We start from the raw sequence: 144,179 nt of genomic DNA on the forward strand, positions 1-144,179 counted from the left end.
TTACATCTGTAGATCCATTTTGTCTCTCTTTGGACGATTAGTTTATCCCAGTCTCATCCTCTTGGGCTTGGTCTGACCAGGTCAATTCCCATAAAGCGGATTTCATCCGCGTTCCCTCTATGGCACATATTCATGTAACGGGCTATGGGAGAGTCTCTGTTATAGCGTATATCACCTAAATGGTCTCCAATACGTTTTTGCAGTTGCCGCTTGATTTTACCAATGTACTGGAGACCATTCAGCATTCAGCAGTGTGTATTTCAACAAACAGGCATCGAAGTCACAAACGGGATCGAGTTGTGGGCACGGTATATCAATGATATATTCATCATTTGGAGCCGGCCAAAGGAGGAATTTGTCAGGTTCGTTAGTTCCCTCAATAACAACAGTATCGGTTTACGGTTTATGTTTGAAATCCAGGAAGATGCACTCCCATTTCTGGACGTTCTGATTAAGAAAAAGACTGGGGGGACTCTTGAAACCACGGTATTCAGGAAGCCGACTGCAACAAATGTCCTTTTGAGGTGGCAGAGTTGCCATCCTTTCCCTCTACGTCCCTCTACGCTTGTGCATCAAAGTTCAATAAGATATAAGTGCTACATGCAGAAGGGTGACTGATGTTTTAGGTTATATGTTTTAGGTTATATGCTTTAGACCCCCTGACGAAGCAGTGACACGCTAAATGCGTGTCGGGGTATTTTACCCCCACTCATGAACCTTTGCTCTTTATTGGTAAGCTTACTGAATACATTTTCATAACATAAAACATCAGTTACCCTTCTGCAAAATCTTACGCATTTAATAAACATTCAACAACAACTGGTGCACCTCCCTCTTAAAGATATTTGGCTGTTAGGCTGTTAATCCAGAATTGGAAAATTTGAAGTTCACATTCCGGGAATGCAGAATTTATTTAGACACTGGCAAAACCAAGTTGCGTGGGATCCATGCCTTGTTAATGTTAATAAATGTGAGAATATCCACTTTGGTTGTAGAGAAGCGGATCCTCTTATCGATGATGACACGACCGGCGGTGCTAACAACGACCTCTGACAGCACACTAGCCAAAGGGCAGGACGACACCTTCAAGGCACAGAAGGCAAGCTCTGGCCAAGTGTCAAATTTTGTGTTCGACGCATTCTATTCTCACTGACCACATTTTTCTCATTCACATATTGGGGTGCACTATTTTCACTGACCACAATTAAACTAGGTATTTTTTTGAGCTATTCTGACTGACCAAACTTTTTAAACTAAATATTTGTGTATACTATTCTCACTGACCACACTTTTTTGATCACAGTGTGCACTTTTCTTATGGACCACACTTTTCTGACCCACATATTTGTTTGTTCAATGTTCTCACTGACCACACTTTTCTGAACTAGGTATTTGTTTACGCTATTACCACGGACCACACTTTTCATAGGTACATATTACAGTGTCATTCTCACAGACCAGACTTTTATGAACTACCATAGGTATTTGTTTGCTATTCTCAAGGACCACGCTTTTCCACATATTTTATCCTAATGACCACACTTTTCTGTGCAGGTTGTATAAGCACAATATACTGTGACAGCAAGAACTATGTATAAAAGCGCATTATTTGTAGAAAAGGTATGATAGATGATGAGAATTTATGATTTATCTGTGACTGAATACTAGACAGAGACAGAATTTTCAAGATCTTGCTGTATGATGCAGTACATGCTTATAATTGTTTCTGGCAAGTATTGCTGTATACTCCTGTATAATCATTAACTATATCCCTGCATTGATGCAATACTGCACAGTGCCCTTATAAGGGCAATTATTTTAGATTTCCACATGTCTGTAATAATAGGAGCCTCTTCTATATACCTTATAGCCAGTAGCCAGCGCAACTGCTGCTATTTCACAAGTCCGTACCTAGCTGAGTTTCAATGAGTTTCAAGCTCTCCCTGGCTGTCTCCTGTGTTTAATGGCATCTGGACATGTGATCCAGCTGATATACTGCAAAGTCACATGCTCAACCCAGCCAATCACAGGCATGTCTACAGAGGATATGCCAGTGGTTGCTAAGGCACTGGAAGCTGCTTGATTGGCTGCTTCTGCTTTCAATTAAGCAGCTTCATGCTTTTTTTCCTAAACACGGATTGGATACTGAAAAATGACATGTGTTCAGCCCCGAGTCCGAGTCTGCAAAGTTTGGGTTCGCTCATCACTATTTGTTGACTATTATTACTGGCACGGTAAAAAGGGCATGACCGAAAATGTACCAAAACTGCTCCAAAATCAGGATTTTCTTTGTGTGGGTTTGGAAAGCAAAGTAACTAGTAGGTTATTTTAACCAACACCAAATTTATCCTACATCATACAAAAAAGTCATCTTAGATAGAGGCCTGTTTGATGTGAAACATTTTCTTTAAGACTGTCATATGTTTAATTTTCTACCGTTAAGATACTTATAATCTGCCACAGTCTGTATTCCTGCAGGGGGCAATGAGATGAATTTTTACATCTTTTTATTGTAAACTACTTGGAATTAGGTTTATAGCTTCTAGAGTCTGGATGTCTCCAGTTAGAGCAAAGTTTGTGTGCTAATTCGTAACATTTCTGTATATTTTGCTGGTGATTATGTTGTATTCTTTGGTTTAAAAATAACAATGCTTTTCATGACATTATCTTGTAAGACCCAAGCAATGCCTCTGTTCTTTATCATATTCTCTCTATGATCCTATTATGAGCTGGTACCTAGTACTATGGATCTTATAGAAATTTTCCCTTGAAAAACAGAACATTTATTACATATCTCACATATGCTTTGGGAGATCCCTTTATCTCTCTAGTTGTATATCCATAATTGGAACTATACTCGAGTATAAGCCGAGTTTTTCAGCACATAAAATGTACTGAAAAACCTCATCTCGGCTAATACTTGAGTCAAGAAAAAAAACGGTGTACTCACCTTCTGATGCCCTACCCTCCCCCCGGCAGGTCCTCTTCTATACAGAGATGCTTCGGCATCAGCTCCGTTTCCCCGCACTTTCTGTCGCTGGGATCATGACGTCAGCTGCTCGCTACTATGTGCGCCGGCATTGGCACACACTATGCTGTCACCAAGCAGCTGACGTCATGGTGCCTGCGACGAACCGCGCATGGGCACGGAGCCGATGCCAGAGCATCCCTGTATAGAAGAAGACCTGCCGGGGGCATCGGAAGGTGAGTACACAGTTTTTTTTCTCCTACAGGCATTATATTGGGGGCAGGGGCTGCAGGCTATATACTATGGGGCTGGTGGCTCTCTATTATGGGGCTGGCAGACAATATAATAGAGGGGCTGGCAGGCTATACACTACAGGGGCTGGCAGGCTATACACTATACAGGCTGGCAGGCTATACACTACAATGGCTGACAGGCTATACAGTACAGGGGCTGGCAGGCTATATACTACAGGGCCTGGCAGGCTATATACTACAGGGGCTGCAGGCTATACAGTGCAGGGGCTGGCTGGCTATATACTACATGGGCTGGCAGGCAATACACTATAGGAGCTGCAGGCTATACAGTACCGGGCCTGGCAGGCTATACACTACAAGGGCTGGCAGGTTATATACTACAGGGGTTGGCAGGCTATACAGTACAGGGGCTGGCAGGCTATAAACTACAGGGGCTGGCAGGCTATACACTACAGGGGCTGGCAGGCTATACACTACAGGAGCAGGCAGGCTATAATCTACAAGGGCTGGCAGGCTCTACACTACAGGGGTTGACAGGCTATAAACTACAGGGGCTGACAGGTTATACACTACAAGCGCTAGCAGGTTATATACTACAGGCGCTGACAGGCTATACACTACTGGGGCTTTTAGGCTATATACTACAGGGCCTGGCAGGCTATATACTACAGGACCTGGCAGGCTATATACTACAGGACCTGGCAGGCTATATACTACAGGGGCTGCAGGCTATACACTACATGGGCTGGCAGGCTATACACTACATGGGCTGGCAGGCTATATACTACAGGGGCTGGCAGGCTATATACTACAGGGGCTGGCAGGCTATATACTACAGGGGCTGGCAGGCTATGTACTATATGGGATGGCAGGCTATACACTACAGGGGCTGGCAGGCTATATACTACATGGCCTGTCAGGCTATATACCCTGTCAGGCTATATACTACAGGGGCTGTAGGCTATACAGTACAGGGGCTGGCTATATACTACATGGGCTGGCAGGCAATACACTATAGGAGCTGCAGGCTATACAGTACAGGGGCTGGCTGGCTATATACTACATGGCCTGGCAGGCTATATAATGCAGGCGCTGACAGGCTATACACTACTGGGGCTTTTAGGCTATATACTACAGGGCCTGGCAGGCTATATACTACAGGACCTGGCAGGCTATATACTACAGGGGCTGCAGGCTATACACTACATGGGCTGACAGGCTATACACTACAGGGGCTGGCAGGCTATAAACTACAGGGGCTGGCAGGCTATATACTACAAGGGCTGGCAGGCTATATACTACAGGGGCTGGCAGGCTATGTACTATATGGGCTGGCAGGCTATACACTACAGGGGCTGGCAGGCTATATACCCTGGCAGGCTATATACTACAGGGGCTGTAGGCTATACAGTACAGGGGCTGGCTATATACTACATGGGCTGGCAGGCAATACACTATAGGAGCTGCAGGCTATACAGTACAGGGGCTGGCTGGCTATATACTACATGGCCTGGCAGGCTATATAATGCAGGCGCTGACAGGCTATACACTACTGGGGCTTTTAGGCTATATACTACAGGACCTGGCAGGCTATATACTACAGGGCCTGGCAGGCTATATACTACAGGGGCTGCAGGCTATACACTACATGGGCTGGCAGGCTATACACTACAAGGGCTTGCAGGCTATATACTACAGGGGCTGGCAGGCTATATACTACAGGGGCTGGCAGGCTATATACTACAGTGGCTGGCAGGCTATGTACTATAGGGGCTGGCAGGCTATACACTACATGGTCTGGCAGGCTATATACTACATGGCCTGTCAGGCTATATACCCTGGCAGGCTATATACTACAGGGGCTCTAGGCTATACAGTACAGGGGCCGGCTATATACTACATGGGCTGGCAGGCAATACACTATAGGAGTTGCAGGCTATACAGTACAGTGGCTGGCTGGCTATATACTACATGGCCTGGCAGGCTATATAATGCAGGGGCTGGCAGGTTATATACTAGAGGGGCTGGCAGACTATATACTAGAGGGGTTGGCAGGCTATTTACTACAGGGGACTGTCAGGTTATATACTACAGGGGGCAGTCAGGCTATATACTACAGGGGGCAGTCAGGCTACATACTACAGGGGGCTGGTAGGCTATATACGATATGGGGCTTGCTGGCTATATACTGGGGAGGCTGTGACCAAAGCATTTCTTACCCTCGGCTTATACTCGAGTCAATAGGTTTCTCCATTTTTTGTGTTAAAATTAGGGGTCTCTGCTTATACTCAGGTCAGCTTATACTCGAGTATATACGGTATATTGTACCTCAGTTAATAAAAATAGACCACAGAATTATTCCTATGGGGGCACCAAGAAATGACAGTACAACGTAATAAAATAACAAATGCAGATTGATGTGAAGAATCATTTATTGATTAGATGAATAAAAAGGATTATTTTTCTCCTTTTTGCATATTTTTTCTCCTTTTTAATTGCTTGCTCTCTATTCTTCTACTTTCCAAGTCCAAGGCCCCTAGAAAAAAAAAAGATATGTGCAATCAATAATAAATTAAAATGTAATATAATATAATATACACAGCATTAACCTTTTTTGGAGAATAATTTAGTTGTGCCTGAAATGATAAAATAAACACGGTTATAAAGGATTGTGTTCTGCTTTCTAAATCTCTTAAATCTCAGGTTTGGGGTCCCTGAACATGTGCTGATCTCTGGCTTCAAGCAACTGAGCTGTCATCTGTTTTTCTTGTCCACATGTCATCAGTATGTAGTCCCTTGCTGAGCTGTATGTCAGAAAAAAAGCCCCTATAGGTCCACATAAAAAAAAAAAAAAAAAATGATAGCCTGTACGTTTTGACAATACAAATCTGCTCTGGGTGGCGCTTCTTTCATTCTATGCCAGACCGTATGCCCATACAGCAGTGTACCACCACATATGGGGTATCAGTACACTGGGGAGAAATTGGGTATCAAACTTTTTGGAGCTGTTTTTCAGTTAATTCACCTCCATTTTGTTTTAACCCCTATAAAACACCCAAAGGGTTAACAAACTTCTTAAAAGTGCTTTTACTTATGGTAGGTGTGTAGTTTCCATAATTGGGTAATTTATGAGTCTTGCTAATATTTAGGCCTCTCATAATCAATTGTAAGTGGAGCAGGGTTTGGAGATTTTCCAAAAAGTTAGAAAAATGGCTCCCAAATTCTATGCCTCATAACATTCTAGTTAAATACATGGAATGTTAAAAAACAATGGCAACATAAAGAAGACATTTGGGAAATGTAAGTTATGGAATAATTTGCATGCTATGACTATCTGCTTCAAAAGTAGAAAATTTAGAACTTTGAAAATATTGAATTTTTAAAAATCTGGAAGGTATTGGAAGATATCAACCAAATTTTTGATCCAGTCTGAAATAGGCTGAGTCTTGAAGGGATTAAAAAGTAAAAACTGGTTTATTCACCCATTGATAGGACAATCATACATGTGACTTACCAATTTACTTGCCAAATCAATTACCGTGTATACTCGAGTATAAGCCGACCCAAGTATAAGCCGAGACCCCTAATTTTACCACCCAAAACTTGGAAAACCTATTGACTCGAGTATAAGCCGAGGGTGGGAAATGCATTGGTCACAGAACCCCCCCAGTATATAGCCAGCCAGCCCCCTATAATATACAGCCAGCCCCCAGTAGTATACAGCCAGCCCCCAGTAGTATACAGCCAGCCCTCAGTAATATACAGCCTGCCCCCAGTAGTATACAGCCTGCCCCAGCCTGTCCCCAGTAGTATACAGCCTGCCCCAGTAGTAGACAGTGTGCCCCTAGTAGTATACAGCCTGCCCCCAGTAGTATACAGCCTGCCCCCATTAGTATACAGCCTGCCCCAAGTAGTATACAGCCACTCCAGCCTGCCCCCAGTAGTATACAGCCTGCCCCCAGTAGTATACAGTGTGCCCCCAGTAATATACAGCCTGCCCCCAGTAGTATACAGCTTGACCCCAGTAGTATACAGCGTGCCCCCAGTAGTATACAGCCTGCCCAGCCTGCCCCCAGTGTTATACAGCCACCCCAGCCAGCCCCCAGTAGTATACAGCGTGCCCCCAGTAGTATACAGCGTGCCCCCAGTAGTATACAGCCACCCCAGCCTGCCCCCAGTAGCATACAGCGTGCCCCCAGTAGTAAACAGTCGGCCCAGAGTTTTTTTTTTTTAAACTTATATAATCACCCTCCGGTGGCCCCGATGTTAAAGAAGACAGAAGACGGGCGCCGAAGCAAGAAGAGGAGCCGGGAAGCCAGAAGAGAAGCCGCGATGACATCGGGGGAGCAGCGCTGCGCATGGGGGCCACCGGAGGGTGAGTATATACGTTTATTATTTTTTTAATCCATTTTTAATTATTTTTTACTCGTATTGACTCGTGTATAAGCCAAGGGGACGTTTTTCAGCACATTTTTTGTGCTGAAATACTCGGCTTATACACGAGTATATACGGTAATTCAAAAGCCCATGTATTCCGACAATTTCCTGTAATAACATAAAGCTTTTTAATAGTGATACTACAGAGAGATACTGTCAGCTTCTAGACAACATATAAACTTAAAGGGAACCTGTCATCAGAAACTGACCTAATAAACCAATATCAGTATGTTGTCAGAAGTTGAAATGTAAATTGGTTTTATGAAGTCAAGGAGGTGAAAAGTTTAACACTGAAGTCAATCTTTTTCTGCCTTAAAATGCCCCCTTCACTGTAATTAATGGTTCTGCGTTTAAGGGACATCATTGATCAGATCTCCTGAAGTCCGATGTATGATGTCAATCACATGGGAGGAGGTGCTCAGAAGTAGGGAAAGCTTGACTTCAGTGCTAAACTCTCCACCTCCCTGACTTTATACATTTAACTTACATCTAACTTCACAGTTGATTTTGTGGAAGATGCCCCCAAGCTGGGTCATGAAAAAAACATGATCTAGAAGCTGTTCAATGGCTTGACAACATACTGTGGTGGTTTATTAGATCAATTTCTGATGACAGGTTCCCTTTAATATATGGGGTCACATGTATTTTTTATTTGGCTTGGCTTTTTTCATTTTTATTTGTGCCTTCTTTGGCCCATTTGCACGTTTGCAACTTTTTTTGCATCTTTTTGCAACTTATTCTGCATCTTAGACAACCTCCCTTCAAAGTTCCCCATATTGGCTTTTGACAGAGGTAGGAAATGGTTTACAGCTGTTTGTGACTCTTATGAGATTGTTTAAAAATAAGTTGCAAATTTGTTAACGACCTTAACTCCAGATGTTTCAAAAAAGGGAAAACCACTAAGATTCATCAGACCAGCAGAAAAAAAAAGGCGCACAAAGCCAAACCTCAGATACATGTGCCCCATGGTCTTGTTGGATAAATGTCCGGTACCATAAGCAGACCTTTCTTGTGTTTGCAACCCGTTTTTCCGAAGTAAGACAGATCACTTATGGTGCAGGCACCTCACCTACAAGGTAATGGGGCACATTTACTTACCCGGTCCATTCGAGTTCCAGCGGCGGCTTCTCTGACGAGCGTTCGGGTCTTCCGCGGATTCATGAAGGTCCTGCGCCCGATGTCCACCAGGTGGCGCTGCTGCGCCGAGGTCCGCCGAGATGCCCCGGAGTTCATCGTCTTCATCGTGGTGCATGTGAGTATGGCCCGTGTGACCAATTTTTTTAAAAAAATGCAGCGGTTTTTCCGAATCCGTCGGGTTACCGTTCGGCCACGCCCCCCGATTTCCGTTGCGTGCATGCCAGCGCCGATGCGCCACAAACCGATCACGGGCGCCAAAATCCCGGGGCAATTCAGGGAAAATCGGCGCAAATCGGAAATATTCGGGTAACACGTCGGGAAAACGTGAATCGGGCCCTTAGTAAATGACCCCCAATATGTTCAATGTGTAAATGTGACCTTCTGCAAGTATATTATTGTGAGGTTATACCCAATGATGTTGTCAGGAAATAAAAGTGTTTCACTCTTTACATTGTAGTGAAAGTAATAAATAAAAAACAACTAAAAGATACAGAGGAGATTTCACTGAAGCTCGAGAATAAATGTGTAGTGATATGTTCACACTTTTATTATTATTGTGCTGCAGCAGTAGTAAATCTGTGTAAAAGTAATAAGCGCCACATTGTAAATTTGAAGTCTCAACAAAACCATAAAATATTGATAGTGGAAAAATATCACATGGTCCATCGATTCTTCCTTATATTAGCATATGCACTTGAGTATAAGCTGAGGTACCTAATTCTAACACAAAACATAAAAAAACTGGGAAAATCAATTGACAATAGTATAAGCCTAGGGTGGAAAATGCATTGGTCTCAGCCTCCACAGTATATATCCAGCCAGCCCATGCCCCCTAGTACGTAACTATCCTGCCCATGCCCCCTAGTACGTAGCCAGCTTGCCCGTTCCCCCTAGTACATAGCCAGCCTGCCCATGTCCCCCAGTATATAGCCAGCCAGCCTAGGCCCCTTTGTATATAGCCAGCCAGCCCACTGCCTTAAGTGTATAGTCAGACAGCCCACACCCCAGTACATAGCTAGCCAGTCCTCTTCCACCCAAATATATAGCTAGCCTGGCCCTTCCTCCCTAGCATATAGCCAGCCAGCCCATGCCCTCTAGTATATAGCTAGCCAGCCAGACCATGCCCCCCAGTGTATAGCCAGCCTGCATGTGCCCCTTAGTACAAAGCCAGCCTGCATGTGCCCCTTAGTACAAAGCCAGCCTGCCCATGCCCCTTAGTACATAGCCAGCCTGCATGTGCCCCTTAGTACAAAGCCAGCCTGCCCGTGCCCTTTAGTACATAGCCAGCCTGCCTATGACCAGCCGTATAAAGCTAGCCTGCCAATGCCCCCTATTATATAGCCAGCCCTAGCATTTAGCCAGCAAGCTCCCTGCCCCAGTATATAGTCAGTTAGCCCAACCCCCTAGTATGTAGCTTGCCAGTACCCTTCTACCGTCCTATATAGCCCGACCTTGCTTTCTAGTATGTAACTAACTCATGCCCTTCAGTATATAGCTAGGCATCCTGTGCTCTCTAGTACATAGCTAACCAGCCTATGCACCCCAGTATAGAGCCAACCAGCCCCCCCAGCCCATTGCCCATCCGATAAATATAGGTCAAAATATATATCCCCATGCACTGTCGTCACGCACATTGGGGCAGATTTACTTACCCGGTCCATTCGCAATCCAGCAGCGCGCTCTCTGCGGAGGATTCGGGTCTTTCTGCGATTCACTTCTGTGCTGAAGTCTGTCGGAGTTCACTGGAGTTCACCAAGCTATCGTGAGTGCAGGTAAGTGCGTGTCAAGCGACACTTTTTTTAAAAAAATACGGCGGTTTTTCCGAATCCGTCGCGTTTTCTTACGGCCACGCCCCCCCATTTCCAGCACATGTATGCCGGCGCCGACACCACAATCCGATCACGTGCGCCAAAAACCCGGGGCAATTCAGGGAAAATCGGCGCAAAACGGTAAAATTCGGATAACCCGACAGAAAAACACGTTTCGGGCCCTTAGTAAATGACCCCCATTATGTCGTCATGAGCTTGCCAATGTCATTGGGGCCCATTTACTAAGCTCTGTGTGCCAGTTTTCTGCCAGATTTTACACATTCTCTCTTGCACAAGCTGCTTGCACAGGTATTTAAGAAGTGACCACTCCACATTTGTGTTGCATGCAATCCTTTTGTGTCGCGGCTGCACTATTCTTCATGTGACACAAATTTCTGCACTGAAAGGGGAGTTTCGGGGTTCAGTTGAACTGTGCGCCAGATTTAACATGTATAGTCCAATATAATTGTGTCACTTGTCCCATGTTAAAGGTGCATCAAAAAAATTGTTGCACTTTGTCGGGGTTGTGCAGGGAGCACCAGATTCATGAAGAACGTGTGCCACAAATCATAAATCTGGCGCCTTCTGCACACAGCAAAGGCAAACTGCATATAGTGCAGTTTTCACTGTTCTTAGTAAATGTACCCCATTTTGTGTACGCCTCCGGTGGCTTGTGTCATTAAGCGGCTTACTTCATAATGTGTGTGCCGGCATTGCGCAATGACCCGAGCTGAATGAGTTCCAATCTGGACTTTTATAACCCGTTAGATAGACCGCAGTATCGATGTACCTGGTGAAGGAGGGGGCTCACTCCCTCTCCAATTGGCACCCAGTAATCCCATTGTGGGGTACCGTCTTCTCTGCTGGACAGCCGTGGACCGAATGAAGGTCCCCACGTCTGTCCTCAGCATGCGTCTCCTCGATCCAGCCCCAGGCTAAATCAAGCAGTTTGCAAGTGCATAGGCTGACATACATGGTTATTGCAGTGCATTAATATTAACAAGTGATCAGATGATGCAGATCATGCAGCATTACAGTAGAAATAAAAAAAAGTTTAAAAAGGCCTCCAACACACATAAAACAATACATCATTAAAAATGTGGGAAAAAGTAAACTAAAAATATAAGTTATCACCGCGTCCATAAATTCCCAATTTGTAAAAATATAAACACAGTTAAACCCCGTAACAAAAAATTGCAACCGTATGTCGGAATCACCACTTTTTTGCCATTTTGCAACACATAAAAGTTGAATAAAAAGGGATCAAAGGTCACACTGTCCCCAAAATGGTGACAATGAAAGTGTCAGCTCATCCCAGAAAAAAAATACACCTTACACAGCACTGTACACAGCACAAGTATGAAACAGTTATTGGTGTCAGAATATGGCCAAATTATTATTTCTTTTGTATAAACGTTCTCATTTTAAAGAACTCTATTAACACCTAATAATACTTATATCTGAGGGATATAGCAAAGAAACTGATGAATTTAGGTAACAAAGATAATGGGGGTCATTTACTAAGGGCCCGATTCACATTTTCCTGACGATTGTACCTGAATTGCCCCGGGATTTTGGCACACGCAATCAGATTGTGGCGCATCGGCGCCGGCATGCGCGCGACGGAAATCGGGGGGGCTTGGCCGAATGAAAACCCGACGTATTCGGGAAAACCGCCGCATTTAAAAACCGAAAAAGTGTCGCTTGGGAAGCGCTTACCTTCACCTGGTCCAGCTCGGTGCATTCAGATGATTTTCAGCGCAGCAGCACTACCTGGTGGACGGCGGAGGAACTACCTACATAAATCCCGTCCGGACCCGAATCCTGTGCAGAGAACGGGCCGCTGGATCGCAAATGGGCCGGGTAAGTAAATCTGCCCCAATAGGTAAAGTTGTTTTGCATCCCATGAGCTATTGATTTGTGGGGAAAAAAAACCTTTACAGTTATTCTTTAACATGGGGCGTGCAACTAAATTTTATTGGACTTTACATGTAAAATCTGGCGCCGACTGAGCACTACAACATCCCCTTCATTGCAGAAATTTTTTTTGCATGGAGACTAGTGCAGCTAGTGACACATCTGACACAAATGTGGCACTTTTCAAATACCTGTGCAAACAGTTTGCCCTAGAAAGAATGTGCAAAATCTGACAGAAACTGGCCGCACAGTCCTGTAGATTATGTAGCCCTTTGTGTAATGTAGTAAATGTAGCCCCTTTGTGTAGATGTGCTTTCTGAAAATACACTGTTACTGCAAAGGAACCCCCACCAAATGTGGGTGATTCGGGCAGTCACATGGCCGCCCCAATCGCCCACAGTACATTCGAGTCCGGCTCCCCGGCTTTTCTCTGAAAAAGTACCGTCCGATGCACTTTAATCTATGGCAGAGCGAGGGAAAAGTAAGTCCCCAGCGCATGCATGATTTCAACGTACTGCTGCTGGCAATGCAGTGATGTCACACCCTGTGCCACCAGTGACAGTATGCTGACATACTGTGTATATTATAGGGGGAGCCGTATATATATATTTATTGTAGGGGGAGCTGTATATATTTATAGTATTTTATTGTAGGGGGGCTGTATATACTTATTGTAGGGGGCCTGGATACAGTTGGGGGGCTCTATATATTGTAGGGGGGCTGAAAATTGTGGGGAGGGCCCCCTCCAGTTTGTGCCCAGGTGCGTCCACCACCCTTAATCCGGCCATGTTTGTTATAGTGTTTGAAAACCAACCCCACAGTATCACAAAGACTCAACCAGATATACTTGAGCTAAATTTCTTACCATTGCTACATCATTGTTAGCTGCATCATCCTTCATGCAACCAATGTTTTTCTAATGAGAAATAAAGAAAATAAGACTTTTGTTACCTTTGTGTGTTACTAGCAATAGAAGCAACTTAATAATTTGACAGTAATAAATATAGTCTGAAAAAACGATGTCAATGATCTAGATATCCATGGCCCCTCCCCTATCCCAAAACAGGTAACACCCACCTAGGGGACTGCTCAGAGGAATAAAAAGAAGTGACATATAATCCACTTATATGGAAAGATGCTTCAGAATTGGTATATTATGGGGAATAACAGAAATGGCAGGAGAAGTGTCTGGTCCTCTGTGAAAGTTCACAGCATGTATTTACACAGCATGTGGCATTTACAGTCACAATTTATACATACCATGGAATAGAGTATATTTATTAGATCTTGAGAAATTGTAAAGTTTTCTATTTCTAAATTTTTTTTCCAAAACTTTGCATTACATTTTTGATCTTGTGATTCAGGCTTTCAAGTGAAAAAACAACTAACACTTCCCATAGCTTTCTCTCTCCTATTGATTCCATTGGATAAATTGAAGATATGGAGATGGATTTTCATCTTAAAACAAAAGTATTATTATTAAAAGTATGAGTATAATTTAACTGATATTTTTCTATCTAAAATGAGACCACTAAAAAGAACAACGCTTCTTGCAAAAAATAAGCCCTTAACCAGATTTGTCAGCTAAAGAATAAAAAAGTTATGCATATGAAAAGACGGTGATGCTAAAATTAACAACATTTTTGCCAAATTACTTTTTATTCAGTAAAATTGGGAAAAAATTAAAAATTCTATATAAATAAAGTAATCATGGCGCCCCATAGAATAAAAATAATATACTATTTTTATGGTACTGTAAATGGCTCAAAAAAAAAAAAAAAACCTTTTCAAAAATAGATGATTTTCATTTCTTCCATCTCTAAAATCTCACCTATTAGCTATAGATGCCCTAAAATGATGTACCAGAAAAGTGCATCTCATGTGGCAAAAAAATAAGCCCCTATAGGTCCACATTAAAATAAGAAAAAAAAATTATAGCCTTTACCATTTGACAATGCAAATCTGCTCTGGATGGCGCCTCCTTCCATTTTATGCCCGGCCGCGCGCCCATACAGCAGGATACCACCTCATATGGGGGGATCGGTGTACTCGGGAGAAATTGGGTATCAAACTTTGTAGAGCCTTTTTCATTTAATCCATTGCAAATATTTAATTTTCCACCCAAAAATGTTTTGTCAAAAAAATATTACAATTTGTAGACCGCACCTCCATTTTGTTTTAACCCCTATAAAACATGTAAAGGGTTAACTAACTTCTTAAAAGGGCTTGTTCATACATTGAGGGGTCTATCTTCCATAATGGGGTAATTTACGAGTCTCGCTATTATTTAGGCCTCTCACAATCAATTAAAAGTTGAGCAGGTCCATCTAAATACGGGTTTTGGGGATTTAAAAAAAATGTGAAATATGGCCCCAAATTCTGAGCCTCATAACATTCTGGTAAAATATAAGGAATGTTAAAAAACCATGGCAGACATTTGGGAAATGTAAGTTATGAATTTATTTGGGTGCTATGCTCTACTTCAAAAGTAGAGAATTTCGACCTTTGAAAATAAAGAATTTTTCAAAATATTTGCCAAATTTCCATTTTTTCATAACTAAACACAAACGATATAATCAACATTTTGAAAAATAATTTAAAGTGCAATGTGTCACAAGAAAACAATCTCAAAATTGTCTTATATCTTATAGTTCCAAAGCTATAACCACTTATAGTGACAAAGGGCAGATTTGAAAAAATGGGTCCGCGTCCTAGATTCCGAAGTGGTTAATTTCTTCCCTATACATCTCAACATACATTCATATTATTTTACTGGAGCCACCAATAGGGGTAACCCAGGGCAAACAAATTTTTACATGTTTAATTGAGTTGAGCCTATGCTAGACATGAAGCACAGTGGTGGGTGTAGCAGCCTGGTTTATCCTTCAGAGCTATACAGGGGAAATTTATCATTGCATTTGTACCAAGTTTTTGGTGTACAGCACGATAAGAATGAGATTCACTTTTATTTAGCACATATTTATGTAAAGATATCTGGCCATTCTATTTTCAATTAATAAGTGTCTATAAATGGACACATCTGTTTTGTGTGACTATGTCTCTACTCATTTCTGTGATTTTGAATTTTTAAAACTTACCAAGAGCTGCACTACGTCGTTTATAGGTAACGCATTTTGATGTTCCTGGAAAGCAAACGTAGTAAGTTACATGGGAATTTCCCTTAGGCTCTAATAAGTTAAAGGGATTTTCCTATCTTGTGTATTCATGACCAATTCACAGGTGTGCCAAATGTAGAGTTTGATTGACAAAGTATATAAACTTGGTTATTTTCGGTGCACCTATAGACCTGAATGGACAGTCTGCTATACTTGTGTGGTCAGCAAAACAAAAGAGAGGAGGCACCTGAAGTGAATCAAGAACCTTCTGCACTAAACCTTCTAGACTTTCTCCAAGCTTTGCGGTAATTCTTCTTGTAATAAATTTGTCTGGTAAATATGTTACTTATACAAGTGATCTTACAATATTATCATTATCAAATTATAGATATCTTGCAGTTGATCTTATTGTACAGAGGTAAGTAACAGATATACTAACAGGATCAGGATTTTTCACCCATATTCGATTAGTGCCATCTCCAACTGCCACAATACAACCAGCGTCTTCCTAAGAAGAAATAAAGAAAATAAAACTTGTGTTACCTTCTTGTATTACTAACGATAGAAGCAACTTAATAATATGACAACAATAATCAGCCAGTGCTCACCTAGGAATATAGTCTATATAGCTAAAAATGATGTCACTGATCTAGTTTTCCATGGCCCCTCCCCTATCCCAAAACGGGTAACTCCCACCTAGGTGACTGCTCGGAAGAATAAATAGAAGTGACATATAATACACCTATAGGAAAAGATGCTTCAGAATTGGTATATTATGGGGAATAACAGAAATGGCAGGAGAAGTGTCTGGTCCTCTTTGAAAGTTTACAGCATGTATAAGATATTAATAAGTGACTGTAGATGTGGAGGTGCTGTACTTATATGGTATTTGCTATTCCATGAAGATGGATTTTCATCTTAAAACAAAAGTAGACTCTGGGGAAAAGGGAAATTTATCACATTGGGCTTATACGGTCATCTGAAGATTTCATATTATAAAGGCTCATTTGGGGTAAAGCTTCTATAACTGCTTCCAAATATTGTATTAATTATTTAACTGATATTTTTGTCAAAATGATCCATACAGCTGGTGGTGAGAAACATTCATTGGATGAGGAGTGTAATTGGTATCTAGTAATGACACAATAACTGTGCATTATATAGCAGTTCTATAGTATGATGTTAGTGTCATATCTGGAGAAATTAAGCATTGTTGGTTGGATGGTAAGATCATGGGGATACCAAATGTGTATAGGCTATAATAAATATATATATATATATATATATATATATATATATATATATATATATATATATATATATATATATATGTTTTCATACATTTACAAAAAGTAAAACCTCCTGTACAATTTTTTGATTTTGCCATCTTCTTCCACTAATAACTTTTTCATACTTCGGTGTACGGAGCTGTGGGTGGTGTCAATTTTTTGCGACTTTCGATGATGTTTTCACTGCTACCATTTTCAGGATTGTTTATCCTTTTGATCACTTTTCATTGAATCTTTTATATTTTTCAAAATGGCAAAAAAGTGGCATTTTCGACTTTGGGTGCTATTTTCCGTTACAGGGTTAAATACAGTGAAAAGCCGTTGTTATATTATGATAGATATGGCATTTTCAGACGCGGAGATACCTAATGTGTTTATGATTTTTACTGTTTATTTATATTTATATCAGTTCTAGGGAATTTTTTTTATTATTATAATTTTTTTATTAACTTTTTTTTTATTTATAGTATTGCTATCTTTTCGCTTACCCTAGGGTACTTTAACCCTAGGTTGTCTGATCGATTCTACCATATACGGCCATACTACAGTATATCGGGATTTTCCTCCTCATTCATTGCAGTGTGCTGATTGCACATTGTAATGAAAGGGTTAAAACGAGAGCCTCGGTTCTTCAGAAGACCCGAGGCTGTCATGGCGACGGATTGCTGCTCCCTGATGACGTCACGGGGAGCGACGATCTTTGCCTTTGCCGGCGCCGATCGCGGGGATAACATATGCAGCAAAGACTTATCGGCTATGGAGAGGGCACCAGTGGATAGGGCCAGGGCCGGCGCCATGGGTATGCAAAGTGGGCATTCTTTCAAATGAATCTTGAATTTTGTTTCTAGGTGCTATGGTTGCAGAGATATTCAGGTTTAAAGTGAGAATATCAGGTGCCATTTTTAAATATAAAAATCATTCCCGATGGCAGTTTAACAGTTAATATCTCTGTTTTCCTGAAACTTAGAAACACAAATTTAGATTTATATAAAAGAGGAGACTTTCTTCTTTCACAAGAAAAAAGAAGTGAGGTTCTATGTGGCACAGAGCCAGAGATACAGCCCCCTGAAATGTAGCTCCCTCCAGATTCATAGCCATCAGGCTACAGGGAGAATTCGCTGCACACAGGAGCTGCTGCCCCTCACAGATAATGAAAATATTCACTTTATATGTTACTATATTCTAATAAGGAATAATATCAACTAATGTTCATGTTTTTAGCCCTTCTCTATGCAGAACTATCTAAGAACACACTTTCCCTCTTATTGCCTTTTATATCATGATTAGAGATGAGCGAGCACTAAAATGCTCCGGTATTCGTTATTCGAGACAAACTTTTCCCGATGCTCGAGTGCTCGTCTCGGATAACGAGCCCCATTGAAGTCAATGGGAGACTCGAGCATTTTTCAAGGGGACCAAGGATCTGCACAGGGAAGCTTGGCCAAGCACCTGGGAACCTCAGAAAAGGATGGAAACACCACGGAAATGGACAGGAAACAGCAGGGGCAGCATGCATGGATGCCTCTGAGGCTGCTTAATCGCACCATTATGCCAAAAGTATGGGCAACAGCATGGCCATGACAGAGTGACCGAATGAGGCTAGATAGCATCTAAAACATGCAATAATTGACCCTGACACTATAGGGGACTATGCAGAGGCAGCGGCAGCAGCGGCAGGCTAGAGAGTGTCTTGGCAACATACCCCAAATGGACTCAGGCTTAAAACCAATGGGTGGCAGAGAGGAACCAAAGGAGGTGAGCAAGAGGCGCTCAAATAATATCGGTAAGTGATAAAAGTTTGCCAGTATATTTTGTGGATTACACAGCAGGGTGGCGACAAAGTTAACAAGTTTGATGAGGAAGCCATGAAAACAACCCAAAATTCTGCCTGACACAGCTCGTTTGATAAGGGGACCATGTATGGAGGCAGCTATATGGACTACTTTTGGAGGCAGCTATGGCGATGACGTGTGGAGGTAGCAATGGAGACAACGTGTGAAGGCAGCTAAAAAGACGACGTGTGGAGGCTGCTATGGAGACAATTTAATTTGGATAGTGCCTGTATGTGGCAGTCCAAAAAAGTTTTCAAACCAGAGGAGCAGGTAGCTGGTCCTCCAGAAAAATTACATAGATTGAGTGCCTGTATGTGGCAGTCCAAAAAAGTTTTCAAACCAAAGGAGCAGGTAGCTGGTCCTCCAGAAAAATTACATAGATTGAGTGCCTGTATGTGGCAGTCCAAAAAAGTTTTCAAACCAGAGGAGCAGGTAGCTGGTCCTCCAAAAAGATTAAATAAATTGAGTGCCTGTATGTGGCAGTCCAAAAAAGTTTTCAAACCAGAGGAGCAGGTAGCTGGTCCTCCAGAAAAATTACATAGATTGAGTGCCTGTATGTGGCAGTCCAAAAAAGTTTTCAAAGCAGAGGAGCAGGTAGCTGGTCCTCCAAAAAGATTAAATAAATTGAGTGCCTGTATGTGGCAGTCCAAAAAAGTTTTCAAACCAGAGGAGCAGGTAGCTGGTCCTCCAGAAAAATTACATAGATTGAGTGCCTGTATGCGGCACTCCCAAAAATTGTTTAAAACAGAGGACAGGGTAGTTGGCCCTCCAGAAAAATTAAATACATAGAGTACTATAGCCAGAGCCAGTTGGCCCTGGCAAAAAAATAGCCAGTTTCCTCTGCTTTAGTGTCCAAAGAGGAGGAGAAGGAGGACAATGAGGAGGAGGAGTGCATACATTATTCAGGTTCAGCTTCTTTCACCTGGTGGAGAATGGAAATGCGGAGAAATCCAGGCTTTATTCATCTTGATAAGCGTCAGCCTGTTAGCGCTGTCAGTCGACAGGCGTGTATGCTTATCGGTGATGATGCCACCAGCTGCACTGAAAACCCACTCGGACAACACGCTAGCGGCAGGGCAGGCAAGAACCTCCAAGGCGTACACCGCCAGTTCGTGCCACATGTCCAGCTTTGAAAGCCAGTAGTTGTAGGGAGCTGTGTGATCATTTAGGACAATGGTATGGTCAGCTACGTACTCCCTCACCATCTTTGTGTAAAGATCAGCCCTACTCTGCCGAGACTGGGGACAGGTGACAGTGTCTTGCTGGGGTGACATAAAACTCGCAAAGGCCTTGTAAAGCGTAACCCTGCCAGTGCTGGACAAGCTGCCTGGTCGCCTACTCTCCCTCGCTACTTGTCCCGCAGAAGTACGCCCTCTGCCGCTAGCGCTGTCAGAAGGGAAATACTGTTTCAGCTTGTGCACCAGGGCCTGCTGGTATTCATGCATTCTCACACTCCTTTCCTCTCCAGGGATGAGAGTGGAAAGATTTTGCTTGTACCGTGGGTCCAGGAGAGTGAATACCCAGTAATCGGTGCTGGAATAAATTCTTTGAACGCGAGGGTCACGGGATAGGCAGCTTAGCATGACATCTGCCATATGCGCCAGAGTCCCAACGCGCAAGAATTCACTCCCCTCACTGGCCTGACTTTCCATTTCCTTCTCCTCAAACTCCTCCAACTCCTCTTCTTCTGCCCATACACGCTGAACAGTGAAGTACTGAACAATGGTCCCCTCTTCTGTCTCGCCAACATTCTCCTCCTCTTCCTCCTCATTCTCCTCCACCTCCTCCGATATGCGCTGAGAAACAGACCTAAGGGTGCTTTGGCTATCAACAAGGGAATCTTCTTCCCCCGTCTCTTGTGACGCGCGCAAAGCTTCCGACTTCATGCTGACCAGAGAGTTTTTCAACAGGCCAAGCAGCGGGATGGTGAGGCTGATGATGGCGGCAACTACTGACCATCTGTGTTGACTCCTCAAAGTTACTCAGCACCTGACAGATATCAGACATCCACGTCCACTCCTCATTGTAGACTTGAGGAAGCTGACTGACCTGACTACCAGTTCTGGTGGAAGTTGACATCTGGCAGTCTACAATCGCTCTGCGCTGCTGGTAAACTCTGGATAACATGGTTGGTGTTGAATTCCACCTCGTGGGCACGTCGCACAACAGTCGGTGAGCGGGCAGTTGGAGGCGGCGCTGCGCTGCCCTGAGAGTGGCAGCATCTGTGCTGGACTTCCTGAAATGCGCACAGATGCGGCGCACCTTCGTGAGCAAATCAGACAGATTGGGGTATGTCTTGAGGAAACGTGATGCCCTGCCCTCTTGGGCGGTGTGCCTTTTATCGCCTAGGCTCAGCAGTTTGAGCACCGCCTGCTGTCGCTTAGCGATGGCACTGCTGCTGTGCCTAGAGCTACCGGCTGATGGCGCCATGCCCACGGAAGGTAATTCAGAGGAGGAGGTGGAGGAGGGGTGGGAGGAGGAGGAGGCATAGTAGGCCTTTGAGACCTGGACCGAGGTAGGCCCCGCAATCCTCGGCGTCGGCAGTATATGACCAGCCCCAGGGTCAGACTCGGTCCCAGCCTCCACCAAGTTAACCCAATGTGCCGTCAGGGATATATAGTGGCCCTGCCCGGCAGCACTCATCCACGTGTCCGAGGTCAGGTGGACCTTGTCAGAAACGGCGTTGGTCAGGGCACGGAGGATGTTCTCTGACACGTGCTTGTGTAGGGCTGGGACGGCACATCGGGAAAAGTAGTGGCGGCTGGGGACCGAGTACCGAGGGGCGGCCGCCGCCATGAGGTTTCGAAGGGCCTCGGTCTCTACCAGCCTATAGGGCAGCATCTCCAGGCTAAGCAACTTGGAGATGTGGACGTTGAGGGCTTGGGAGTGTGGGTGGGTTGCGCTATACCTCCTTTTGCGCTCCAGCGTCTGGGGTATGGAGAGCTGAACGCTGGTGGATGCTGTGGGGGATCGTGGAGGCGAAGATGGGGTTTTCGCACGGGAGGTGTTTGGGCCGGGATCCTGGGCAGGGGGCTGACTAGCAGATGACACAGGGGAAGGAGCAGTGGTGTGCCCGGCCGGAGGTGAACGGGCTTGGTGCCATTGAGTGGGGTGTTTAGCATTCAGATGCCTGCGCATACTGGTGGTAGTTAAGCTAGTAGTGGTGGAACCCCTGCTGATCCTGGTTTGGCAAAGGTTGCACACCACAGTCCGTCGGTCATCCGGTGTTTCTTTAAAGAACCTCCAGACTTCTGAAAATCTAGCCCTCGCCACGGGAGCTTGACTACGGGCAACATTTGGCGCTGATGCACCAGCTCTGGCCCTGCCTCTCCGTCTGGCCCCACCACTGCCTCTTCCAACCTGTTCTGCTATAGGACTCACCTCCGTCTCAGAAGCACTGTGTTCACCCGGCCTATCAACCCAGCTTGGGTCTGTCACCTCATCATCCTCCGATCCCTCAGTCTGCTCCCCCCTCTGACTTCCTGCCCTGACAACAACTTCACCACTGTCTGACAACCGTGTCTCCTCATCGTCCGACACCTCTTTACACACTTCTTCCACTACGTGAATAATGTCATCATCACCCACAGACTGCGACTGGTGGAAAACCTGGGCATCGGAAAATAGCTCAGCAGCAGCAGGACAAGTGGTTTGTGACTGTGGGAAGGGTCCAGAAAACAGTTCCTCAGAGTATGCCGGTTCAAATGCCAAATTTTGGTGGGAGGGGGCAGACTGGGGGGAAGGAGGCTGAGGTGGAGGAACTGGAGGAGTGCCGATTTCGGTGACATGGGTGGACTGCGTGGAAGACTGACTGGTGGACAAATGGCTAGAAGCATTGTGCGCAATCCACGACATCACCTCTTCGCACTGTTCTGGCCTCAACAGTGCTCTACCACGAGTCCCAGTAACTTGAGACATGATGAACCTAGGGAGTGTACCTCTGCGGCGTTCCCCTGCTCCCCCTTCAGCAGCTGGTGTCTCACCCCGCCCAGGACCACGGCCTCTGACCCCTGCAGTAGTTGGACGCCCACGTCCATGCCCTCGTCCTCTACCCCTAGCCCTCGGGTTAAACATTTTCCAAATTAAAGTGTAAACTTGAAAAAAAAAAAAATTTGTGTTTATTTTTTTTTAGTTTTTTATTTTTTTTTAACAAAACGATGCTATCCTATTGTTATGGCTAGTTTCTAACCTACACTGACAGCACACAACTGGATTTTGTGCTTTGCAAGATGAGTTTGAGCTATAAAATGAAATAAAGGTAAAAAAAAAAAAAATCTGCAGACTCTGCCTAATTCTAATCAAACCCCTAATAAATTGTCCCACTTCGGTGTTTGAGGTGGATATGCGTGTCACTAAGAGCTAAACACAACGGACGCAGGTCTCCCAGTAAATTCCTCACAGTATGGTACTAGCTGCACTACTAGTGCCAGCAAGCCCAGCCACAAGCAAACAAAAAAAAGGAAAATATAACGCTATTGTAGGCCTAAGTAAGCCGTTGGGGTTCTCCTATGGCTATTTTGTAGCCTACAATGAGAGCACACTGCTTTGTAAGATGAGTTTGAGCTATAAAATGAAATACAGCTAAAAAAAAAAAAAAAATCAGCAGACTCTGCCTAATTCTACTCAAACCCCTAATAAATTGTCCCACTTCGGTGTTTGAGGTGGATATGTGTGTTACTAAGAGCTAAACACAACAGTAGCAAGTCCCCCTGCAAATTCCTCACAATATGGTACTAGCTGCACTACTAGTGCCAGCAAGCCCAGCCACAAGCAAATAAAAAAAAAAAGTATAACGTTATTGTAGCCCTAAGAAGGGCTGTTGGGTTCTTGTAGAATCACTCCTGCCTAACACTATTCTAATAGAACACCCTAACGCTTTCCCTGACCAGCAGCAGCTCTCTCCCTAGCGGCATCCAGACAGAGAATGATCCGAGCAGCGCAGGCAGGGGCTAGTCTATTCCAGGGTCACCTGATCTGGCCAGCCAACCACTGCTATCGACGTGTAAGGGTACCACGTCATGCTGGGTGGAGTACAGAGTCTCCTGGCTTGTGATTGGCTCTGTTTCTGGCCGCCAAAAAGCAAAATGGCGGGAGATGCCATTTTCTCGAGCGGGCGAAGTATTCGTCCGAGCAACGAGCAGTTTCGAGTACGCTAATGCTCGAACGAGCATCAAGCTCGGACGAGTATGTTCGCTCATCTCTAATCATGATAGTTTTTTTTTTTTTGCAATGTCGCTATTATATATTAACACCACAACCCAGAACATGTCCATAAAGCTATATGTAACACCAAAAACACACATGTTCTGGAATAAAGCAGATATCTAGTTATTACAGTTTTAGTGATATTATGTATGTGATTTATTTATGTGAACATATCAATATGGGACATTTGTGAACTCTACACATTTTCATCTATTACATTTAGGAGATGTGAATGTAAATATTTTTGGTTTGGAGCACATTTTTTGCCATCAAAGTCAAATTTTAAGTATTTTTTATAAAATGTTTCAGTTTGAATTAAAATTGCATGAAGGCGCCTATGTCTAGAAAATCTTTAATGCAATTTAGAAAATGGGGCAAGTGTCTGCTTTCAGAAAATATGTGGTTTGTTGGGTTTACTTTAATTCCTTTTGCTGTAATTTAAATTTCATTTTTAAAAGTCCGAGCTTGATGCTCGTTCGAGCATTAGCGTACTCGAAACTGCTTGTTGCTCGGACGAGTATTTTGCCAGCTCGAGAAAATGGCATCTCCTGCCGTTTTGATTTTTGGCTGCCAGAAACAGAGCCAATCACAAGCCAGGAGACTCTGCACACCACCCAGCATGACGTGGTACCCTTACACGTCGATAGCAGTGGTTGGCTGGCCTGATCAGGTGACCCTGGAATAGACTAGCCACTGCCCGCGCTGCTCGGATCATTCTCTGTCTGGATGCCGCTAGGGAGAGAGTTGCTGCTAATGTAGGGATAGCGTTAGGGTGTTATATTAGCTTACTGTTAGGCAGGAGTGATTCTACAAGAACCCAACAGTCCTTGTTAGGGCTAGAAGGCTAGAATAGCGTTATATATGTATATATTTTTTTTTGTTTGCTTGTGGCTGGGCTTGCTGGCATTAGTAGTGCAGCTAGTACCATATTGTGAGGAATTTGCAGGGAGACTTGCGAACGTTATATTTAGTTCTTAGTGACACACATATCCATCTCAAACACCTAAGTGGGACAATTTATTAGGGGTTTGATTGAATTAGGCACAATCTGCTGATTTATTTTTTTTACTTTTATTTTTTTTTATAACTCAAAGTCATCAGGCACAGGCACAGCAGTGTGCTGTCAGTGTAGGCTAGAAACTAGCCATATGAGAAGCCAAGAGGCCTTCTTAGGACTACAATAGCGTTATATATTTTATTTTTGGTTGATTTGCTTGTGGCTGGCCTTGCTGGTACTAGTAGTGCAGCTAGTACCATATTGTGAGGAATTTGCAGAGAGACTTGGGAACGTTCTATTTAGCTCTTAGTGACACACATATCCATCTCAAACACCTAAGTGGGACAATTTATTAGGGGTTTGATTGAATTAGGCACAGTCTGCTGATTTTTTTTTTACTTTTATTTTTTTTTATAACTCACAGTCATCAGGCACAGCACAAAATCCAGTTGTGTGATGTCACTGTAGGTTAGAAACTAGCCATAACAATAGGATAGTATCGTTTTGTTAAAAAAAAACACAAAAAAACACAAAAAAACACAAAAAAATCCAAAAAAATGTACAGTTTACACTTTAATTTTGAAAATGTTGAACCTGAGGGCTAGGGGTAGAGGACGAGGGCGTGGACGTGGGCGGCCAACTTCTGCAGGGGTCAGAGGCTGTGGTCCTGGACGGGGTGAGACACCACCTGCTGATGAGGGAGCAGGGGAACGCCGCAGAGCTACACTCCCTAGGTTCATGTCTCAGGTTACTGGGACTCGTGGTAGAGCACTGTTGAGGCCAGAACAGTGCGAACAGGTGATGTCGTGGATTGCGGACAATGTTTCTAGCCATTTGTCCACCAGTCAGTCTTCCACGCAGTCCACCCATGTCACCGAAATCATCACTCCTCCAGCTCCTCCACCTCAGCCTCCTTCCCCCCAGTCTGCCCCCTCCCAGGAAAATTTGGCATTTAAACCGGCTTACTCTGAGGAACTGTTTTCTGGACCCTTCCCACAGTCACAAACCACTTGTCCAGTTGCTGCTGAGCTCTTTTCCGATGCCCAGGTTTTCCACCGGTCGCAGTCTGTGGGTGATGATGACATTGTTGACGTAGTGGAAGAAGTGTGTAAAGAGGTGTCGGACGATGAGGAGACACGGTTGTCAGACAGTGGTGAAGTTGTTGTCAGGGCAGGAAGTCCGAGGGGGGAGCAGACTGAGGGATCGGAGGATGATGAGGTGACAGACCCAAGCTGGGTTGATAGGCCGGGTGAACACAGTGCTTCTGAGACGGAGGCGAGTCCTCGACAAGAACAGGTTGGAAGAGGCAGTGGTGGGGCCAGACGAAGAGGCAGGGCCAGAGCTGGTGCATCAGCGCCAAATGTTTCACATAGTCAAGCTCCCGTGGCGAGGGCTAGATTTTCGGAAGTCTGGAGGTTCTTTAACCCCAAAGGATGCAGCCATTTTGTAGCTTAAGGCTCAGTCCCATTTTTTGGATTCTGACCTGCGTCTATTTATATGGTTATAACTTTTGAACACTGTTACTTATCAAAGCGATTCTGAGTTTGTTTTTTCCCCACATGTTGTACTTCATTTTAGTGGTAAATTTTGGCTGATAAGTTTTGCGTTTATTTACAAAAAAAAAGAAAAAAATTATGAATTTTTAGAAAAATTAGCCATTTTCAAAATTCAAAATCACTGCGTTTTCAGGCAGATCGATTTACCACCTAAATAACTTGCCAAACAACATTTCCCATTTGTCTAATTTACATTTTCATAATTTTTGAAATGTTTGGATAATTTATTTTGACGTCACGCGGTTTACAAATCGAATAGCGATTTTCCATATTTGCTGAATTGACTATTTTGGGGATAAATACTGTTTGAAATTAAATTTTACATATTTAGCATCAAAAACCCCCTATATAACCAACCCATTTTCAAATCTGCACCCCTCAAGCTATCAGAAACAGCATTTACAAAGATTGTTAACCCCTTGAGATCTTCATAGTAATTGAATCAAAATGGCGGTGAAGTTTAGAATGGTCAAATTTTGTCGGTTATACGTTCATTTAGCCCTAAAATTTACATATTTTCAAAAGATAAAGAGAGAAAACCCACCATAAAATTTGTTTTACAATTTCTCCTGAGTGCAGCGACCCCCCACATGTGGACATTACTTGTGTTATGGGGCCACAGTGAGGCGCAGAAGGGAAGGAAGACCCTGCAGCTGCCAGGATTTTAGTTTTCTCGCTGCCAGGATTTTAGTTGTCATGAGTAGAAAAGTATCAATTCTGTACTGGATTTTTTACTTTTTTTTTTTTTCGTGTTCACCGTATAGCCTAAAAATCATGTTATCTTTATTCTATGGGTCGATACGATTACGGGGATACAAGACATGAATATTTTTTCTTATGTTTTACTAAATTTGCCAAATAAAACCCTAATGTGGGGAAAAATCTATCATTTTTGCATCGCCGTCTTCCAAGTGGCATAACATTGTTAAGTTTTTGGCTATAGAGCTGGTTGATGGCTTGTTTTTTGCGGGACATGTTGTTCTTTGCAACAGTATCCTGGAGTACATATGTTTTGTTAATCACTTTTTATTGCATTTTTAGTGGGATATAATAGGTAAAAATCTGTGGCTGTTCTGCAACTCGGCAGACTGACACATGTGCCATGCCTGGCCCATGTGTTAAATCTCATAGTTCAGCGTTTCCTCAAGACATACCCCAATCTGTCTGATTTGCTCACGAAGGTGCGCCGCATCTGTGCGCATTTCAGGAAGTCCAGCACAGATGCTGCCACTCTCAGGGCAGCGCAGCGCCGCCTCCAACTGCCCGCTCACTGACTGTTGTGCGATGTGCCCACGAGGTGGAATTCAACATTAACCATGTTATCCCGAGTTTACCAGCAGCGCAGAGCGATTGTAGACTGCCAGATGTCAACTTCCACCAGAACTGGTAGTCAGGTCAGTCAGCTTCCTCAAGTCTACAATGAGGAGTGGACGTGGATGTCTGATATCTGTCAGGTGCTGAGTAACTTTGAGGAGTCAACACAGATGGTCAGTGGCGATGCCGCCATCATCAGCCTCACCATCCCGCTGCTTGGCCTGTTGAAAAACTCTCTGGTCAGCATGAAGTCGGAAGCTTTGCGCTCGTCACAAGAGATGGGGGAAGAAGATTCCCTTGTTGATAGCCAAAGCACCCTCAGGTCTGTTTCTCAGCGCATATTAGAGGAGGTGGAGGAGGATGAGGAGGAAGAGGAGGAGAATGTTGGTAAAACAGAAGAGGGGAGCATTGTTCAGTCCTTCACTGTTCAGTGTGTATGGGCAGAAGAAGAGGAGTTGGAGGAGTTGGAGGAGGAGGAAATGGAGAGTCAGGTCAGTGAGGGGAGTGAATTCTTGCGCGTTGGTACTCTGGCGCATATGGCAGATTTCATGCTAAGCTGCCTATCCCGTGACCCTCGCGTTCAAAGAATTTATTCCAGGACCAATTACTGCGTATTCACTCTCCTGGACCCAAGGTACAAGCAAAATCTTTCCACTCTCATCCCTGGAGAGGAAAGGAGTGTGAAAATGCATGAATACCAGCAGGCCCTGGTGCACAAGCTGAAACAGCATTTCCCTTCTGACAGCACTAGCGGCAGAGGGCGTACTTCTGCGGGACAAGTAGCGAGGGAGAGTAGGCGAGCAGGCAGCTTGTCCAGCACTGGCAGGGGTACGCTTTACAAGGCCTTTGTCAGTTTTATGTCACCCCAGAAAGACCCTGTCATCTGTCCCCAGTCTCGACAGAGTAGGGCTGATCTTTACAGAAAGATGGTGAGGGAGTACGTAGCTGACCATACCATCGTCCTAAAAGATCACATAGCTCCCTACAACTACTGGGTTTCAAAGCTGGACATGTGGCACGAACTGGCGCTGTACGCCTTGGAAGTTCTTGCCTGCCCTGCCGCTAGCGTGTTGTCCGAGCGGGTTTTCAGTGCAGCTGGTGGCATCATCACCGATAAGCGTACACGCCTGTCGACTGACAGCGCTGACAGGCTGACGCTTATCAAGATGAATAAAGCCTGGATTTCTCAGGATTTCCATTCTCCACCAGGTGAAGGAAGCTCAACCTGAATAATTTATGCACTCCTCCTCCTCATTTTACTCCTTCTCCTCCTCTTTGTACACTAAAGCAGAGGAAACTGGATATTTTTTGCCAGGGCCAACTGGCTCTAGCTATAGTACTCTATGTATTTAATTTTTCTGGAGAGCCACCTACCTGCTCCTCTGGTTTGAAAACTATTTTGGACTACCACATACAGGCACTCAATCTATTTAATTTTTCTGGAGGACCACCTACCTGCTCCTCTGGTTTGCTATGCTATTCCATTATTCCTAGGTGAAATATTCAAACGACCCCGCCTGCTTTGAAAATTATAATTTTTTCAAAGTAAACTCTTCTGGCCCTCAGGGCCATTTTAGGTGGGGAGAGACAGGGGCTTGGACAGGCGAAAGCTCGCCTGGCAGCGGACCGCCAGCTCCATCCCAAGATTAGGCAGCCTCAGAGGCATCTATGCATACTGCCCTTGCTGTTCCCTGTCCATTTTGCCTCCACGATCCTCCACAGCGTCCACCAATGTCTCCATGCGCAACTTTCAACTCTCTATACCCCAGACGCTGGAGCGCGAGAGGATATACAGCACATCATCCCCTTATCAAACGAGCTGTGTCAGGCAGAATTTTCAGGTGTTTCACCAGATACATAGTGGAACTCGGCCCATCTGTCGCCGCCATGCTGGAGACCTGAAGTTTCAATCATAGCAGCGCAATATGGATGCCCCATACTGTCACCCTTAATCATGGAAGTCGTCTCCATGGCTGCATCCACATCTCGTCCCCTTATCAAACGAGCTGTGTCAGGCTCATTTTTCGGGTGTTTCACCAGATACGTTATGGAACTTGGTCCCTATGTCGCCACCATGCTGTGTTATCAACTAAATATACAGTCAACCTTTTGTTCACATAGGAAATCATTTCAGCGCTTCTTGCTCACCTCCTTTGGTTCCTCTCTGCCACCCATTGGTTTGAAGCCTGAGTCCATTTAGGGTTTGTCGCCATGACACACTCTAGCCTGCCGCTGCTGCCGCTGCCGCTGCCTCTGCATGCCGTCTTTTATAGTGTCAGGGTCAATTATTGGATGTTTTAGATGCTATCTAGCCTCATTCGGTCACTCTGTCATGGCCATGCTGTTGCCCATAACTTTGGCATAATAGTGCGATTAAGCAGCCTCGGAGGCATCCATGCATGCTGCCCCTGCTGTTTCCTGTCCATTTCCGTGGTGTTTCCATCATTTTCTGAGGTTTCCAAGTGTTTGGCCAAGCTTCCCTGTGCAGAGCCTTGGTCCCCTTGAAAAATGCTCAAGCATCGGGAAAAGTTTGTCTCGAATAACGAGCACCCGAGCATTTTAGTGCTCGCTCATCTCTAGTTAATACCCCTTGGTTGAAATCCTGGGTGAAGATGCTTATCATCTATCTCCTGTCTATATATCTATCTGTCTAGTTATCTATCTCCTATAATCTGACCAATTATAGATCTCACTATTTATTAATCAATCTTCTATTTCTCTTCTGTATTTATCTCCCATATCCATCTACTGTATATATCATCTACTTTAAAGTTCTGCATCTAGAAATCTCTATCATCTTTCATATTTATCTTCTATCATAATAATTATAATTAATAATTCTTTATTTATATAGTGCACAAGGATTACGCAGCACTGGCCAGAGTTTTGCCAAATCGGTCCCTGGCTCACAATGTAATCAACCTACCAGTAATTTTTTGGAGTGTGGGAGGAAACCCATAGGAAACCCACGCAAACACAGACAACATACAAACACTTTGCAGATGTTGACCAGCGCTGCAAGGCTGTAGTGCTAACCACTGAGCAACTGTGCTGCCCATCATCTCCCTATCATCTGTTTATTGCCTATAAAATTCTCCCATATTACAGTTTGTTTTACCATACTAAAGGGAACCTCTTACTGACTATGGCTTGTCATAAAATAGTTTTATTTTGGGGCCCCACTTTTAGTTTTGCCCAGGACCCCACTTTGTCTAGTACCTGCCCTGGATAGGGCCTAACTTGATTAGTGGGAAAACCCATTTAACCCCTTAGGGACGTGGCCCTTTTTCGTTTTTGCAATTTCATATTTCACTCCCTAACTTGAAAAATCTGTAACGTTTTATTTTTCCATGTAAAGAGCTCTGTTTGGGCTTGTTTTCTGCGTAACAAATTGAACTTCATAGTGATGGTATTTATTATTCCATGCCGTGTACTGGGAAGCGGGAAAAAAATCCAGAATGCAGTGGAAATGCTGAAAAAACGCATTTGCGCCATTTTCTTGTCAAAATCACATGTCTATTTTATTCTTTGGTTCGATTCGATCACGAGGATACTTAAGAACACTCGACTTACATACGACCCCTAGTTACAAACGGACCTCTGGATATTGGTAATTTATTGTACTTTAGTCCTAGGCTACAATAAAAATTGTAACAATTATCACAGGTGTCTGTAATGAAGCTTTATTGTTAATCCTGGTTCTTATGACAACCCAACATTTTTAAAATCCAATTGTCACAGAGACCAAAAAAGTTCTGGCTGGTATTACAATGATAACATATACAGTTCCGACTTCCATACAAATTCAACTTAAGAACAAACCTACAGACCCTATCTTGTATGTAACCCGGGGACTGCCTGTACTGCAATACTACTGTTTTGCAGTATATAGCTATTTTACTATGATTTTTAATAGCCTGCCCACTGCTGGCTATTAGAAATCATTGCACCTGGCAAGCCTACGAGTCTTAATGAGACTCTATGCTGCCATAGCAACCGATCGCCGCTCTCCGATGACGTTCCAGGGGGCGGTGATCGGCCATCCAAGATGGCGGCGGTGTTGGCTGTTTTATACAGCCGTTACCTGCTGTGTATGGAGAGAGCTCAGCTCGTGAGCTCTCTGCATACACCCCTTGCGGCACGAGGACGATATAGTTTGTCCTCGTTCGGCAAGGTGTTAATTGAGTTCAAACAACGCTAGTTATGGATCATAGTGGTGGGTGTAGCAGCCTGGTTTAACCTCCAGTGCAATACACAAAAGATTTATCATTGCATTTACACCAAGTTTTTGGTGTACAACATGATAAGAATGAGATTTACATTTATAAAGAAAATAGGCAGAGATGGTTCCTGTATGTGTAAAAATATCTGACCATTCTTTTTCAAATGAATTTGTATCTATAAATGGGCATATTTGTTTTGTGTGACTAGGTTTGTACTCATTACAGTGATTTTGAAGTTGTAAAACTTACCAATAACGCTAAAAGTTGTTTTACACTTATTGAAATTTGAGAACCCTAGAAAGCAAACATAAATAGTTACATGGCAATTCCCAATAGCTCTAGTCAGTTAAAGGGATTTTCCTATCTCATATATCCATGACCTATCCTCAGGTCCTTAACTACTATTGCCACAGCTGGGCCAAATATAGAGTTTGCTGTGCATGAGCGACAAAGTATATAGACTTGGTTATTTTCAGTGCACCTATAGACCTGAATGGACAGTTTGCCATATATTTGTGGCCATTCTCTATGGGAGTAACGAAAACAGTAGAACAATAGGTCTAAATGGTGAGAAGAGATAGCCTGGGGGTCTCAGCAGACAGAATGTGGTGGTGTCTGTGACACACAATTGGTTGTCCATGACAAATAATTTCTTATTGTCTTAAAATATATATATAACCTTTCAAAAAATCAGTCCTGCCCACGTCATAGATACTTTACAGTCATCTATAATAAGATTTGGTTCTCAAAACGGTAATTCACAAAGTAATAATTCTGCTAGAATGACGCTCCTAGCAGTACATTAAAATTCCATGTTTTTTACAACTAATAACTACAATACTATAAATATTTGATATCTTTAAGTTATTAAAAAGTAAACCAGTGCAGGGGGATCAGATCTGTCACTTCCACAGAAAAGGGGAAGAACAGACCTTTCCATGTATCACACTGATTCCATCCTCCCATTAGTGGCCTCATCCCCAAATGGCTGTGAATATCAGACTTCTATAAGAACTTCTTACTCCTGAGCGTTCTATACCCACAAGTAACATTTCTGTAGATATATAAAGGCTGTGACTATAAGACTTTTATATCTAAATAAACCAAGTCTGGCCAAAATGTGAAACATTTACATTATTTAAAAGTTTTTTCTAATAGTTAGCATTGTAGTTTATATTTTTACCGTGGAGACTGAGGCCTCTAAGTTGTCAGTCATTGGTGAGACATTACTCTAAAAAAAAGAATAAAAAATTAAGTTGTTATAAAAGTTGTGGGATCTAGGGATGAATTTTCATCTTAAAACAAAAGTATTATTATTAAAAGTATGAGTATAATTTAACTGATATTTTTCTATCTAAAATGAGACCACTAAAAAGAACAACGCTTCTTGCAAAAAATAAGCCCTTAACCAGATTTGTCAGCTAAAGAATAAAAAAGTTATGCATATGAAAAGACGGTGATGCTAAAATTAACAACATTTTTGCCAAATTACTTTTTATTCAGTAAAATTGGGAAAAAATTAAAAATTCTATATAAATAAAGTATTCATGGTGCCCCATAGAATAAAAATAATATACTATTTTTATGGTACTGTAAATGGCTCAAAAAAAAAAAAAAACCTTTTTAAAAATAGATGATTTTCATTTCTTCCACCAACAAAGAGTTAATAAAATCTTACCTATTAGCTATAGATGCCCTAAAATGATGTACCAGAAAAGTGCATCTCATGTAGCAAAAAAATAAGCCCCTATAGGTCCACATTAAAATAAGAAAAAAAAAATTATAGCCTTTACCATTTGACAATGCAAATCTGCTCTGGATGGCGCCTCCTTCCATTTTATGCCCGGCCGTGCGCCCATACAGCAGGATACCACCTCATATGGGGGATCGGTGTACTCGGGAGAAATTGGGTATCAAACTTTGTAGAGCCTTTTTCATTTAATCCATTACAAATATTTAATTCTCCACCCAAAAATGTTTTGTCAAAAAAATATTACAATTTGTAGACCGCACCTCCATTTTGTTTTAACCCCAATAAAACATGTAAAGGGTTAACTAACTTCTTAAAAGGGCTTGTTCATACATTGAGGGGTCTATCTTCCATAATGGGGTAATTTACGAGTCTCGCTATTATTTAGGCCTCTCACAATCAATTGAAAGTTGAGCAGGTCCATCTAAATACGGGTTTTGGGGATTTAAAAAAAATGTGAAATATGGCCCCAAATTCTGAGCCTCATAACATTCTGGTAAAATATAAGGAATGTTAAAAAACCATGGCAGACATTTGGGAAATGTAAGTTATGAATTTATTTGGGTGCTATGCTCTACTTCAAAAGTAGAGAATTTCGACCTTTGAAAATAAAGAATTTTTCAAAATATTTGCCAAATTTCCATTTTTTCATAACTAAACACAAACGATATAATCAACATTTTGAAAAATAATTTAAAGTGCAATGTGTCACAAGAAAACAATCTCAAAATTGTCTTATATCTTATAGTTCCAAAGCTATAACCACTTAGAGTGACAAAGGGCAGAATTGAAAAATGGATCCGCATCCTAGATTCCGAAGTGGTTAATTTCTTCCCTATACATCTCAACATACATTCATATTATTTTACTGGAGCCACCAATAGGGGTAACCCAGGGCAAACAAATTTTTACATGTTTAATTGAGTTGAGCCTATGCTAGACATGAAGCACAGTGGTGGGTGTAGCAGCCTGGTTTATCCTTCAGAGCTATACAAAGGAAATTTATCATTGCATTTGTACCAAGTTTTTGGTGTACAGCACGATAAGAATGAGATTCACTTTTATTTAGCACATATTTATGTAAAGATATCTGGCCATTCTATTTTCAATTAATAAGTGTCTATAAATGGACACATCTGTTTTGTGTGACTATGTCTCTACTCATTTCTGTGATTTTGAATTTTTAAAACTTACCAAGAGCTGCACTACGTCGTTTATAGGTAACGCATTTTGATGTTCCTGGAAAGCAAACGTAGTAAGTTACATGGGAATTTCCCTTAGGCTCTAATAAGTTAAAGGGATTTTCCTATCTTGTGTATTCATGACCAATTCACAGGTGTGCCAAATGTAGAGTTTGATTGACAAAGTATATAAACTTGGTTATTTTCGGTGCACCTATAGACCTGAATGGACAGTCTGCTATACTTGTGTGGTCAGCAAAACAAAAGAGAGGAGGCACCTGAAGTGAATCAAGAACCTTCTGCACTAAACCTTCTAGACTTTCTCCAAGCTTTGCGGTAATTCTTCTTGTAATAAATTTGTCTGGTAAATATGTTAGTTATACAAGTGATCTTACAATATTATCATTATCAAATTATAGATATCTTGCAGTTGATCTTATTGTACAGAGGTAAGTAACAGAAATACTAACAGGATCAGGATTTTTCACCCATATTCGATTAGTGCCATCTCCAACTTCCACAATACAACCAGCGTATTCCTAAGAAGAAATAAAGAAAATAAAAATTGTGTTACCTTCTTGTATTACTAGCGATAGAAACAACTAAATAATATGACAGCAATAATCAGCCAGTGCTCATCAAGATATATAGTCTATATAGCTAAAAAATTATGTCACTGATCTAGTTATCCATGGCCCCTCCCCTTTCCCAAAACGGGTAACACCCACCTAGGTGATGTTTTCACTGCTACCATTTTCAGGATTGTACAACCTTTTGATCACATTTTATTGACTTTGGGTACTATTTTCCGTTACAGGGTTAAACGCAGTGAAAAGACTTTGTTATATTATGATAGATCTGCCTTTTTTGGAAACGGAGTTACCTAATGTGTTTATGATTTTTACTGTTTATTTATATTTATATCAGTTCTAGGGAAAGGGGGGTGATTAGAATTTTTTATTTTTTTTATTTTAATTTAAATTAACTTTTTTTTATTTATAGTATTGCTATCTTTTAGCTTACCCTAGGGTACTTTAACCCTAGGTTGTCTGATCGATTCTACCATATACTGCCATACTACAGTATACCGGGATTTTTCTCCTCATTCATTACAGTGTGCTGATTGCACATTGTAATGAAAGGGTTAAAACGAGAGCCTCGGATCTTCGGAAGACCCGAGGCGGTCATGGCGACGGATTGCTACTCCCTTTGCATTTGCAGGCGGTGATCGCGGGGATAACATATGCAGCAAAGATTTTTTCGGCTATGGAGAGGGCACCAGTGGATAGGGCCTAACTTGATTAGTGGGAAAACCTGTTTAATTGAGTTCAAACAATGCTGGTTATGAATCATAGTGGTGGGTGTAGCAGCCTGGTTTAACCTCCAGTGCAATACACAGAAGATTTATCATTGCATTTACACCAAGTTTTTGGTGTACAGCATGATAAGAATGAAATTTACATTTATAAAGAAAATAGGCAGAGATGGTTCCTGTATGTGTAAAAATATCTGACCATTCTTTTTCAAATGAATTTGTGTCTATAAATGGGCATATTTGTTTTGTGGGGCTAGGTCTGTACTCATTACAGTGATTTTGAAGTTTTAAAACTTACCAAGAGCTCTAAAAGTGGTTTTAAATTTTTTGAAATTTGAGAACCCTAGAAAGCAAACATAAATAGTTACATGGCATTTCCCAATAGCTCTAGTCAGTTAAAAGGTTTTTCCTATCTCATGTATCCATGACCTATCCTCAGGTGCAGGTCCTTAATTACTATTGCCACAGCTGGGCCAAATATAGAGTTTGCTGTGCATGAGCGACTAAGTATATAGACTTGGTTATTTTCAGTGCACCTATAGACCTGAATGGACAGTTTGCCATATATATGTGGCCATTCTCTATGGGAATTATGAATCTTTATTTCCACCTATTTAAAACATCACCCTAACAATGGTGATCAAACACAAAAGACGGCACAGGTGTACGAATAAACGTGTGGACACCTATGGCAAACAGGTATCCTCACAAAATACAAGGTAAATAGAGAACCAGCAGGATAATAATCGGCAATCTAGTATGTTGGTGATAGAAAGATGTAATAGGCTTACCAGTTCAGATGCCGAGTATCATGCAGTGGTACATCAGATTTGTGCTCTATGTTACCTTATCTGAGAAGAGGACCGGGAGTCCCGGGATGCATCCAGAGGGGTATCTGCATGCGATGGTGCAGGCGGTTGGAGTAGAAAAGCCACCTATTCCTGTCCCTCATCCCAGTGCGTATGAACTCCCGCCCTGACAATGGCAGTACCAAATCTTGCCCTGTACTACTCACCCAGCATCCCCCCTCCCTGACGCATTTCCTCCTTCTTAGGATTCATCAGAGGGATTTCTGGCAGAAATGCTAAAAAATGTAGTGTAGGGACTCCTATAGTGATTGGATGTCCCTGGGGTGTAATGTATAATGGGTATCTCCAAGTGTAGGATAACCCTCCAGGTGTCCTGTGTGGAGGCCTGGTAACTGATCCCTGGCTGGTCTAGTGGGGATAAATTTCCCTATAGAGCAACAGAATATAAATGGGAGTAGATACACGCCCACCATGGTCACTTACCAATTCTGAGCCCGGTGCCGGTCGGACCATCGGCGTGTGCATCCGCATCTCATCGTGAAACGCGCGCCACTGCTGAACGCCGTGGGTACTTCTGGTCATGTGACATTGCGGGGGAGGGTGCACGTGACCCTTTGTCATGGATACATGACGCTACCGCTGTGGAGGACATCGGTCCTCCGCTGCAGGTAGAGCCCGGTTTGTGAGGTCAGCATAAATCGCTGACAGGATTGCGACAGACAGTGGGTATTGGGAAGTGAGATCCGCACAGGCTCAGAACGTGAACCTATATGGAATCAATGCAAAATAGCCTTAAACTACGTGTTAATAATAGTTAAGGCAAAAAACGCGTGCTTGGTATATTAAACGATACAAATTGCATGTGGCCTCCAAGTATGTTTAGAATATATAGCAATACAGGGTACAAATGCAAAATTCATACATGTGCAATCTGGAGAATACAGCCATATCGGTTTACCCAACAGGCAATGCCAAGAGTAAGATATAGCCTCTTGGGATGCAATGGTTAGTATAATGGACCAAAAGGAAACAGTAAGAAACAGTGGGTGAGCAATGGATCGACAGAGTATAATGACCCTATTGCGCGTCGGTGGGGAGGAGGAAAGGGGTGGAGGATAAATGTAGCCCCCTTGGTATCTCTTGGGGACTACAAAAAGCAGGTAAATTGCAGTTGTTCGTTTAGCCCTCCAGGGGACACCGTTCCCAATCTGTATATCCACTTAGTCTCGACCTGCAGAATTCTTTTATTCCAGTCCCCACCTCTTGGTGGGTATGGTATCATGTCGATACCCACAAAACGTAAGTGTTTGGAATCACCCCCATGGTACTGTTGCATGTGTCTCGCTAAAGGTGTATCTCTGGTGTGTCTGATGTCACCTAGATGGTCCCCAATGCGTCTACGGAGCTCCCTGTAGGTCTTACCTACATATTCTAATCCACATTCGCATGTGGCTTTGTAGATGGTGACATCCCCTTTCCAGGTATTGAAAGAGCGGAGATCTTTCTTCAGTACATTGACGATATTTTCGTCCTGTGGAGGGGGGACAAAGCGAGTTTTGTCAAATTTGCGGAGAGTCTGAACACAAACCAGATCGGGCTACGGTTCACACACAAGATCAGTACTGATAGCCTACCCTTTCTTGACGTCCTTCTGCTACAGACTACAGAAGGGACACTGGAGACTACGATTTTCCGCAAACTAGGTCCAGAGGCTAGGTCCATATTAGAACATCATTGGCCGGTACTCATGTTGGATACGGACATCAAAGAGATGGTGGGCCCTAGACCTCTGGTTACTTACTTACGGGACGATCCATTGGTGACAGGGTGGTTCATAGCCACTTTGTCCCGGAGAAACCAGAAGGTACCTGGTTGGATCGTAGGCCCAATGGCTGCTTTAAATGTGGAAAAAATTGTGTCGCTTGCCCATACGTTTTAAACACCAAAACCTTTCGTAGCAATGTTACAGGCAAAACTTTTGAGATCCGGGGTTTCATCAACTGTCGGTCAACAGGTGTCATCTACAAAGCCACATGCGAATGTGGATTAGAATATGTAGGTAAGACCTACAGGGAGCTCCGTAGACGCATTGGGGACCATCTAGGTGACATCAGACACACCAGAGATACACCTTTAGCGAGACACATGCAACAGTACCATGGGGGTGATTTCAAACACTTACGTTTTGTGGGTATCGACATGATACCATACCCACCAAGAGGTAGGGACTGGAATAAAAGAATTCTGCAAGCCGAGACTAAGTGGATATACAGATTGGGAACGGTGTCCCCTGGAGGGCTAAACGAACAACTGCAATTTACCTGCTTTTTGTAGTCCCCAAGAGATACCAAGGGGGCTACATTTATCCTCCCCCCCTTTCCTCCTCCCCACCGACGCGCAATAGGGTCATTACACTCTTGGGTCCATTGCTCACCCACTGTTTCTTACTGTTTTCTTTTGGTCCATTATACTAACCATTGCATCCCAAGAGGCTATATCTTACTCTTAGCATTACCTGTATGGTAAACCGATATGGCTGTATTCTCCAGATTGCACGTGTATGGATTATGCATTTGTACCATGTATTGCTATATATTCTAAACATACTTGGAGGCCACATGCAATTTGTATGGTTGAATATACCAAGCACGCGTTTTTTGCCTTAACTATTATTAACACGTAGTTTAAGGCTATTTTGCATTAATTCCATATAGGTTCACGTTCTGAGCCTGTGCGGATCTCACTTCCCAATACCCACTGTCTGTCGCAATCCTGTCAGCGATTTATGCTGACCTCACAAACCGGGCTCTACCTGCAGAGGAGGACCGATGTCCTCCACAGCGGTAGCGTCATGTATCCATGACAAAGGGTCATGTGCACCCTCCCCCGCAATGTCACATGACCCGGTCACGTGACCGGAAGTACCCACGGCGTTCAGCAGTGGCGCACGTTTCACGATGAGATGCGGCTGCACACGCCGACGGTCCGACCGGCACCGGGCTCAGGATTGGTAAGTGACCATGGGGGGCGTGCATCTACTCCCATTTATATTCTGTTGCTCTATAGGGAAACTTATCCTCACTAGACCAGCCAGGGATCAGTTACCAGGCCTCCACACAGGACACCTGGAGGGTTATCCTACACTTGGAGATACCCATTATACATTACACCCCAGGGACATCCAATCACTATAGGAGTCCCTACACTACATTTTTTAGCATTTCTGCCAGAAACCCCTCTGATGAATCCTAAGAAGGAGCAAATGCGTCAAGGAGGGGGGATGCTGGGTGAGTATACAGAAAAAAGAGGGAAATGTGGACGATTGACTGAGTCCATATATCGATGCTATTTAACATAACCAGGCAATTGTCCAAGCTAAAAATTTACTTTAACCCCTACGGGACGCAGCCTCTTTTGGCCTTAAGGACGCGGCCCCATTCTTCAAATCTGACCTGTGTCACTATAAGTGGTTATAGTTTTGGAACGCTATGAGATATCCAGGGGATTTTGAGATTGTTTTCTCGTGACACATTGTACTTCAAATTAGTTTAAAAATTTGGATGAAATCTTTTGTGTTTAGTTATGAAAAAAAACAAAATTTGGCAAAAATTTGGAAAAATTCTTTATTTTCAACGTTCTAAATTCTCTACTTTTGATGCAGATAGTCATAGCTCCCAAATAAATTCATAACTTACATTTCCCAAGTGTTTGCTTTATGCTGGCATGGTTTTTTAAGATTCCACATATTTTACTAGAATGTTATGAGGCTCAGAATTTAGGTATCATTTTTCACATTTTTTGTAAAATCACCAAAACCTGTATTTAGATGGACCTGCTCAACTTCTAATTGTCACTGAGAGGCCTAAATAATAGTGAGACTCGTAAATTACCCCATTGTGGAAACTACACACCTCAACGTATGAAAAACCACTTTTAAGAAGTTTGTTAACGCTTTACGTGTTTTATAGGGGTTAAAACAAAATGGAGGTGCAATCTCCAAATTGTAATATTTTTTCACAATACACCCATTTTGGGTGGAAAATTAAACATTTACAATGGATTAAATGAATAAAGGCTCCACAAAGTTTGTTACCCAATCTCTCCCGAGTACACGGATACCCCATATGTGGTGGTAACCTGCTGTATGGGCGCACGGCCGGGCATAGAAGGGAAGGAGGCGCCATCCACATCAGATTTGCTATGTCACATTGTACAGGCTATAATTTTTTTCTTTTTTTTATTGTGGACCTATAGGGGCTTATTTCTTTTGCCACATGAGATGCACTTTTCTGGTACGTAATTTGGGGGAATCTATAGGCTAATTGGTGAGATTTTATTAACTCTTTGTTGGTGGAGGAAATGAAAATCATCACTTTTCAGGAAGATTTTTATGGGGTTTTTTTTTGGCTGTTTACCATACCATAAAAATAGTATATTATTTTTATTCTATGGGTCGCCACGATTACAAAAAGACCTCATCTATATAGATTTTTTATTTTTTTCCCATTTTTATTGCATAAAAAGTAATTTGGCAAAATTGTTGTTAATTTTAGCATCACTGTCTTTCATATGTATAACTTTTTTATTTTTCACCTCACAAATCTGTTTAAGGGCTTATTTTATGCGAGAATGATTGCTCTTTTTAGTGGTCTTATTTTAGATTGCGTAACTTTTTTAAATCACTTTTTTTAGAGCATTTTTGAAGGACATTAATAAAAAATCATCTTTTTCAGAGAGTTTTTTTAGGTTGTTTTTTACGGGGTTCACTTTGCGGATCTAATAACGATTCTGTTTTATTATACAGATTGTTACGGACGCGGGGATACCAAATATGTGGGGGTTTTGTGTATTTTATTCAATTGTACTGAATAAAAACTAATTTGGAGAAAATCTTATTCATTTTAGCATCACCATCTTTTTATATGCATAACTTTTTTATTTTTTGGCTGACAAATCTTGTTAGGGGCTTATTTTTTGCGAGAACAGTTGTTCTTTTTAGTGGGCTTATTTTAGAGTGCATACAATTTTTTAAATCACTTTTTAGAGCATTTTTTATAGGGTATTAATTAAAAATTATCTTTTTTCGGAACGTTTTTTGCGTTTTTTTCCTCCGGCGTTTACCGTGCGGGTCCAGTAACAATTCTGTTTTATTATGCAGATTGTTACGGACGCGGCAATACCAAATATGCGGGGTTTTTTTGTGTTTTTATGTTTTTTATACTTTATTAAGTTTTTTATGGGAAAGTGACATTTTAGGGGCTTATATTTTATGTATTTATTTTTTATTTATTATAATGTGTAGTGTTAAGTGTTTTTGCATATTTTTACTTATACATACTTGAACTTAAACCAGTGATGCTCTGATCACTGGTTTAAGTTCAATACACTGCTCTACAATACCATTTTATTGTAGAGCAGTGTAAACTGTCTGAGCAAGCTTGCGCATGCTCAGACAGTTTGCAGTCAGACCCGGAAGGGATCTGGCTGCCATGGAGACCGGGCAGCTCCGGGGCACATGCCAGTCCTCGGAGCTGCCCGGAAGAGGATCGGATCCCCCGGTAAGCGGCACGGGGGATCCGATCCACAGCAGGAACACCCTTACACGCCGCGGTCATGCTTGACCGCGGCGTGTAAGGGGTTAACACCCGCGATCGGAGCCGGCTCCGATCGCGGGTGTTAGCGCAGGCTGTCAGCTGTACTAGACAGCTGACAGCCGCTGCTTCTGGTACCGGCTCCGTTCGTGAGCCGGTCCCAGAAGCTGGACGTTATACTACGTCCCGGTGCGCTAAGTATCTAGCCCCGGGGACGTAGTATAACGTCGTGGTGCGCCTAGGGGTTAAGTGGTTGTAATCGACAACACTTTTTAAGAATACAATAATAAAACTAAAGTTTTAATGATGTCCATAGTGTCCATGTCCATAGTGTTGATAGTCCATCATAGTGTTAGTGTCAGAGTCTAGTGTAATAAATGTGGTTGAGTTCTTGTTGGTTATTATTTAGTTTTGGTGTTGATAGTTCATCATCATGTTATTGGCGCATCTTGATGTCATAATAAATGTGGTTGAGTTCTTGTTGGTTATTATTTAAACAATTAATTTTCAAGAGATCTAAGAGCTCTTGTTGATGAAACAAGAGTTTACATTCATTAAGGGTCGATAGGGAAGGTATATCATATATAATTGCAGACATGATGTAGAAGCCAGGAAAAAATACTACCTGGCATTAGATATGGAGAAATATTATGAGAATGCAGAAAAGATGGAGAGATATTATAAGAATGCGGAAAAAGTAAAGCCTTCATTCAGGCCTTTTGGACTCAAGCATTCTAACCGCTCTATCCATTGAGCTTCCAATTGAAGCAACAATTTATCTACGTTACCCTTCCGAGGGCCTATCTTAATCTGGTCTATAGCCCAAAATTTTAGATGGTTCATATTGCCTCCATGCTTCAGTTTAACATGTTTCGCCAAAGATGTTTCTTTGTCCGTCCTGATTGTACTAAGATGCGCCGAGATTCTCCTTCTCAGCTCCTGAACTGTTTTGCCCACGTATATTTTAGGACAGGCACACTGTGCTATGTAGATAACACAGGTGCTCTTACAGTTCAGGAACTTCCGGATAGTGTAAGTCTTCTCATTGTCGGAAAATTCTTTCAGTTTTAACATGTATTTGCAGAAACTGCAAGGGTAACACCAGGGTCATATGTGTGCATGGGACGGTATGTGCGATGGCTCAATGAACTGATACTGTATCTAATCATAGAACAGTCACATTAAGAGTTGCAACATTGTAGCGTTATCACTAAGAAAATGATTTGACAAACACCGTCAGACAAATAGCACAACACTGACACCTATTGGTGTTGCAGCCTACACTTCAAAGATCCTATAATATCTTAAATACAGTCCTCCTCAGATCATGGTGTACCACACAAGAAAGTCTCCATGATGGTCTGCATAATTTTAACATAACCAGGCAATTGTCCAAGCTAAAAATTTACTTTAAGTGGTTGTAATCGACAACACTTTTTAAGAATACAATAATAAAAGTAAAGTTTTAATGACTAAAGAGTTTCAGTGAGGCCTAAGGCCTTTTCTGTAAATATGCTGGGTGAGTAGTACAGGGCAAGATATTTAGTCGATAACACAGCATGGTGGCGACATAGTGACCAAGTTCCATAACGTGTCTGGTGAAACACCCGAAAAATGAGCCTGACACAGCTCTTTTGATAAAGGGACGACATGGGGAGGCAGCCATGGAGACGACTTTCATGATTAAGAGTGACTACTGGGGCATCCATATTGCTTCTATGATTGAAACTTCAGGTCTCCAGCATGGTGACAGATGGGCCGAGTTCCACTATGTATCTGGTGAAACACCTGAAAATTCTGCCTGACACAGCTCGTTTGATAAGGGGATGATGTGCTGCATATCCTCTCATGCTCCAGCGTCTGTGGTATAGACAGTTGAAAGTTGCACATGGAGACATTGGTGGACGCTGTGGAGGATCGTGGAGGTGAAATGGACAGGAAACAGCAGGGGCAGCATGCATGGATGCCTCTGAGGCTGCCTAATCTTGGGATGGAGCTGTCGGTCCGCTGCCAGGCGAGCTTTCGCCTGTCCAAGCCCCTGTCTCTCGTCTCCTCCCCACCCAAAATGGGCCTGGGGGCCAGAAGCGTTTACTTTGAAAAAATTATAATTTTCAAAGCAGGCCGGGTCGTTTGAATATTTCACCTAGGAATAATGGAATAGCATAGTGGTTCTATTTTTAATTGTTTTTACGGAAATGGTTCCAAGATTAAGAGCGACAGTATGGGGCATCCATATTGCGCTGCTATGATTGCAACTTCAGGTCTCCAGCATGGCGGCGACAGATAGGCCGCGTTCCACTATGTATCTGGTGAAACACCTAAAAAAATTCTGCCTGACACAGCTCGTTTGATAAGGGGACCATGTATGGAGGCAGTGAACTAGTAGTAGATTAAAGGTGCTGCAGTTAAAACTATGTTAGTTGGATCTTGGGATGGAGCTGGCGCTCTGCTGCCAGGCGAGCTGGCTCTAGGCTCTAGGCTACTCCCCAAACAGCACTTCTAAGAACCTTTTGTATAAGATCAAGTGTAGTAGCGTTCTTATAAGTTTGGGATATGGCGGGTGAGGGGAATGTAAACAGATGCGCAAGAAGCGCTGAAATAATATCGGTAAATGATAAAAGTTTGCCAGTATATTTTGTGCATTACACAGCAGGGTGGCGACAAAGTTAACAAGTTTGATGTGGAATCCATGAAAACAACCCAAAATTCTGCCTGACACAGCTCGTTTGATGTCAGTCGACAGGCGTGTACGCTTATCGGTGATGATGCCACCAGCTGCACTGAAAACCCGCTCGGACAGCACGCTAGCGGCAGGGCAGGCAAGAACCTCCAAGGCGTATAGCGCCAGTTCGTGCCACATGTCCAGCTTTGAAACCCAGCAGTTGTAGGGAGCTGTATGATCATTTAGGACGATGGTATGGTCAGCTACGTACTCCCTCACCATCTTTCTGTAAAGATCAGCCCTACTCTGCCGAGACTGGGGACAGGTGACAGTGTCTTGCTGGGGTGACATAAAACTGGCAAAGGCCTTGTAAAGCGTACCCCTGCCAGTGCTGGAAAAGCTGCCTGCTCGCCTACTCTCCCTCGCTACTTGTCCCACAGAAGTACACCCTCTGCCGCTAGCGCTGTCAGAAGGGAAATACTGTTTCAGCTTGTGCACCAGGGCCTGCTGGTATTCATGCATTCTCACACTCCTTTCCTCTCCAGGGATGAGAGTGGAAAGATTTTGCTTGTACCGTGGGTCCAGGAGAGTGAATACCCAGTAATCGGTGCTGGAATAAATTCTTTGAACGCGAGGGTCACGGGATAGGCAGCCTAGCATTAAATCTGCCATATGCGCCAGAGTCTCAACGCGCAAGAATTCTTATGCCCATACACGCTGAACAGTAAAGGACTGAACAATGGTCCCTTCTTCTGTCTCGCCAACATTCTCCTCCTCTTCCTCCTCATCCTCCTCCACCTCCTCCGATATGCGCTGAGAAACAGACCTAAGGGTGCTTTGGCTATCAACAAGGGAATCTTCTTCCCCCGTCTCTTGTTACGAGCGCAAAGCTTCCGACTTCATGCTGACCAGAGAATTTTTCAACAGGCCAAGCAGCGGGATGGTGAGGCTGATGATGGCGGCATCGCCACTGACCATCTGTGTTGACTCCTCAAAGTTACTCAGCACCTGACAGATATCAGACATCCACGTCCACTCCTCATTGTAGACTTGAGGAAGCTGACTGACCTGACTACCAGTTCTGGTGGAAGTTGACATCTGGCAGTCTACAATCGCTCTGCGCTGCTGGTAAACTCTGGATAACATGGTCAATGTTGAATTCCACCTCGTGGGCACGTCGCACAACAGTCGGTGAGCGGGCAGTTGGAGGCGGCGCTGCGCTGCCCTGAGAGTGGCAGCATCTGTGCTGGACTTCCTGAAATGCGCACAGATGCGGCGCACCTTCGTGAGCAAATCAGACAGATTGGGGTATGTCTTGAGGAAACGCTGAACTATGAGATTTAACACATGGGCCAGGCATGGCACATGTGTCAGTCTGCCGAGTTGCAGAGCCGCCACCAGGTTACGGCCGTTGTCACACACAACCATGCCTGGCTTCAGGTTCAGCGGTGCCAGCCACAGATCGGTATGCGCCGTGATGCCCTGTAATAGCTCTTGGGCGGTGTGCCTTTTATCGCCTAGGCTCAGCAGTTTGAGCATTGCCGGCTGTCGCTTAGCGACGGCACTGCTGCTGTGCCTAGAGCTACCGACTGATGGTGCCATGCCCACGGATGGTAATTCGGAGGAGGAGGAGGTGGAGGAGGGGTGGGAGGAGGAGGAGGCATAGTAGGCCTGAGAGACCTGGACCGAGGTAGGCCCCGCAATACTCGGCGTCGGCAGTATGTGACCAGCCCCAGGGTCAGACTCGGTCCCAGCCTCCACCGAGTTAACCCAATGTGCCGTTAGCGATATATATAGCGTTTCCGTGGTCAGGTGGACCTTGTCAGAAACGGCGTTGGTCAGGGCACGGATGATGTTCTCTGACACGTGCTTGTACAGGGCTGGGACGGCACATCGGGAAAAGTAGTGGTGGCTGGGGACCAAATACCGAGGGGCGGCCGCCGCCATGAGGTTTCGAAAGGCCTCGGTCTCTACCAGCCTATAGGGCAGCATCTCCAGGCTAAGCAACTTGGAGATGTGGACGTTGAGGGCTTGGGCGTGTGGGTGGGTTGCGCTATACTTCCTTTTGCGCTCCAGCGTCTGGGGTATTGAGAGCTGAACGCTGGTGGATGCTGTGGAGGATCGTGGAGGCGAAGATGGGGTTTTCGCACGGGAGTTGTTTGGGCCGTGGTCCTGGGCAGGGGGCTGACTAGCAGATGACACAGGGGAAGGAGCAGTGGTGTGCCCAGCCGGAGGTGAACGGGCTTGGCCCCATTGAGTGGGGTGTTTAGCATTCATATGCCTGCGCATACTGGTGGTAGTTAAGCTAGTAGTGGTGGAACCCCTGCTGATCCTGGTTTGGCAAAGGTTGCACACCACAGTCCGTCGGTCATCCGGTGTTTCTTAAAGAACCTCCAGACTTCTGAAAATCTAGCCATCGCCACGGGAGCTTGACTAGGGGCAACATTTGGCGCTGATGCACCAGCTCTGGCCCTGCCTCTCCGTCTGGCCCCACCGCTGCCTCTTCCAACCTGTTCTGCTATAGGACTCGCCTCCATCTCAGAAGCACTGTGTTCACCCGGCCTATCAACCCAGCTTGGGTCTGTCACCTCATCATCCTCCGATCCCTCAGTCTGCTCCCCCCTCGGACTTCCTGCCCTGACAACAACTTCACCACTGTCTGACAACCGTGTCTCCTCATCGTCGGACACCTCTTTACACACTTCTTCCACTACGTCAACAATGTCATCATCACCCACAGACTGCGACCGGTGTAAAACCTGGGCATCGGAAAAGAGCTCAGCAGCAACCGGACAAGTGGTTTGTGACTGTGGGAAGGGTCCAGAAAACAGTTCCTCAGAGTATGGCGGTTCAAATGCCAAATTTTCCTGGGAGGGGGCAGACTGGGGGGAAGGAGGCTGAGGTGCAGGAGCTGGAGGAGTGCCGATTTCGGTGACATGGGTGGACTGTGTGGAAGACTGACTGGTGGACAAATTGCTAGAAGCATTGTCGGCAATCCACAACATCACCTGTTCGCACTGTTCTGGCCTCAACAGTGCTCTACCACGAGTCCCAGTAACTTCAGACATGAACCTAGGGAGTGTAGCTCTGCGGCGTTCCCCTGCTCCCTCATCAGCAGGTGGTGTCTCACCCCGCCCAGGACCACGGCCTATGACCCCTGCAGTAGTTGGACGCCCACGTCCCCGCCCTCGTCCTCTACCCCTAGCCCTCGGGTAAAACATTTTGAAAATGAAAGTTATATAGTTATAAGTTTTTTTTTGTGTGTTTTTTTTTTTTTAAACCAAACGATGCTATCCTATTGCTATGGCTATTTTCTAGCCAACTATGAAGGCACACTGCTATGCCAGATGAGATGATGCTGAGTTATCAAAAAATAAACGTAAAAAAAAAAGAAAATAGCAGACTGTGCCTAATTGAAATCCAGCCCCTAATAAATTGTCCCACTTTGGTGTTTGAGATGGATATGTGTGTCACTAAGAGCTAAACACAACGGTCCCAAGTCTCACTGCAAATTCCTCACAATATGGTAGTAGATGCACTAAAGCAAGGCCAGCCACCAGCAAATCAACCAAAAATCAACTATATAACACTATTGTAGGCCTAAGTAAGCCGTTTGGATTCTCCTATGGCTATTTTCTAGCCAAGTATGAAAGCACACTGCTATGCCAGATGAGATGACGCTGAGTTATCAAAAAATAAACGTAAAATAAAAAGAAACTGGCAGACTGTGCCTAATTGAAATCAAACCCCTAATAAATTGTCCCACTTTGGTGTTTGAGATGGATATGTGTGTCACTAAGAGCTAAACACAACGGTCCCAAGCCTCACTGCAAATTCCTCACAATATGGTAGTAGATGCACTACTAATGCCAGCAAGCCCAGCCACAAGAAAACAAAAAAAAGTAAAATAAAACGTTATTGTAGCCCTAAGAAGGGCTGTTGGGTTCTTGTAGAATCACTCCTGCCTAACACTATTCTAATAGAACACCCTAACGCTTTCCCTGACCAGCAGCAGCTCTCTCCCTAGCGGCATCCAGACAGAGAATGATCCGAGCAGCGCGGGCAGGGGCTAGTCTATTCCAGGGTCACCTGATCTGGCCAGCCAACCACTGCTATCGACGTGTAAGGGTACCACGTCATGCTGGGTGGAGTACAGAGTCTCCTGGCTTGTGATTGGCTCTGTTTCTGGCCGCCAAAAAGCAAAAAGGCGGGAGATGCCATTTTCTCGAGCGGGCGAAATACTCGTCCGAGCAACGAGCAGTTTCGAGTACGCTAATGCTCGAACGAGCATGTTCGCTCATCTCTACTGGTAAGCCTATTACATCTTTCTATTACCAACATACTAGATTGCCGATTATTATCCTGCTGGTTCTCTATTTACCTTGTATTTTGTAAGGATACCTGTTTGCCATAGGTGTCCACACGTTGGGAAAATTGGGAAAAAAACTAAAAATTCTATATAAATAAAGTAATCATGGCGCCCCATAGAATAAAAATAATTTACTGGTACTGTAAATGGCTCAAAAAAAAAAAAAAAAACCTTTTTAAAAATAGATGATTTTCATTTCTTCCACCAACAAAGAGTTAATGAAATCTTACCTATTAGCTATAGATGCCCTAAAATGATGTACCAGAAAAGTGCATCTCATGTGGCAAAAAAATAAGCCCCTGTAGGTCCACATTAAAATAAGAAAAAAAAAAAATTATAGCCTTTACCATTTGACAATGCAAATCTGCTCTGGATGGCGCCTCCTTCCATTTTATGCCCGGCCGTGCGCTCATACAGCAGGATACCACCACATATGAGGAATCAGTGTACTCGGGAGAAATTGTGGAGCCTTTTTCATTTAATCCATTGCAAATATTTAATTTCCCCCCCAAAAAATGTTTTGTCAAAAAAATATTACAATTTGTAGACCGCACCTCCATTTTGTTTTAACCCCTATAAAACATGTAAAGGGTTAACTAACTTCTTAAAAGGGCTTGTTCATACATTGAGGGGTCTATCTTCCATAATGGGGTAATTTACGAGTCTCGCTATTATTTAGGCCTCTCACAATCAATTGAAAGTTGAGCAGGTCCATCTAAATACGGGTTTTGGGGATTTAAAAAAAATGTGAAATATGGCCCCAAATTCTGAGCCTCATAACATTCTGGTAAAATATAAGGAATGTTAAAAAACCATGGCAGACATTTGGGAAATGTAAGTTATGAATTTATTTGGGTGCTATGCTCTACTTCAAAAGTAGAGAATTTCGACCTTTGAAAATAAAGAATTTTTCAAAAAATTTCCATTTTTTCATAACTAAACACAAACGATATAATCAACATTTTGAAAAATAATTTAAAGTTCAATGTGTCACAAGAAAACAATCTCAAAATTGTCTTATATCTTATAGTTCCAAAGCTTTAACCACTTATAGTGACAAAGGGCAGATTTGAAAAAATGGGTCCGCGTCCTAGATTCCGAAGTGGTTAATTTCTTCCCTATACATCTCAACATACATTCATATTATTTTACTGGAGCCACCAATAGGGGTAACCCAGGGCAAACACATTTTTACATGTTTAATTGAGTTGAGCCTATGCTAGACATGAAGCACAGTGGTGGGTGTAGCAGCCTGGTTTATCCTTCAGAGCTATACAGGGGAAATTTATCATTGCATTTGTACCAAGTTTTTGGTGTACAGCACGATAAGAATGAGATTCACTTTTATTTAGCACATATTTATGTAAAGATATCTGGCCATTCTATTTTCAATTAATAAGTGTCTATAAATGGGCACATCTGTTTTGTGTGACTATGTCTCTACTCATTTCTGTGATTTTGAATTTTTAAAACTTACCAAGAGCTGCACTACGTCGTTTATAGGTAACGCATTTTGATGTTCCTGGAAAGCAAACGTAGTAAGTTACATGGGAATTTCCCTTAGGCTCTAATAAGTTAAAGGGATTTTCCTATCTTGTGTATTCATGACCAATTCACAGGTGTGCCAAATGTAGAGTTTGATTGACAAAGTATATAAACTTGGTTATTTTCGGTGCACCTATAGACCTGAATGGACAGTCTGCTATACTTGTGTGGTCAGCAAAACAAAAGAGAGGAGGCACCTGAAGTGAATCAAGAACCTTCTGCACTAAACCTTCTAGACTTTCTCCAAGCTTTGCGGTAATTCTTCTTGTAATAAATTTGTCTGGTAAATATGTTAGTTATACAAGTGATCTTACAATGTTATCATTATCAAATTATAGATATCTTGCAGTTGATCTTATTGTACAGAGGTAAGTAACAGAAATACTAACAGGATCAGGATTTTTCACCCATATTCGATTAGTGCCATCTCCAACTTCCACAATACAACCAGCGTATTCCTAAGAAGAAATAAAGAAAATAAAACTTGTGTTACCTTCTTGTATTACTAGCGATAGAAGCAACTTAATAATATGACAGCAATAATCAGCCAGTGCTCACCTAGGAATATAGTCTATATAGCTAAAAATGATCTAGTTATCCATGGCCCCTCCCCTATCCCAAAACAGGTAACACCCACCTAGATGATGTTTTCACTGCTACCATTTTCAGGATTGTACAACCTTTTGATCACATTTTATTGAATCTTTTATATTTTTCAAAATGGCAAAAAAGTGCCATTTTTGACTTTGGGTACTATTTTCTGTTACAGGGTTAAACGCAGTGAAAAGACTTTGTTATATTATGATAGATCTTCCTTTTTTGGAGATACCTAATGTGTTTATGATTTTTACTGTTTATTTATATTTATATCAGTTCTAGGGAAAGGGGGGTGATTTGATTTTTTTTTTTTTATTATAATTTAAATTATTTTTTTTTTATTTATAGTATTGCTATCTTTTAGCTTACCCTAGGGTACTTTAACCCTAGGTTGTCTGATCGATTCTACCATATACTGCCATACTACAGTATACCGGGATTTTTCTCCTCATTCATTACAGTGTGCTGATTGCACATTGTAATGAAAGGGTTAAAACGAGAGCCTCGGATCTTCGGAAGACCCGAGGCTGTCATGGCGACGGATTGCTGCTCCCTTTGCCTTTGCCGGCGGCGATCACGGGGATAACATATGCCGCAAAGATTTACTGGCTATGGAGAGGGCATCAGTGGATAGGGCCTAACTTGATTAGTGGGAAAACCCGTTTAATTGAGTTCAAACAATGCTGGTTATGAATGATAGAGGTGGGTGTAGCAGCCTGGTTTAACCTCCAGTGCAATACACAGAAGATTTATCATTGCATTTACACCAAGTGTTTGGTGTACAGCATGATAAGAATGAAATTTACATTTATAAAGAAAATAGGCAGAGATGGTTCCTGTATGTGTAAAAATATCTGACCATTCTTTTTCAAATGAATTTGTGTCTATAAATGGGCATATTTGTTTTGTGTGGCTAGGCCTGTACTCATTACAGTGATTTTGAAGTTTTAAAACTTACCAAAAGCTCTAAAAGTGGTTTTAAATTTTTTGAAATTTGAGAACCCTAGAAAGCAAACATAAATAGTTAAATGGCATTTCCCAATAGCTCTAGTCAGTTAAAAGGTTTTTCCTATCTCATGGTAAGGAGGAAAGTTCAGCTCAGACCACGTGTTGGACGCTGAGTATTGGAGAGCACGGGTCCTCGCCCCAGACGAGTGGAAGAGAAGAGGACCGGGAGTCCCGGGATGCATCCAGAGGGGTATCTGCATGCGATGGGGCAGGCGGTTGGAGTAGAAAAGCCACCAGAGGGGTATCTGCATGCGATGGGGCAGGCGGTTGGAGTAGAAAAGCCACCTATTCCTGTCCCTCATCCCAGTGCGTATGAACTCCCGCCCTGACAATGGCAGTACCAAATCTTGCCCTGTACTACTCACCCAGCATCCCCCCTCCCTGACGCATTTCCTCCTTCTTAGGATTCATCAGAGGGATTTCTGGCAGAAATGCTAAAAAATGTAGTGTAGGGACTCCTATAGTGATTGGATGTCTCTGGGGTGTAATGTATAATGGGTATCTCCAAGTGTAGGATAACCCTCCAGGTGTCCTGTGTGGAGGCCTGGTAACTGATCCCTGGCTGGTCTAGTGGGGATAAATTTCTTTATAGAGCAACAGAATATAAATGGGAGTAGATACACGCCCACCATGGTCACTTACCAATTCTGAGCCCGGTGCCGGTCGGACCATCGGCGTGTGCATCCGCATCTCATCGTGAAACGCGCGCCACTGCTGAACGCCGTGGGTACTTCTGGTCACGTGACCGGGTCATGTGACATTGCGGGGGAGGGTGCACGTGACCCTTTGTCATGGATACATGACGCTACCGCTGTGGAGGACATCGGTCCTCTGCTGCAGGTAGAGCCCGGTTTGTGATGTCAGCATAAATCGCTGACAGGATTGCGACAGACAGTGGGTATTGGGAAGTGAGATCCGCACAGGCTCAGAACGTGAACCTATATGGAATTAATGCAAAATAGCCTTAAACTACGTGTTAATACCCTGTTTCCCCTAAAATAAGACATCCCCCGAAAGTAAGACCTAGTACAATTTTGTTCCGGCTTAGAAATATAAGGCCTCCCCTGAAAATAAGAACTAGCGGCCGCCATAGCAGCAGCTCACCCCGCGCCATACATTAGTATATGGAAATCTTTTAGATGCTGCAGAAGGATGTGACATGGAGAAGAATTCATGGAAGTAAATCACTGGTTGTTGTGCTGCAAACGTGATACCAGCAGCTAACAGGATAACAAGGGTCATTTATGGAAAGTTCTTTTACTAAACATTAGAAATTGGAGCCAATGATACCAATAAAAATGTAGTCACAAGAGTTAGGAGAGTCATAAAGAAGTTAGAGAAGTTGATTTTTTGTTCAACGATAAATGTAAATTCGTGTTCATAGAAAAATAAGAATCCCCTGAAAATAAGACCTAGTGCCTCTTTAGAAGCAAAAATTAATATAAGACACTGTCTTATTTTCGGGGAAACAGGGTAATAGTTAAGGCAAAAAACGCGTGCTTGGTATATTAAACGATACAAATTGCATGTGGCCTCCAAGTATGTATAGAATATATAGAAATACAGGGTACAAATGCATAATTCATACATGTGCAATCTGGAGAATACAGCCATATCGGTTTACCCAACAGGCAATGCCAAGAGTAAGATATAGCCTCTTGGGATGCAATGGTTAGTATAATGGACCAAAAGAAAACAGTAAGAAACAGTGGGTGAGCAATGGATCGACAGAGTATAATGACCCTATTGCGCGTCGGTGGGGAGGAGGAAAGGGGTGGAGGATAAATGTAGCCCCCTTGGTATCTCTTGGGGACTACAAAAAGCAGGTAAATTGCAGTTGTTCGTTTAGCCCTCCAGGGGACACCGTTCCCAATCTGTATATCCACTTAGTCTCGACCTGCAGAATTCTTTTATTCCAGTCCCCACCTCTTGGTGGGTATGGTATCATGTCGATACCCACAAAACGTAAGTGTTTGGAATCACCCCCATGGTACTGTTGCATGTGTCTCGCTAAAGGTGTATCTCTGGTGTGTCTGATGTCACCTATATGGTCCCCAATGCGTCTACGGAGCTCCCTGTAGGTCTTACCTACATATTCTAATCCACATTCGCATGTGGCTTTGTAGATGGTGACATCCCCTTTCCAGGTATTGAAAGAGCGGAGATCTTTCTTCGATACATTGACGATATTTTCGTCCTGTGGAGGGGGGACAAAGCGAGTTTTGTCAAATTTGCGGAGAGTCTGAACACAAACCAGATCGGGCTACGGTTCACACACAAGATCAGTACTGATAGCCTACCCTTTCTTGACGTCCTTCTGCTACAGACTACAGAAGGGACACTGGAGACTACGATTTTCCGCAAACTAATGGCAACCAACTCCCTCCTACGTTGGGAAAGCCATCACCCACTTCCACTCCGTAGGGGAATACCGAAGGGCCAGTACCTACGCATGAGGAGAAACTGCAGTACCAACATAGAATTCAAACATCAGGCAGATGAATTGAGGGAAAGATTCAAGGAGAGAGGGTACCCAGATAGGGTACTCTGCACGGCATTTAAACCAGCCGCGCACTTTGATCAGTCTGAGCTCTTTGAATGCACTGCAAGGAAGAAGGACGATGACAAACAATTATCTAGACTCATCGCCACTTACGATAATGGTGCAGAAGAGGCTAGGTCCATATTAGAACATCATTGGCCGGTACTCATGTTGGATACGGACATCAAAGAGATGGTGGGCCCTAGACCTCTGGTTACTTACTTACGGGACGATCCATTGGTGACAGGGTGGTTCATAGCCACTTTGTCCCGGAGAAACCAGAAGGTACCTGGTTGGATCGTAGGCCCAATGGCTGCTTCAAATGTGGAAAAAATTGTGTCGCTTGCCCATACGTTTTAAACACCAAAACCTTTCGTAGCAATGTTACAGGCAAAACTTTTGAGATCCGGGGTTTCATCAACTGTCGGTCAACAGGTGTCATCTACAAAGCCACATGCAAATGTGGATTAGAATATGTAGGTAAGACCTACAGGGAGCTCCGTAGACGCATTGGGGACCATCTAGGTGACATCAGACACACCAGAGATACACCTTTAGCGAGACACATGCAACAGTACCATGGGGGTGATTCCAAACACTTACGTTTTGTGGGTATCGACATGATACCATACCCACCAAGAGGTAGGGACTGGAATAAAAGAATTCTGCAGGTCGAGACTAAGTGGATATACAGATTGGGAACGGTGTCCCCTGGAGGGCTAAACAAACAACTGCAATTTACCTGCTTTTTGTAGTCCCCAAGAGATACCAAGGGGGCTACATTTATCCCCCCCCCCCTTTTCTCCTCCCCACCGACGCGCAATAGGGTCATTACACTCTGTCGATCCATTGCTCACCCACTGTTTCTTACTGTTTTCTTTTGGTCCATTATACTAACCATTGCATCCCAAGAGGCTATATCTTACTCTTAGCATTACCTGTATGGTAAACCGATATGGCTGTATTCTCCAGATTGCACGTGTATGGATTATGCATTTGTACCATGTATTGCTATATATTCTAAACATACTTGGAGGCCACATGCAATTTGTATCGTTGAATATACCAAGCACGCGTTTTTTGCCTTAACTATTATTAACACGTAGTTTAAGGCTATTTTGCATTAATTCCATATAGGTTCACGTTCTGAGCCTGTGCGGATCTCACTTCCCAATACCCACTGTCTGTCGCAATCCTGTCAGCGATTTATGCTGACCTCACAAACCGGGCTCTACCTGCAGAGGAGGACCGATGTCCTCCACAGCGGTAGCGTCATGTATCCATGACAAAGGGTCATGTGCACCCTCCCCCGCATTGTCACATGACCCGGTCACGTGACCGGAAGTACCCACGGCGTTCAGCGGTGGCGCGCGTTTCACGATGAGATGCGGCTGCACACGCCGACGGTCCGACCGGCACCGGGCTCAGGATTGGTAAGTGACCATGGGGGGCGTGTATCTACTCCCATTTATATTCTGTTGCTCTATAGGGAAACTTATCCTCACTAGACCAGCCAGGGATCAGTTACCAGGCCTCCACACAGGACACCTGGAGGGTTATCCTACACTTGGAGATACCCATTATACATTACACCCCAGGGACATCCAATCACTATAGGAGAAACTGCACTACAGTAGTCCCTACACTACATTTTTTAGCATTTCTGCCAGAAACCCCTCTGATGAATCCTAAGAAGGAGCAAATGCGTCAGGGAGGGGGGATGCTGGGTGAGTATACAGAAAAAAAGAGGGAAATGTGGACGATTGACTGAGTCCATATATCGATGCTATTTAACATAACCAGGCAATTGTCCAAGCTAAAAATTTACTTTAAGTGGTTGTAATCGACAACACTTTTTAAGAATACAATAATAAAACTAAAGTTTTAATGATGTCCATAGTGTCCATGTCCATAGTGTTGATAGTCCATCATAGTGTTAGTGTCAGAGTCTAGTGTAATAAATGTGGTTAAGTTCTTGTTGGTTATTATTTAGTTTTGGTGTTGATAGTCCATCATCATGTTATTGGCGCATCTTGATGTCATAATAAATGTGGTTGAGTTCTTGTTGGTTATTATTTAAACAATTAATTTTCAAGAGATCTAAGAGCTCTTGATGATAGAAACAAGAGTTTACATTCATTAAGGGTCGATAGGGAAGGTATATCATATATAATTGCAGACATGATGTAAAAGCCAGGAAAAAATACTACCTGGCATTAGATATGGAGAAAAATTATGAGAATGCAGAAAAGATGGAGAGATATTATAAGAATGCGGAAAAAGTAAAGCCTTCATTCAGGCCTTTTGGACTCAAGCATTCTAACCGCTCTATCCATTGAGCTTCCAATTGAAGCAACAATTTATCTACGTTACCCTTCCGAGGGCCTATCTTAATCTGGTCTATAGCCCAAAATTTTAGATGGTTCATATTGCCTCCATGCTTCAGTTTAACATGTTTCGCCAAAGATGTTTCTTTGTCCGTCCTGATTGTACTAAGATGCGCCGAGATTCTCCTACTCAGCTCCTGAACTGTTTTGCCCACGTATATTTTAGGACAGGCACACTGTGCTATGTAGATAACACAGGTGCTCTTACAGTTCAGGAACTTCCGGATAGTGTAAGTCTTCTCATTGTCGGAAAATTCTTTCAGTTTTAACATGTATTCGCAGAAACTGCAAGGGTAACACCAGGGTCATATGTGTGCATGGGACGGTATGTGCGATGGCTCAATGAACTGATACTGTATCTAATCATAGAACAGTCACATTAAGAGCTGCAACATTGTAGCGTTATCACTAAGAAAATAATTTGACAAACACCGTCAGACAAATAGCACAACACTGACACCTATTGGTGTTGCAGCCTACACTTCAAAGATCCTATAATATCTTAAATACAGTCCTCCTCAGATCATGGTGTACCACACAAGAAAGTCTCCATGATGGTCTGCATAATTTTAACATAACCAGGCAATTGTCCAAGCTAAAAATTTACTTTAAGTGGTTGTAATCGACAACACTTTTTAAGAATACAATAATAAAAGTAAAATTTTAATGACTAAAGAGTTTCAGTGAGGCCTAAGGCCTTTTCTGTAAATATGCTGGGTGAGTAGTACAGGGCAAGATTTGGTACTGCCCTTGTCAGGGCGGGAGTTCATACGCACTGGGATCAGGGACAGGAATAGGTGGCTTTTCTACTCCAACCGCCTGCCCCATCGCATGCAGGTACGCCTCTGGATGCATCCCGGGACTCCCGGTCCTCTTCTCAGATAAGGTAACATAGAGCACAAATCTGATGTACCACTGCATGATACACGGCATCTGAACTGGTAAGTAGCGATGAGCGAGCACTAAAATGCTCGGGTACTCGTTATTCGAGACGAACTTTTCCCGATGCTCGAGTGCTCGTCTCGAATAACAAACCCCATTGAAGTCAATGGGAGACTCGAGCATTTTTCAAGGGAACCAAGGGTCTGCACAGGAAAGCTTGGCCAAACACCTGGGAACCTCAGAAAAGGATGGAAACACCACGGAAATGGACAGGAAACAGCAAGGGCAGCATGCATGGATGCCTCTGAGGCTGCTTACTCGCACCATTATGCCAAAATTATGGGCAACAGCATGGCCATGACAGAGTGACCGAATGAGGCTAGATAGCATCAAAAAAATCCAATAATTGACCCTGACACTATAAGGGACGGCACGAAGAGGCAGCGGCAGCAGGCTAGAGAGTGTCATGGCGACATTCCCTAAATGGACTCAGGTTTCACCAAAGGAGGTGAGCAAGAAGCGCTGAAATGATTTCCTATGTGAACAAAAGGTTGACGGTATATTTAGTCGATAACACAGCATGGTGGCGACATAGTGACCAAGTTCCATAACGTATCTGGTGAAACACCCGAAAAATGAGCCTGACACAGCTCTTTTGATAAAGGGACGACATGGGGAGGCAGCCATGGAGACGACTTTCATGATTAAGAGTGACTACTGGGGCATCCATATTGCTTCTATGATTGAAACTTCAGGTCTCCAGCATGGTGACAGATGGGCCGAGTTCCACTATGTATCTGGTGAAACACCTGAAAATTCTGCCTGACACAGCTCGTTTGATAAGGGGATGATGTGCTGCATATCCTCTCATGCTCCAGCGTCTGTGGTATAGACAGTTGAAAGTCGCACATGGAGACATTGGTGGACGCTGTGGAGGATCGTGGAGGCAAAATGGACAGGAAACAGCAGGGGCAGCATGCATGGATGCCTCTGAGGCTGCCTAATCTTGGGATGGAGCTGTCGGTCCGCTGCCAGGCGAGCTTTCGCCTGTCCAAGCCCCTGTCTCTCGTCTCCTCCCCACCCAAAATGGGCCTGGGGGCCAGAAGCGTTTACTTTGAAAAAATTATAATTTTCAAAGCAGGCCGGGTCGTTTGAATATTTCACCTAGGAATAATGGAATAGCATAGTGGTTCTATTTTTAATTGTTTTTACGGAAATGGTTCCATGATTAAGAGCGACAGTATGGGGCATCCATATTGCGCTGCTATGATTGCAACTTCAGGTCTCCAGCATGGCGGCGACGGATAGGCCGCGTTCCACTATGTATCTGGTGAAACACCTGAAAATTCTGCCTGACACAGCTCGTTTGATAAGGGGACCATGTATGGAGGCAGTGAACTAGTAGTAGATTAAAGGTGCTGCAGTTAAAACTATGTTAGTTGGATCTTGGGATGGAGCTGGCGCTCCGCTGCCAGGCGAGCTGGCTCTAGGCTCTAAGCTACTCCCCAAACAGCACTTCTAAGAACCTTTTGTATAAGATCAAGTGTAGTAGCGTTCTTATAAGTTTGGGATATGGCGGGTGAGGGGAATGTAAACAGATGCGCAAGAAGCGCTGAAATAATATTGGTAAATGATAAAAGTTTGCCAGTATATTTTGTGGATTACACAGCAGGGTGGCGACAAAGTTAACAAGTTTGATGTGGAATCCATGAAAACAACCCAAAATTCTGCCTGACACAGCTCGTTTGATAAGGGGACCATGTATGGAGGCAGCTATATGGACGACTTTTGGAGGCAGCTATGGCGATGACGTGTGGAGGTAGCAATGGAGACAACGTGTGGAGCCAGCTAAAAAGACGACATGTGGAGGCTGCTATGGAGACAATTTAATTTGGATAGTGCCTGTATGTGGCAGTCCAAAAAAGTTTTCAAACCAGAGGAGCAGTTAGGTGGTCCTCCAGAAAAATTAAATAGATTGAGTGCCTGTATGTGGCACTCCCAAAAATTGCTTAAAACAGAGGACCGGGTAGGTGGCCCTCCAGAAAAATTAAATACATAGAGTACTATAGCTAGAGCCAGTTGGCCCTGGCAAAAAATAGCCAGTTTCCTCTGCTTTAGTGTACAAAGAGGAGGAGAAGGAGGACAATGAGGAGGAGGAGTGCATACATTATTCAGGTTGAGCTTCTTTCACCTGGTGGAGAATGAAAATCCGGAGAAATCCAGGCTTTATTCATCTTGATAAGCGTCAGCCTGTCAGCGCTGTCAGTCGACAGGCGTGTACGCTTATCGGTGATGATGCCACCAGCTGCACTGAAAACCCGCTCGGACAACACGCTAGCGGCAGGGCAGGCAAGAACCTCCAAGGCGTATAGCGCCAGTTCGTGCCACATGTCCAGCTTTGAAACCCAGTAGTTGTAGGGAGCTGTGTGATCATTTAGGACGATGGTATGGTCAGCTACATACTCCCTCACCATCTTTCTGTAAAGATCAGCCCTACTCTGCCGAGACTGGGGACAGGTGACAGTGTCTTGCTGGGGTGATATAAAACTGGCAAAGGCCTTGTAAAGCGTACCCCTGCCAGTGCTGGAAAAGCTGCCTGCTCGCCTACTCTCCCTCACTACTTGTCCCACAGAAGTACGCCCTCTGCCGCTAGCGCTGTCAGAAGGGAAATACTGTTTCAGCTTGTGCACCAGGGCCTGCTGGTATTCATGCATTCTCACACTCCTTTCCTCTCCTGGGATGAGAGTGTAAAGATTTTGCTTGTACCGTGGGTCCAGGAGAGTGAATACCCAGTAATCGGTGCTGGAATAAATTCTTTGAACGCGAGGGTCACGGGATAGGCAGCCTAGCATGAAATCTGCCATATGCGCCAGAGTCTCAACGCGCAAGAATTCTTATGCCCATACACGCTGAACAGTAAAGGACTGAACAATGGTCCCCTCTTCTGTCTCGCCAACATTCTCCTCCTCTTCCTCCTCATCCTCCTCCACCTCCTCCGATATGCGCTGAGAAACAGACCTAAGGGTGCTTTGGCTATCAACAAGGGAATCTTCTTCCTCCGTCTCTTGTTACGAGCGCAAAGCAGCGGGATGGTGAGGCCAAGCAGCGGGATGGTGAGGCTGATGATGGCGGCATCGCCACTGACCATCTGTGTTGACTCCTCAAAGTTACTCAGCACCTGACAGATATCAGACATCCACGTCCACTCCTCATTGTAGACTTGAGGAAGCTGACTGACCTGACTACCAGTTCTGGTGGAAGTTGACATCTGGCAGTCTACAATCGCTCTGCGCTGCTGGTAAACTCTGGATAACATGGTTAATGTTGAATTCCACCTCGTGGGCATGTCGCACAACAGTCGGTGAGCGGGCAGTTGGAGGCGGCGCTGCGCTGACCTGAGAGTGGCAGCATCTGTGCTGGACTTCCTGAAATGCGCACAGATGCAGCGCACCTTCGTGAGCAAATCAGACAGATTGGGGTATGTCTTGAGGAAACGCTGAACTATCAGATTTAACACATGGGCCAGGCATGGCACATGTGTCAGTCTGCCGAGTTGCAGAGCCGCCACCAAGTTACGGCCGTTGTCACACACAACCATGCCTGGCTTCAGGTTCAGCGGTGCCAGCCACAGATCGGTCTGCGCCGTGATGCCCTGTAATAGCTCTTGGGCGGTGTGCCTTTTATCGCCTAGGCTCAGCAGTTTGAGCACCGCCTGCTGTTGCTTAGCGACGGCACTGCTGCTGTGCCTAGAGCTACCGACTGATGGTGCCATGCCCACGGATGGTAATTCGGAGGAGGAGGAGGTGGAGGAGGAGGAGGCATAGTAGGCCTGAGAGACCTGGACCGAGGTAGGCCCCGCAATACTCGGCGTCGGCAGTATGTGACCAGCCCCAGGGTCAGACTCGGTCCCAGCCTCCACCAAGTTAACCCAATGTGCCCTCAGCGATATATAGTGGCCCTGCCCGGCAGCACTCGTCCACGTTTCCGTGGTCAGGTGGACCTTGTCAGAAACGGCGTTGGTCAGGGCACGGATGATGTTCTCTGACACGTGCTTGTACAGGGCTGGGACGGCACATCGGGAAAAGTAGTGGTGGCTGGGGACCAAATACCGAGGGGCGGCCGCCGCCATGAGGTTTTGAAAGGCCTCGGTCTCTACCTATAGGGCAGCATCTCCAGGCTAAGCAACTTGGAGATGTGGACGTTGAGGGCTTGGGCGTGTGGGTGGGTTGCGCTATACTTCCTTTTGCGCTCCAGCGTCTGGGGTATGGATAGCTGAACGCTGGTGGATGCTGTGGAGGATCGTGGAGGCGAAGATGGGGTTTTCGCACGGGAGGTGTTTGGGCCGTGGTCCTGGGCAGGGGGCTGACTAGCAGATGACACAGGGGAAGGAGCAGTGGTGTGCCCAGCCGGAGGTGAACGGGCTTGGCCCCATTGAGTGGGGTGTTTAGCATTCATATGCCTGCGCATACTGGTGGTAGTTAAGCTAGTAGTGGTGGAACCCCTGCTGATCCTGGTTTGGCAAAGGTTGCACACCACAGTCCGTCGGTCATCTGATGCACCAGCTCTGGCCCTGCCTCTCCGTCTGGCCCCACCACTGCCTTTTCCAACCTGTTCTGCTATAGGACTCGCCTCCGTCTCGGAAGCACTGTGTTCACCCGGCCTATCAACCCAGCTTGGGTCTGTCACCTCATCATCCTCCGATCCCTCAGTTTGCTCCCCCCTCGGACTTCCTGCCCTGACAATAACTTCACCACTGTCTGACAACCGTGTCTCCTCATCGTCGGACACCTCTTTACACACTTCTTCCACTACGTCAAGAAGGTCATCATGACCCACAGACTGCGACCGGTGTAAAACCTGGGCATCGGAAAAGAGCTCAGCAGCAACCGGACAAGTGGTTTGTGACTGTGGGAAGGGTCCAGAAAACAGTTCCTCAGAGTATGGCAGTTCAAATGCCAAATTTTCCTGGGAGGGGGCAGACTGGGGGGAAGGAGGCTGAGGTGCAGGAGCTGGAGGAATGCCGATTTCGGTGACATGGGTGGACTGCGTGGAAGACTGACTGGTGGACAAATTGCTAGAAGCATTGTCGGCAATCCACAACATCACCTGTTCGCACTGTTCTGGCCTCAACAGTGCTCTACCACGAGTCCCTGTAACTTCAGACATGAACCTAGGGAGTGTAGCTCTGCGGCGTTCTCCTGCTCCCTCATCAGCAGGTGGTGTCTCACCCCGCCCAGGACCACGGCCTATGACCCCTGCAGTAGTTGGACGCCCACGTCCCCGCCCTCGTCCTCTACCCCTAGCCCTCGGGTTAAACATTTTGAAAATGAAAGTTATAACTGTAAATTTTTTTTAATTTTTTTTTTGTGTTTTTTTTTTTTTTTTTTTTAAACCAAACGATGCTATCCTATTGCTATGGCTATTTTCTAGCCAACTATGAAAGCACACTGCTATGCCAGATGAGATGACGCTGAGTTATCAAAAAAACACTTTGGTGTTTGAGATGGATATGCAACACCCTCGCCGATGCAATGGCGAAGGAGTGCTTGCCAATGAGCCCCACAGCATGTCACCACATCACACAGGGGACATTGCAGTGGGTAATCCTGCCTGGCAAGGCAGAAGTTAATATGAGTATGATGTAAAAGTCTAGTATCCAATGATCTGTGTTACATCCTGTCTCTGTGAGCTGAGAGGTAATTGGAGGAGCAGCCACCACCTGACCAAGGGGAGATAATAAAACCCCTGACCCAGAATATTCTAGAAGAGCAGTTAGCTGAGCAGTAGCTCAGAAGCAGACTGGAGTCTCTCCAGTACAGACTCTTCGGAGTCTGTACAGCTAGCACACCAGACCAGAGCAGGAAGAGCCTAGCCCCTGCCTGAAGTGGAGCTAATAGCTAGTTAGTGAGGAAAGGGGTATCATCCTACCTTCAAGGGTGATACCTGAAGCAATCCAGGACAAGCTGAAGCTTCATATTAGGACACAGCTGCCTCCCCAGCCTGCCATCTGCATCCAGGCTGGTGATCTACATCCTGTGGCTTCCTCCAAGTACCTCTCCAGTACTCCACCATCTTGTTAAAGGCACGTTGCTGATGTTCCTGTCGGTTCCAATAAAGAACTGTAAGTGTTTCTGTTCAACCTCTGCCTCCGTCTGGTCCCTGCTACTCCGGCTGTCACCCTCACGGGCACCCTGTCCACCACACAGAGACTCATACTCTAGACACCAAAGGGTTGCCCCAGGGAGATCCGCTATAGCAGCCTCTCCCTCATCATTTCTTGCCAACACCACCCTGCTGGAGACCTGCCAGTCTGTAGGACAGCCCTCCAGTTCCCCATACCAAGCACCGTGACACAAGCGTGCTTAGGCCGCAACCGCCAGCCACTCAGGTACTGCGGGTCCCGGCTGACTCCAGGCCCCGAGAAAAGGCTAGGCCCCGGTGGGGGATGTTGCAAGTGGCGTCACGAACAGGATTGATACTTCTGTGCCTTATTACGGCATTAAAGACTTTCCTTTATTAAAGACTGTGCTGCCTAACCCTGCTGCCAGTCGGGTATAGGCCCAAGTGATTGTGTGTTTCTGGATTGAACTGTGTTAACGCTGCCACGTGCTGTCGAGCGCCGCTCCAGCACTCAAGAGGTTAATCCCTGCAAGAACTGTACCAGCTCTGCTACATCCGGCGCTGCCGCGCCTAAAGATTTTACCTCAGAAACTGTGGCGCAGCAAGTAATTCCAGCCCGCCAAAATCTTCACTGGCGGGAAACCCAGACGACACACCGAGCTCCACCCACGCGCGAAGGGCGCGAACCCCGCCTCCTGTGGCGCAGGAAAAATTAGAGCCCGCCACAGCTCTTGGCGGGAAGGACTTGGACTCCTCCCTCTGGCGCGACGCGGACTTCCTGCCCCGCCTCAACAAAACGCCAGAGCTCATGCGGATCTTGGACTGTGAGGTCAGCACCATGTGGGGTCCTCCGCCATTCCCTCCTGTGGAGTGTCCAGAGTTTTATGAAGTCTTAGAGACCATGGTAGTGGTCTCTGCGCAGCCGGTCCGGAGGCCCTTTGCTGGGCACCGGCTGCATCGAGGACTGACCCGAGCCTTCGTCACCAGGAGGTATGTCCAGACGGTGACGGAGTACCAACTACCACCCGGGCGGTTCCTCGTGCCTCTCCCGGTTACCATGCCGGTACCGCGGGCCCACGTGGAGGCGCCACGTGGGGAGGCCCTGACTCCTGTCGAGCCAGCGCCTGGGCCTACTGCTGCTGTGCCACCTGCTACAAGGCCTACTGTCCCTGCTGTTCGGCCTGCTAGCCCTGCTGAGACGGTTCCTGATCCTCCGGCTGCTCCTGCTCCTGTTCCGGCACCTGCCCGACCAACACGGAGATCCGAGCCTGCACCAGAGCCACGAGCCCCAGCACCGGCACCTCCGAAGCCTCGAGGCCGAGGTGAGGCCGTCCGCCGGAGACTCCGAGACGCTGTCTCAGAAAAGCGACGCCGCGAGAAGGAGGCCCAGCATTACATGGCCGGCCGGTCTGCAGCTGGAGCCTGGGTGGAAAAGAACCGCACCACCTGCATGGTCCGGTTCTTCGACAAACAAGGCGGCTATGGCTTCGCCACCAAAGACTACACCGGACGGGAGGTATTTATTCCCCGCCGGTCTGTTAAGAGGCCTGACTTGCCGGAGAGCCTGCACAACCTGAAGCCAGGAGAGTGTATTGAGTTCTCCCTGCAGGAGGGCCCCTGAGGACCATGGGCTGCTGGTGTGATCCGGATCCCCGACTCCGATGAGGACCGCTACCCACCGTATGACGAGCTGTATGAGGATGACGAGTGGCCGGAATCCCCGAACACCTCCTCTTCCTCGGCTGCGAGTCCCCGGGCGGTGACCCACGTGAATGCTCCGTCCACGGTAATCGTGAGTACGGGTCCCATTGCCATCCATGGGCCGGGCATGATCCAGGGTGCCACCCCCACTGTCTCCCCTGACGGGAGCCTTGCCAGGTCCCGTAGTTCTTCTGTGGGAGAAGACATCCAGGCTACTGAACATTGTCCGGAGGTTCCGACGAGGCCTACTTCTCCACTTGCCGGTTACCAATGGGGTGATGACCCGGCCCCAGAAGAACCGGAGCTAGAGGGAGCCACGGCGCTGCCGCAGGCCCCTATTTATTTACTGCTGGACCCCTCTGTGGTCCCTGGCTCAGTTGAGCCCCCGGCTGGAACAGCCGACATCCCGGGCGACAACGCTCCTCCCCCTGAAGGTCAGGAGGATGTTGCTGCACCTGCAGTACCCGCTACTGCCACCGGGTGTCCCCAGCCGGAACCTTCTACCGCTGAGGATACACAGGATTCCCTGCTGGAGCTGGAACCTGTCCCTGCTAAACCCAGCGATGCATCTGATTAACCCCTGAAGGGCTGTAGCCCACTTCAGGTACTGTACAATGTGTATATATGTGTATTTATTCCTCTTTTCCCTAAAGAGCCAGAAACTGTCCTGAGACTCTTACCCTTATTTATCTCAGTCAAGAGATTTTCTACTGTCTTGTGCTATGATAGCACCCCTTCCTCTGCCACAGCAGAGATTCCTACCAAAGGACTCTGTCCCTCTACACATAGAGGAGACCCTTTGCTTCTTTACTGCACTTTTCCCCACATCAAGGGCTGTACCCAGAAGATGGACTTTGTCATTAAAGACCTTCTGTGAGACTTTTGCCAACTCCAGGGAAAAGTTGCTATTGCCATTGACTTCTTATATTGCACTTAGTGCCTTCCTTTTAGGTATGGACATTATGCCTGCACTTTTATGCCTTTTCCTTTTCAGGTAAAGAGACATTTTACTCTGCTACCCTGAGTAGCCTACCTCCTGTAACGTTTGTAACGTTCAAGATGTGTACCCATTGGGCTCCTAAGCCAATGTGAATTTACCTACCGTTTGCACACTGTCAGAATATATGCCAGTAGTCTGCCTTAACCCTTTCATAGGCTTTACAGGTTGTAGTGTGGCTGTGTCGGACCGTCTTTCTGTGAAACACTGACCGCTACCTTAATCCCCAAACCGAGGTTTGCACATGGGGGTAGTCTGTAAACTGCGGGTCCTTCGGGGACCGGGGGTGTTACAGAGCTAGCACCTGGATGCCACTCATACTATGGGTAAGGATGCCAGTCAGGAGGTACTCGTGTCGCATATGCTAATGTACAGCTAGCACACCAGACCAGAGCAGGAAGAGCCTAGCCCCTGCCTGAAGTGGAGCTAATAGCTAGTTAGTGAGGAAAGGGGTATCATCCTACCTTCAAGGGTGATACCTGAAGCAATCCAGGACAAGCTGAAGCTTCCTATTAGGACACAGCTGCCTCCCCAGCCTGCCATCTGCATCCAGGCTAGTGATCTACATCCTGTGGCTTCCTCCAAGTACCTCTCCAGTACTCCACCATCTTGTTAAAGGCACGTTGCTGATGTTCCTGTCGGTTCCAATAAAGAACTGTAAGTGTTTCTGTTCAACCTCTGCCTCCGTCTGGTCCCTGCTACTCCGGCTGTCACCCTCACGGGCACCCTGTCCACCACACAGAGACTCATACTCTAGACACCAAAGGGTTGCCCCAGGGAGATACGCTATAGCAGCCTCTCCCTCATCATTTCTTGCCAACACCACCCTGCTGGAGACCTGCCAGTCTGTAGGACAGCCCTCCGGTTCCCCATACCAAGCACCGTGACACAAGCGTGCTTAGGCCGCAACCGCCAGCCACTCAGGTACTGCGGGTCCCGGCTGACTCCAGGCCCCGAGAAAAGGCTAGGCCCCGGTGGGGGATGTTGCAGATATGTGTGTCACTAAGAGCTAAACACAACGGTCCCAAGTCTCACTGCAAATTCCTCACAATATGGTAGTAGATGCACTAAAGCAAGGCCAGCCACTAGCAAATCAACCAAAAATCAACTATATAACGCTATTGTAGGCCTAAGTAAGCCGTTTGGATTCTCCTATGGCTATTTTCTAGCCAACTATGAAAGCACACTGCTATGCCAGATGAGATGACGCTGAGTTATCAAAAAATAAACGTAAAATAAAAAGAAAATGGCAGACTGTGCCTAATTGAAATCAAACCCCTAATAAATTGTCCCACTTCGGTGTTTGAGATGGATATGTGCGTCACTAAGCGCTAAACACAACGGTCCCAAGTCTCACTGCAAATTCCTCACAATATGGTAGTAGATGCACTACAGCAAGGCCAGCCACCAGCAAATCAACCAAAAATCAACTATATAACGCTATTGTAGGCCTAAGTAAGCCGTTTGGATTCTCCTATGGCTATTTTCTAGCCAACTATGAAAGCACACTGCTATGCCAGATGAGATGACGCTGAGTTATCAAAAAATAAACGTAAAATAAAAAGAAAATGGCAGACTGTGCCTAATTGAAATCAAACCCCTAATAAATTGTCCCACTTCGGTGTTTGAGATGGATATGTGCGTCACTAAGCGCTAAACACAACGGTCCCAAGTCTCACTGCAAATTCCTCACAATATGGTAGTAGATGCACTACAGCAAGGCCAGCCACCAGCAAATCAACCAAAAATCAACTATATAACGCTATTGTAGGCCTAAGTAAGCCGTTTGGATTCTCCTATGGCTATTTTCTAGCCAACTATGAAAGCACACTGCTATGCCAGATGAGATGACGCTGAGTTATCAAAAAATAAACGTAAAATAAAAAGAAACTGGCAGACTGTGCCTAATTGAAATCAAACCCCTAATAAATTGTCCCACTTCGGTGTTTGAGATGGATATGTGTGTCACTAAGAGCTAAACACAACGGTCCCAAGCCTCACTGCAAATTCCTCACAATATGGTAGTAGATGCACTACTAATGCCAGCAAGCCCAGCCACAAGAAAACAAAAAAAAAGTAAAATAAAACGTTATTGTAGCCCTAAGAAGGGCTGTTGGGTTCTTGTAGAATCACTCCTGCCTAACACTATTCTAATAGAACACCCTAACGCTTTCCCTGACCAGCAGCAGCTCTCTCCCTAGCGGCATCCAGACAGAGAATGATCCGAGCAGCGCAGGCAAGGGCTAGTCTATTCCAGGGTCACCTGATCTGGCCAGCCAACCACTGCTATCGACGTGTAAGGGTACCACGTCATGCTGGGTGGAGTGCAGAGTCTCCTGGCTTGTGATTGGCTCTGTTTCTGGCCGCCAAAAAGCAAAAAGGCGGGAGATGCCATTTTCTCGAGCGGGCGAAATACTCGTCCGAGCAACGAGCAGTTTCGAGTACGCTAATGCTCGAACGAGCATGTTCGCTCATCTCTACTGGTAAGCCTATTACATCTTTCTATCACCAACATACTAGATTGCCGATTATTATCCTGCTGGTTCTCTATTTACCTTGTATTTTGTAAGGATACCTGTTTGCCATAGGTGTTCACACGTTGGGAAAATTGGGAAAAAACTAAAAATTCTATATAAATAAAGTAATCATGGCGCCCCATAGAATAAAAATAATTTACTGGTACTGTAAATGGATCAAAAAAAAAAAAAAACCTTTTTAAAAATAGATGATTTTCATTTCTTCCACCAACAAAGAGTTAATAAAATCTTACCTATTAGCTATAGATGCCCTAAAATGATGTACCAGAAAAGTGCATCTCATGTGGCAAAAAAATAAGCCCCTGTAGGTCCACATTAAAATAAGAAAAAAAAAAAATTATAGCCTTTACCATTTGACAATGCAAATCTGCTCTGGATGGCGCCTCCTTCCATTTTATGCCCGGCCGTGCGCTCATACAGCAGGATACCACCACATATGAGGTATCAGTGTACTCGGGAGAAATTGTGGAGCCTTTTTCATTTAATCCATTGCAAATATTTAATTTCCCCCCAAAAAAATGTTTTGTCAAAAAAATATTACAATTTGTAGACCGCACTTCCATTTTGTTTTAACCCCTATAAAACATGTAAAGGGTTAACTAACTTCTTAAAAGGGCTTGTTCATACATTGAGGGGTCTATCTTCCATAATGGGGTAATTTACGAGTCTCGCTATTATTTAGGCCTCTCACAATCATTTGAAAGTTGAGCAGGTCCATCTAAATACGGGTTTTGGGGATTTAAAAAAAATGTGAAATATGGTCCCAAATTCTGAGCCTCATAACATTCTGGTAAAATATAAGGAATGTTAAAAAACCATGGCAGACATTTGGGAAATGTAAGTTATGAATTTATTTGGGTGCTATGCTCTACTTCAAAAGTAGAGAATTTCAACCTTTGAAAATAAAGAATTTTTCAAAAAATTTCCATTTTTTCATAACTAAACACAAACGATATAATCAACATTTTGAAAAATTATTTAAAGTGCAATGTGTCACAAGAAAACAATCTCAAAATTGTCTTATATCTTATAGTTCCAAAGCTATAACCACTTATAGTGACAAAGGGCAGATTTGAAAAAATGGGTCCGCGTCCTAGATTCCGAAGTGGTTAATTTCTTCCCTATACATCTCAACATACATTCATATTATTTTACTGGAGCCACCAATAGGGGTAACCCAGGGCAAACACATTTTTACATGTTTAATTGAGTTGAGCCTATGCTAGACATGAAGCACAGTGGTGGGTGTAGCAGCCTGGTTTATCCTTCAGAGCTATACAGGGGAAATTTATCATTGCATTTGTACCAAGTTTTTGGTGTACAGCACGATAAGAATGAAATTCACTTTTATTTAGCACATATTTATGTAAAGATATCTGGCCATTCTATTTTCAGTTAATAAGTGTCTATAAATGGACACATCTGTTTTGTGTGACTATGTATCTACTCATTTCTGTGATTTTGAATTTTTAAAACTTACCAAGAGCTGCACTACGTTGTTTATAGTTACCGCATTTTGATGTTCCTGGAAAGCAAACGTAGTAAGTTACATGGGAATTTCCCTTAGGCTCTAATAAGTTAAAGGGATTTTCCTATCTTGTGTATTCATGACCAATTCACAGGTGTGCCAAATGTAGAGTTTGATTGACAAAGTATATAAACTTGGTTATTTTCGGTGCACCTATAGACCTGAATGGACAGTCTACTAAACTTGTGTGGTCAGCAAAACAAAAGAGAGGAGGCACCTGAAGTGAATCAAGAACCTTCTGCACTAAACCTTCTAGACTTTCTCCAAGCTTTGCGGTAATTCTTCTTGTAATAAATTTGTCTGGTAAATATGTTACTTATACAAGTGATCTTACAATATTATCATTATCAAATTATAGATATCTTGCAGTTGATCTTATTGTACAGAGGTAAGTAACAGATATACTAACAGGATCAGGATTTTTCACCCATATTCGATTAGTGCCATCTCCAACTTCCACAATACAACCAGCGTATTCCTAAGAAGAAATAAAGAAAATAAAACTTGTGTTACCTTCTTGTATTACTAGCGATAGAAACAACTAAATAATATGACAGCAATAATCAGCCAGTGCTCATCAAGATATATAGTCTATATAGCTAAAAATGATGTCACTGATCTAGTTATCCATGGCCCCTCCCCTATCCCAAAACGGGTAACACCCACCTAGATGATGTTTTCACTGCTACCATTTTCAGGATTGTACAACCTTTTGATCACATTTTATTGAATCTTTTATATTTTTCAAAATGGCAAAAAAGTGCCATTTTTGACTTTGGGTACTATTTTCTGTTACAGGGTTAAACGCAGTGAAAAGACTTTGTTATATTATGATAGATCTTCCTTTTTTGGACGCGGAGATACCTAATGTGTTTATGATTTTTACTGTTTATTTATATTTATATCAGTTCTAGGGAAAGGGGGGTGATTTGATTTTTTTTTTTTTATTATAATTTAAATTATTTTTTTTTAATTTATAGTATTGCTATCTTTTAGCTTACCCTAGGGTACTTTAACCCTAGGTTGTCTGATCGATTCTACCATATACTGCCATACTACAGTATACCGGGATTTTTCTCCTCATTCATTACAGTGTGCTGATTGCACATTGTAATGAAAGGGTTAAAACGAGAGCCTCGGATCTTCGGAAGACCCGAGGCTGTCATGGCGACGGATTGCTGCTCCCTTTGCCTTTGCCGGCGGCGATCACGGGGATAACATATGCCGCAAAGATTTACTGGCTATGGAGAGGGCACCAGTGGATAGGGCCTAACTTGATTAGTGGGAAAACCCGTTTAATTGAGTTCAAACAATGCTGGTTATGAATGATAGAGGTGGGTGTAGCAGCCTGGTTTAACCTCCAGTGCAATACACTGAAGATTTATCATTGCATTTACACCAAGTGTTTGGTGTACAGCATGATAAGAATGAAATTTACATTTATAAAGAAAATAGGCAGAGATGGTTCCTGTATGTGTAAAAATATCTGACCATTCTTTTTCAAATGAATTTGTGTCTATAAATGGGCATATTTGTTTTGTGTGGCTAGGTCTGTACTCATTACAGTGATTTTGAAGTTTTAAAACTTACCAAAAGCTCTAAAAGTGGTTTTAAATTTTTTGAAATTTGAGAACCCTAGAAAGCAAACATAAATAGTTAAATGGCATTTCCCAATAGCTCTAGTCAGTTAAAAGGTTTTTCCTATCTCATGTATCCATGACCTATCCTCAGGTGCAGGTCCTTAATTACTATTGCCACAGCTGGGCCAACTATAGAGTTTGCTGTGCATGAGCGACTAAGTATATAGACTTGGTTATTTTCAGTGCACCTATAGACCTGAATGGACAGTTTGCCATATATATGTGGCCATTCTCTATGGGAATTATAAATCTTTATTTCCACCTATTTAAAACATCACCCTAACAATGGTGATCAAACACAAAAGACGGCACAGGTTTACGAATAAACGTGTGGACACCTATGGCAAACAGGTATCCTCAAAAAATACAAGGTAAATAGAGAACCAGCAGGATAATAATCGGCAATCTAGTATGTTGGTGATAGAAAGATGTAATAGGCTTACCAGTTCAGATGCCGAGTATCATGCAGTGGTACATCAGATTTGTGCTCTATGTTACCTTATCTGAGAAGAGGACCGGGAGTCCCGGGATGCATCCAGAGGGGTATCTGCATGCGATGGGGCAGGCGGTTGGAGTAGAAAAGCCACCTATTCCTGTCCCTCATCCCAGTGCGTGTGAACTCCCGCCCTGACAATGGCAGTACCAAATCTTGCCCTGTACTACTCACCCAGCATCCCCCCTCCCTGACGCATTTCCTCCTTCTTAGGATTCATCAGAGGGATTTCTGGCAGAAATGCTAAAAAATGTAGTGTAGGGACTCCTATAGTGATTGGATGTCCCTGGGGTGTAATGTATAATGGGTATCTCCAAGTGTAGGATAACCCTCCAGGTGTCCTGTGTGGAGGCCTGGTAACTGATCCCTGGCTGGTCTAGTGGGGATAAATTTCTTTATAGAGCAACAGAATATAAATGGGAGTAGATACACGCCCACCATGGTCACTTACCAATTCTGAGCCCGGTGCCGGTCGGACCATCGGCGTGTGCATCCGCATCTCATCGTGAAACGCGCGCCACTGCTGAACGCCGTGGGTACTTCTGGTCACGTGACCGGGTCATGTGACATTGCGGGGGAGGGTGCACGTGACCCTTTGTCATGGATACATGACGCTACCGCTGTGGAGGACATCGGTCCTCTGCTGCAGGTAGAGCCCGGTTTGTGAGGTCAGCATAAATCGCTGACAGGATTGCGACAGACAGTGGGTATTGGGAAGTGAGATCCGCACAGGCTCAGAACGTGAACCTATATGGAATTAATCAAAATAGCCTTAAACTACGTGTTAATACGGTAATAGTTAAGGCAAAAAACGCGTGCTTGGTATATTAAACAATACAAATTGCATGTGGCCTCCAAGTATGTTTAGAATATATAGCAATACAGCGTACAAATGCATAATTCATACATGTGCAATCTGAAGAATACAGTCATATCGGTTTACCCAACAGGCAATGCCAAGAGTAAGATATAGCCTCTTGGGATGCAATGGTTAGTATAATGGACCAAAAGGAAACAGTAAGAAACAGTGGGTGAGCAATGGATCGACAGAGTATATGTCGATACCCACAAAACGTAAGTGTTTGGAATCACCCCCATAGTACTGTTGCATGTGTCTCGCTAAAGGTGTATCTCTGGTGTGTCTGATGTCACCTAGATGGTCCCCAATGCGTCTACGGAGCTCCCTGTAGGTCTTACCTACATATTCTAATCCACATTCGCATGTGGCTTTGTAGATGGTGACATCCCCTTTCCAGGTATTGAAAGAGCGGAGATCTTTCTTCGATACATTGGCGATACTTTCGTCCTGTGGAGGGGGGACAAAGCGAGTTTTGTCAAATTTGCGGAGAGTCTGAACACAAACCAGATCGGGCTACGGTTCACACACAAGATCAGTACTGATAGCCTACCCTTTCTTGACGTCCTTCTGCTACAGACTACAGAAGGGACACTGGAGACTACGATTTTCCGCAAACTAACGGCAACCAACTCCCTCCTACGTTGGGAAAGCCATCACCCACTTCCACTCCGTAGGGGAATACCGAAGGGCCAGTACCTACGCATGAGGAGAAACTGCAGTACCAACATAGAATTCAAACATCAGGCAGATGAATTGAGGGAAAGATTCAAGGAGAGAGGGTACCCAGATAGGGTACTCTGCACGGCATTTAAACCAGCCGCGCACTTTGATCAGTCTGAGCTCTTTGAATGCACTGCAAGGAAGAAGGACGATGACAAACAATTATCTAGACTCATCGCCACTTACGATAATGGTGCAGAAGAGGCTAGGTCCATATTAGAACATCATTGGCCGGTACTCATGTTGGATACGGACATCAAAGAGATGGTGGGCCCTAGACCTCTGGTTACTTACTTACGGGACGATCCATTGGTGACAGGGTGGTTCATAGCCACTTTGTCCCGGAGAAACCAGAAGGTACCTGGTTGGATCGTAGGCCCAATGGCTGCTTCAAATGTGGAAAAAATTGTGTCGCTTGCCCATACGTTTTAAACACCAAAACCTTTCGTAGCAATGTTACAGGCAAAACTTTTGAGATCCGGGGTTTCATCAACTGTCGGTCAACAGGTGTCATCTACAAAGCCACATGCAAATGTAGATTAGAATATGTAGGTAAGACCTACAGGGAGCTCCGTAGACGCATTGGGGACCATCTAGGTGACATCAGACACACCAGAGATACACCTTTAGCGAGACACATGCAACAGTACCATGGGGGTGATTCCAAACACTTACGTTTTGTGGGTATCGACATGATACCATACCCACCAAGAGGTAGGGACTGGAATAAAAGAATTCTGCAGGTCGAGACTAAGTGGATATACAGATTGGGAACGGTGTCCCCTGGAGGGCTAAACGAACAACTGCAATTTACCTGCTTTTTGTAGTCCCCAAGAGATACCAAGGGGGCTACATTTATCCTCCCCGCCTTTTCTACTCCCCACCGACGCGCAATAGGGTCATTACACTCTGTCGATCCATTGCTCACCCACTGTTTCTTACTGTTTTCTTTTGGTCCATTATACTAACCATTGCATCCCAAGAGGCTATATCTTACTCTTAGCATTACCTGTATGGTAAACCAATATGGCTGTATTCTCCAGATTGCACGTGTATGGATTATGCATTTGTACCATGTATTGCTATATATTCTAAACATACTTGGAGGCCACATGCAATTTGTATCGTTGAATATACCAAGCACGCGTTTTTTGCCTTAACTATTATTAACACGTAGTTTAAGGCTATTTTGCATTAATTCCATATAGGTTCACACTCTGAGCCTGTGCGGATCTCACTTCCCAATACCCACTGTCTGTCGCAATCCTGTCAGCGATTTATGCTGACCTCACAAACCGGGCTCTACCTGCAGAGGAGGACCGATGTCCTCCACAGCGGTAGCGTCATGTATCCATGACAAAGGGTCATGTGCACCCTCCCCCGCAATGTCACATGACCCGGTCACGTGACCGGAAGTACCCACGGCGTTCAGCAGTGGCGCGCGTTTCACCATGAGATGCGGCTGCACAGGCCGACGGTCCGACCGGCACCGGGCTCAGGATTGGTAAGTGACCATGGGGGGCGTGTATCTACTCCCATTTATATTCTGTTGCTCTATAGGGAAACTTATCCTCACTAGACCAGCCAGGGATCAGTTACCAGGCCTCCACACAGGACACCTGGAGGGTTATCCTACACTTGGAGATACCCATTATACATTACACCCCAGGGACATCCAATCACTATAGGAGTCCCTACACTACATTTTTTAGCATTTCTGCCAGAAACCCCTCTGATGAATCCTAAGAAGGAGCAAATGCGTCAGGGAGGGGGGATGCTGGGTGAGTATACAGAAAAAAGAGGGAAATGTGGACGATTGACTGAGTCCATATATCGATGCTATTTAACATAACCAGGCAATTGTCCAAGCTAAAAATTTACTTCAAGTGGTTGTAATCGACAACACTTTTTAAGAATACAATAATAAAACTAAAGTTTTAATGATGTCCATAGTGTCCATGTCCATAGTGTTGATAGTCCATCATAGTGTTATTGGCGCATCTTCATGTCAGATTCATGTTTACATATATCTGGATTTTCCAGAGTCTAGTGTAATAAATGTGGTTGAGTTCTTGTTGGTTATTATTTAGTTTTGGTGTTGATAGTTCATCATCATGTTATTGGCGCATCTTGATGTCACATTCATGTTTACATATATCTGGATTTTCCAGAGTCTAATGTAATAAATGTGGTTGATTTCTTGTTGGTTATTATTTAAACAATTAATTTTCAAGAGATCTAAGAGCTCTTGATGATAGAAACAAGAGTTTACATTCATTAAGAGACGATAGGGAAGGTATATCATATATAATTGCAGACATGATGTAAAAGCCAGGAAAAAATACTACCTGGCATTAGATATGGAGAAAAATTATGAGAATGCAGAAAAGATGGAGAGATATTAAAAGAATGCGGAAAAAGTAAAGCCTTCATTCAGGCCTTTTGAACTCAAGCATTCTAACCGCTCTATCCATTGAGCTTCCAATTGAAGCAACAATTTATCTACGTTACCCTTCCGAAGGCCTATCTTAATCTGGTCTATAGCCCAAAATTTTAGATGGTTCATATTGCCTCCATGCTTCAGTTTAACATGTTTCGCCAAAGATGTTTCTTTGTCCGTCCTGATTGTACTAAGATGCGCCGAGATTCTCCTTCTCAGCTCCTGAACTGTTTTGCCCACGTATATTTTAGGACAGGCACACTGTGCTATGTAGATTACACAGGTGCTCTTACATTGTCGGAAAATTCTTTCAGTTTTAACATGTATTTGCAGAAACTGCAAGGGTAACACCAGGGTCATATGTGTGCATGGGACGGTATGTGCGATGGCTCAATGAACTGATACTGTATCTAATCATAAAACAGTCACATTAAGAGCTGCAACAATGTAGCGTTATCACTAAGAAAATAATTTGACAAACACCGTCAGACAAATAGCACAACACTGACACCTATTGGTGTTGCAGCCTACACTTCAAAGATCCTATAATATCTTAAATACAGTCCTCCTCAGATCATGGTGTACCACACAAGAAAGTCTCCATGATGGTCTGCATAATTTTAACATAACCAGGCAATTGCCCAAGCTAAAAATTTACTTTAAGTGGTTGTAATCGACAACACTTTTTAAGAATACAATAATAAAAGTAAAGTTTTAATGACTAAAGAGTTTCAGTGAGGCCTAAGGCCTTTTCTGTAAATATGCTGGGTGAGTAGTACAGGGCAAGATTTGGTACTGCCCTTGTCAGGGCGGGAGTTCATACGCACTGGGATCAGGGACAGGAATAGGTGGCTTTTCTACTTCAACCGCCTGCCCCATCGCATGCAGGTACGCCTCTGGATGCATCCCGGGACTCCCGGTCCTCTTCTCAGATAAGGTAACATAGAGCAAAATTCTGATGTACCACTGCATGATACACGGCATCTGAACTGGTAAGTAGCGATGAGCGAGCACTAAAATGCTCGGGTACTCGTTATTCGAGACGAACTTTTCCCGATGCTCGAGTGCTCGTCTCGAATAACGAACCCCATTGAAGTCAATGGGAGACTCGAGCATTTTTCAAGGGAACCAAGGGTCTGCACAGGGAAGCTTGGCCAAACACCTGGGAACCTCAGAAAAGGATGGAAACACCACGGAAATGGACAGGAAACAACAAGGGCAGCATGCATGGATGCCTCTGAGGCTGCTTACTCGCACCATAATGCCAAAATTATGGGCAACAGCATGGCCATGACAGAGTGACCGAATGAGGCTAGATAGCATCTAAAACATCCAATAATTGACCCTGACACTATAGGGGACGGCACGCAGAGGCAGCGGCAGCAGGCTAGAGAGTGTCATGGCGACATACCCTAAATGGACTCAGGTTTCACCAAAGGAGGTGAGCAAGAAGCGCTGAAATGATTTCCTATGTGAACAAAAGGTTGACGGTATATTTAGTCGATAACACAGCATGGTGGCGACATAGTGACCAAGTTCCATAACGTATCTGGTGAAACACCCGAAAAATGAGCCTGACACAGCTCTTTTGATAAAGGGACGACATGGGGAGGCAGCCATGGAGACGACTTTCATGATTAAGAGTGACTACTGGGGCATCCATACTGCTTCTATGATTGAAACTTCAGGTCTCCAGCATAGTGACAGATGGGCCGAGTTCCACTATGTATCTGGTGAAACACCTGAAAATTCTGCCTGACACAGCTCGTTTGATAAGGGGATGATGTGCTGCATATCCTCTCCTGCTCCAGCGTCTGTGGTATAGACAGTTGAAAGTTGCACATGGAGACATTGGTGTACGCTGTGGAGGATCGTGGAGGTGAAATGGACAGGAAACAGCAGGGGCAGCATGCATGGATGCCTCTGAGGCTGCCTAATCTTGGGATGGAGCTGTCGGTCCGCTGCCAGGCGAGCTTTCGCCTGTCCAAGCCCCTGTCTCTCGTCTCCTCCCCACCCAAAATGGGCCTGGGGGCCAGAAGCGTTTACTTTGAAAAAATTATAATTTTCAAAGCAGGCCGGGTCGTTTGAATATTTCACCTAGGAATAATGGAATAGCATAGTGGTTCTATTTTTAATTGTTTTTACGGAAATGGTTCCATGATTAAGAGCGACAGTATGGGGCATCCATATTGCGCTGCTATGATTGCAACTTCAGGTCTCCAGCATGGCGGCGACAGATAGGCCGCGTTCCACTATGTATCTGGTGAAACACCTAAAAAAATTCTGCCTGACACAGCTCGTTTGATAAGGGGACCATGTATGGAGGCAGTGAACTAGTAGTAGATTAAAGGTGCTGCAGTTAAAACTATGTTAGTTGGATCTTGGGATGGAGCTGGCGCTCCGCTGCCAGGCGAGCTGGCTCTAGGCTCTAGGCTACTCCCCAAACAGCACTTCTAAGAACCTTTTGTATAAGATCAAGTGTAGTAGCGTTCTTATAAGTTTGGGATATGGCGGGTGAGGGGAATGTAAACAGATGCGCAAGAAGCGCTGAAATAATATCGGTAAATGATAAAAGTTTGCCAGTATATTTTGTGGATTACACAGCAGGGTGGCGACAAAGTTAACAAGTTTGATGTGGAATCCATGAAAACAACCCAAAATTCTGCCTGACACAGCTCGTTTGATAAGGGGACCATGTATGGAGGCAGCTATATGGACGACTTTTGGAGGCAGCTATGGCGATGACGTGTGGAGGTAGCAATGGAGACAACGTGTGGAGCCAGCTAAAAAGACGACATGTGGAGGCTGCTATGGAGACAATTTAATTTGGATAGTGCCTGTATGTGGCAGTCCAAAAAAGTTTTCAAACCAGAGGAGCAGTTAGGTGGTCCTCCAGAAAAATTAAATAGATTGAGTGCCTGTATGTGGCACTCCCAAAAATTGCTTAAAACAGAGGACCGGGTAGGTGGCCCTCCAGAAAAATTAAATACATAGAGTACTATAGCTAGAGCCAGTTGGCCCTGGCAAAAAATAGCCAGTTTCCTCTGCTTTAGTGTACAAAGAGGAGGAGAAGGAGGACAATGAGGAGGAGGAGTGCATACATTATTCAGGTTGAGCTTCTTTCACCTGGTGGAGAATGAAAATCCGGAGAAATCCAGGCTTTATTCATCTTGATAAGCGTCAGCCTGTCAGCGCTGTCAGTCGACAGGCGTGAACGCTTATCGGTGATGATGCCACCAGCTGCACTGAAAACCCGCTCGGACAGCACGCTAGCGGCAGGGCAGGCAAGAACCTCCAAGGCGTATAGCGCCAGTTCGTGCCACATGTCCAGCTTTGAAACCCAGTAGTTGTAGGGAGCTGTGTGATCATTTAGGACGATGGTATGGTCAGCTACGTACTCCCTCACCATCTTTCTGTAAAGATCAGCCCTACTCTGCCGAGACTGGGGACAGGTGACAGTGTCTTGCTGGGGTGACATAAAACTGGCAAAGGCCTTGTAAAGCGTACCCCTGCCAGTGTTGGAAAAGCTGCCTGCTCGCCTACTCGCTACTTGTCCCACAGAAGTACGCCCTCTGCCGCTAGCACTGTCAGAAAGGAAATACCGTTTCAGCTTGTGCACCAGGGCCTGCTGGTATTCATGCATTCTCACACTCCTTTCCTCTCCAGGGATGAGAGTGTAAAGATTTTGCTTGTACCGTGGGTCCAGGAGAGTGAATACCCAGTAATCGGTGCTGGAATAAATTCTTTGAACGCGAGGGTCACGGGATAGGCAGCCTAGCATGAAATCTGCCATATGCGCCAGAGTCTCAACGCGCAAGAATTCTTATGCCCATACACGATGAACAGTAAAGGACTGAACAATGGTCCCCTCTTCTGTCTCGCCAACATTCTCCTCCTCTTCCTCCTCATCCTCCTCCACCTCCTCCGATATGCGCTGAGAAACAGACCTAAGGGTGCTTTGACTATCAACAAGGGAATCTTCTTCCCCCGTCTCTTGTTACGAGCGCAAAGCTTCCGACTTCATGCTGACCAGAGAGTTTTTCAACAGGCCAAGCAGCGGGATGGTGAGGCTGATGATGGCGGCATCGCCACTGACCATCTGTGTTGACTCCTCAAAGTTACTCAGCACCTGACAGATATCAGACATCCACGTCCACTCCTCATTGTAGACTTGAGGAAGCTGACTGACCTGACTACCAGTTCTGGTGGAAGTTGACATCTGGCAGTCTACAATCGCTCTGCGCTGCTGGTAAACTCTGGATAACATGGTTAATGTTGAATTCCACCTCGTGGGCACGTCGCACAACAGTCGGTGAGCGGGCAGTTGGAGGCGGCGCTGCGCTGACCTGAGAGTGGCAGCATCTGTGCTGGACTTCCTGAAATGCGCACAGATGCGGCGCACCTTCGTGAGCAAATCAGACAGATTGGGGTATGTCTTGAGGAAACGATGAACTATGAGATTTAACACATGGGCCAGGCATGGCACATGTGTCAGTCTGCCGAGTTGCAGAGCCGCCACCAGGTTACGGCCGTTGTCACACACAACCATGCCTGGCTTCAGGTTCAGCGGTGCCAGCCACAGATCGGTCTGCGCCGTGATGCCCTGTAATAGCTCTTGGGCGGTGTCCCTTTTATCGCCTAGGCTCAGCAGTTTGAGCACCGCCTGCTGTCGCTTAGCGACGGCACTGCTGCTGTGCCTAGAGCTACCGACTGATGGTGCCATGCCCACGGATGGTAATTCGGAGGAGGAGGAGGTGGAGGAGGGGTGGGAGAAGGAGGAGGCATATTAGGCCTGAGAGACCTGGACCGAGGTAGGCCCCGCAATACTCGGCGTCGGCAGTATATGACCAGCCCCAGGGTCAGACTCGGTCCCAGCCTCCACCAAGTTAACCCAATGTGCCGTCAGCGATATATAGTGGCCCTGCCCGGCAGCACTCGTCCGCGTTTCCGTGGTCAGGTGGACCTTGTCAGAAATGGCGTTGGTCAGGGCACGGATGATGTTCTCTGACACGTGCTTGTACAGGGCTGGGACGGCACATCGGGAAAAGTAGTGGTGGCTGGGGACCAAATACCGAGGGGCGGCCGCCGCCATGAGGTTTTGAAAGGCCTCGGTCTCTACCTATAGGGCAGCATCTCCAGGCTAAGCAACTTGGAGATGTGGACGTTGAGGGCTTGGGCGTGTGGGTGGGTTGCGCTATACTTCCTTTTGTGCTCCAGCGTTTGGGGTATGGATAGCTGAACGCTGGTGGATGCTGTGGAGGATCGTGGAGGCGAAGATGGGGTTTTCGCACGGGAGGTGTTTGGGCCGTGGTCCTGGGCAGGGGGCTGACTAGCAGATGACACAGGGGAAGGAGCAGTGGTGTGCCCAGCTGGAGGTGAACGGGCTTGGCCCCATTGAGTGGGGTGTTTAGCATTCATATGCCTGCGCATACTGGTGGTAGTTAAGCTAGTAGTGGTGGAACCCCTGCTGATCCTGGTTTGGCAAAGGTTGCACACCACAGTCCGTCGGTCATCCGGTGTTTCTTAAAGAACCTCCAGACTTCTGAAAATCTAGCCCTCGCCACGGGAGCTTGACTACGGGCAACATTTGGCGCTGATGCACCAGCTCTGGCCCTGCCTCTCTGTCTGGCCCCACCACTGCCTCTTCCAACCTGTTCTGCTATAGGACTCGCCTCCGTCTCAGAAGCACTGTGTTCACCCGGCCTATCAACCCAGCTTGGGTCTGTCACCTCATCATCCTCCGATCCCTCAGTCTGCTCCCCCCTCGGACTTCCTGCCCTGACAACAACTTCACCACTGTCTGACAACCGTGTCTCCTCATCGTCGGACACCTCTTTACACACTTCTTCCACTACGTCAAGAAGGTCATCATGACCCACAGACTGCGACCGGTGTAAAACCTGGGCATCGGAAAAGAGCTCAGCAGCAACCGGACAAGTGGTTTGTGACTCTGGGAAGGGTCCAGAAAACAGTTCCTCAGAGTATGGCGGTTCAAATGCCAAATTTTCCTGGGAGGGGGCAGACTGGGGGGAAGGAGGTTGAGGTGCAGGAGCTGGAGGAATGCCGATTTCGGTGACATGGGTGGACTGCGTGGAAGACTGACTGGTGGACAAATTGCTAGAAGCATTGTCGGCAATCCACAACATCACCTGTTCGCACTGTTCTGGCCTCAACAGTGCTCTACCACGAGTCCCTGTAACTTCAGACATGAACCTAGGGAGTGTAGCTCTGTGGCGTTCCCCTGCTCCCTCATCAGCAGGTGGTGTCTCACCCCGCCCAGGACCACGGCCTATGACCCCTGCAGTAGTTGGATGCCCACGTCCCCGCCCTCATCCTCTACCCCTAGCCCTCGGGTTAAACATTTTGAAAATGAAAGTTATAACTGTAAATTTTTTTTAATTTTTTTTTTTTTTTTTTTAAACCAAACGATGCTATCCAATTGCTATGGCTATTTTCTAGCCAACTATGAAAGCACACTGCTATGCCAGATGAGATGACGCTGAGTTATCAAAAAATAAACGTAAAAAAAAAAGAAAATGGCAGACTGTGCCTAATTGAAATCCAACCCCTAATAAATTGTCCCACTTTGGTGTTTGAGATGGATATGCAACACCCTCGCCGATGCAGTGGCGAAGGAGTGCTTGCCAATGAGCCCCACAGCATGTCACCACATCACACAGGGGACATTGCAGTGGGTAATCCTGCCTGGCAAGGCAGAAGTTAATATGAGTATGATGTAAAAGTCTAGTATCCAATGATCTGTGTTACATCCTGTCTCTGTGACCTGAGAGGTAATTGGAGGAGCAGCCACCACCTGACCAAGGGGAGATAATAAAACCCCTGACCCAGAATATTCTAGAAGAGCAGTTAGCTGAGCAGTAGCTCAGAAGCAGACTGGAGTCTCTCCAGTACAGACTCTTCGGAGTCTGTACAGCTAGCACACCAGACCAGAGCAGGAAGAGCCTAGCCCCTGCCTGAAGTGGAGCTAATAGCTAGTTAGTGAGGAAAGGGGTATCATCCTACCTTCAAGGGTGATACCTGAAGCAATCCAGGACAAGCTGAAGCTTCCTATTAGGACACAGCTGCCTCCCCAGCCTGCCATCTGCATCCAGGCTGGTGATCTACATCCTGTGGCTTCCTCCAAGTACCTCTCCAGTACTCCACCATCTTGTTAAAGGCACGTTGCTGATGTTCCTGTCGGTTCCAATAAAGAACTGTAAGTGTTTCTGTTCAACCTCTGCCTCCGTCTGGTCCCTGCTACTCCGGCTGTCACCCTCACGGGCACCCTGTCCACCACACAGAGACTCATACTCTAGACACCAAAGGGTTGCCCCAGGGAGATCCGCTATAGCAGCCTCTCCCTCATCATTTCTTGCCAACACCACCCTGCTGGAGACCTGCCAGTCTGTAGGACAGCCCTCCGGTTCCCCATACCAAGCACCGTGACACAAGCGTGCTTAGGCCGCAACCGCCAGCCACTCAGGTACTGCGGGTCCCGGCTGACTCCAGGCCCCGAGAAAAGGCTAGGCCCCGGTGGGGGATGTTGCAAGTGGCGTAACGAACAGGATTGATACTTCTGTGCCTTATTACGGCATTAAAGACTTTCCTTTATTAAAGACTGTGCTGCCTAACCCTGCTGCCATTCGGGTATAGGCCCAAGTGATTGTGTGTTTCTGGATTGAACTGTGTTAACGCTGCCACGTGCTGTCGAGCGCCGCTCCAGCACTCAAGAGGTTAATCCCTGCAAGAACTGTACCAGCTCTGCTACATCCGGCGCTGCCGCGCCTAAAGATTTTACCTCAGAAACTGTGGCGCAGCAAGTAATTCCAGCCCGCCAAAATCTTCACTGGCGGGAAACCCAGACGACACACCAAGCTCCACCCACGCGCGAAGGGCGCGAACCCCGCCTCCTGTGGCGCAGGAAAAATTAGAGCCCGCCACAGCTCTTGGCGGGAAGGACTTGGACTCCTCCCTCTGGCGCGACTCGGACTTCCTGCCCCGCCTCAACAAAACGCCAGAACTCATGCGGATCTTGGACTGTGAGGTCAGCACCATGTGGGGTCCTCCGCCATTCCCTCCTGTGGAGCGTCCAGAGTTTTATGAAGTCTTAGAGACCATGGTAGTGGTCTCTGCGCAGCCGGTCCGGAGGCCCTTTGCTGGGCACCGGCTGCATCGAGGACTGACCCGAGCCTTCGTCACCAGGAGGTATGTCCAGACGGTGATGGAGTACCAACTACCACCCGGGCGGTTCCTCGTGCCTCTCCCGGTTACCATGCCGGTACCGCGGGCCCACGTGGAGGCGCCACTAGCCTGGGCCTACTGCTGCTGTGCCACCTGCTACAAGGCCTACTGTCCCTGCTGATCGGCCTGCTAGCCCTGCTGAGACGGTTCCTGATCCTCCGGCTGCTCCTGCTCCTGTTCCGGCACCTGCCCGACCAACACGGAGATCCGAGCCTGCACCGTAGCCACGAGCCCCAGCACCGGCACCTCCGAAGCCTCGAGGCCGAGGTGAGGCCGTCCGCCGGAGACTCCGAGACGCTGTCTCAGAACAGCGACGCCACGAGAAGGAGGCCCAGCGTTACATGGCCGGCCGGTCTGCAGCTGGAGCCTGGGTGGAAAAGAACCGCACCACCGGCATGGTCCGGTTCTTCGACAAACAACGCGGCTATGGCTTCGCCACCCAAGACTACACCAGACGGGAGGTATTTATTCCCCGCCGGTCTGTTAAGAGGCCTGACTTGCCGGAGAGCCTGCACAACCTGAAGCCAGGAGAGTGTATTGAGTTCTCCCTGCAGGAGGGCCCCGAGGACCATGGGCGGCTGGTGTGATCCGGATCCCTTACTCCGATGAGGACCGCTACCCACCGTATGACGAGCTGTATGAGGATGACGAGTGGCCGGAATCCCCGAACACCTCCTCTTCCTCGGCTGCGAGTCCCCGGGCGGTGACCCACGTGAATGCTCCGTCCAAGGTAATCGTGAGTACGGGTCCCATTGCCATCCATGGGCCGGGCATGATCCAGGGTGCCACCCCCACTGTCTCCCCTGTCGGGAGCCTTGCCAGGTCCCGTAGTTCTTCTGTGGGAGAAGACATCCAGGCTACTGAACCTCGTCCGGAGGTTCCGACGAGGCCTACTTCTCCACTTGCCGGTTACCAATGGGGTGATGACCCGGCCCCAGAAGAACCGGAGCTAGAGGGAGCCACGGCGCTGCCGCAGGCCCCTATTTATTTACTGCTGGACCCCTCTGTGGTCCCTGGCTCAGTTGAGCCCCCGGCTGGAACAGCCGACATCCCGGGCGACAGCGCTCCTCCCCCTGAAGGTCAGGAGGATGTTGCTGCACCTGCAGTACCCACTACTGCCACCGGGTGTCCCCAGCCGGAACCTTCTACCGCTGAGGATACACAGGATTCCCTGCTGGAGCTGGAACCTGTCCCTGCTAAACCCAGCGATGCATCTGATTAACCCCTGAAGGGCTGTAGCCCACTTCAGGTACTGTACAATGTGTATATATGTGTATCTATTCCTCTTTTCCCTAAAGAGCCAGAAACTGTCCTGAGACTCTTACCCTTATTTATCTCAGTCAAGAGATTTTCTACTGTCTTGTGCTATGATAGCACCCCTTCCTCTGCCACAGCAGAGATTCCTACCAAAGGACTCTGTCCCTCTACACATAGAGGAGACCCTTTGCTTCTTTACTGCACTTTTCCCCACATCAAGGGCTGTACCCAGAAGATGGACTTTGTCATTAAAGACCTTCTGTGAGACTTTTGCCAACTCCAGGGAAAAGTTGCTATTGCCAATGACTTCTTATATTGCACTTAATGCCTTCCTTTTAGGTATGGACATTATGCCTGCACTTTTATGCCTTTTCCTTTTCAGGTAAAGAGACATTTTACTCTGCTACCCTGAGTAGCCTACCTCCTGTAACGTTTGTAACGTTCAAGATGTGTACCCATTGGGCTCCTAAGCCAATGTGAATTTACCTACTGTTTGCACACTGTCAGAATATATGCCAGTAGTCTGCATTAACCCTTTCATAGGCTTTACAGGTTGTAGTGTGGCTGTGTCGGACCGTCTTTCTGTGAAACACTGACCGCTACCTTAATCCCCAAACCGAGGTTTGCACATGGGGGTAGTCCGTAAACTGCGGGTCCTTCGGGGACCGGGGGTGTTACAGAGCTAGCACCTGGATGCCACTCATACTATGGGTATGGATGTCAGTCAGGAGGTACTCGTGTCGCATATGCTAATGCAATGCAGATATACACATTATATATTTGTCGCTAGGGAAGAAGTGTTTATATAACAAATATACAGGCCCTGGTGCCAGGAGTGGATAACAGGACATGACACCACACCTTTCCTACTGTACAGTTCGGTTTAATGGCGTTAGCGACCAACTGTCTTACTTCGCATTTACATATATGTGTCTTAGTCCGACACCAACCCAGGTGCCTGTCTCCAGGACCATGGGCGGTTTGTCCCTACACCTCACATAGCCTGCACTTCCCAGAAGTGCCCCTATCCACCTCTGCGCCCCCAAACCATCTGTAGTCGAGCCGAGGGCGGCTCTTTCAATTGCCCCGGGGGTATGCAACACCCTCGCCGATGCAATGGCGAAGGAGTGCTTGCGAATGAGCCCCACAGCATGTCACCACATCACACAGGGGACATTGCAGTGGGTAATCCTGCCTGGCAAGGCAGAAGTTAATATGAGTATGATGTAAAAGTCTAGTATCCAATGATCTGTGTTACATCCTGTCTCTGTGAGCTGAGAGGTAATTGGAGGAGCAGCCACCACCTGACCAAGGGGAGATAATAAAACCCCTGACCCAGAATATTCTAGAAGAACAGTTAGCTGAGCAGTAGCTCAGAAGCAGACTGGAGTCTCTCCAGTACAGACTCTTCGGAGTCTGTACAGCTAGCACACCAGACCAGAGCAGGAAGAGCCTAGCCCCTGCCTGAAGTGGAGCTAATAGCTAGTTAGTGAGGAAAGGGGTATCATCCTACCTTCAAGGGTGATACCTGAAGCAATCCAGGACAAGCTGAAGCTTCCTATTAGGACACAGCTGCCTCCCCAGCCTGCCATCTGCATCCAGGCTGGTGATCTACATCCTGTGGCTTCCTCCAAGTACCTCTCCAGTACTCCACCATCTTGTTAAAGGCACGTTGCTGATGTTCCTGTCGGTTCCAATAAAGAACTGTAAGTGTTTCTGTTCAACCTCTGCCTCCGTCTGGTCCCTGCTACTCCGGCTGTCACCCTCCCTCATCATTTCTTGCCAACACCACCCTGCTGGAGACCTGCCAGTCTGTAGGACAGCCCTCCGGTTCCCCATACCAAGCACCGTGACACAAGCGTGCTTAGGCCGCAACCGCCAGCCACTCAGGTACTGCGGGTCCCGGCTGACTCCAGGCCCCGAGAAAAGGCTAGGCCCCGGTGGGGGATGTTGCAGATATGTGTGTCACTAAGAGCTAAACACAATCAAAAAATAAACGTAAAATAAAAAGAAACTGGCAGGCTGTGCCTAATTGAAATCAAACCCCTAATAAATTGTCCCACTTCGGTGTTTGAGATGGATATGTGCGTCACTAAGCGCTAAACACAACGGTCCCAAGTCTCACTGCAAATTCCTCACAATATGGTAGTAGATGCACTACAGCAAGGCCAGCCACCAGCAAATCAACCAAAAATCAACTATATAATGCTATTGTAGGCCCAAGTAAGCCGTTTGGATTCTCCTATGGCTATTTTCTAGCCAACTATGAAAGCACACTGCTATGCCAGATGAGATGACGCTGAGTTATCAAAAAATAAATGTAAAATAAAAAGAAAATGGCAGACTGTGCCTAATTGAAATCAAACCCCTAATAAATTGTCCCACTTCGGTGTTTGAGATGGATATGTGCGTCACTAAGCGCTAAACACAACGGTCCCAAGTCTCACTGCAAATTCCTCACAATATGGTAGTAGATGCACTACAGCAAGGCCAGCCACCAGCAAATCAACCAAAAATCAACTATATAACGCTATTGTAGGCCTAAGTAAGCCGTTTGGATTCTCCTATGGCTATTTTCTAGCCAACTATGAAAGCACACTGCTATGCCAGATGAGATGACGCTGAGTTATCAAAAAATAAACATAAAATAAAAAGAAACTGGCAGACTGTGCCTAATTGAAATCAAACCCCTAATAAATTGTCCCACTTTGGTGTTTGAGATGGATATGTGTGTCACTAAGAGCTAAACACAACGGTCCCGAGCCTCACTGCAAATTCCTCACAATATGGTAGTAGATGCACTACTAATGCCAGCAAGCCCAGCCACAAGAAAACAAAAAAAAAGTAAAATAAAACGTTATTGTAGCCCTAAGAAGGGCTGTTGGGTTCTTGTAGAATCACTCCTGCCTAACACTATTCTAATAGAACAGCCTAACGCTTTCCCTGACCAGCAGCAGCTCTCTCCCTAGCGGCATCCAGACAGAGAATGATCCGAGCAGCGCGGGCAGGGGCTAGTCTATTCCAGGGTCACCTGATCTGGCCAGCCAACCACTGCTATCGACGTGTAAGGGTACCACGTCATGCTGGGTGGAGTACAGAGTCTCCTGGCTTGTGATTGGCTCTGTTTCTGGCCGCCAAAAAGCAAAAAGGCGGGAGATGCCATTTTCTCGAGTGGGCGAAATACTCGTCCGAGCAACAAGCAGTTTTGAGTACGCTAATGCTCGAACGAGCATGTTCGCTCATCTCTACTGGTAAGCCTATTACATCTTTCTATTACCAACATACTAGATTGCCGATTATTATCCTGCTGGTTCTCTATTTACCTTGTATTTTGTAAGGATACCTGTTTGCCATAGGTGTCCACACGTTGGGAAAATTGGGAAAAAACTAAAAATTCTATATAAATAAAGTAATCATGGTGCCCCATAGAATAAAAATAATTTACTGGTACTGTAAATGGCTCAAAAAAAAAAAAAAAACCTTTTTAAAAATAGATGATTTTCATTTCTTCCACCAACAAAGAGTTAATAAAATCTTACCTATTAGCTATAGATGCCCTAAAATGATGTACCAGAAAAGTGCATCTCATGTGGCAAAAAAATAAGCCCCTGTAGGTCCACATTAAAATAAGAAAAAAAAAAATTATAGCCTTTACCATTTGACAATGCAAATCTGCTCTGGATGGCGCCTCCTTCCATTTTATGCCCGGCCGTGCGCTCATACAGCAGGATACCACCACATATGAGGTATCAGTGTACTCGGGAGAAATTGTGGAGCCTTTTTCATTTAATCCATTGCAAATATTTAATTTCCCCCCCAAAAAATGTTTTGTCAAAAAAATATTACAATTTGTAGACCGCACCTCCATTTTGTTTTAACCCCTATAAATCTTTATTTCCACTTACCGTATATACTCGAGTATAAGCCGACCCGAGTATAAGCCGAAACCCCTAATTTCAACACAAAAACTGGGAAAACCTATTGAGTCGAGTATAAGCCGAAGAGGGAAATGCATTGGTTACAGCCTCCCAGTATATAGTCTGCCAGCCCCTGTAGCATACAGCCTGCCCAACCCCTGTAGCATACAGCCTGCCCAGCCCCTGTAGTAGGAAAAAAAATAACACTGTACTCATCTTTCCGACGTCCTCCATAGGTCCTCTTCTGTCTGAGACTGCCCCAGACAGAAGAGGACCTACAGATGATGTCAGAAAGGTGAGTTTTGACTTTATTTTTTTAGTTGACTCGAGTATAAGCCGAGTTAGGGTTTTTGAGCACAAATTTTGTGTTGAAAAACTAGGCTTATACTCGAGTATATAAGGTATTTAAAACATCACCCTAACAATGGTGATCAAACACAAAAGACGGCACAGGTTTACGAATAAACGTGTGGACACCTATGGCAAACAGGTATCCTCGCAAAATACAAGGTAAATAGAGAACCAGCAGGATAATAATCGGCAATCTAGTATGTTGGTGATAGAAAGATGTAATAGGCTTACCAGTTCAGATGCCGTGAATCATGCAGTGGTACATCAGATTTGTGCTCTATGTTACCTTATCTGAGAAGAGGACCGGGAGTCCCGGGATGCATCCAGAGGCGTACCTGCATGCGATGGGGCAGGCGGTTGGAGTAGAAAAGCCACCTATTCCTGTCCCTGATCCCAGTGCATATGAACTCCCGCCCTGACAAGGGCAGTACCAAATCTTGCCCTGTACTACTCGCCCAGCATCCCCCCTCCCTGACGCATTTCCTCCTTCTTAGGATTCATCAGAGGGGTATAATGGGTATCTCCAAGTGTAGGATAACCCTCCAGGTGTCCTGTGTGGAGGCCTGGTAACTGATCCCTGGCTGGTCTAGTGAGGATAAGTTTCCCTATAGATTAACAGAATATAAATGGGAGTAGATACACGCCCCCCATGGTCACTTACCAATCCTGAGCCCGGTGCCGGTCGGACCATCGGCGTGTGCAGCCGCATCTCATTGTGAAACACGCGCCACTGCTGAACGCCGTGGGTACTTCCGGTCACGTGACCGGGTCATGTGACATTGCGGGGGAGGGTGCACGTGACCCTTTGTCATGGACACATGACGCTACTGCTGTGGAGGATATCGGTCCTCCTCTGCAGGTAGTGCGCGGTTTGTGAGGTCAGCATAAATCGCTGACAGGATTGCGATAGACAGTGGGTATTGGGAAGTGAGATCCGCACAGGCTCAGAACGTGAACCTATATGGAATTAATGCAAAATAGCCTTAAACTACTTGTTAATAATAGTTAAGGCAAAAAACGCGTGCTTGGTATATTAAACGATACAAATTGCATGTGGCATCCAAGTATGTTTAGAATATATAGCAATACATGGTACAAATGCATAATCCATACATGTGCAATCTGGAGAATACAGCCATATCGGTTTACCCAACAGGCAATGCCAAGAGTAAGATATAGCCTATTGGGATGCAATGGTTAGTATAATGGACCAAAAGGAAACAGTAAGAAACAGTTGGTGAGCAATGGATCGACAGAGTATAATGACCCTATTGCGCGTCGGTGGGGAGGAGGAAAGGGGTGGAGGATAAATGTAGCCCCCTTGGTATCTCTTGGGGACTACAAAAAGCAGGTAAATTGCAGTTGTTCGTTTAGCCCTCCAGGGGACACTGTTCCCAATCTGTATATCCACTTAGTCTCGACCTGCAGTATTCTTTTATTCCAGTCCCCACCTCTTGGTGGGTATGGTATCATGTCGATACCCACAAAACGTAAGTGTTTGGAATCACCCCCATGGTACTGTTGCATGTGTCTCGCTAAAGGTGTATCTCTGGTGTGTCTGATGTCACCTAGATGGTCCCCAATGCGTCTACGGAGCTCCCTGTAGGTCTTACCTACATATTCTAATCCACATTCACATGTGGTAGTCCCCAAGAGATACCAAGGGGGCTACATTTATCCTCCCCCCTTTCCTCCTCCCCACCGACGCGCAATAGGGTCATTACACTCTGTCGATCCATTGCTCACCCACTGTTTCTTACTGTTTTCTTTTGGTCCATTATACTAACCATTGCATCCCAAGAGGCTATATCTTACTCTTGGCATTACCTGTATGGTAAACCGATATGGCTGTATTCTCCAGATTGCACATGTATGGATTATGCATTTGTACCCTGTATTGCTATATATTCTAAACATACTTGGAGGACACATGCAATTTGTATCGTTGAATATACCGAACACACGTTTTTTGCCTTAACTATTATTAACACGTAGTTTAAGGCTATTTTGCATTAATTCCATATAGGTTCACGTTCTGAGCCTGTGCGGATCTCACTTCCCAATACCCACTGTCTATCGCAATCCTGTCAGTGTTTTATGCTGACCTCACAAACCGCGCACTACCTGCAGAGGAGGACCGATATCCTCCACAGCGGTAGCGTCATGTGTCCATGACAAAGGGTGATGTGCACCCTCCCCCACAATGTCACATGACCCGGTCACGTGACCGGAAGTACCCACGGCGTTCAGCAGTGGCGCGTGTTTCACGATGAGATGCGGCTGCACACGCCGATGGTCCGACCGGCACCGGGCTCAGGATTGCTAAGTGACCATAGGGGGCGTGTATCTACTCCCATTTATATTCTGTTGCTCTATAGGGAAACTTATCCTCACTAGACCAGCCAGGGATCAGTTACCAGGCCTCCACACAGGACACCTGGAGGGTTATCCTACACTTGGAGATACCCATTATACATTACACCCCAGGGACATCCAATTACTTTAGGAGTCCCTACACTACATTTTTTAGCATTTCTGCCAGAAACCCCTCTGATGAATCCTAAGAAGGAGGAAATGCGTCAGGGAGGGCGGATGCTGGGCGAGTAGTACAGGGCAAGATTTGGTACTGCCCTTGTCAGGGCGGGAGTTCATATGCACTGGGATCAGGGACAGGAATAGGTGGCTTTTCTACTCCAACCGCCTGCCCCATCGCATGCAGGTACGCCTCTGGATGCATCCCGGGACTCCCGGTCCTCTTCTCAGATAAGGTAACATAGAGCACAAATCTGATGTACCACTGCATGATTCACGGCATCTGAACTGGTAAGCCTATTACATCTTTCTATCACCAACATACTAGATTGCCAATTATTATCCTGCTGGTTCTCTATTTACTTTCTATTTTGTAAGGATACCTGTTTGCCATAGGTGTCCACACGTTTATTCGTAAACCTGTGCCGTCTTTTGTGTTTGATCACCGTTGTTAGGGTGATGTTTTAAATAAGTGGAAATAAAGATTTATAATTTTAATTGTTCACTGCCATGCTAATAGATATTCCTTGAATCACAGTGGACTATAGGATACACTTCCTCGTTTTGGTTAATTGATTTAAGCTTGTACCATTCTCTATGGGAGTAACGAAAACAGTAGAACGATAGGTCTAAATGGTGAGAAGAGATAGCCTGGGGGTCTCAGCAGCCAGAATGTGGTGGTGTCTGTGACACACAATTGGTTGTCCATGACAAATTATTTCTTATTGAATAATAGCAGAGGTACCGCACTCTACTGGGATGTGTGGTGCTCAAGAAAATTGGGATTCTCGGTCCTCTTCATACAAGGTAGATACATTTTCGGCACACACTATGGGGGTCATTTACTAAGGGCCCGATTCGCGTTTTCCCGACGTGTTACCCGAATATTTCCGATTTGCGCCGATTGTACCTGAATTGCCCCGGGATTGTGTCGCACGCGATCGGATTGTGGCGCATCGGCGCCGGCATGCGCGCGACGGAAATCGGGGGGCGTGGCCGAACGAAAACCCGACGTATTCGGAAAAACCGCCGCATTTAAAACCCGAAAAAGTGTCGCTTGGTGACCGCTTACCTTCACCTGGTCCGAGGTGGTGCATTCCGGCGCGTGGAGATGATTTTCAGCGCAGCAGCGCCACCTGGTGGACGGCGGAGGAACTGCCTTCATGAATCCCGGCCGGACCCGAATCCAGAGCAGAGAACGCGCCGCTGGATCGCGAATGGGCCGGGTAAGTAAATTTGCCCCAATGAGTTTTCTTTGCTTAATTAATTTTTATTTGTAAGGAAAAAATTCATAGTGGTCAGCCTTCACCATGAAGTAGTTTTGTATCATAACACCTTTTTTCAAAGATGTTATGATACAAAACTACTTCATGGTGAAGGCTGACCACTATGAATTTTTTCATTACAAATAAAAATTAATTAAGCAAAGAAAACTCATTGTGTGTGCCAAAAATTATTTCTTATTGTCTTAAAATATATATATATATATATAACCTTTCAAAAAATCAGTCCTGCCCACGTCATAGATACTTTAGAGTCATCTATAATAAGATTTGGTTCTCAAAACGGTAATTCACAAAAGAGTAATTCTGATAGACTTACGCTCCTAGCAGTACATTACAATTACATGTTTTTTACAACTAATAACTACAATAGTTATTAAAAAGTAAACCAGTGCAGGGGGATCCGATCAGAAAAGAGGAAGAAGAGACCTTTCCATGAGTAACACTGATTCCATCCTCCAATTAGTGGCCTCATCCCCAAATAACTGTGAATATCAGACTTCTATAAGAACTTCTTACCCCTGAGCGTTCTATACCCACAAGTAACATTTCTATATACACTCACCGTTCACTTTATTAGGTACACCATGCTAGTAACGGGTTGGACCCCCTTTTGCCTTCAGAACTGCCTCATTGATGTACTAGGCATGATAAATCTGCCATAATGGGGCAGATTTACTTACCCGGTCCTGTCGCGATCCCCGAGGTGTGTTCTGCGTTCTCTGACGAAAGATAAAGTCCGTCGCGATTCTTCAAGATTGTGCATCCCTTTTCCTGCATCTGTCGCTTCCCCGCTGAAGTCCGCGGTGTATGTGAGTGCATGTCTTGCGACACAATTTGAATTGTAAATCGCCCGCTTAGTCCGAGTCAGTCAGGTTGTCATGGCCATGCCCCATGCCATGACGTATGCGCCAAAATCCGATCACGCGCCAAAAACCCCTCTTAAATGTGGCGCATTTCGGAAATAGTAGGGAAACCCGATGAAAATGCGCCGCGTGGACCCTTGGTAAATATGCCCCAATATGTCTTACATTCTGTAACTCCCAATAAAATCCAAGTTGGAAAAAAATATTGGAAAAACAAAGCAGAAGAAAACTAAACTCTTTCATTTGTATCTCTGCTTCATGTGCTTTACTTTCAGATTACAAAACAGTCTCCTATCAGAAAGCTGCTTTCAGTTTTTACCACTGACTTTAAGAATATGAAAGATGCATCTGTCAAAAACGAATCCATCAAAAAAATGGGAAAAAGGAGTAAAAAAATCTGGAAATATGTACAGAGTCTTGTATGTATGGGCAGCATTACACCTAGGTTATAAATAAGTAACTGTAACCTTGATTGTGGCATTTTCCTTTAAAAGTCTATCAATCTATGAGTTTCTATGGATATTACAAGTATTTCTTCACTGTAAAATGTGCAACTATGAAAATCTTTTTCCTTTAGTATTTGGAAGTTGTCGCAAATATCTGAATCCCACAGTATCGTCCGTGCTGTGCAATCACATTTAGAGGTAAAAACTTACAAACACTTTTAACAATTTAGGAGCCACATCCTCCAGAGTCTTTCCAGCTGCTGTTAATGCGCTCTCCTGTAGGGGGAGAAAATTTTGGAATCTTTTACACAGTAAAAACATGGCTTCGATGAACTATTTTTAAATCAAACAGAAGTATATCCTTAAAAAAAGTATTAAATGTACATTTTGTATCATTTATATGATTGTAAATAATATTCCTTGGTTGAATATAAATACAGGCGGTCCCCTACTTAAGGACACCCGACTTACAGACAACCCATAGTTACAGACGGACCCCTCTGCCCACTGTGACCTCTGATGAAGCTCTCTGGATGATTTACTATAGTCCCAGATTGTAATGATCAGCTGTACGGGGTCTGTAATGAAGCTTTATTGATAATCCTTGGTCCAATTACAGCAAAAATGTTGAAACTCCAATTGTCAGTGGGACAATTGTCTAGAACTTCAATTATAAAATATACAGTTTCGACTTACATACAAATTCAACTTAAGAACAAACCTCTGGACCCTATCTTGTATGTAATCCGGGGACTGCCTGTATATAACATATATAAATCTCCTGTGAAGATAAGTGGATAGGTAATCTACAAAGAAGTGATCATTTATCCCAACTGTCACATCCAAGAAGAATAACAGGATCCATTTGCAGTGATCGTGCATGAAGGACTTTGTTTTCTCCTGTGTTTTCAGCCTCTGCTCTGACTACAATGGGGCACATTTAGATTTACAGCCCTGTGGAGTTCACAAAGTGCGGAGTGTCCGACAATTATGCACTGTGCCGCGATTCACTAAGATTGTGCACCCAATATCCTGCATGTGTCACTTCCCCGTTCAGGTCTTATTTTTTGGTGTATGTAAGTGCATTGTCTTGCGGCGAACAGCCTGACGAAAGTGTGATCTGCGATCTTGGGGCTCATTTACTAAGGGTCCAAATAGCGCATTTCCGTCGTGTTTCCGGCGATTTCTGATTTGCGCCGAATTGCCCGGGATTTTGGCTCACGAGATCGGATTTTGGCGCATCGGCGCCGGCTTTAACGTGACAGAAATTGGGGGGCGTGGCCGTCGGACAACCCGACAGATTCGGGAAAACAGTGGAATTTAAAAAAGAATTTGTGTCGCAAAATCAGAACTCACATACACTGGGAAGAAGAAGGTGAACTCCAGCGGACCTCGGCGCAACAACTACACCTGGTGGATATCGGATGCACGGACCTTAGTGAATTCCAGCAGAGCCGAATTAGCGTCGGACAACGCGCCGCAGGATCGCGACTGGACCAGGTAAGTAAATGAGCCCCAATGTGTCTACAGTTGGGAATCTGTTCCTTATGTAGAGATATACTATTTTGGCTTAATCCCACATCATGTTATTAGACCTCTTGTAGGTCATACTTGGGGTTAAAGGGAACCTGTCACCAGGGACCTCATTTTCACTAAAGACAGGTTGCAGAAGCCCATCACATCTGCATTGCACACCTGCCTCTCTGCCTTTTCTAAGCATTTTCATTACAATGTAATTGTGTGTTATAACTTACCTTGCACCCTGACAAAATCCTTTGTTAGTCCCAGGGGTTGGGCTTTGGTTTGGATGCATTTAAAAAAACAATATGTAACTTGTCTGTGCTGCCTACTCCTTAGCTCTCTTTGTGCTCCTGTACAGCTCCTCACTCCCCATTGATGTCAGTTCACCAGGCTGTGAGTTCTGTGAAGGAGCAGGAGGAATGAGCTGTACAGGAGCATAAAGGTGGGGGCCAAAAGCTGAGCAGTCTTCAGCACAGACAATTCACAGCCCAACCCCTGGGACTATGCAGAGGATAGTGTCAGGGTGCAAAGTAAGTTATAACACACAATTATATACTTAGAGAAGTCAGAAAGTATTTAACACCTTCATAAAATGTATTTGCATACTTCCCATAATTCCCTAGTGGAGCATCTATGGTTTTAAGTCTCCACACGCCTATAAGGCGCCTTAATTAGCAAACTCTCCATAAGGAGAACCAGAGCCGGCTCCAGGTTTAAGTAGGCCCATAGGCAACAGAGCCTCAGTGGGCCCCTTTGCTATAGCTCCCAAATTTTGTGGCAGATAACGTGCCCTAAGGCCCCACTTTTGCCCCCTCTCCTAACCCTACTATGTGTTTTACATGTTATCATGTGTATGGCTGCTTTGAAAGCCTTTTTTTTCATTGCTGGACACGTAAGCAGCTGTGTTAACACTTTCATATTTGTTCTTTCATATTTCTAACAATGAAAGAATACGATTTCAAAGCATCCAAACACATGGTAACATGAAAAACACATGCGTTCTTCTTACCCATACGTCCAAACACTGTGGGCCACATTTATCAAAAGTAGTGCAGGCTGTACTATGTGCTGTTTCCTCACCAGTGCAGCAGATTCATCAAAACTGGGGCACGTTCCTCATGAATCTGTCGCCCCCTGCACTGCTCGGGAAGTGTCAACAACTTTTTTTATGCACCTTTGACATAATTTGGTCAAGTAATAAATATGGAGCAGGGTCCGACTCTGCACCAGAACACCCCAGGATTTTTTGTGCGGTACAGCTGCCGTGACACAATACTGGTGCAGACACTACATAAATACAGGTACAAGCAATTTGCACCTTCTTTTCAGTGCAAAGTCAGACAGAAAACTGGCGCAAACACTTTAATAAATGTGGGCCTTGTGTGAACGCACGGTCAGGGTAATGTAAGGAAGCATTGATAGAATGGCAGCAGGGACATAATTTGGAAGCAAGGTGACCTGGCAAATATAGTTAGGTGGTTGTATATGGGAAAGAGATGGGAGATCAAGAGGAAGGGAGTGGTGGTACAGGTGGCACACAGGTAATATTGCAGGGGGAAGAAAGTGGGCATAAAAAAACACAACTGACTCTGTCAGAGTCAAGACTGAAAGGGTTAATTGCACACACAGGGCTTGATTCCTACCATGCTGTCCTCCTCAGCGAGGTGACAGGGTCACCATACATCAAACAGGAGTGGACTTTGCTTCCTGTCTGTTTCTGTCTGAATAGCTGCTCCTCCGAACGCTGATAATGCTGAGGCCGACCCGAACAGCGCTGGTGGCTGGAGGCACGGGAGTGCTCAGTAAATCACACATTGGAAGGCACGGCTGCAACACAGACACTGTAACCGCTCTCTGCATCATTATTATTATATCCTTGTCACACACCTCCCCCACCTTAAGAGGGCCCCGCCAGCACCAGTGGGCCCCGGCACTTGCCCACTTGGCGCCGGTCCTGAGGAGAACTATTTCCTTCTGACTACAATGTGAGCGAGCCTGTACTAGTGAAGAAAGACAAGTGCTTGTCTTATGCAGCCACACCTGCACCACACCTTCTCTTACAGAGCAGGGGAGTTGTGATTCACAAATCCTTTCTTTCTCTCAACACTTCAACCTTCAACCATACAGGGGCTGCAGGTGCAGGTGAATTGATTCCCTAAAATTCCCTAATAGCGATCCGGCAATGACTATTATATCCCCTGAACTATACTCTGTGGGGAACATTTGCGCCGGTTTTCTCTTGAACTTTGCATATTCTTTTATGTACAAACTGTGTTGTATGTGTCACACGCAACCCTTTTGTGACGCGGCTGAACTATTCTGCACATGACCAGTGTACAGTCAGAGAGTGTGCCACATTTGTCATGCAAAATCCGGCAGAAGTGTGACGCAAGTCCCATGTTAAAGTATATCTACCTCCAGGATCACAGATTGTACACCAAGCACACTGACACACTAGTGTGTGCACCATCTGGCAGGATTTGCTCTTCTTTAAGATTCCTATGCGCCAGTTTGTAAGAAAATAAAGCCTTATGGAACCCAGAGCCCCACTGACTCCTTTGCCTAATTTTAAAAGCCTTTTTTTTTGTAAAAACCAGGGCATAAGATGATGAGAGAAGAGCAGATCCTGCCAGTGTGCTTGGTTTACAATTCTTGATCATGGTGGTGGATCTCCTTTAAAGGTGCACCAAAAAAAACGCTGATCCACTCTGTCTATTTTGTTGGCTTTGCAAAATGTTTATTTTTTCTGAGAAATAAGTAGATTCTGTACTTTTCTTCTGTATTTATCATTTTATAAATGGATGCTGCACTATTCATATCCTTACTTTCCATTCAACCTAAATTGAGATGTTAATGTAGTTGTGCACAAAGTATTACACAGCTATTAACTTACTAATGTCTGATCCTTCTGAATATCAAGAATTCCAGACATATCACAACCGCCACTTTTCTATTGAGAGATGAAAGAGAAGAGAACCTTTTATTAGGGTTATCAGCTACAAACAATATATTCTGTGTCAAATAACATAATTTTTAATTTATAGTAAACTATTTGGAACAAGATTCAGGATTGTTTTTTCCGGATACTGTTGTCAGTGTCAAGTTTTGTGTAATGTCATCACCATCCATAGGGTTAGGGAGTGTTGCGTGTCTATTGCAGAGCTGTTGCATTTTGTCTCCATTTTAATTTTATGTTTGATCCACATCGGCTAAAAAAAACTGTACATAGACAACGAATCAGTGGAAAACAACTGAAATGTGAAAACATCCATTGAAAACTCAGTAAGGCATCCATGAAATTCACTTAACCACGGATGTAAAAAAAAACGTAACTGTACAGTTGCTTACAAAAATAATTTAGCCCAGCTGGTAAGAGCTTTTGACAACCACTCCAATGAAACCTGTATCATGCTGCTGGCTTCTTCCTATCCTGAGATATAATGGTTAATAGATATATGAGGCTATCTATAAATCCACTCTGCTTTTTCTAATATGGGCGGGACTTTCTGGTTGTGACATCATCTCAGGGTAATTCAGCTACAGCATTGAAGGAATTTATATGAATCAGGATAGCCTGTTTGTAATTGGACAATCTGAAGCTTGGGATGAGTCAAATGCTTAGTGATAACACTAAACGTCCTACACCACTCCTAACATGCCTTCTGTCATCTCTAGTTGTTCTTTACGGTTTCCCCTTGTCACCAGGAAGCATGGCAATTGCAGATTAGCCTGGGGAGATAAGGTAAAACCTCTGCTAGCTGTTAAACAAATGAACATAGTTACAGTATTTAGTAAGTAAAATAGAGAATTGCTTAGTGCAGAGTTAGACAAAAGTTTTTACAGTTGAATCACTGTAAAACTGCTCTGTAATATCATACAACAAAAGCAATTAAAATCAATGAAATATGGTTTAGTCAGGTATCACTGGAACAGCTACACTTGGCTATATAGTAAGTTTCTAACTAATATTCATAAATTATTTATAATAAGCAAATTACACCCTAATAAATTACAATTGGGAGATATTTTATTGACTATATACTATGACAAGAGAAAGTGCACACAAGTAGACCAATATATGTTGCTACATAAGACATCTAAAAACATTTTTTAGAGAACCCTACCAGCCCTAAATAACAGATAACTACAACATTCACAGGCAAAATAGGCTCATTGTGACAATCAAAAAATATACTTAATGAATGCAAGGCATGAATAGATAACAACAAAAGATGAATATGTCCTTCTGAATAACAAGATAAGACAACAAGTGCTAACCAGTAATAAATAACAAATAGCCGTATGCTCTATTTTTAGATTGTCACAATGAGCCTGTGTATGTTGTAGTTATTGAGGGCTGGTAGGGGTGGAGGCATAGTTTGATCTATGTAATTTGTGCTGGCTGAGGGTGGTGATCTGGGTGGAGTGACTGTACCCACTCCTATATGTGTACTATGGTACTGTTGGTAAATGTTTTTAGATGCAGGGGCCTAACTACAATGGCAGCAGCCATAGCAGCCGCTATGGGGCCCATACTGTCAGGTGGCCCCGTCATCCTACCTGACATACTAAAGAGGGGAGGATGTGCACCATTGTATACTTATTATGCTGCACATTGTAAAGCATAACATGTATATAACATATATGTGGTGTATATATGCTCTATATGTGTGTATAAATGTGTGATTGTAACTTGCATGTGTGAGTATACAAATATGTATATTTCTTTAGTTAGAAGGGGGGCCCCATGCAGTAGCCTGCTATGGGGCCTTGCTTCCCCTAGTTATGCCACTGTTTAGATGTCTCATGTATATGTTTTCTATGACTATTGGAGTTTTTTTTATAGACATTTTGGTCCTAATGTGCGCACTTCTTCTTGTCATAGTATATAATATTATACATAGTGTATTATTGGTGTGTGGACTTTGCTTGTTGTTGCACATTTTCCCCGTCTTTAGTGTACATATATATTTCCTTCACTAAACAACATATATAGTGCCAAATAGATAAACGTCCTAATCACGCTGCATCCTATGGTCTGTTCTGGCCTGCCCCTAGCTGACAAAGAAAATTTAGATAGGACTTCCAGTCATTTTCAAGAGAATTTAGCTCCCTTCCTTACTTATACCCTGCAAGGACTGTAAAATACTTTTCAGATTCCAAATGATAAGAAATACTGCAATAAAAATTAAGCCACCAAAAACATAAGAGCATAGAAGCATAAAGTTCTACTGCAGAAATGTCTAGCAGTGTCCATTGGAACTTGACAAATGTTTCACCTCTCTCGCTATGTAAGTAATCTAGTGTAATTGTATGACTATATATATACATATTTGGAGCACATGTTCTTAAACAATGGCAATGTCATATCTTACCAGCATGAGTAAAAGTTCTTTGGTAGCTGCCCTAAATTTCTCTTCATTTTGAGGGATCTGTGGGATAACAATGAAGAAAATATGAATAAATGTAAATCTAAAACAATGGGGCCCATTTACTAAGCACAATGGAAGCTGTACGATATGTAGTTTGTCTAATTATGGTGCAGGGGATGCCACATTCAGGATTTCTGGAGCACGTTCTTCATGATTCTGGCGATCCCTGCACTGCTTTCACAGAGTGCACCACTTTTTTTTGGTGCACCTTCAACACGGGCTGCAATTAATTTCTGTCATGATAAATGTGGCGCACGGACCTACTGAGAACCAGAAAGCCTGTTTCAGTGCAGAATTTTGTGTTGCATCGGTTATAGTGTAGTGTGCGCCAGAAATGTGTCTCAGGTACTTCTTCCATACCTGTGCATGCAGTTTGCACTGAAAAGAATGTGCAATGTCCAACAGAAACTGGCGCACAATCCATAGTAATTGTATTGATTGGCAAGGATGATTTACTTACCTTTCCTTCGAGGGTACATTTAAGAATTCCCAGATTTACACTGAAATCTGGAGCATTCTACATAAGAGACAACAGAAATAGATTAGTCACTGTAGATCAGAACTACATAACCAGATCTAATATATATATTCATATTTTTATGCTGAACAATATGAGTTATTCATCATTGTGGTCATTAACCAAAATGCTAATTACATCTTTGTTCTTCAGCAGAAGAGTTTATGGCCGACTACTACTTCACTCTATATAATTTAGGTCTCAATAAGGAGACTCCACAACCTACTAAGCCACAAAGTCAGAAATGTTTGAAGTCAGTCAATCCACCTACAACACCCTTACAGCAGAACAAGCAGACTCGGTGTCAACCTTAATTACAGCAGCAGAGGTCTCCTAAACCTAAAACAGAGGACCCCTGAAACAGACGGTCTGACAAATGATAGTTATAAGAAATATTTGCATATATTAGTCCCGTATATAGTGAAGTTTTTAATAACACTCAAACTACAGGTAAATTCTTGAAGGAAATGTTATTAGCATCCATTAGCACACTGATGAAGCCAGGTAAAACTCGTGACAGACCCTCCAATTTCTGTCTTATATCCCTTCTTAACACTGACCTCAAGCTATATTCTAAGATGGTTGCAAACAGGATGGCCCCTCCTTTCGGAGCTCATACACCAAGATCAGGTGGGCTTGGTCAGCGGGAGGGTCTCTTCAGATGGGAAATGGCGATTCATAAACCTGATTAAGCATGTTGACCAAACTCGAATGCCTCCTCTGCTCCTCTCTTTGAATGCAGAGAAGACGTTTGACAGAGTTCAAATAACCGACCGATGCCCCGCCCTTACCAAGAGGGAGGTGTAGGAGGTTGTCAGAGCAGGCGCGGGGTGCATCCCTCTGCCTTCTACATCGCACAGTACCCCAGGTGGGAATGCCAGCTCCAGCCAAAGTGCACTCCGTACCTTCAGCTGTCCTGGCAGGGCTGGGCAAGGGGCCTCCATCTCTGCTCTACCTGCAGCTGCGGGAGGGGGGGGGGGCAGAAGGCTTGATCTCCTGACAGAGTGGAATAGATCCATCCCCCTGCTGTCAGCCCCACTCCTCTCCATCTCCCAGCATGTTGCTTACTTGCTTTACAGCTGGAGGGTTTAGGAGCCTCCAGAACATGAAGCTCCACCACTACAGCACAAGAAGAGGAGACATGGATAAGCTGAGGTAAGTGTGGGGGAGGGGCAGTGTGCTTGTCAGTGGGGTATTGGGAGAAAGAGGGTGAGAAAGGGGCTATTTGTATGGTGTCAGTGGGGGAGAGATGAGTTTATAATCATTGGGGGGCAGGGGTGGAGTGAGTCTTGTGTATTGCTTGTGAGGGAGGGGGAGTTTGTGTATTTTTTGACAAGGTGCAGTGGGAAGTGTGTGTGTTGTAAGTCCAGAAGGAGTGTTAAAATGTGATGCACACAGGGAGAGGTTTAGCTTGTATGAAACAAACTGTATAGTTGCGACTTCAGGCCATAAGAAGTGAGTATTCCGCATTTGCATGTACTATATGATAGTGATGTAATATGTACGCTCTTGAAGTAATAAATCCACGGTCCAGCCAGGCTCCAAACATGATTATTTCTTTATTGATTCATTAGTAGCAATACATAATATCCACTCCCACAAATATGTGCGGCCAATGCGTTTCAGACAGTGAACTTGTTCTTAGTCATGGCTGATACACAATGACCTTGCAACATCCCCCACTGGGGCCTAGCCTTTTCTTGGGGCCTGAAAACAGCCAGGACCCAGAATACCGGAGTGGCTGGCGATTGCGGCCTAGGGTGCGCTGATGTCACGGTGCTTGGTATGGGGACCGGAGGACTGTAATACAGCTTGGCAGGTCTCCAGCAGTTGGTGTGTACAAGAAATATGGAGGGAGAGGCTGATGTGCTGGTTCTCCCTGGGCCAACCCCTAAATGTCTGTAAGATAGGTCTCTAGGTAATGGATGGGGAAGCCCGTGGTGGTAGACAGCCGTATCCAGGGATCAGACAGAGGCAACATTGGGCAAATAAACTCACGGTTCTTTATTGAACAACAGCAGATTCTGGTACTGGAGTGGTCATGGAGAGTGGTCCTCAGGAATACAGCTCCAGCCCGGTAGTAGATGCAGGCTGGGATAATGGAGATGGAGCTGTGTCCAAACTGTGGAAGCTGCAGCTCTGTATTTGAGTCTCCTGATTCTGGTCCTTGGATTGGGTTCAGTGTCAGTACTGAAGGTGTACTGAACCCTGTCTCTCTCTGTTCACTCTGTCTCTGTAGACAGACCATGCAGTCTAGAGAACTGCTGATAAAGAATATGCTCTCCAAGAGAGCTGGTGGTGAAGAGGCCTGTGCTTCCACTGCACAGGGGTTTTGTTACCCTGGTCAGGTGGTAGCCCCTCTCCAATCACACTCCAGTGTACAATTCGGCCAACTCATTGGTCAATACAGAATCAACAGCTGCTATTACATAATGACCAGGTTCTAGAACCTTAAGGGAGGGTTGATGACTCCCTCCTCCGGCTCCTAACCTGGAGAGGGCGCTATTCGCAACTACCAGCCTGCCTATGTATTGGCAGGGATGTTGCAACATGAACAAACATTTATAGTATAAACAGCCTACATGATCCTCCCCTAATCGAGAGGCCACTTCCAATCACGCCCTTCACTCCAATGATTAACATATTAACATACGAAAATTACACATATAAAGATGGATCTCAGAATCACTTAATGAAATATTGCACAACAAAGGAGATCCTATTAGAAAAGATGTATACTTTTTACGCTGATTCCATGGAGTTTCGGAGCGGGCCGTGTCAAGTCACATGACCATGTGGCCACATGACCACACCATGTCGCATGGCAACAAGATCACGTGAACGGACTCCAAGGAAACAAATCAAAATCGGAACTAGAAGATCCAGTAATGAAGGCGATCTGTCGGCATTGCGGTGGAGATCTAAGATAAGGAATTGTTGCTACATTAGACAGAAATACAAAGCCGCAAGGTACCATATCTTTGTTGTAACGGCAGAGGATCTGCACGGCGTGGCCAAAATGATTATTTAACCATTATTAAACTCTCTCTGCTAAATAGCTACCTGAAGCCCCTGTAGATACTTTTTTTTTATATTTGTTCTTTGTTTCTAATTTTACAATTCAGTTATGTTTACTTACATATTTTTTATTTTGTATCAATTTTAGATATACGTCTACTTTCCCACTATTAGAAACACGAGAGAATCATTCCGGTCATGTGATCTTGTTGCCATGCCAAACGGTGTGGTCATGTGGCCACATGGTCATGCGACACGGTCCAATCTGAAACTCCATGGAATCAGTGTAACATATTTTCTAATAGGATGTTCCTTGTTATGCAATATGTCATTAAGTGATTCTGAGATCCAACTTTATATGCGTCATTTTCGTATGTAAATATTTTAGTCATTGGAGTGTGATCGGAAGTGGCCTCCCAATTAGGAGAGGATCATATAGGCCGTTTTTACTATACATGTTTGTTCCTGTGATTGTGTATCAGCCATGACTAAGGACAGGTTCACTGTGTGAAACGCGTTGACCGCACATGCTTGTCGGAGTGAATATTATGTATTGCTACTAATGCATCAATAAAGAAATTATCTTGTATGGAGCCTGGCTGGACTGTGGATTTATTACTTCAAGTGAGCTATGCCCTTGCAGAGGGGTGGTCTGTGGCGCACAGGTTGGAGAACAGGAGGAGGGTGGGCAACAGGAGGAGGATGGAGGACAGGAGGAGGCGGCTGGAGGACAGGAGGCAAGAGGACAGGAGGAGGATAGATGACAGTGGGACTGAAGGACAGGAGGAGGAGGCTGGAGGACAGGAAGAGGCTGGAGACAGAGGCTAGAGAACAGGAGGAGGATCGGGGACAGCGGGATTGGAAAACAGGAGGAGGAGTCTGGAGGACAGGAGGATGCTGGAGCAGGCTGCGGGACAGGAGGTGGATGCTGGAGGAGGAGCCTTGAAGAAGAAGTGACTGAAGGGGGGGAATGGAGAAAGGTAGGAAACAGGGTTTTTTGTTTAATACCAGGGGACAGGGGGTTCACAATAAGAGGCGGCTGTAGGCCAGGAGGAGGATAGAAAACACAAGAGGCTACAGGAGGAGGCTGTTAGAGGAGGAGGAAGCTGAAGGACAGGAGGAGGATAGAGGACAGGGGGGTTGGAGGATACAGGAGGAGGCGGCTGAAGGACAGAAAGAGGCTGGGGGACAGGAGGTGGTTAGAGTAGAGGGGGCTGGTGGACAAGTGGGAGTTGGACGTTGCTGGAGGAAAGGAGGAGGCTGATGGTGGAGGAGGAAGATGCTGGAGGACAGGAAGGGGCTGGGGGACATGAGGAGGATGCTGGAGGAGGAGGCTGTATGACAAGAGGATGCTGGAGGTGGCTGAGGGAAAGGAGGAGGATATAGGACAGGGGGGCTGGAGGATAGGAGGAGGCTGGAGGATAGAAGGAGGCAGGAGGACAGAAGGATTCTGGGGCAGGCTGGGGAACAGGAGAAGATGGCTGAGAGAAAGGAGGAGGATGTTGGAGGAGGAACCCAGGAGAAAAAGTGACTGAAGCGGAGGAACTAGGCAATTTAGGAAACAGGGTTTTCTGTTTAATGCCAGGAGACGTGGAGCCACAATAAGAGGAGGCTGGAGGCCAGGAGGAGGCTGGAGGGCAGGAGGAGGATAGAGGAAAGGGGGGCTGGAGGCTACAGGAGGATGTGGTTGAAGGGCAGAAGGAGGCTGGGGGACAGGAGGAGGCTGGAGGACAGGAGGAGGCTACTGGAGGACAGGAGGAACCTGGGGGACAGGAGGAAGATGCTGGAGAACAGGAGGAGGCTTGGAGATAGGAGGAGGCTGGAGGACAGGAGGATTCTGAAGAAGGCTGGGTACAGGAAGAGGTTAGAGGACAGGGGGGCTGGAGGATAGGATCAGGCTGGAGGATAGGAAGAGGCTGGAGGAGAGGAGGATGCTTGGGCAGGCTAAAGGACAGATGGAGCAGGCTTAGGGACAGGAGGAGGATGCTGGAGGAGGAGACTAAAGAACAGGAGGAGGAGACTGGAGGACAGGATGCTGGAGAAAAGGAGGAAGGATAGTGGATGGGGGGCTGGAGGACAGGAGGAGGAGGCTGGAGGTGGCTGAAGGACAGGAAGATGCTTGAGTAGGATTGGGGCCGGAGGAGGAGGCTGGAGGAGTGGTGGAGGCTGGAGGATAGGTGGAGGATGCTGGCGGACTGAAGGCGGCCAGAGGACAAGAGGCTGCATGACAGAAGGAAGATAGAGGACAGAGTGAGGCTGGAGGTAGGAGGAGGATCAATGCCTGGAGTAGGCTGGGGGACAGGAGGAGAAGGTTAGGGGACAGGAGGAGTAGACTGCAGGACAGGAGGAGAAGGCTGGACAACAGAAGGCTGCTGAAGGAGGCTGGAGGACAGGAGGAGGATGCTGGAGGACAGGAGGTGCTGGAGGTGGCTGAGGGAAAGGAGGAGGATATAGGACAGGGGGGCTGGAGGATAGGAGGAGGCTGGAGGATAGAAGGAGGCTGGGGGACAGAAGGATTCTGGGGCAGGCTGGGGAACAGGAGAAGACGGCTGAGGGACAGGAGGAGAAGGCTGGGGGACAGGAGGAGGATGCTGGAGGAGGAGCCCAGGAGAAAAAGTGACTGAAGCGGAGGAACTAGGCAATTTAGGAAACAGGGTTTTCTGTTTAATGCCAGGAGACATGGAGCCACAATAAGAGGAGGCTGGAGGCCAGGAGGAGGCTGGAGGATAGGAGGAAGATAGAGGAAAGGGGGGGCTGGAGGCTACAGGACGATGCGGCTGAAGGACAAAAGGAGGCTGGGGGACATGAGGAGGCTGGAGGACAGGAGGAGCCTGGGGGACAGGAGGAAGATGCTGGAGAACAGGAGGAGGCTTGGAGATAGGAGGAGGAGGCTGGAGGACAGGAGGATTCTGGAGAAGGTTAGAGGACAGGGGGCTGGAGGATAGGATCAGGCTGGGGAATAGGAAGAGGCTGGAGGAGAGGAGGATGTTTGGGTGGGCTAAAGGACAGATGGAGCAGGCTTAGGGACAGGAGGAGGATGCTGGAGGAGGAGACTGAAGGACAGGAGGAGGAGACTGGAGGACAGGATGCTGGAGAAAAGGAGGAAGGATAGTGGATGGGGGGGTTGGAGGATAGGAGGAGGAGGCTGGGGTAGAGGAGGAGGCTGGAGGTGGCTGAAGGACAGGAGGATGCTTGAGTAGGATTGGGGCAGGAGGAGGATGCTGGAGGAGTGGTGGAGGCTGGAGGATAGGTGGAGGATGCTGGCGGACTGAAGGCGGCGAGAGGAAAAGAGGCTGGATGACAGAAGGAAGATAGAGGACAGAGTGAGGCTGGAGGTAGGAGGAGGCTCAATGCCTGGAGTAGGCTGGGGGACAGGAGGAGAAGGTTGGGGGACAGGAGGAGTAGGCTGCAGGACAGGAGCAGAAGGCTGGACAACAGAAGACTGCTGAAGGAGGTTGGAGGACAGGAGGAGGATGCTGGAGGACAGGAGGTTGGAGGACAGGAGGAGGATAGAGGACAGCGGGACTAGAGGACAGGAGGATGCTGGAGAAGGCTGAGGGAAAGGAAGAGGATGCTGGAGGACAGGAGGAGGCTGGAGCAGGCTTGGGGACAGGAGGAGGATGCTGAAGTTGGAGCCCGGGAGAAGAAGTGACTGAAGCAGGGGAATGTGGTAAAGTAGGAAACAGTTTTTATGTTTAATACAGGGACAGGGGGCCACAATGACAGGAGGCCAGGAGGAGGATAGAGGACAGGGGGGCTGGAGGCTGCAGGAGGAGGCTGGGGGACAGGAGGAGGATACAGGACAGGGGGGCTGGAGGACAGGAGCAGGCTGGAAGCTGCTGGAGGACAGGAAGAGGCTGCGGGACAGGAGGAAGATGCTGGAGGATAGTAGGTGGCTGGGGGACAGGAGGAGAATTCTGGAGGAGGAGCAGGCTGAAGGACAAGAGGATGCGGGAGGAGGCTGGGGACAGGAGGAGGATAGAAAACAGGGAAGACTAAAGGATAAGAGAAGGCTGGAGGACAGGAGAAAGCTGGAGGAGGCTGGGAACAGGAGGAGGATAGAGAATAGGGGAGGCTGGAGGATAGGAGGAGGCTGGGAGATTGGAGGAGGCTGGAGGACAGGAGAATGCAGGTGCAGGCTGTGTGCGAGAGGAGGAGCAGCCTGAGGGACAGGAGAAGGGGGCTGGAGGACAGGAGGAGGGTTCTGGAAGAGGATGAGGCTGGAGGATGAGGCTTGGGGACAGGAGGAGGCTGGAGGAGGTTGGGGGACAGGAGGAAGATAGAGTGCAGGGGGAGCCTGGAGGAGTCCTTGGGACAGGAGGAGGCTGGAGGACAGGAGGAGGCTTGGGGACAGAAGGTAAATGGAGGACAGGGAGACATAGGACAGGAGGAGGCTGAGACTGCTGGAGGACAGGAGGAGGCTGGGGTACAGGAGGAGGCCGGAGGACAGGAGGAAGATGCCGGAGATGTCTAGGAGGCTGGATAACAAGAGGAGGATGCTGGAAGAGGCTGGAGGACAGGAGGATGCCGGAGGAGGCTGGGGAAAGGAGGAGGATATAGGACAGGAGGAGGCTGGGGGATATGAGGAGAAGGAGGATGGAGAACAGTAGGCTGGATCAGTTGGGGTACAGTAAGAAGGCTGAAGGACAGGAGGAGGAGGCTGGAAGAGGAGAAAGCTGTAGGATAGGGGGATGCTGGAGGAGGATGCTGGAGGAAGAGGAGACCGGAGGGTAGGATGCTGGAGGACAGGAGGAGGATAGAGGACAGGGGGCTGGAGGACAGGAGGAGGAGTCTTGGGGACAGGAGGAGGCTGGAGGATAATATACACTATATACTATGCCTGATAGTGATGTAATATATACACTCTGCCTGATAGCGATGTAATATATGGCCTCCGCCTGATAGTGATATAATATATGGGCTCTGTCTGATAGTGTTGTAATATATGGCCTCTGCCTGATAGTAATGTAATATTTAGGCTCTACCTGATAGTGCTGTGATATATGGGCTCTGCCTGATAGTAATGTAATATATGGGCTCTGCCTGATAGTGATGTAATATATATGGGCTCTGCCTGATAGTGATATAATATATGGGCTCTGCCTGATAGGGATGTAATATATGGCCTCTGCCTGATAGTAATGTAATATTTAGGCTCTACCTGATAGTGCTGTGATATATGGGCTCTGCCTGATAGTGATGTAATATATATGAGCTCTGCCTGATAGTGATATAATATATGGGCTCTGCCTGATAGGGATGTAATATATGGCCTCTGCCTGATAGTAATGTAATATTTAGGCTCTACCTGATAGTGCTGTGATATATGGGCTCTGCCTGATAGTGATGTAATATATATGAGCTCTGCCTGATAGTGATATAATATATGGGCTCTGCCTGATAGGGATGTAATATATGGCCTCTGCCTGATAGTAATGTAATATATGCGGGCTTATTTACTAAAGGTCCACAGATCACACTTTCGTTGGATTTTCGACAGGTATTTAGCAGGGGATTGTGTCGCACACAATTGGATTTTGGCGCAGCTGCTCCTGCTTTCATGCGATGGAAATGGGGGGGGGGGCGTGCCGTTGGACGATCTGACTGATTCGTACGGAGAGCGGGATTTAACATTCAAATTGTGTCGCAATCCATGCACTTATATGCACCAGGAAGAAGAAGGTGAACTATGTCGGACCTGAGCAGGGAACGACACATACAGGATTTTGGGCTCACATTGCGGCAGAGTGCATTCCAGTCGGACAATGCACTTCGAGGAACGCGCCAGGGACAGGTAAGTAAATGTACCCCATGATCTCTGCCTGATAGTGATGTAAAAGTGACATTACAAGAACACAAGATCGATTTATTTGCTGATGATGTGATTATATCTTTGACTGATCCCTTGAACTCCCTAACGAAGGTGTATTCATTGTTATAGCAATTTGGAAAAATGTCTTACTACAAATAAAATGCTGGTAAGTCTCTCATTTTGTTAAAATTTTGTACCGATCATCTACATACCAGCCTGTTTGCTACAATGGGAAGATGAGATGGGTTTCATGATAAGTGAAGAAACATCTTTAAATTGTTATTAGCCTTATCTAAATGGGCTTCTCACCTTGAGATTAGGCGGAAAATACTATATAGATGGTACTACACCCCAGTGAGAATAGCCAGGATCTTCCATGGTGGCTCTCCCCTTTGTTGAAGGTGTCATAGGAAACGGGGAACTATTATGCATATGTTTTGGCAATGCTCGGCTATATCACGGTTATGGCGCCAATTACACATTCTATTACAGAATTTATTACAGAAAGATCTCACACACCCCTGACCACTATTAGGTCTAGGCCTACCAGAATATTTTCTGTGTGAGAGAGTAGTAATCTACCATAGAACCATGATTGCTGTTACACTTATTGCCTCTCTTTGGAAGTCAAAGGAAATCCCATAGTTCGAGATAGAGGCAAATTAATAATACTTGTAATCTAGAAAGAATGATAGCATTTTAAACTGGACACGTTACCAGATATTATAAGAACAGGGACTTATGGATAAAATCTATGTACTATGAAGCCTCAAATCTTGGTTGGTTTATGTTTTGTTTGCTGGTAATGTATAACAATTTTATATATTATGTAACCTAGAAATGTGCTTTATGTACATGTGATAGTGTACTTGAATCTCAATGTATGCTGATGGCTCTAATAAACCTGTTTTACTTGCTTTACCTTGACTCTATCTGCATTTATCCATTAACATAAATATTTCTGCACCTTGATGATAATTATCTATATACACAGGGTGCTCCTAACACTACGAGGAAATGTACATACATTTAAATAAGGACCTTTCTGTTGCTGCAGGGACAGATAATATATCTGTGGCCTGAAAAAAATGGTAAAGGTAAAAATTTTGTCTAAACAACTGAAAAAACTGCCTTAAAATAAGAGCTTTATGGGTCTAGATAAAAAAAAAACCTTTAGCTATATTGAGATTTTATACTGGTCATTGAGGCCTAAATACACATTTTGTTCTGAAAAGGTTGAATACATTAGTATTTATTTAAACTTACATTTGCAGTAAATTCCACGCACTGAGCATTTGTTAGTTTACTTCCTGATGTAACATAACATGATCTTTCTGTGTAAACAGAAAAAACATTAAAGTCACAGGTTGGCAGAACATGCTTATACTGCAGGGACGGTTTACAGGGTGGGCGTGGGGGCACATGTCCCAGGGCCCCCACTGCTTTGCTCTGAATGGACCCTCACCAAGTGTGGGCGATTCCGGCTGTCGCATAGCAGCCCAAATCACCCACTACTTGTTTCAGTACCAGTGCAGCTCTTCTGATACAAGTGCATTTCTCTGGGTGCTGGGATCCTGGCACCGTCGGGGTGGTCACACCATCAGAGGAGGAGATGCGGATTGCTGGAGAAAGTGAGTACAGATATATAATTTTACTGGCAGCTGCTGTCAATCACTGGGGGGCTGCTGTATATATCAAACACTGGGAGGCTGCATATATCACTGGAGTCTATATATTTATACCTGGGGCTATATATTTTATTGGGGACTGTATATATTCCTGGGAGGCTGTATACATTACTTGGGGTCTGTATATATTACTGAGGGGCTGTATATTAATTACTGGGAGCTGTATATTTATTAATTACTGGGGGCTGTATATTTTTTGTTGGGGATCTTTATATTAATTACTGTGGTCTGTATATTTATTAATTACTGGGGGATCTGTATATATTACTGGGGACAGTATAAATTACTGGGGGCTGTATATTTATTACTAAGGGGCTGTATTTATTACTGGGGGTGTATATTTATAACTGGGGTGCAATATAATTTTTACTGTGGTCTATATATATATATATATATATATATATATATATTACTGTGGGCTGTATATTTATTAATTACTGTGGGCTGTATATTTATTAATTACTGTGGTCTATATATATATATATATATATATATATATATATATATATTACTGGGGGCTGTATATTTATTAATTACTGTGGTCTATATATATATATATATATATATATATATATATTACTGGGGGCTGTATATTTATTAATTACTGTGGGCTGTATATTTCTTGCTGGGGAGCTGTATATTTATTATAGGGGCTGTATATCAATTACAGGCGGCTGTATATATTGCTGGGGGGGGGGGGGCTATATTTTAATTACTGGGGGCTATATATCTGTTACCAGGGGCTGTATATTAAGTACTGAGGCTGTATATATTATGAGGGAGGCTATATACATTACTGGGGGCTGTATATTGCTGAGGGGCTATTTATATTACTGGGGTTTGTAATTTATTAATTACTGGAAGCTGTATATATTACTGGGGTCTGTGTATTCATTACTGTAGGGCTGTATATTTATTACTAGGGGTCTGCATATATTACTGCTATATATTATTTATATATATATATATATATATATATATATATATATATATTACAGGGGGCTTTATATTTATTATTAGGGGGCTATATGTTAATTACTGGGATTACTGTATGCATTACTGGGGGTGCATATTTATTAGTTACTGGGAGCTGTATATTTTTTTTACTGGGGAGCTGCATATTTATTACTGGAGTCTGTATATTTATTAATTACTGGGGAGCTGTGTATATATTACTGGAGTCTGTATATTTATTAATTACTTGGGGCTGTATATATTACTGGGGGCTGTATATTTTTTTATAGTCGGCTGTATAGTAATTACGGGGGGAGGTTAATATATTACTGGGGGGCTATATTTTAATTACTAGGGCTGTATATTAATTACATGGGGACTGTATATATTATTCGATGGCTATATACATTATAGGGGGATGTATATATATATTAATGAGGCTGAATATTAATTACTGGGGGGGGCTAATTATATTACTGGGGTTTGTATACTTATTAATAACTGGGGGCTGTTTCTATTACTGGGGGTTGTATATTCATTCCCGTAGGAATGTATATCTATTACTGGGGGCTATATATTTATTACTAGGGGGGCTGTATATATTACTGGGGGGCTGTATATATTACTGAGGGCTGTATATTTATTATTAAGGGGTATATATATTACTGAGGGCTGTATATTTATTATTAAGGGGTGTATATATTACTGAGGGCTGTATATATTTACTACCGAGGGCAATATATTATTTACTGGGGGCTGTATATTTATTAGTTACTAGGGGGTTATATTTACTACCGAGGGCAATATATTATTTACTGGGGGCTGTATATTTATTAGTTACTAGGGGGTTGTATATTTATTAATTACTGGGGTCTATATATTAATTACTGTGGACTGTATATATTTATTATATATACTTATTACTGGAGCTGTATATTAGATTATTATACTACTGTGGGTAGTATATATATATATATATATATATATATATATATATATATATATATGTATGTATGTATCTATAACTGGGGGCTGTATATATATATGTATCTATAACTGGGGGCTGTATATTTATTAAGTAATGGTAGGATGTATATTAATTGGTGGGGGGCTATTTATATAACTGGGGTTTGTATATTTATTAATTATTGCGGGCTGTTTATATTACTGTGGGGCTATATATTTAATACTGGGGGCTGTATATATTACTGAGTGATGTATATTTATTATTAAATAATAATAATTATTTATTAGCTCCCCAGGAAAAAAAAAATCTATATATATATATAACTCGAGTCTGTGGCTGTATATTTATTACTATAGGGCTGTATCTATTACTGGGGCTGTATAATTATTAATTAGTGGGAGCTGTATGTTTTCTGCTTGGGAGCTGTATATTTCTTGCTAGGGAGACATATATTTATAACTGGGGGCTGTATATTTATTAATAACTGAGGGCTGTATATTAATTACTTGGCGGTGGTATATATTACTGAAGGGCTGTATATATTGCTGAGGATTGTATATTAGTTATAGGGGGCTATATATATATATATATATATATATATTACTAGGGGCTGTATATTAATTACTGGGAGCTGTATATATAACTGGGGGCTGTATATTTATTAAGTACTGGGGCTGAATATTAATACTGGGGTGCTGTACATATTACTCTGAGGCTGTATATTTATTACTGGGGGACTATATATTTATTACTAGGGTGCTGTTTGTATTCCTGGGGTGCTGTATATATTACTGGGGGCTTTATATTTATTATTTGGGAAGTATATATTATTGGGCGGCTGTATATTTATTACTGTGAGACTGTATATTTATTATTGGGGGCTGTATATTACTGGGGGCTATATATTTTTTACTAGGGGCTGTATATTTATTAATTACTGGGGGTATGTATATATTACTTGGGGCTGTATATTAAATACTGGGTGCTGTATATATTACTAGGGGCAGTATATTTTTTACTTGGGCTGTATATTAATTTCTGGGGGATTGTATATAGTTTTAGGTGGGCTGTATATAATACGGGTTTATATATATATTACTGGGTGCTCTATATTTATTAAGTATTGGGGCTGTATATTTCTTGCTGGGGAGCTGTATATTACAGGGGGCTGTATATTTATGAATTATTGGGGGCTGAATATTAATTATTAGAAGCTATACATTTATTTATTACTAGGAGCTGTATACTTATTATTGGGGACTGTAGACATTGTGCGGGCAGATCATGGTGCCCTTTACTTTTTTGTGCATGAAGCCTGAAGGGGAACCTGCATATTACATGGATTACTGACTAAGGTGGAACCCTACCTATTACCTGAATGGTAAATGTGTACCACATCTGGGCTACATTCTTTTGGGGCCTCCACAAGATTTTTCACCGATCTTAATCCAGCCCTGATATACCATATGTATGATCTATAGGTTTTAACAATACATTAGCATCTAAATTACAATGTATTATATCTACATACCTTGAACCAGGCTGAGACCGGCCAGTGCAAAAAGTATGATGATCTTCATTCTGGAGATTGTAGAGCTCAACATGTGAACGGTACAAGCCACTGCTCTTCTTTTATAGGATAAAATGAGGTGACATCACTAAGATCACATGATGGCACTGCCCACATTGGAAATTATCCTAAATTCCAGGAGCTTTGATGTCTGAATTATTTTAATCATGTTTATTAGTATAGTAAAGAAAACATTAAACATATGCCAACATTTCACATCCTGCTTTTAATGTAAACATTAATAAAACATAAGGAAGATTTAACCCTTTAGTTTTTGCACCCATGGAAAAATTGTGCAGGACACATATATTTGACAGAGGTTCAAATACCCTCCAAGCCGAGCAGGACCCCAGGGCTGTCTGCAGGCAGTGCCTGTAAGATCCAGCCACAGCATGTGCATAGGCTGACTGAGCTAATATCCTCTAATATTGTATACAGTATGATTGCTTGTTCATGTCCCATGGTGGAAGAAATAAAAAAGTTAAAAAAATTTAATTCAATAAATAAATTAATAAAAATTCCCATAATCCTCATTACCACATAAAATGACATACAATGTGAAAAAGTTCTAAATAATTACACAATTCCCACACATAAAGGGGCACATTTACTTACCCGGTCCTGTTGCGATCCCCGAGGTGCGTTGTTCGACGAGGATGAGGTCTGGCACGATTCAACAAGATTCTTCATGTAAACACCAAAAATTTGAACCAAAAAAACGAAAATATGCAAAAAAATTGATATATCAAAGAAGTTGAAATTTTATTAATCATAGTAAAAAATAAATACAATTACAGGCAGTAATGGAGAGACCACAGAAACAAATAAAAGTGGCCACTTTTATTTGTTTCTGTGGTCTCTCCATTACTGCCTGTAATTGTATTTATTTTTTACTATGATTAATAAAATTTCAACTTCTTTGATATATCAATTTTTTGCATATTTTCGTTTTTTTTGGTTCAAATTTTTGGTGTTTATTAGAGATGAGCGAACATGCTCGTCCGAGCTTGATGCTCGGTCGAGCATTAGCGTACTCGAAACTGCTCGTTGCTCGGACGAATACTGCGCCCGCTCGAGAAAATGGCAGCTCCCGCCGTTTTGCTTTTTGGCGGCCAGAAACAGAGCCAATCACAAGCCAGGAGACTCTGCACTCCACCCAGCATGACGTGGTACCCTTACACGTCGATAGCAGTGGTTGGCTGGCCAGATCAGGTGACCCTGGGATAGACTAGCCGCTGCCTGCGCTGCTCGGATCATTCTGTGTCTGGATGCCGCTAGGGAGAGAGCTGCTGCTGGTCAGGGAAAGCGTTAGGGTGTTCTATTAGTTTACTGTTAGGCAGGAGTGATTCTCCAAGAACCCAACAGCCCTTCTTAGGGCTACAATAACGTTATACTTTTTTTTTTTTATTTGCAGCTAGTACCATATTGTGAGGAATTTGCAGGGGGACTTGCTACCGTTGTGTTTAGCTCTTAGTGACACACATATCCACCTCAAACACCAAAGTGGGAAAATTTATTAGGGGTTTGATTTCAATTAGGCACAGTCTGCCATTTACTTTTTATTTTACGTTTATTTTTTTAATAACTCAGTGTCATCTCATCTGGCATAGTAGTGTGCTTTCATACTTGGCTAGAAAATAGCCATAGGAGAATCCAAACGGCTTACTTACGCCTACAGTAGCGTTATATATATTTGATTTCTGGTTGATCTGCTGGTGGCTGTACTTGCTGCAGTGCATCTACTAGCAAATTGTGAGCAATTTGTAGTGAGACTTGCGACCGGTGTGTTTTGCGCTTAGTGACGCACATATCCATTGCAAAGACCGAAGTGGGAAAATTTATTAGGGGTTGGATTTCAATTAGGCACAGTCTGCCATTTCCTTTTTTATTTTACGTTTATTTTGTTTAATAACTCAGCGTCATCTCATCTGGCATAGTAGTGTGCTTTCATACTTGGCTAGAAAATAGCCATAGGAGAATCCAAACGGCTTACTTACGCCTACAGTAGCGTTATATATATTTGATTTCTGGTTGATCTGCTGGTGGCTGTACTTGCTGCAGTGCATCTACTAGCAAATTGTGAGCAATTCGTAGTGAGACTTGCGACCGCTGTGTTTTGTGCTTAGTGACGCACATATCCATTGCAAAGACCGAAGTGGGAAAATTTATTAGGGGTTGGATTTCAATTAGGCACAGTCTGCCATTTCCTTTTTTATTTTACGTTTATTTTGTTTAATAACTCAGCGTCATCTCATCTGGCATAGTAGTGTGCTTTCATACTTGGCTAGAAAATAGCCATAGGAGAATCCAAACGGCTTACTTACGCCTACAGTAGCGTTATATATATTTGATTTCTGGTTGATCTGCTGGTGGCTGAACTTGCTGCAGTGCATCTACTAGCAAATTGTGAGCAATTCGTAGTGAGACTTGCGACCGCTGTGTTTTGCGCTTAGTGACGCACATATCCATTGCAAAGACCGAAGTGGGAAAATTTATTAGGGGTTGGATTTCAATTAGGCACAGTCTGCCATTTCCTTTTTTATTTTACGTCTATTTTGTTTAATAACTCAGCGTCATCTCATCTGGCATAGTAGTGTGCTTTCATACTTGGCTAGAAAATAGTCATAGCAATAGGATAGCATCGTTTGGTTTTAAAAACTAAAAAACACAAAAAAAAACAAAAAAACACAAAAAAAAGTTAAAAAAAAATTAAAGTTATAACTATCATTTTAAAAATGTTTAACCCGAGGGCTAGGGGTAGAGGACGAGGGCGGGGACGTGGGCGTCCAACTACTGCAGGGGTCAGAGGCCGTGGTCCTGGCCGGGGTGAGACACCACCTGCTTATGAGGGAGCAGGGGAACGCCGCAGAGCTACACTCCCTAGGTTCATGTCTGAAGTTACTGGGACTCGTGGTAGAGCACTGTTGAGGCCAGAACAGTGCGAACAGGTGATGTCGTGGATTGCCGACAATGCTTCGAGCAATTTGTCCACCAGTCAGTCTTCCACGCAGTCCACCCATGTCACCGAAATCGGCACTCCTCCAGCTCCTGCACCTCAGCCTCCTCCCCCCCAGTCTGCCCCCTCCCAGGAAAATTTGCCATTTGAACCGGTCGCAGTCTGTGGGTGATGATGACCTTCTTGATGTGGTGGAAGAAGTGTCTAAAGAGGTGTCCGACGATGAGGAGACACGGTTGTCAGACAGTGGGGAAGTTGTTGTCAGGGCAGGAAGTCCGAGGGGGGAGCAGACTGAGGGATCGGAGGATGATGAGGTGACAGATCCAAGCTGGGTTGATAGGCCGGGTGAACACAGTACTTCTGAGACAGAGGAGAGTCCTCGACCAGAACAGGTTGGAAGAGGCAGTGGTGGGGCCAGACGGAGAGGCAGGGCCAGAGCTGGTGCATCAGCGCCAAATGTGTCAACTAGTGAAGCTCCCGTGGCGAGGGCTCCTGCGGCGAGGGCTAGATTTTCCGAAGTCTGGAGGTTCTTTAAGGAAACACCGGATGACCGACGGACTGTGGTGTGCAACATTTGCCAAACCAGGATCAGCAGGGGTTCCACCACTACTAGCTTAACTACCACCAGTATGCGCAGGCATATGAATGCTAAACACCCCACTCAGTGGCAACCAGCCCGTTCACCTCTGGCCGTGCACACCACTGCTCCTTCCCCTGTGTCAGCTGATAGTCAGCCCCCTGCCCAGGACCCTGCCACAAAAACCCCATCGTCGCCTCCACGATCCTCCACAGCATCCACCAGCGTTCAGCTCTCCATACCCCAGACGCTGTAGCGGAAACGCAAATATAGTGCAACCCACCCGCACGCCCAAGCCCTTAATGTCCACATCTCCAGATTGCTTAGCCTGGAGATGCTGCCCTATAGGCTAGTAGAGACCGAGGCCTATCGCAACCTCATGGCGGCGGCCGCCCCTCGGTATTCGGTCCCCAGCTGCCACTACTTTTCCCGATGTGCCGTCCCAGCCCTGCACCAGCACGTGTCAGACAACATCATCCGTGCCCTGACTAACGCCGTTTCTGACAAGGTCCACCTGACCACGGACACGTGGACGAGTGCTGCCAGGCAGGGCCACTATATATCGCTGACGGCACATTGGGTTAACTTGGTGGAGGCTGGGACCGAGTCTGACCATGCGGCTGGTCATATACTGCCGACGCCGAGGATTGCGGGGCCTACCTCGGTCCAGGTGTTTCAGGCCTACTATGCCTCCTCCTCCTCCCACCCCTCCTCCACCTCCTCCTCCTCCGAATTACCATCCGTGGGCATGGCGCCATCAGTCGGTAGCTCTAGGCACAGCAGCAGTGCCGTCGCTAAGCGACAGCAGGCGGTGCTCAAACTGCTGAGCCTAGGCGATAAAAGGCACACCGCCCAAGAGCTATTACAGGGCATCACGCCGCAGACTGATCTGTGGCTGGCACCGCTGAACCTGAAGCCAGGCATGGTTGTGTGTGACAACGGCCGTAACCTGGTGGCGGCTCTGCAACTCGGCAGACTGACACATGTGCCATGCCTGGCCCATGTGTTAAATCTGATAGTTCAGCGTTTCCTCAAGACATACCCCAATCTGTCTGATTTGCTCACGAAGGTGCGCCGCATCTGTGCGCATTTCAGGAAGTCCAGCACAGATGCTGCCACTCTCAGGGCAGCGCAGCGCCGCCTCCAACTGCCCGCTCACCGACTGTTGTGCGACGTGCCCACGAGGTGGAATTCAACACTGACCATGTTATCCAGAGTTTACCAGCAGCGCCGAGCGATTGTAGACTGCCAGATGTCAACTTCCACCAGAACTGGTAGTCAGGTCAGTCAGCTTCCTCAAGTCTACAATGAGGAGTGGACGTGGATGTCTGATATCTGTCAGGTGCTGAGTAACTTTGAGGAGTCAACACAGATGGTCAGTGGCGATGTCGCCATCATCAGCCTCACCATCCCGCTGCTTGGCCTGTTGAAAAACTCTCTGATCAGCATGAAGTCGGAAGCTTTGCGCTCGTCACAAGAGACGGGGGAAGAAGATTCCCTTGTTGATAGCCAAAGCACCCTTAGGTCTGTTTCTCAGCGCATATCGGAGGAGGTGGAGGTGGAGGAGAATGAGGAGGAAGAGGAGGAGAATGTTGGCGAGACACAAGAGGGGACCATTGTTGAGTCCTTCACTGTTCAGCGTGTATGGGCAGAAGAAGAGGAGTTGGAGGAGTTGGAGGAGGAGGAAATGGACAGTCAGGCCAGTGAGGGGAGTGAATTCTTACGCGTTGGTACTCTGGCGTATATGGCAGATTTCATGCTAGGCTGCCTATCCCGTGACCCTCGCGTTCAAAGAATTTATTCCAGCACCGATTACTGGGTGTTCACTCTCCTGGACCCACGGTACAAGCAAAATATTTCCACTCTCATCCCTGGAGAGGAAATGAGTGTGAGAATGCATGAATACCAGCAGGCCCTGGTTCACAAGCTGAAACAGTATTTCCCTTCTGACAGCGCTAGCGGCAGAGTGCGTAGTTCTGCGGGACAAGTAGCGAGGGAGAGTAGGCGAGCAGGCAGCTTGTCCAGCACTGGCAAGGGTACGCTTTACAAGGCTTTTGCCAGCTTTATGTCACCCCAGCAAGACACTGTCACCTGTCCCCAGTCTTGGCAGAGTAGGGCTGATCTTTACAGAAAGATGGTGAGGGAGTACGTAGCTGACCATACCATCGTCCTAAATGATCACACAGCTCCCTACAACTACTGGGTTTCAAAGCTGGACATGTGGCACGAACTGGCGCTGTACGCCTTGGAGGTTCTTGCCTGCCCTGCCGCTAGCGTCTTGTCTGAGCGGGTTTTCAGTGCAGCTGGTGGCATCATCACCGATAAGCGTACACGCCTGTCGACTGACAGCGCTGACAGGCTGACGCTTATTAAGATGAATAAAGCCTGGATTTCTCATAATTTCCAATCTCCACCAGGTGAAGGAAGCTCAACCTGAATAATTTATCCACTCCTCCTCCTCCTCATTTTCCTCCTTCTCCTCCTCTTTGTACAGTAAATCAGAGGAAACTGGCTATTTTTTGACAGGGCCCACTGGCTCTAGCTATAGTACTTTATGCATTTAATTTTTCTGGAGGGCCACCTACCCGGTCCTCTGTTTTAAACAATTTTTGGGAGTGCCACATACAGGCACTCAATCTATTCAATTTTTCTGGAGGGCCACCTACCCGATCCTCTGTTTTAAACAATTTTTGGGAGTGCCACATACAGGCACTCAATCTATTCAATTTTTCTGGAGGGCCACCTACCTGCTCCTCTGGTTTGAAAACTTTTTTGGACTGCCACATACAGGCACTCAATCTATTCCATTTTACTGGAGGGCCACCTACCTGCTCCTCTGGTTTGAAAAGTTTTTTGGACTGCCACATACAGGCACTCAATCTATTCAATTTTTCTGGAGGGCCACCTACCCGCTCCTCTGGTTTGAAAACTTTTTTGGACTGCCACATACAGGCACTCAATCTATTCCATTTTACTGGAGGGCCACCTACCTGCTCCTCTGGTTTGAAAACTTTTTTGGACTCCCACATACAGGCACTCAATCTATTTCATTTTTCTGGAGGGCCACCTACCCGCTCCTCTGGTTTGAAAACTTTTTTGGACTGCCACATACAGGCACTCAATCTATTTGATTTTTCTGGAGGGCCACCTACCTGCTCCTCTGGTTTGAAAACTTTTTTGGACTGCCACATACAGGCACTATCCAAATTAAATTGTCTCCATAGCAGCCTCCACACATTGTCTCCATTGCTACCTCCAAAAGTCGTCCATATAGCTGCCTCCATACATCGTCCCCTTATGAAGCGAGGTGTGTCAGGCAAAAATTTGGGTTGTTTTCATGGATTCCAAAGTTGTTAACTTTGTCGCCACCCTGCTGTGTTATCCACAAAATATACTGGCAAACTTTTATCATTTACCAATATTATTTCAGCGCTTCTTGCGCATCTGTTTACATTCCCCTCACCCGGCATATCCTAAACTTATAAGAATGCTACTACACTTGATCTTATACAAAAGGTTCTTAGAAGTGCTGTTTGGGGAGTAGCCTAGAGACAGGGGCTTGGATTGGCGAAAGCTCACCTGGCAGCGGAGCGCCAGCTCCATGCGCATCATGCGCTTCTTACGCATCTGTTTACATTCCCCTCACCCGCCATATCCCAAACTTATAAGAACGCTACTACACTTGATCTTATACAAAAGGTTCTTAGAAGTGCTGTTTGGGGAGTAGCCTAGAGACAGGGGCTTGGATTGGCGAAAGCTCGCCTGGCAGCGGAGCGCCAGCTCCATGCCAAGATCCAACTAACATAGTTTTAACTGCAGCACCTTTAATCTACTACTAGTTCACTGCCTCCATACATGGTCCCCTTATCAAACGAGCTGTGTCAGGCAGAATTTTGGGTTGTTTTCATGGCTTCCATGTTAACTTTGTCGCCACCCTGCTGTGTGATCCACAAAATATACTGGCAAACTTTTATCATGTACCGATATTATTTGAGCGCTTCTTGCTCACCTCCTTTGGTTCCTCTCTGCCACCCATTGGTTTGAAGCCTGAGTCCATTTAGAGTATGTCGCCATGCCACTCTCTAGCCTGCCGCTGCTGCCGCTGCCTCTGCATGCCGTCCCCTATAGTGTCAGGGTCAATTATTGGATGTTTTAGATGCTATCTAGCCTCATTCTGTCACTCTGTCATGGCCATGCTGTTGCCCATAATTTTGGCATAATGGTGCGATTAAGCAGCCTCAGAGGCATCCATGCATGCTGCCCCTGCTGTTTCCTGTCCATTTCCGTGGTGTTTCCATCCTTTTCTGAGGTTCCCAGGTGTTTGGCCAAGCTTCCCTGTGCAGAGCCTTGGTCCCCTTGAAAAATGCTCGAGTCTCCCATTGACTTCAATGGGGCTCGTTATTCGAGACGAGCACTCGAGCATCGGGAAAAGTTTGTCTCGAATAACGAGTACCCGAGCATTTTAGTGCTCTCTCATCTCTAGTGTTTATATATAGTGCTAGTGGGATGTGGTCCCCCACCGGCCTCTTTTCTTTTTGAAGATTCTTCATGTGATGCTTCCCCGCTCAGGTCCGCCGGAGTTCTCCTTCTTCTTTCCGGTGAATGAGTGCATGTCTTTCAACACAATTAGAATTTTAAATCCTGCGCTTAGTACGAATCAGTCGAGTTGTCCGACAGCCACGCCCCCCCGATTTGTGTCGCATGACCCATAGAAAATGTGCCCCATAGTGTCACCATGTCCGTAAACCCCGTAGAGTAAAAGTAAATAACAACTGAGCCCACATGATGAAAGTGGTAACAAAAATTATCATTTTTACCTATTTCAACTTATCTACTCTAAAAATGTTATGCCACTTGAAAAATGACGATGCAGTGATAGATTTGAAGTTTAGTAAAACGGATGAAAAAATATCCAAGTTTGGTGATCGTATTGACCCATACAATATTACTAAAATGTTTATTAGGTTATACGGTGAAGACCAAAAAAAAAAAAAAAAGTAAAAAAATTATTACAAAATTGATGCTTTTCTACTCTTCTATCCTCCATCTCAGAGGAGAAGTCCTGCAATGGCGCTCAATGCATCAATTGTACTTGTGTCAGTTACAGACTGTAATGGCGGCCACAGCAGTTACACCACCGCCAGATCATGTTTATACAGAATTGTGCATCACTGAGAGCCGGGCAGCAGTTTAGCTTTTCATAAAAATTTCATCCATCACCGTGTTCAAAAAAGTTTAATTCTTTATTTCAGTCCATTAAAACTCTGTATGCTTCTTACAATACTTGTTTAGCTGATGCTTTTTGGCCGATCCCAAGAAGAAGAATTAATAAGGAAATAAATATACACTATGGGCAAACCCAAAACATAGGCTCCTTATGACAGTTCTATTTCTGTCAGGTTCATTAAAGTGGCTCTGGGCCTTGATAAAGCTGCTTGTTGTTTTGCTGTGTGGGTTATTTACGACAGTCATATGAAAAGTGGCAAAAAGCCCCTACAAAAGTCGCAACATAGACCAGGGTGGGGACTGGTGTAAATGTGCACAAAAACTTGTGCCTAAATGGAAATTTGTGCCAAATCACAAATCATTAATTCAGTCATATTGTGAAAACTAGTCTATGCAAATAATGAAGGACCCGAAGGACCCAAAGAGACACCAGAGCATCCGATGCAAAAAGAGGACCTGGGGGGGAAGGAATGTCGGAAAGGTGAGTACAGTGCTACCATATATACTCAAGGTAAAGCCTAGTTTTTCAGCACAAAAAATGTGCTGAAAACCCAAACTCGGCTTATGCTCAAGTCAAAAAAATATATCAAAACTCACCTTCCTGCTTCCCCCTCTGCTGGCTATATACTGGGGCAGGGGGCTGGCTATATACTGGGCAGGGGTCTGGCTTTATACTGGGCAGGGGGCTGGCTATATACTGGGGGATATGGGCTGGCAGGCTATATACTGGGGGGCAGGTGCTGGTTATACACTATGGGGCAGGGTACGTCATGCTATATAATGGGGAGGCTGTGACCAATGCTTTTCCCACCCTCGGCTTATACTCCAGTCAATAGGTTTTCCCAGGTTTTTGTGGTAAAATACGGGGCCTTGGCTTATACTTGGGTGGGCTTATTCTCGAGTATATACGGTATTTGTTTTTTAACTAAAGGGTTGGCATACTGGTGGCAGTGGCTGGCCGGCTATATACTGGGGGAGATTGGCTGGCTATATACTACAAGTACTGGCAGGCTATATACTGGGAGGGTTGGGCCGGCTATATACTGCAGGGACTGGCAGGCTATATACTACAGGGGGCTGGCAGGCTATATACTGCAGGGACTGGCAGGCTATATACTGCTGGGGATTGCAGGCTATATACTGAGGGGCAGGGTCTGGCAGGCTATTTACTGGGGGGGCTGGCTGGCTATATACTGCAGGGGCTGGTAGGCCATATACTGGGGGGGGCAATGGCTGGATGGCTGTATACTGGGGGGCAGGTGCGGGCAGGCTATATAATGGGGGGGAAGGGGCTTGCAGGCTACATATGGGGGGCAGGGGCCTGCAGGCTATATACTGGGCACAGGGGCTGGCAGGCTATATACTAGGGGGTTGAGCTGGTTATATACTGCAGTGTCTGGCAAGCTACATACTGCAGGGACTGGCAGGCTATATACTGTGGGGTCAGGGGCTGGAAGGCTGTATACTGGGGGAAGGGGCAGGCAAGCTATATACTGGGGGTAAGGGCTGACAGGCTATATACTGGGGGGCAGAGGCTTGTAGGCTATTTACTGGGGGGCAGAGGCTGGTAGGCTATTTACTGGGGGCAGAGGCTGGCAGGCTATATATATACTGTAGGAGTAGTTATATACTAACCCCGGACCCTGATAATCTAACCACATTGTCAGCACCCAGAACTAGAGGAATCATGAAGCGTCTGGTTAGAGAGTCCCCACCCACACTCTAGAATTTAACAGTGACCAGCCTAGGGAGTGATAGGAGCTAACATAGCAATAAAACTGAGGAAAATTGTAATTACAGGGTTAAAATCTTTATTGTGTAAATATCATTAGGGGATTGAAATTTGAGACTTTTCTTTAATGGGCAAACCCTTTTAAAGAACATATGGACCGAGAACTACTGTATACCTTATTAAGTTTCTTTATTAGAGATGAGCGAGCACTAAAATGCTCGGGTGCTCGTTATTCGAGACAAACTTTTCCAGATGCTCGAGTGCTCGTCTCGAATAACGAGCCCCATTGAAGTCAATGGGAGACCCGAGCATTTTTCAAAGGGACCGTGGTTCAGGAATAAAATGTGTTATTTAATTGAAAAAGAATGTCTTCTGATAAGTTAGCAGATGTATGCAAACATCTGCAATCTATTCTTCACTGTTCCGCGCGTATATTATCTCCCGACAAGTTATCAGATGTGAAGAACAGTGAAGAATAGAATAAAAACAGTGAACACAGGATCATTTAAGTGAAAAACACAGTGAAAAACACAGTGAAGAATAGATTACAGATGTTCGGCACATCTGCTTACTTGTCGGTGTGATACGCTGTCCCGGGATCCGCTCCCCTTCTTCCACTGAAGTCTCCCCGTGCTGCCCGATGTCTCCCCGTGCTGCCCGATGTCTCCCCCGTGCTGCCCGATGTCTCCCCCGTGCTGCCCGATGTCTCCCCCGTGCTGCCCGATGTCTCCCCCGTGCTGCCCGATGTCTCCCCGTGCTGCCCGATGTCTCCCCCGTGCTGCCCGATGTCTCCCCCGTGCTGCCCGAAATCTCCCCGTGCTGCCCGACGTCTCCCCGTGCTGCCCGATGTCTCCTCCGTGCTGCCCGATGTCTCCCCCGTGCTGCCCGATGTCTCCCCCGTGCTGCCCGATGTCTCCCCGTGCTGCCCGATGTCTCCCCCGTGCTGCCCGATGTCTCCCCGCGCTGCCCGATGTCTCCCCCGTGCTGCCCGATGTCTCCCCGCTGCCCGATGTCTCCCCGCTGCCCGATGTCTCCCCGTGCTGCTTGATGTCTCCCTGCTGCTTGATGTCTCCCTGCTGCCGTTCCGCGCGTATCTTCCGACAAGTAAGCAGATGTGCCGAACATCTGTAATCTATTCTTCACTGTGTTCTTCACTGTCTTTTTCACTTAAATGATCCTGTGTTCACTGTGTTCACTGTTTTTATTCTATTCTTCATTGTTCTTCACTGTGTTTTTTTAATTAAATGCTCGATCTCGAGCAGGGGAAATACTCGTCCGAGCAATGAGCCGTTTCGAGTACCTTAATACTCGAACGAGCATCAAGCTCGGACGAGTATACTCGCTCATCTCTATTCTTTATGTTCATTCTTTACTCCAGTTGTATTGTTTTGACATTTACGATTCATTTATAGAGCTCATACACAGCCACATCAAGCCTCTATTCTGTATGGAGCTACAACGAAGGTAAATGAAACATCTAATATACTTGTTCTACTTCTGATTTAATTTGACTTTAATAGATTCTGTAAATGTGGCAGAAAGTAAAATAATGTTTCAGAAATTTTATTATTTTCTTATTTTAAAGCGCATTTAAAGGGGGTTTTTTTTAGGTAGCACATATGACTTTTTCATGTTACAGAAGCAACTTAAACGTCTACTGTATTTATTTCGTTGGTGTACACAGGAGTAGTTACCCACACAAAGAAACAGGTTTGACAGAATAGGAAAGAAAAGATCAATGCCAGGCTTTAGCAAGAAATGAATAAATACATCATGGAGTACAGTCATGGCCAAAAGTTTTGAGAATGATACAAATGTTAGTTTTTACAAAGTCTACTGCATTCGGTTTTATAATGGCAATTTGCATATACTCCAGAATGTTATAAAGAGTGATCAGCTTAACAGCAATTAATTGCAAAGTCAATATTTGCCTAGAAAATTAACTTTTTCCCCCAAAACACATTTCAACTTTATTGCAGACCTGCCTTAAAATGAACAGCTAACATCGTTTCAGTGATTGCTCCAGTAACACAGGTGCGGGTGTTGGTGAGGACAGGCGGGAGATCAATCTGTCATGATTAAGTAAGAATCATACCACTGGACACTTTAGAAGGAGGCTGGTGCCTGGCATCATTGTTTCTCTTCTGTTAACCATTGTTATCTCTAAAGAGACATGTGCAGTCATCATTGCACTGCACAAAACCGGCCTAACAGGGAAGAGTTTTGCAGCTAGAAAGATTGCACCTCAGTCAACAATCTATCGCATCATCAAGGAATTCAAGGAGAGGTTCCATTGTTGCCAAAAAGGATCCAGGGCACCCGAGAAGGACCAGCAAGTGCCAGGACTGTCTCTTAAAAGTGTTTCAGCTCCAGGATCGGGCTACCAGCAGTGCAGAGCTTGCTCAGGAATGGCAGCAGGCAGGTGTGAGTGCATCTGCACGCACTGTGAGGCGGAGACTCTTGGGGCAAGGCCTGGTGTCAAGGAGGGCAACAAAGAAGCCACTTCTCATCAGAAACAAAAACATCAGAGACAGGCTGATATTTTGCAAAAGGTACAGGGAGTGGACTGCTGAGGACTGGGGTAAAGTCATTTTCTCTGATGAATCCCCTTTCCGATTGTTTCAAACATCTGGAAAACAGCTTGTTCATAGAATACAAGGTGAGCGATACCACCAGTCTTGTCTCATGCCAGCTATAAAGCATCCTGCAGCCATTCATGTGTGGGGCTGCTTCTCAGCCAAGGGAATCGGCTCTCTCACAGTCTTGCATAAAAACACATCCAGGAATAAAGAATGGTACCAGAATGTCCTCCAAGAGCAACTTCTCCCAACCGCCAAGAGCAGTTTGGTGATCAACAATGCCTTTTCCAGCATGTTGGAGCACCTTTCCATAAAGCATAGGTGATAACTAGAGATGAGCGAACGTACTCGTCCGAGCTTGATGCTCGTTCGAGCATTAGCGTACTCGAAACTGCTCGTTCCTCGGACGAATAATTCGCCGCTCGAGAAAATGGCAGCTCCCGCCGTTTTGCTTTTTGGCGGCCAGAAACAGAGCCAATCACAAGCCAGGAGACTCTGCACTCCACCCAGCATGACGTGGTACCCTTACACGTCGATAGCAGTGGTTGGCTGGCCAGATCAGGTGACCCTGGAATAGACTAGCCCCTGCCCGCGCTGCTCGGATCATTCTGTGTCTGGATGCCGCTAGGGAGAGAGCTGCTGCTGGTCAGGGAAAGCATTAGGCTGTTCTATTAGAATAGTGTTAGGCAGGAGTGATTCTACAAGAACCCAACAGCCCTTCTTAGGGCTACAATAACGTTATACATTTTTTTTAATTTGCTTGTGGCTGGGCTTGCTGGCACTAGTAGTGCAGCTAGTACCATATTGTGAGGAATTTGCAGGGGGACTTGCTACCGTTGTGTTTAGCTCTTAGTGACACACATATCCACCTCAAACACTGAAGTGGGACAATTTATTAGGGGTTTGATTAGAATTAGGCAGAGTCTGCTGATTTTTTTTTTTTTTTACCTTTATTTCATTTTATAGCTCAAACTCATCTTGCAAAGCAGTGTGCTTTCATTGTAGGCTACAAAATAGCCATAGGAGAACCCCAACGGCTTACTTAGGCCTACAATAGCGTTATATTTTCCTTTTTTTTGTTTGCTTGTGGCTGGGCTTGCTGGCATTAGTAGTGCAGCTAGTACCATATTGTGAGGAATTTGCTGGGAGACCTGCGACCGTTGTGTTTAGCTCTTAGTGACACGCATATCCACCTCAAACACCGAAGTGGGACAATTTATTAGGGGTTTGATTAGAATTAGGCAGAGTTTGCAGATTTATTTATTTTTTTACCTTTATTTCATTTTATAGCTCAAAGTCCTCAGGCACAGCACAAAATCCAGTTGTTTGCTGTCAGTGTAGGTTAGAAACTAGCCATAGCAATAGGATAGCATCGTTTTTTTAAAAAAAAAATAAAAATAAAAAAAAATAAACACAAAAAAAAAATTAAAAGTTTACACTTTATTTTGGAAAATGTTTAACCCGAGGGCTAGGGGTAGAGGACGAGGGCGTGGACGTGGGCGTCCAACTACTGCAGGGGTCAGGGGCCGTGGTCCTGGGCGGGGTGAGACACCACCTGCTGATGAGGGAGCAGGGGAACGCCGCAGAGCTACACTCCCTAGGTTCATCATGTCTCAAGTTACTGGGACTCGTGGTAGAGCACTGTTGAGGCCAGAACAGTGCGAAGAGGTGATGTCGTGGATTGCGGACAATGCTTCTAGCCATTTGTCCACCAGTCAGTCTTCCACGCAGTCCACCCATGTCACCGAAATCAGCACTCCTCCGGCTCCTCCACCTCAGCCTCCTTCCCCCCAGTCTGCCCCCTCCCACCAAAATTTGGCATTTGAACCGGCATACTCTGAGGAACTGTTTTCTGGACCCTTCCCACAGTCACAAACCACTTGTCCGGTTGCTGCTGAGCAATTTTCCGATGCCCAGGTTTTCCACCAGTCGCAGTCTGTGGGTGATGATGACATTATTGACGTAGTGGAAGAAGTGTGTAAAGAGGTGTCGGACGATGAGGAGACACGGTTGTCAGACAGTGGTGAAGTTGTTATCAGGGCAGGAAGTCCGAGGGGGGAGCAGACTGAGGGATCGGTGGATGATGAGGTGACAGACCCAAGCTGGGTTGGTAGGCCGGGTGAACACAGTGCTTCTGAGACGGAGGCGAGTCCTATAGCAGAACAGGTTGGAAGAGGCAGTGGTGGGGCCAGACGAAGAGGCAGGGCCAGAGCTGGTGCATCAGCGCCAAATGTTGCCCGTAGTCAAGCTCCCGTGGCGAGGGCTAGATTTTCAGAAGTCTGGAGGTTCTTTAAAGAAACACCGGATGACCGACGGACTGTGGTGTGCAACCTTTGCCAAACCAGGATCAGCAGGGGTTCCACCACTACTAGCTTAGCTACCACCAGTATGCGCAGGCATATGAATGCTAAACACCCCACTCAATGGCACCAAGCCCGTTCACCTCCGTCCGGGCACACCACTGCTCCTTCCCCTGTGTCATCTGCTAGTCAGCCCCCTGTCCAGGACCACGGCCCAAACACCTCCCGTGCGAAAACCCCATCTTCGCCTCCACGATCCTCCACAGCATCCACCAGCGTTCAGCTCTCCATACCCCAGACGCTGGAGCGTAAAAGGAAGTATAGCGCAACCCACCCACACGCCCAAGTCCTCAACGTCCACATCTCCAAGTTGCTTAGCCTGGAGATGCTGCCCTATAGGCTGGTAGAGACCGAGGCCTTTCGAAACCTCATGGCAGCGGCCGCCCCTCGGTATTCGGTCCCCAGCTGCCACTACTTTTCCCGATGTGCCGTCTCAGCCCTGCACAAGCACGTGTCAGAGAACATCATCCGTGCCCTGACCAACGCCGTTTCTGACAAGGTCCACCTGACCACGGACACGTGGACGAGTGCTGCCGGGCAGGGCCACTATATATCGCTGACGGCACATTGGGTTAACTTGGTGGAGGCTGGGACCGAGTCTGACCCTGGGGCTGGTCATATACTGCCGACGCCGAGGATTGCGGGGCCTACCTCGGTCCAGGTCTCAAAGGCCTACTATGCCTCCTCCTCCTCCCACCCCTCCTCCACCTCCTCCTCCTCCGAATTACCATCCGTGGGCATGGCGCCATCAGTCGGTAGCTCTAGGCACAGCAGCAGTGCCATCGCTAAGCGACAGCAGGCGGTGCTCAAACTGCTGAGCCTAGGCGATAAAAGGCACACCGCCCAAGAGCTATTACAGGGCATTGCGGCGCAGACTGATCTGTGGCTGGCACCGCTGAACCTGAAGCCAGGCATGGTTGTGTGTGACAACGGCCATAACCTGGTGGCGGCTCTGCAACTCGGCAGACTGACACATGTGCCATGCCTGGCCCATGTGTTAAATCTCATAGTTCAGCGTTTCCTCAAGACATACCCCAATCTGTCTGATTTGCTCACGAAGGTGCGCCGCATCTGTGCGCATTTTAGGAAGTCCAGCACAGATGCTGCCACTCTCAGGGCAGCGCAGCGCCGCCTCCAACTGCCCGCTCACCGACTGTTGTGCGACGTGCCCACGAGGTGGAATTCAACATTAACCATGTTATCCAGAGTTTACCAGCAGCGCAGAGCGATTGTAGACTGCCAGATGTCAACTTCCACCAGAGCTGGTAGTCAGGTCAGTCAGCTTCCTCAAGTCTACAATGAGGAGTGGACGTGGATGTCTGATATCTGTCAGGTGCTGAGTTACTTTGAGGAGTCAACACAGATGGTCAGTGGCAATGCCGCCATCATCAGCCTCACCATCCCGCTGCTTGGCCTGTTGAAAAACTCTCTGGTCAGCATGAAGTCGGAAGCTTTGCGCTCGTCACAAGAGAGGGGGGAAGAAGATTCCCTTGTTGATAGCCAAAGCACCCTTAGGTCTGTTTCTCAGCGCATATCGGAGGAGGTGGAGGAGGATGAGGAGGAAGAGGAAGAGAATGTTGGCGAGACAGAAGAGGGGACCATTGTTCAGTCCTTCACTGTTCAGCGTGTATGGGCAGAAGAAGAGGAGTTGGAGGAGTTGGAGGAGGAGGAAATGGAGAGTCAGGCCAGTGAGGGGAGTGAATTCTTGCGCCTTGGTACTCTGGCGCATATGGCAGATTTCATGCTAGGCTGCCTATCCCGTGACCCTCGCGTTCAAAGAATTTATTCCAGCACCGATTACTGGGTATTCACTCTCCTGGACCCACAGTACAAGCAAAATCTTTCCACTCTCATACCTGGAGAGCAAAGGAGTGTGAGAATGCATGAATACCAGCAGGCCCTGGTGCACAAGCTGAAACAGTATTTCCCTTCTGACAGTGCTAGCGGCAGAGGGCGTACTTCTGCGGGACAAGTAGCGAGGGAGAGTAGGCGATCAGGCAGCTTGTCCAGCACTGGCAGGGGTATGCTTTACAAGGCCTTTATCAGTTTTATGTCACCCCAGCAAGACACTGTCACCTGTCCCCAGTCTCGGCAGAGTAGGGCTAATCTTTACAGAAAGATGGTGAGGGAGTACGTAGCTGACCATACCATCGTCCTAAATGATCACACAGCTCCCTACAACTACTGGGTTTCAAAGCTGGACATGTGGCACGAACTGACGCTGTACGCCTTGGAGGTTCTTGCCTGCCCTGCCGCTAGTGTGTTGTCCGAGCGGGTTTTCAGTGCAGCTGGTGGTATCATCACCGATAAGCGCACACGCCTGTCGACTGACAGGCTGACGCTTATCAAGATGAATAAAGCCTGGATTTCTCCGGATTTTCATTCTCCACCAGGTGAAAGAAGCTCAACCTGAATAATGTATGCACTCCTCCTCATCATTGTCCTCCTTCTCCTCCTCTTTGTACACTAAAGCATAGGAAGCTGGCTATTTTTTGCCAGGGCCAACTGGCTCTAGCTATAGTACACTATTTATTTATTTTTTCTGGAGGGCCACCTACCCGGTCCTCTGTTTTAAGCAAATTTTTGGGAGTGACACATACAGGCACTCAATCTATTTAATTTTTCTGGAGGACCAACTACCTGCTCCTCTGGTTTGAAAACTTTTTTGGACTGCCACTTACAGGCACTATCCAAATTAAATTGTCTCCATAGCAGCCTCCACACGTCGTCTCCATAGCTACCTCCAGACGTCATCGCCATAGCTGCCTCCAAAAGTCGTCCATATAGCTGCCTCCATACATGGTCTCCTTATCAAACGAACTGTGTCAGGCAGAATTTTGGGTTGTTTTCATGGATTCCACATCAAACTTGTTAACTTTGTCGCCACCCTGCTTTGTAATCCACAAAATATACTGGCAAACTTTTATCATTTACCGATATTATTTCAGCACTTCTTGCGCATCTGTTTACATTCCCATCACCCGCCATAACCCAAACTTATAAGAACGCTACTACACTTGATCTTATACAAAAGGTTCTTAGAAGTGCTGTTTGGGGAGTAGCCTAGAGACAGGGGCTTGGATTGGCGAAAGCTCGCCTGGCAGCGGAGCGCCAGCTCCATCCCAAGATCCTCCGAATTACCATCCGTGGGCATGGCGCCATCAGTCGGTAGCTCTAGGCACAGCAGCAGTGCCGTCGCTAAGCGACAGCAGGCGGTGCTAAAACTGCTGAGCCTAGGCGATAAAAGGCACACCGCCCAAGAGCTATTACAGGGCATCACGGCGCAGACCGATCTGTGGCTGGCACCGCTGAACCTGAAGCCAGGCATGGTTGTGTGTGACAACGGCCGTAACCTGGTGGCGGCTCTGCAACTCGGCAGACTGACACATGTGCCATGCCTGGCCCATGTGTTAAATCTCATAGTTCAGCGTTTCCTCAAGCCATATCCCAAACTTATAAGAACACTACTACACTTGATCTTATACAAAAGGTTCTTAGAAGTGCTGTTTGGGGAGTAGCCTAGAGACAGGCGCCAGCTCCATCCCAAGATCCAACTAACATAGTTTTCACTGCAGCACCTTTAAACTACTACTAGTTCACTGCCTCCATACATGGTCCCCTTATCAAACGAGCTGTGTCAGGCAGAATTTTCAGGTGTTTCACCAGATACATAGTGGAACGAGGCCCATCTGTCGCCGCCATGCTGGAGACCTGAAGTTGCAATCATAGCAGCGCAATATGGATGCCCCATACTGTCGCTCTTAATCATGGAACCATTTCCGTAAAAACAATTATAAATAGAACCACTATGCTATTCCATTATTCCTAGGTTAAATATTTAAACTTTTTTCAAAGTAAACGCTTCTGGCCCCCAGGCCCATTTTGGGTGGGGAGGAGCTGAGAGGCAGGGGCTTGGACAGGCGAAAGCTCGTCTGGCAGCGGACCGCCAGCTCCATCCCAAGATTAGGCAGCCTCAGAGGCATCCATGCATGCTGCCCCTGCTGTTTCCTGTTTATTTCGCCTCCACGATCCTCCACAGCGTCCACCAATGTCTCCATGTGCAACTTTCAACTGTCTATACCACAGACGCTGGAGCACGAGAGGATATGCAGCACATCATCCCCTTATCAAACGAGCTGTGTCAGGCAGAATTTTCAGGTGTTTCACCAGATACATAGTGGAACTCGGCCCATCTGTCACCATGCTGGAGACCTGAAGTTTCAATCATAGAAGCAATATGGATGCCCCAGTAGTCACTCTTAATCATGGAAGTCGTCTCCATGGCTGCCTCCCCATGTTGTCCCTTTATCAAAAGAGCTGTGTCAGGCTCATTTTTCGGGTGTTTCACCAGATACGTTATGGAACTTGGTCACTATGTCGCCACCATGCTGTGTTATCGACTAAATATACCGTCAACCTTTTGTTCACATAGGAAATCATTTCAGCGCTTCTTGCTCACCTCCTTTGGTGAAACCTGAGTCCATTTAGGGTATGTCGCCATGAGACTCTCTAGCCTGCTGCCGCTGCCTCTGCGTGCCGTCCCCTATAGTGTCAGGGTCAATTATTGGATGTTTTAGATGCTATCTAGCCTCATTCGGTCACTCTGTCATGACCATGCTGTTGCCCATAATTTTGGCATAATGGTGCGATTGAGCAGCCTCAGAGGCATCCATGCATGCTGCCCCTGCTGTTTCCTGTCCATTTCCGTGGTGTTTCCATCCTTTTCTGAGGTTCCCAGGTGTTTGGCCAAGCTTCCCTGTGCAGAGCCTTGCTCCCCTTGAAAAATGCTCGAGTCTCCCATTGACTTCAATGGGGTTCGTTATTCGAGACGAGCACTCGAGCATCGGGAAAAGTTCGTCTCGAATAACGAGTACCCGAGCATTTTAGTGCTCGCTCATCTCTACTGATAACTGAAACATAAGGGAGCCAAACATAGAGATCTTGGGTCCATGGTCTGGAAACTCCCCTGATCTTAATCCCATTGAGAACTTGTGGTCAATCATCAAGAGACAGATGGACACCTGTCCCCAGTCTCGGCAGAGTAGGGCTGATCTTTACAGAAAGATGGTGAGGGAGTACGTAGCTGACCATACCATCGTCCTAAATGATCACACAGATCCCTACAACTACTGGGTTTCAAAGCTGGACATGTGGCACGAACTGGCGCTGTACGCCTTGGAGGTTCTTGCCTGCCCTGCCGCTAGCGTCTTGTCCGAGCGGGTTTTCAGTGCAGCTGGTGGCATCATCACCGATAAGCGTACACGCCTGTCGACTGACAGCGCTGACAGGCTGACGCTTATTAAAATGAATAAAGGCTGGATTTCTCAGAATTTCCAATCTCCACCAGGTGAAGGAAGCTCAACCTGAATAATTGATCCACTCCTCCTCCTCCTCATTTTCCTCCTTCTCCTCCTCTTTGTACAGTAAAGCAGAGGAAAATGGCTATTTTTTGACAGGGCCCACTGGCTCTTGCTATAGTACTTCATGCATTTAATTTTTCTGGAGGGCCACCTACCCGGTCCTCTGTTTGAAACAATTTTTGTGAGTGCCACATACAGGCACTCAATCTATTCCATTTTACTGCAGGGCCACCTACCTGCTCCTCTGGTTTGAAACATTTTTGGGACTGCCACATACAGGCACTCAATCTATTCCATTTTACTGGAGGGCCACCTACCTGCTCCTCTGGTTTGAAAAATTTTTGGGACTGCCACATACAGGCACTCAATCTATTCCATTTTACTGCAGGGCCACCTACCTGCTCCTCTGGTTTGAAACATTTTTGGGACTGCCACATACAGGCACTCAATCTATTCCATTTTACTGCAGGGCCACCTACCTGCTCCTCTGGTTTGAAAAATTTTTGGGACTGCCACATACAGGCACTCAATCTATTCCATTTTACTGGAGGGCCACCTACCTGCTCCTCTGGTTTGAAAAATGTTTGGGACTGCCACATACAGTCCAAGCAACGAAACTGTTATGTAGAAAGCAAGGATGGCACTCACCGAAAGATGGTTGTGGATATCTTCTTTTATTTCATAAAGTATAAATACTCACAAAAAGTAGATGCGGGGGAGGGAGTGGGAGCTGAACGCCCAGAGGAGGGCAACGGCCGTTTCGCGCTGTGCTGCGCTTCTTCCGGCCCTGAAGGTGAAGTGATTAAAAGCCGTGAGGTTTTTAAATGCTGGTGAGTCAGTTGGACAATCCCCAAGGGGGAGTGTCCGATGTTCACACTCTTTGTGATAGGCTGATGGCACCCTGAACTCTATGGCCAATCGGGGAATAAACAACACCCGAAAGGGAGAAGGAAACAGCTGAGCTTACCTCTCGTGCATTGGGTCATTTCTCCTACCAGGTGTGACGTGTCCTCACCACCAATCGTGGGTTCCGGCGGGCGTTGGCCTATTCATCCTGAAACCGGACCGAGGCCCCGCCCCTTCCGGTATTACCCACATGGGGTTTGTCACGTTATAAAAATGAAGCGCTTAGATTGTTGGGGGATTCCAGAACCTACAAAAAGCTGTCTAAGGATCCTACGCTAGCTTATTGTGAACAACTAAGAATGTTTTTAAGATCACAAGTCATAGGAGGAGCCCTGTCCAAAAAAATGGCCGAAAGGCTACTACCCCAGTTCCCCAAAAAACCAGACTGGTATTTTCTACCAAAGATACATAAGGACATTAGTAACCCGCCAGGTCGACCAATAGTCGCAGGGATAGGCTCGGTTACCGAGCCGCTATCTCAGTACATTGATTGGTTACTTAGGCCAGTTCTTAAAGATATTCCCTCCTATCTTAGGGATACAAAGGACTTCCTATCTGCATTAAACGAACAACAATGGCAGGAAGGCTCATACTTGGCATCAATCGATGTCGAGAGCCTTTACACACGTATACCGCATAAGGAAGGAGTCTCAGCAGTGAGTGATATCATCAGTAAGGCCCAAAAAAGTGAAAGTTACAGGAACTTTGTCTGCCAGGCTCTCATGTATATATTAACACATAATGCGTTCCGATTCGATGGCACCTGGTACGTTCAAATAGACGGAACGGCCATGGGGACCCCGGTCTCCTGTACGTATGCTAACATCTTTCTTGCAGTCTTCGAGAGTATATACATTTATAGTGAAGACAATCCCTATGTGCGTTTTATTCAGATGTATAGAAGGTTCGTGGACGACGTGTTCATGATTTGGACTGGCACGGAAGAGGGTTTCCATGAAATGGTACAGTACCTCAACCAGACCAACAAAATGAACATGTCGTTCACGTGCACCATAGACAAACAGAGACTAGAGTTCCTTGATGTACTGGTCGAAGTAAAAAATAACGAAATATGTACCTCAGTCCATAGGAAAAAAACGGCCACCAATGCCCTCCTACATTTTGAAAGCTACCACCCTAGGCACGTGAAAGAAGCCGTCCCCTATGGACAGTTTTTAAGGGTAAAACGGGTCAATAATACCCCAGAAGGTTTTGATACACAGGCCAGGGAGCTAAAAGAGAGACTCCTTAAGAGGGGTTACCCAGAAAAAATACTTGACCAGGCATATGAAAGAGTCAAAAGTAAAAACCAAAAAGAACTCTTGATGAATAGTGATAAGAAGAAGGAGAGGGAAAGATTTACCTTCTCCTTCGACTTCACTCCCTTAGCTGACACCATAAAAAAAGCCATAAGGGACAACTGGCACCTGATAGAGAATGATAGAGATCTCGCTGAGCAAGCCGTGGGAGGTCCCCTCATTAGCTTTAGGAGAGGTAAATCGATCAGATCTGAATTGGTCCATAGTGACTTTAATTCTGGGAAGAAGAACGGGAACTGGCTTAAAGAACACCCACTTGTCGGGAACTTCAAATGTGGTCATTGTAAGTGTTGTCCGTACAACTCAAATAGTAAAGTGGTGTCATTTGGTGGTTTGGAGGTTAAGGTAAAAAGTTTTATTAATTGCAAAACAAGCTATGTCGTATACATCCTTATCTGTGATTGCCAGAGATTCTATATTGGCAAAACCATAAGAAGTCTTTACTTGAGAGTCAGAGAGCACTTAGGTTCTATAAAGTCAGGAGCTGGGGCCCCGAGATTGATTCAACACATCAGAGAAGAGCATGGGGGCAATGTAGACTCTATTAGGTTTGCTGGTATAGAGGTGGTCCCACCCCCGAGAAAAGGAGGGGACAGGCAGAGGCTGCTACTGCAAGCAGAGAGCAGATGGATACTGAGATCAAATGCTATGGGGCCAATTGGTCTTAACGACAAAATAGATATGGGGGTGTTTTTATAAAAACCAGCAGATGATATATTTCTCTACCAGTCCAAGTGTGTACATAGGCTAGGTGTATGCCAGCAAACATAAATGTATGTGCAGTATCGAAGTATTTCACACTGTGTAAATTGTGTAATGTGATTTTTCTAGGTGTTGTTCACCTTCTTGTTTTTAATATATGCCGTTTTCAGATATAGGTTTATTATGCATTATATGGTACAATACGTGAACCACGGCGAGGTACATGGCACAACCTACTCTTTTATATTTGCGAGCTATATGCCTCTCTACAGTGCACAGTGTGGTCTATCCCCCAGGTACGGACAGCGTCAGAAAAAAACTCCCGATCATCCTGGTGTAGTGACGCCGTGCCTTGTTGTCGAGGCAACGAGTCACATGACCAGAAAAGGGGTGTGGACAAATTGTCCGCGCACGTGACAAACCCCATGTGGGTAATACCGGAAGGGGCGGGGCCTCGGTCCGGTTTCAGGATGAATAGGCCAACGCCCGCCGGAACCCACGATTGGTGGTGAGGACACGTCACACCTGGTAGGAGAAATGACCCAATGCACGAGAGGTAAGCTCAGCTGTTTCCTTCTCCCTTTCGGGTGTTGTTTATTCCCCGATTGGCCATAGAGTTCAGGGTGCCATCAGCCTATCACAAAGAGTGTGAACATCGGACACTCCCCCTTGGGGATTGTCCAACTGACTCACCAGCATTTAAAAACCTCACGGCTTTTAATCACTTCACCTTCAGGGCCGGAAGAAGCGCAGCACAGCGCGAAACGGCCGTTGCCCTCCTCTGGGCGTTCAGCTCCCACTCCCTCCCCCGCATCTACTTTTTGTGAGTATTTATACTTTATGAAATAAAAGAAGATATCCACAACCATCTTTCGGTGAGTGCCATCCTTGCTTTCTACATAACAGTTTCGTTGCTTGGACTTTCGTTTTACATTCTTGAGGAATTGAGCACCACAGAGGATACATACCTCCACTTATATGGAACCCATGCACTCCTAAATGTGATAATTTACCCTCTATCTTGTGGAAAGGAGTAGTGCCATCTCTTTCTATCTCCTTTGTACACTGCCACATACAGGCACTATCCAAATTAAATTGTCTCCATAGCAGCCTCCACACGTTGTCTCCATTGCTACCTCCAAAAGTCGTCCATATAGCTGCCTCCATACATCGTCCCTTTATCAAACGAGGTGTGTCAGGCAGAAATTTGGGTTGTTTTCATGGATTCCACATCAAAGTTGTTAACTTTGTCGCCACCCTGCTGTGTTATCCACAAAATATACTGGCAAACTTTTACCATTTAGGGATATTATTTCAGCGCTTCTTGCGCATCTGTTTACATTCCCCTCACCCGGCATATCCTAAACTTATAAGAACGCTACTACACTTGATCTTATACAAAAGGTTCTTAGAAGTGCTGTTTGGGGAGTAGCCTAGAGACAGGGGCTTGGATTGGCGAAAGCTCGCCTGGCTGCAGAGCGCCAGCTCCATCCCAAGATCCAACTAACATAGTTGCAGCACCTTTAATCTACTACTAGTTCACTGCCTCCATAATAATAATAATAATAATCTTTATTTATATAGCGTCATCATATTCTGTAGCGCTTTACAAATCATAGGAAACAAATACAAATGTAATGTAACAGAGCACAACATTTGTATGGAACAACAGGAGTGAGGTCCCTGCTCGCCAGAGCTTACGGTTTATGAAGATGATGGGGTAACACGAGGTAAAAGAATATTTAATGGTCAAGCCATTCTTCTTAGGGAATAGAAAAAAATATAATAAATGGAATTGCTGTCGCTTGAACCACTCAGCCGTCATCTTATATACCAGGTCCAGGGTGAATGGGACTGCAGAGAAGTCTGGTGCCTGTTGGTTGCTGGATAACAGATGGGAGGACGACACAGGACGGGTTAGTAGAAGAGTTAAAACTTCATGCAGTTAATGAGTGTTATAGGCTTGCCTAAAGAAATGGGTTTTAAGAGCACGTTTGAAACTTTGGAGGTTAGGTATTAGTCTGGGGCAGAGCATTCCATAGAATTGGTGCAGCTCTAGAGAAGTCTTGGAGACGCGAGTGGGAGGTCCGCACTAGGGTAGAGGTTAATCTAAGATCACTGGCGGATCTAAGAGCACGGGTTGGGCGATAGACTGAGATAAGAGAGGAGAGGTAGGGGGGTGCAGCATTATACAGAGCTTTATGGATGAGGGTTATTATTATTTTAAACTGTATTCGAAAGGAGACTGGCAGCCAGTGCAGCGACTGGCATGAACTGTAAGCATACATGGTCCCCTTATCAAACGAGCTGTGTCAGGCAGAATTTTGGGTTGTTTTCATGGCTTCCATGTTAACTTTGTCGCCA

The 144,179-nt window shown here is 45.4% G+C and overlaps 1 protein-coding gene across 1 annotated transcript; it reads right to left on the reverse strand.

The window, feature by feature from the left end:
- Positions 1–5,636: 5,636 nt before the first annotated feature.
- LOC140103864 (uncharacterized) lies at positions 5,637–118,193 on the reverse strand. Its single transcript, XM_072127151.1, has 21 exons — positions 118,060–118,193; positions 114,186–114,253; positions 104,033–104,089; positions 103,516–103,572; positions 101,034–101,090; positions 96,830–96,895; positions 73,165–73,209; positions 71,984–72,052; positions 71,527–71,571; positions 52,831–52,875; positions 51,665–51,733; positions 51,208–51,252; positions 36,598–36,642; positions 35,455–35,523; positions 34,998–35,042; positions 33,237–33,284; positions 32,303–32,347; positions 16,077–16,145; positions 15,620–15,664; positions 13,387–13,437; positions 5,637–5,758 (listed from the first exon to the last, which is right to left on the reverse strand). Exons 1-21 carry the CDS (start codon positions 118,130–118,132, stop codon positions 5,729–5,731), a joined length of 1,143 nt encoding a protein of 380 aa, XP_071983252.1. The 5' UTR covers positions 118,133–118,193; the 3' UTR covers positions 5,637–5,728.
- Between the last annotated feature and the right edge of the window lie 25,986 nt (positions 118,194–144,179).

This window comes from Engystomops pustulosus, chromosome 10 (assembly GCF_040894005.1).
Source record: "Engystomops pustulosus chromosome 10, aEngPut4.maternal, whole genome shotgun sequence".
In the NCBI taxonomy this organism is placed as follows: Eukaryota; Metazoa; Chordata; class Amphibia; order Anura; family Leptodactylidae; genus Engystomops; species Engystomops pustulosus.

Excerpts from the sequence above, each read along its gene's own strand:
- LOC140103864 (XM_072127151.1), bottom strand. The coding sequence starts at position 118,132 with ATGTTGAGCTCTACAATCTCCAGAATGAAGATCATCATACTTTTTGCA. Across the intron at positions 51,734-52,830 it reads AACCACTTTTAGAGCTTTTG|GAATACGCTGGTTGTATTGT; the intron begins GTAAGTTTTAAA and ends ATTTCTTCTTAG. Across the intron at positions 35,524-36,597 it reads AACCACTTTTAGAGCTCTTG|GAATACGCTGGTTGTATTGT; the intron begins GTAAGTTTTAAA and ends ATTTCTTCTTAG.